At 36.5% G+C, this 144179-nt stretch overlaps 1 protein-coding gene and 1 long non-coding RNA gene across 4 annotated transcripts; one reads left to right on the top strand and one right to left on the bottom strand.

Annotated features, from left to right (window-relative positions):
• Positions 1–57080: 57080 nt before the first annotated feature.
• Positions 57081–83750, bottom strand: LOC126635872 (uncharacterized). The gene is made up of 3 exons (XR_007627818.1): positions 82653–83750; positions 62037–62158; positions 57081–58729 (listed from the first exon to the last, which is right to left on the bottom strand). It is a non-coding gene; the product is annotated as an uncharacterized LOC126635872 (long non-coding RNA).
• On the top strand, positions 81140–131826 carry VSTM2A (V-set and transmembrane domain containing 2A). 3 transcript variants are annotated; one of them, XM_050307467.1, is made up of 5 exons: positions 81140–81647; positions 83913–84079; positions 85094–85144; positions 88430–88766; positions 105193–105338. In XM_050307467.1, exons 1-5 carry the CDS (start codon positions 81569–81571, stop codon positions 105237–105239), a joined length of 681 nt encoding a protein of 226 aa, XP_050163424.1. In that variant the 5' UTR covers positions 81140–81568; the 3' UTR covers positions 105240–105338. The 3 variants fall into 3 exon arrangements, with proteins under 3 accessions (XP_050163424.1, XP_050163407.1, XP_050163416.1); XM_050307450.1 differs by lacking the exon at positions 105193–105338 and adding an exon at positions 105453–131826 and having other exon boundaries at positions 81142–81647; XM_050307459.1 differs by having other exon boundaries at positions 81142–81647; positions 105331–131826.
• Positions 131827–144179: the final 12353 nt, after the last annotated feature.

Below are 144179 nucleotides of genomic sequence, written 5' to 3'. Positions count from 1 at the left end.
GGCTTGCCTTGTTCTGCCCCACCCCCAACAGTTTTGCCAGCTTTGCTAGCTTTTCATGGGGAGAAGAAGGGTTAACCAAAGAGATCGAATCACATAACATCCTGAGGTGCAAGGCACCCACAAGGGTCATCTAGTCCAACTCCTGACCTGTGCAAGACAGCACAACAATTCCACCATATGCCTGAGAGCACTGTCCAAATGCTCCTAGAGTTCTGGCAGCCTTGGGGCCGTGACCGCTGCCCTCGGTAGCCTGTTCCAGTGCCCGACCACCCTTGGCCAGCCTAAGCCTCCTCTGACACAGCTCCAGCCATTCCCTGGGGTCCTGTCCCTGGTCACACAGAGCAGCAATGGCTGCTGCCTCTCGGGAGGAAGCTGCAGCCCCTGATGAGATCTGACCTCAGTCTCCTCCTCTCCAGGTTGAAGAACCCCAATGACCTCAGACCTCAAGGTCCTGCACCTCGGTCAGGGCTTGGCTGGTGTCACCTGGCACAACATCAACTTGCAAATTTTGTAACACAACAGGGAGGACCCAGAAGGTCCTCCTAAGAGAGACTATTTACAAGGGACTGGAGTGATAGACCAAGGGGCAATGGCTTCACACAGGCAGAGGACAGAGTTAGATGGGATATGGGAAAGAAATTCTTCTCTGTGAGAGTGCTGAGGCCCTGGCACAGGTTGTCCAGAGAAACTCTGGCTGCCCCATCCCTGGAAGTGTTCAGGGACAGGTTGGACGCGGCTCGCAGCAAGCTGGTGTAGCGGAAGGTGTCTCTGCCCATGGCAAAGGGGTTGTTGGAATCAGATGAGCTTTAAGGTCCCTTCCAACACAAACTGGTCTAGGAGTCTGGGAGTCTTGAAAAACAGGAGACTTCTGCAGAAGCCAGGAGGGGAATAAAAACATTTGCCATTTAAAGAAAAATTCTTGTTACCAAGGGTCATTACCTGATTCTGGGGACTAATCTCATGACTTCTCACCACTGGAAGCTGACATTGCTGAAAGCAATATAAATTGATAGAAAACCAAACAACCCAACAAAAGTTCCCTGATGGAAGGGTCCTGGAGCAAGCATGTCATCCTGGAGGCAATGATAGGGCAATTTCTGCGCCTCTGCCGTAAACCTGGCAGTTCTGGCCTCACCTTGGAGAGTTTTTTCCTGCTCTCTACTCCATGGGAAGACAAGTGTGGACAAGAAGAACAGGATTCTGTCAGCTCAGGGTCAAAGGGGCTTTAGGTCTGTGCTGTGATCTGCTGGAGTTGAGCTCTTGTCTAGAAAATGAGGGCTTTCAGGACTGTTCAGCATCTGGTTCCTCACATGGAATCAGATGTTCCAAACAGGGAAGGCTATATCCAAGATAGGTTCTGCCCACTTGAAGTTTGGAACTCGTGGAGCTCTCCTGGCAGCTCTGGGTGTAGCGATTCCGTGGATGTCAATTGGCTGTTCTGGGGATTAAAAGAAATAGTGACAGAAACAGATTGAAAATGGGTGAAAGTGTTTCAGAAAGTGAGGCTGGGCAGTAGGAGTTGAACACCAAAAACAAGGTTATTTCCCATTCCCTGGCATTAGGAGAAGGACAAAGGGAAACAAGGAGCTCGGCCCATCAAGAAAGACCCAGAGGTGCAGTGTTTTAGGAGACAGGGCATGCAGCAGATCAGGTTGTGAGGTTCGAGTAGTGAGTGAGGGAAAAAAGGATTTCAGGCAAGAAGGAAGGAGATCCCTGAAGAGGTTCAAGGCAACTCTCCTCAGCTCCAGGGCTTCAATCTTATATGCTGCCCTGCTTCCTCCTCCCGTCATCCTCAACTCCAATCTTGACAATAAGAAGGTGTTCTTGCAAAGGGTGTAGTGCAGTCAGAGTTCACAGTAAGAAGTCCCTGGTTGTTCAGTTGTCAGTTCCCAAGAGGTGCCGTTTGCCAAGAGACTGGGGGCCCAGTCAGCAGCAGAGAAGGTCTCAGGTGGCTGCATCCTCCATTTTGAAACAGCCTTCATTTTGAAAAATGTCAGAGATCTTCCAAGACACCTCATGAGGACGTAATAGGGGACACAGAGTTGGCTTGTGGGGAAACCTGTAACCCCAGAGTATCTCAGCCACTGGAGGAACCATGGGCAGGGACCAGCTCTCCAGGCAAAGGGGATAAAAGGGGGTTGTGACTTCAATGCGGTTTGTTCAGTGAACTCTCCCTTTTATTCAAATAAAAGTTTATTTTTTTTCGTCAGCTCTGCTGTCTCTTGGCTATTTATGTGTTTCCCAATAGCTGGAAGGGTCTCCCATGCCAGACAGGTCAAAACTGAAGGGTCAAATAAAGTGCGTCCATGGGCAGGATAAGCTCACTAACCTTCCAGCAGTCATCCTAGGAGAAGGACAACTCTAATTTCAAACCCAGGTAGATGGAACCTGTTTTGCCCTGTGAGGTCAGCCATCTAAGAGAAGGTTACTCTAATTAAAACTATGTCCTGAGGACTTTGCTGTCACTGTCCAACTTGCTAGGCCCTGGTAGATGAACCTCAGGAGTAAAGGGTGGGACCAATTCTGTGCATGCTGTGCCTCACCTAGAAAATCCATTGCTTAAGCTTGAAGGATAGATCCACACTTGTAAAGTTGTCATGGTCTGATCCGGTTTCTGCCCCTCCTGGCAGTCTTTGCCTGCATTCTCCCCCAAAAAATGTCATGGGTTTGCTCTTGGCCAATTTACTCTAAGCCTCCACACAATTGTTATAAGGTGCACTGGAAGCTGCAGTCCTAACCCTGCATGCAGGTAGTTCAGGACATTGGTTACCTGAGACTGAACCCGAAGATGACAGTGTCATTCAGCATCATCCTGAATGACCAAGCAGCCTTTTTCAAGGAGAGCACTGCTTGCTCCACACAAAGAGGGGTCTAGAAAAGGTGGCCTAACCAAAGCTCATCTCCACCCTTCTCCCAGTTGGTTAACCACGGTCAACGGGCATCTTCTGATGTGGTCAAACACAGATTAAGAGTCAAAGGCATACACCTGCCTTCAAAGGTGTGTCCAAATTAACACTCGCATGCTGGAACATCAGAACCATGCTTGATACTGCGAATAGTGGACGTCCTGAGCGCCACTCTGCTCTAATTGCCCACAAACTCATCATCGACATTGCTGCTTTCAGTAAAGTTCCTCTCCATGAGGAAGGCAGCCTTAGAGAACATGGTGCCGGTTATACACTCTTTTGGTCAGGTAAACCCAGAACTGAAAGGCATCTTTCAGGAACTGGTTTCATGATCAAAAACTCTATTGTCTCTAAACTTGAAAATTTGCTGACAGGTCATTCTGATCACATTATCTCCCTACGTCTTCCACTAGACAACAACAAACATGTTGTTCTCTTCAATATATACCCCCCAACCCTCCAAGCTGACCTTGTTGAAAAAGATAAGTTCTACACCGACCTACGCCACCTTATCCAAAAGGTTCCTGCAGATGTTAAGATCATTATCCTTGGTGATTTCAAAACCAGAGTAGGAAAGAACTCTGAAGCCTGAAAAGGAGCACTAGGCAAGCATGGTGTTGGAAACTCCAACAATAATGGTTGCCTTCTGTTAAGAGTTTTGTGTGGAGCAGCAGCTCACCATCACCAACACTATCTTTCAGCAGAAAGTTAGTTTGAAGACAACCTGGATGTATCCTAGATCCAAGCACTGGCACCTCATTGATTATATCTTGGTGCGACAGAGAGATATTCATTATGTTCGTCACGCCCGCGTGATGCCCAGTGCAGAATGCCAAACAGATCATTGACTTGTGTGTTGTAAACTTAACCTCTACTCTAAGCTCACACCTAAAAGGGGTGGTATTCCAAGGAGGAGATTTCAAGATAACAATCTTCTAACAGCTACAGTGAGAGACAGTTTTCACGCAAATCTTCAATCCAGGCTTGAAGTTCATTCCACAGATCCCTCTCCTGAAGCACTTTGGTAACTTATTAAAAATAACATTCTGCAGTCCTCTGAAGAATCCTTAGGGTTCTCCTTTAAGAAAAACAAGGTCTGGTTCGATGAAAACAATCAAGAGATTCAGGAATTGTTGAGAAAGAAGAGAACTGCTCACCAAGCACACCTTGCTCAGCCATCTTGTCATGTAAGAAAAGTAGCCTTTCAACTCACATGTAGCAAGCTCCAACAGAAACTTCACGACATCCAGAACCAGTGGTGGATCAATCTAGCAAAAAAAATTCAATTATGTGCAGATACAGGTGACTACAGGGGATTATATGAGGCTCTGAAAATAGCTTACGGTCCTACACACCAGTCAAAGTCCTTTACTCAGTGTATATGGTCAAATGCTTCTCACAGATAAAGTTTCCATTTTGAATCGATGGTCTGAACACTTTCAGAATCTCTCAGTACCAACCGTGTAGTTCAAGACTCAGCAATTCAATACATTTCACAACAACTGGTGAAAACTGAATTGGATATTACCCCCACTGTGGGAGAAACTCTTAAGGCCAAACAGTAGGTGAAAACTGGCAAGGCAGCTGGGGTTGACAGAATCAGGCCTGAAGTTTGGAAGTATGGTGGTCAAGCACTCCATGCTAAGTTTCACGAGTTCGTGGTGTGTTGTTGGGAACGAGGTGAACTACCATCAGACTTTCATGAAGCAGTAATCGTCACCTTGTACAAGAAGAAAGGAGATAAATCAGACTGCTCAAATTACTGAGGTATTACTCTGCTCTCCATTGCTGGTAAAATCCTTACAAGAATTCTTTTGAACAGATTAATACCTGCTATAGCAGAAGAACTTCTACCTGAAAGCCAGTGTGGTTTCAGGGCCAATAGCAGTACCACAGACATGGTATTTGTTCTCAGACAACTGCAAGAGAAGTACAGGGAACAGAACAAAGGACTCTATGTTACCTTTGTTGATCTCACCACGGCTTTTGATACTGTGAGTAGAAAAGGTTTGTGGCAGATTTTGGAACATTTAGGATGTCCTCCTAAGTTCCTTAAAATGATCATCTCACTTCATGAGGATCAGCGTGGCCAAGTCAGATATGGCGACGCACTTTCTGAGCCATTTCCAATAGCCAGTGGTGTGAAGCAAGGCTGCGTTCTTGCACCAACTTTGTTCACAATCTTCTTCAGCATGATGCTTCAAAGGGCCACGGCAGACCTTGTGAAGAAAGTATCTACATTCGATATTGTACCGATGGAAGCCTTTTCAACCTAAGGTGACTGAAGGCCCACACTAAGACCTTAAATCTTGTCCATCAGCTGCTTTACGCTGACACCGCTGCCCTCGTCGCCCACACAGAAGTAGCTCTGCAGCGTTTAACATCCTGCTTTGCAGAGGCTGCTGAGCTTTTTGGGCTGGAAGTCAGCTTGAAGAGGACAGAAGTTTTCTATCAGTCTGCAACTCAGGAAGTCTTCCATCATCCTCATATCACCAATGGTAAATCAGAGCTCAAATCAGTCCAGTAATTTAATTACCTGGGAAGCATCATCTCCTCGGATGGTGAGATTAATGAAGAAATAGACAACAGGTTAGCAAAGGCATACAGAGCTTTCGGTAAACTCCATAAAAGAGTTTGGTGAAACAAACACCTGAAGAAAAGTGCAAAGATCAGCGTTTACAGAGTCATTGTACTGTCTACTCTTTTATATGGGTCTCAATCATGGGTCATTTACTACCACCACTTGTGATTCTTAGAACGCTTCCATCAGTGCTGCCTCCGTGCAATCCTAAACATCCACTGGACGGATTATGTGACCAACACGTCTGTCCTGGAACAGGCAGCAGTCATGAGCATTGAGGCCATGCTGCTGAGAACACAGCTGCGCTGGGCAGGTCACGTTTCCAGGATGCAGGACTACCGCCTCCCTAAGATTCTGCTCTATGGGAAACTTGCCTCTGGCTGCTGCAAGAGAGGAGCCCTGAAGAGGAGATACATGGACTCCCTGAAACAATCCCAGATTGCAACAGACTTGTCTATCTCTCATTGGCCGTTTTAGCCATCAGCGCTCTTGTAGCAAGCGTGGGTAAAGCCCTTCTCAAATCTTCATTTGCAAAGCCTAGCCATGATGATGATTTTGTGTGGAACACTGTGTTTTTTCCCAGAGTCTATTTTACTTCTGATTTCAGGCACTTAAATTTATCCTCTATACAAAGGAAAGAGAAGAGTACTTGCATAGTTAGTAAGCCTTTGCTAGTTCACATTTTCAGAAAAGAAAGCATCTGGAATTATGTATAACTATTTCTGGAAGAACAGGATGTAATTATTCCTTCACTCCAAAAGACATTGCAAGGGCTTGAATCAGTACCATCTAAATCATTTTTTTCTGATGAGCTAATCTGCCTGCTACCAAGTTGGTCACATTTAGTGTTGTAATAGAAGTAAGGATCATTAAAAGGACAAATTCCACAAATACAAACTTAAAAGTTTACTATTACATAAAAAGAATCATATGGTACTATAATTTTAGTGAATAGTAGTTATTATATGCTATTATATTTAGTGAATTATTATATTTAGTGAATAGTAGTTATTATATGCTCTCCGCAAAAATAAAAAAAAAATGACTGGAATTAATATGTACACAATAATTTGGCAAGGTAAAGACATATTAGAGCTGGTTATCTAGATCTTCGTTTTTAAATTTTAATTGCCAAAAAATCTTTTGTAATAGTTTTTTTACTTTCTTTTCTGCAAGTAACATGACATAATGAAAGAAAAGCACCTATTGGTGTTGGAGGTGTTTTTTCAGTAATTTTTTTCCCATTATTGATTATTTATTCTTGATGACAAAATGGGAAAAAGAAAAAAAAGAAAACACAAATAAAGAAAGTGGAACAGGAAAGTAGACCTGTTCCTCCCCCAGAAGTTAATGTCCAAACTTGTCCAAACCAGTCAGTGCGATGTTTTTAAAATCTCTGCAATCAAATCACTTAAACATTTTTTCTCCTATTTCCTTTGGATTTTCTCTTTATGTCACCATTCTGTACAAAAGTGAGTGAAAGGCCTTATGAATGGACAGGTAGAAGAGCGATTTCTAATGAAGATGGATGTGTTGTTACTGCTGTGTAGCAGAGCATTAAACTTTCTGACACAGGTTGAAGTCACCACATTATAACAGTCTAAAGAGATGTGCAGTGATGGGCAAAAGAAGGTAAGTAAAAGATCTAGTTAAACACTATTCTGACACATACATTTGAATACTGAATGAAGCAGTACAGGCTTAGAATATTATTTTTAATCTTGGTCTACTCTAGCTGTTATGGTTTCTGTTAGTCACCCAGGTGTGATATTCCTCTGATACTCTGTAATATTACTCTTGGTATTTTTCCCATTTGTTATAATTTAGAACTGTATAAATAAAGAAATAAGGCTGAAATATTGTTTTCTATATTAAATACAGATTTTATTTTAATAGTGATTTTACTGAGCCAGCTGGTCTTTACTTAGCTAGTGTTTTTGTTTAGGACAAAAAGATCCTTCATGCAGGCTTTGCAATATATTCAGGAAGATCTACCTTCAAGTGGTACTGAATCATTGTTTTTCCTAGTTTAAATAGATTGCTCAAAGTTGGCAACATTACTTTAAGAGTTTTCTTTCCTACATAGGTCTTCCTGTACAAACTCTACAGGAGGAGCAGAAGACCTTCAAAGACGAGAGATGCTGTCTACTATAGCCACATCAGCAGTAAAATATTAACAGTCAGGAATCTGGAGAAGAGGAAGAAAACAACATTAGGAACCACGACTGAGAATCAATGATATGTAAGGAGAAAAACTTTGACATAAATAAATAAGCAATTAAATATGAGGACAATGGAAGCTATCTTCTAGTTTTATGCTGAGTTTTAATATCAGCTATTTTAGAACAAGGATGCAGCACATACTCAAGTACACTCTTAAGGCAACTGCCTGAGACAAGACAGTTGCCCAAATCTTTATCTGTTTATCAATAAGACAAAAACCAAAGTTCCAAGGCCACTAAAGTAACAGTGTGTTTTATTGGATTTCACAGAAAACATGTTTTGTCCTACATGCCTTCACACCATTGATACTTTCAGTGTTTTGCTTAAAAAAAAATTAAAATAAAGTCACTTTCTCTATAAATAGCTATTACAGACTGCTTTGTGGAACTAACGTTTTTCAAAGTCATGAAGAAAGTTGAAAAAGTTGTTAATATTCATATTGAGAAACCACATTTTTATTTCAACAATATTCATTCTTTTATCCTTTTTTTTCTATGAACTTACATATTTTCTCCTTTACTCTCTCTCTGAAGCACTTGTGAAAGTTTAATAAAGGCTACCACATGGTGTTCCAGAACCTTTTATAGAAACGCAAAGTAAGACAACACTATGTTATGCAAATATCCAGGTATTTCAGGGATGATGATTTATTTCATCCTAAAGCTGAGGAGATAAGAGACATGTGAGTGGCATGTGCATAGCTGTAGACACCATCCCAGTTAGGGGGTACCTTATTGCACATTATGATTGTCATTAAATGACTCCACATCCCACACTGAAACTGGGGTAATGTTCTCCCCTAGCAACCAGGTCTTATGTTTTCTCCCTTGTTATTCTATATCAACAAACTCAGGGATTTTTGATTTAAGTCTTTCATGAGAGATGAGAGATTTTAACCTCTGTTTTGACTCAAATAAGCAGCAAATCTAACCTGATATTTTCAAAGGTAAACATTTCATCCAATACTCAAGGAAAAAGTTCCAGCACAGAGACCAAGTCTGATTTCTCCATACTCCTCCTCCTCACTAAAAGCTGGATTCCTACGTGCATGGTTATCATTACAATACATGAACATCTCCTCCAATCCTTTCTATCCTTGCAAGACCTTTTTAGGGTGGTGGTGGGGAGCTATTGCACCATTTGTACAGGTGCATGGAAAGTTATGTCAGTATTTTCTATGGAGTTAAGGACAGATGTTATGTAATAGACCATTGCTCACCAAAGACTGTTGAATCTTCATTCCTCAAGTTATGTGGAAGTTTGTCCTTTGCAAGCAACTGATGTGAACTCTCAGACCTATTTTAGATCTTTGTGCCTGTTTTCTGTAGCTCAAAAATTCTTGTAATTTTTTAAGTGGACTCTTGGTATTCCCTAGAAACTGACAGAGAATACCAGATTTTTTTCCATGTTACTGTTTGGAAATTTGTAGTAACTTTTGAGTAGCGAATAATTTTTGTTGTGGCAGATATTTCAGCTTAGTTAAGGTGTACCTGCATGACTAAACTCTGTCTTTGCTGTGTTTTGGAACTACATGAGCCAAGTTCATTCAGACAGTGGATAGCCATGCCAGCAGAGAGTTTTACATATAGAAACAAAGTCCTTCTGAGTAAGTAAATGGTTGCTATTGCAACACCTTTGCACTTTCAATAAACATTTTTGTGTCCAAGGGATCTTACTTGTCTCAGCCTACTTAGGACAATATTAACAGCAGTTTGGAATTCATCTATTAAACTGTTATCCTTCATCTTCAGTGCACTGCTACCTGGGCAGGAGGTGGCAAACTATAAAAGATAAAATGTGTGGATGGTTTATTCTGTGACTGTGCACAGTCCTCCACAAAGTCACTAGCTGGCATAGAGTTTGTTCAACATCTTATTTTCCTTATAATTTCAAATGTATCAAAACAATATCCTGATTTATTTAAGAGGTCTGGAGATTACTTCAGCAGTGAGGTTTACCGTATCTTCATTGGGCATGACAGGCCTACTTACCTCTTTTTTCAAAGTAAGGGAAGAAAAAAGAAGCAGTTCTGCAGCACAGTTTACTGTATCATAAGGTAGCTATCTAAAATAGGCCAGGTGATTCGAGAAGAACTGTTTCTCTCATTTATTAAACACAAATTCTGAGCAGTTGACTCAGAGACAAATCTATTCTGTAGATATCTAAACTGAGGTAAGCTAAACTTCCCTGGTCTGGGAGTGTTAATTAGATTTAGGATGTTTTTCGCAAGGTATTCTTCTGTACATCTGGCAAATGCTACCAGGTAAACGAATATTCTGTTATCTGATACTCTTTTTTAATTTTTTTTTTCCTTTAGAGATTGAGCTTGACTTATTGAGCCTATTTTTTTTTCCCATTCTTATTTTCCTTTTTTTTCTTTTTGGTATTTCTTTTTGCTCATTGTGTTGGTCTGTTTCTATTACAGTAGATACAAGCCATACGCAGAAATTTTGAAAACAGTCCATTATCTTTGTATGGTTTGGTCATGCCTTAGAGTACTTCCTTTCTTATGACTTAATTCTATTAATTTTAATTCAGTTTTTGTACTTTTCCTGGTTTGATTTTTTTCTGCTATAATGTAAATTCTTCAGTTCTATCTAATCTTGTTTCAGCCCTATTGCTAATGTAATTGTGATCAATATTATGCTAATCCCATTTCACAGTTTGTCACCCATTCTTTCCTCTAAAGTGAACATAGAGTGTTTTTAACTAAGTTTACGGCATGATATAGCACATAGGTCAACATCCTAATTCTACACTCAGAGACATCGTTTCATTACTACCTTCTGCTGCATTTTTGATTTTTTTAATGTTTTGGTTTAGGTTTTTTTTCATTCCATATTTGTCCTGGAACATTGTGGTGTTAATTAATTACCCACTCCTACCCACACATGGTAAACCCATCATATTTAGAACTCTCTGAGATCTCTTTTCTTCTCTTTTGCAACAATAACAATATACTAGTTAGTTTTCACTGGGACAACTCAACAGATTTTGACAATAAAATGGCTTTTTACTCTCCAGTTTCCTTCTCTGCCATTTAAAAGCAGTAAATTTAGAACCAATAAAAGTAAATGCTCCTGTACGCAGCAAACAATCAACCTGTGAAATTCACCCTCACAGGAGGCCATCAAGTCAAATACCCTGGTTGAATGTTAAAAAGAAGTGGGCTAATTATAAGAACAGTAACAACATTTGTAGCTTTGCATGCCAAAATTAATAATAAGGTTAAACCAAATATCATGCTTCAGGGCATAAACTGATTAGCTGTAGGTGTTAGGATGGATTCCTGTTCTCCACATAGAATTTGTGCAATTGCTAAGAGGTTGCTTATGAGGATATGAAGCAGTCTTGCAGGACTTGTCTGCGTTTTGGGATTGGGTTTTTAAATTTTTATGTATGTGTGTGTGATTTCTTTGTTTATTGATTTAAATTTGGTTTTATCTCCTCTAAATGTCTTCCTGCTACTTTCAGTGTAAGAACATTGTAGAAAATGGTAAGGTAAAGCAGCCCTCACTCCCTCAGACATTTCATGCAGGAAAGACGCATGAAGTCTTGTACTTTTCGCCTATGCAGGCAGTGAATACTACAGAGGAAGGAGTTCTCTAGTAACGAACTGTCACAGTATCTTTCTTCAGATCGGCCTTTTACACTCACCTACGTCTTGGTGCCACTTGAAATTAGTCAAGTAAATGATGTGCAGATCAGCATATTTATATTTCCCAGCTTTGATAATCTCTCTGTTATCTTTCCTTGACTCTAGTATTATTTTTTCATCTTCTACCTAAATTGTAAGGCTTTTTTTTTTTTTCTTTCAAACTAGAATCATCTTATTGTTATGTGTGAATACAGTAAGTACCAGATTAGCATCCTGATTATTCTAAGCTAATATCCTACTTATGATAACAGATGAAAACCAAAGCACCCAATGCTGTATTGTGGACCTTTGGACAAATATTTTGCCTAATTAGTCCTTGTTTTGGAAAACTGCAATCTCTGAAAAAAAAAATATTTCTGATGACGTTCTATATAGCTATGTCATTTGAAGGGTTTTTCCATTCTTAACTTCAAGTTTTATTTCTTTTCCAAATATTGGCGTAACTAAGCCACCTCAAGCTTTCAGAACCACGATTTTCCTTACATTTGAATCATACATATGTTATAATCTTGAAAATGTTCAAAATAAAAAAAGATGTGCATACTGCTGTATCAGACATTCCTGCCTAGCAGACAAAATCACCATTTTTTTCCTTATTTGTAACCATGAATTATCCTAAATTTCTAGAGATTTCTACAGTGATGTGAAGACGAACAACTTAGACCTAAATGATAAACTTCTAGGCTTGTTTAGAAAATCTCATTACAGAGCTCAAGTAATTTTTATAGCCAGTTAAGTTGGGTGGCAGGTTCCCATGTGACTCTTTCAAAATTCTCCCTGGATTTCTATTATATGGATTTTTAATAGGAGTATTGATGAGCTCTATGAAAATAGTCTGCGTCAACTGGACCTCCCATCAAATTCAGCTGATGTGAAGTGAAATACTGAGTCAACATGAACACAGGACAGTAGGTATGCAATGTTATTGTCTACCATATTTCCTCCTGAATATAAGTCTCTAGTCAGCTGGTTCATGGGAAGCTACAAGTTTCATAATTTATTAAACATTACCTTTGTATAGAAAATCACTGGTAAATAACCAATGACCCACAAGATAAACTGATGCAATTTGTATAATAAGCTAATTTTTAGCCTCTTGCTGTAATTTAAAAAAGGGGGAAGGGAAGAGTTACCATCTAGGTCACAGGTTTACTATGTGCGTAAGTCCATTTTATAAAAACATGATCAGCAGTGTTAGACTTTTAAGATGTTCACTGCTGTTTAATTTTAAAAGCATGTTCTGAGGAAGTGCTCTGTAGACATGCGCTTCAGAGTGCATTTAAAATTTCATCTGAGATCTGAGAGAAGATGCTCATGCATTATCTAACAAGCAGCGTGATCAAAATACAATAATTAATACATAATATGACTTGTAAAACATAAATGAAAATGAACCAGAGGGAGGAACTTGCCAACCTTTAAACAAGGCTAACCTATTTATATAACAAATGCCTGCAATATTTCTCATGAGTCATTTTTTCGACTCAGACTGAGAATACATAATAACCTTTTGTTGTTCTGTACCCGAGGTCATTTATTACTCAGAAAAAAATTATACGCATATATACATACATATAAATAAATATAGAAATTTACAGAAAGCATATTCCTAAGATAAAATTATTATAAAGACTGCATTTTCAAGTATGAAATGAAAACATTATTGATACTAATCATTATTGTATGGAGATTGTTTGGTTAGTTGGATAAAAAACTAGTTAAAATGGTGATTTCTATTTCCTATTTTTATCTTGATTCACCACTTTTCCTCCACTTTTAGAATTCTTCATTAAGTGGTACAAAAAATTATCATCAAATTGAGTTGATTTCATTGTTGCCTTAATTTAAGTAGAACCAGGAACATGCCACTGAAATAAAAAAACAGAACAATGGAAAGGAGAAGTGGCCTTTTAAGATTTTAATCATTAAACCACTCTGCCAAAGAAATAGATGATTACATGTTGGAGATTTTTTTCTTATTTAAAATTTCAAGACCTGAATTGTAGGAAAAGCTGAGCACCCCTAAATCATTACATTAACAAAGGAAGCCTTCTACAAAGGAATTCTTCAAAGAGAAGAAAATAAATTGAAATAATCTGACTCCTAGAAGCAATTATTTTTTACAAGAAATATGAAATTGTAGCAAACCAGTTACCTGTTTGCCTCATAACCTCTCTTCAGATAATGTTAATAAAATATTATTGTCTGCATTTAACATTTAGCCCTGGCTTATTAGGTGAAAAAGATGCATCTTCTAGTGACACTGCCTCTGGAAGTTCTGATTTAAATGTCACCTGCTAAGAGATTCTCATAATGTTACCTATTCTCAAGGGGCCTCTTTTTATAGGAGTCCAGGTGAAATTAACCATATTACCCAAACTGATAAAAAGCTGCATTAGAATCCAGGTGATGAAATGCAGTATACAAGTCCAGTATGAAATTTTATTTATGTTACACTATTCCACTGTCCTTAACTGCCAATCTCACTTCCAGCACACACACTGCATGCACACAAAGTGTCATGCTACTAAATTATTATTTTCACATTGCAAATATCGAAGCACATGAAATGTGATAATTCAGAGACCTCTGTCATCTCAAATGAAGTAGTCTGAGAACAGTAAAAGACCAGGGGAGAATAATTACAAAAACCCCTGAAAATCTGCTGAAGGTGTTAGTAGTGCCAAAGATCTGATTTTCCACTCTCATCCGTTTAATTTGTATGCTTAAGGAAAACTATTTAGTGAGAGGTTGAAATGCATTTGGTAGATCAATATTCCATTGATGTTGATATTTGTCAGCATTTTCTTTAGCTGATGATTTATAGGGTGTCAGAAGTATTTATAGAAAAGTTAACTCTTTGTCATGTCTCAATTTTCTCTATGAAGAAAATGTTTATTCTTTATTACACTATATTTTTAACAAAATAAAGAACATGCCACATTAGACTGTTTGTATGTCTGCTTAAACCAGTTATAGTACTACTAGGAGTTACTAGGTTGATGTTACTTGGTCTAAAATCTTGCTAAACTAGATTAAAAACCTACTCTTCCTAAATAATAATTAAAAAATTAAAAAAGAAAAACTAATTACTTTTTGGACAGTACAGCACTATTTCTAAGAGCTGAAATAATTTCTATCTTTTAATCTAGACTTTTTTTAATAATATAAAAATAATTGAAAATACAGATTCCTTGAAGCTGAATAGCTGTTGCCAATGAAATTAAATCTCAGCTCAAAGTTTTTCCCCAGATCTGTTAAGAAAAAGACCTGGAATAATGACCTTGTTGCCTTCTGTGATAAAAATATATGTTGCAACCTTTTTAAGAGAGAAATTTCATTTGCAACTCAAACCTGATAATAGGGGTTAAAATACCTGACTAAAAATAATGCTTAGCTCTTACATAGCAATTTTTATTGGAAACCTCAGAGCTACCACCTTTTTCAGGTATTGAGAATCTAAGATGCATAGAGATTAAGTAAATTCTTCAAATGAGGATAGATATATAGATGGATATATATGGACGGATATACGCATGTTCATATCTGTCCAGGTCTGGCCTCTCCTGTACAAGGAGAGCATACTGGAGCAATTGCAGCAAGGGGACATGAAGATGATTAAGGGACTGTAGCTAAGGTTGAGAGAGCTGGGAATGCTCAAGCCTGGAGGAGAAAAGATTCAGGGTGCATCTTTTTAAAAAATATAAACACCCAATGAAGTGAATGAAGAAAAGGGAGTCCGACTCTTATCAGTAGTGACCACTGAAAGGACAAGAGGCAACAGCAACAAATGGAAATACAAATAATTCTACTTAATATGTGAAAAAAGAAAACAGTGATCAGATTGCCCAGAGATGTTTTGGAGTCTCCATTCTTAGAGATACTGAAAACCCAGCTGGGCACAGCTCTGAGCAACCTGCTTGAGGAGACCCTACTTGAGCAGTAACAATGGACCAGTTGATCTTCAGAGCTTCCTTTCAGCCTCAACAAGTTTGCGAACTCCAGCTCTCTGGAACCTGTCCTGAGTAAATGACCATAAGCAACAAGCTTATTTTCCTACTTCATTACTCTGGTGATGGAAAATTCTTCATCAGTGGATACACACTAGTGTAAAAGTGAAGTCATGCAGTGATAAAGCATATAGCAATATAAAGCAATGTTCTAAATACAGCAGAAGATTACTTTAAACTCAGAAGAGATTTGTTTGCTGCTAAGGTAGGAAAGAGAGGCCAACTGTTACAGAGCTGTATGTGCTAATTAAACAAATAACCACAGAAATATCAATATTATCTAAAATCATTTGTTGTACAAGGGTTTTGACAGGCTTCATGGTGAAACAAACAATGTTTAATATTTTATTCATGGATTAGTATAATATATTTCTAAGTAAAATCAATACTGTGTTTTTACTAAGAACAACATTGTACTTCCCAGCAGAGAAACAAAATGCATCATAAGATAGGAATTACAAAATGAGAAAAGAAATTGATAGCTAGTCCTAAACAATATCACTACAGACAGGATAAATTGTTCTTAGTTGCGTATATTTAAACATAGGGTTTTTTTTTTTTTTTTCCCACTTCTGGACCTTTCCATTTCTGGACCTTTCCTTCAGCAAAGGACTGATCCTAAAACAATTTCAAGGCTTAATTTACTGATGACAACATTTGTATCTGTATGACAAATTTGCTGAGATTCCTGAAACAAACACACCTCAGCAAAGAAGGTGGAGTGTATGGACACATGTGGGAAGGCAGTTTGAGAAGTAATCAATATCAAAGAGAATCAATACTTTTAATACTGACAATGAAATGTGAGTTTTGTAGAAGTGCTGTCTCAAATTGCAGGATGTCGGGCTCATTTAGAAGAATGATTATGAAGAACAGGTCTCCTGGTTTACCTCCAGCTAGCAACTAAGACCCACACAGCCTGTCACTCACTCCCTGCACAATGGGACGGATAAAAGTGAAAAAGCTTGTGGATTCACTCTCCACTTTCCATGGGCAGACAGATGATCAGCCATCCCCAGGAAACATAGAGTTCCACCTCCAATTACCGTGACTTGGTGTCCTAGTTCCAGCCAAGATCAGGGGAAGGGCTGTGGCCAAGACAATGTGTTATTCAATACCATGTTATGTCATGTCCAGGGGCAGGGAAGGGACTTTCTCACTTCCATGAGGAAGAGGCATAGTTTCCAGTCAGGAGCAACTGTGGCAGATGGAGCAGTGTGAGTGGGATGCCGCTGGCTGCGGTCATATCACATCGCATCAGGTCCAGTTTTGGTGAGAATTTTTGCATGTTCGAGCCTGTGCAGTGGATTTTTTAGGTGAGGCTTAGGTTGCGCAGAACTGGTCCCACCCTTTACTCCTGAGGTTCATCTGCCAGGGCCTAGCAAGCCTGGAAGGTGACAGCGAAGTCCTCAGGACATAGGTTTAATTAGAGTATCCTTCTCTTGGATGGATGGCCTTACAGGGCTAAACAAGCTCCATCTGCCTGGGTTTGAAATTAGAGTTGTCCTTCCCCTAGGATGACCGCCGGAAGGCTAGGGAGCTCATCCTGCCCATGGACACATTTGATCTGACCCTTCAGTTTTGACCTGTCTGGCATGGGAGACCCTACCGGAGGCATATGCCACCGTCAGCACAGCTCACAACCTCATAAGGGCAAGCAGGCCTCTCCCCGCTGAAATAGTTTGGAAAAGCCCTTCTCTCCCTTCTTTTCCTTCACAAAACCAAACAAAATCACATTCCTGGGCAGAAGCCTCAGGCAAGCCAAGCTCATCATAACCCACCCCCACTGCAACAATGCCCCAGCAGGAGTGATCCCGGCATACCCCTGAGCACGGCAGGCACATATGTAAGGGGTCCCCGCATCCACCCGGGGCTTGGGCACCCTCCACAGTCCCTGCCCAGCCCAAACCCCCAAACCCCAACCCACCCCAAGCTCACCCCTCTGCCACACCGTGCCACCACAAGCCCCCCCTCGCACTGCCCACCCACAGCCCCCTAAACGAGGCCACCTCGGCCGACCTCCCTTTGGCTTGGGGAAACACCAGGTCCATCCGCCCTCCCCTCTGCTGCGGGATACCCCCCTCCCCCAAAATGGGACTATCCATCCACCCCAAGGCGGTCTGGGGAACACCCAGGTCCGACCAGCCCCCCCCTCTCCTCTTCCCCCCAACCCTCCTGGCTCCCACCTGGTCCAACCCGGCCTGGCGCGGCCTGGCGCGGCCCGGCGCCGCATGGCCACCGGCCATCTGCTAGCCACTCCGCCACTCCGACGTCGAAACACAACTCCCGATGGCTTCTCCACGAGGTCGACTGCACATATAGGCGTGGCAGCGTCTGCCATGCATGCAGCGTGGTGACGGGCTGCGGGAGCAGGAGCAGGTCCCCTCCACCCAGCTGCAGGAGCACGCCGAGCGCGTGGCCGCCCACCCGCCATCTTGGCCCTTTTGCATATAAATCACCCTCTTTTTATAAGCTTCTGTCATTATTGTTGCTGTTACTGTTCATTTTCTTATGTCATTGCTGTTTTCAGTAAATTGGTCTTATCTCAACCCCTAATTTTTACCTTTTTATGTCTCCAATTCTCAGCTCCACTCTTGGAGTGGGAAGGGGTAGAGGAAGAAGGTGGAGGGGGACCAAGCTAGCAGCATCTGGTTTGGGAAACTTGGGAAGTGGGGTGGTCACTCAAATAGGGAGTGCCGTTCCCAAACCACAACACTTGGGAAGACAAACACCATCGCTCCAAATATATCCCCTTTCTTCTTCTTCCCAGAGCTCTGTATGTTTGAGCATGGTGCCAATAAGGAATGTCCCCTTGATCAGCTGGGGTCAGCTGTCCCAGCTGTGCCCCTTCCCAACTTCTTGTGCACTCCCAGCCTTCTCTCTGGTGGCATGGGGTGAGGAAAGTAGAAAAAGGCCTTGACTCTGTGCAAGAACTGCTCAACAGTAACAAAAGCATTCCTGAATTATCAATCCTGTTTCCAGCACAAATCCAAAGCACAGTCCCATACTAGCTACTACGAGAAAAATTAACTCCATCCCATCCAAAACTAGTACAACAGGGAAGCTTTTGTGAGCATTCCCACTGTCTCTACAGTGCAAGCCTTCAGCTTAACAAAGGTTCAGTTATTAATATGGAAACAAAAGCGAAGAGGGATGATAAAAAACATTCTGATCAAAATGAGAAAAAGTGGGAAAGAATAGGGGAAAAAAATGCTTTCCCAAAATACATCTCTTGAAATATATATGAAATGGAAGGTCTTGATCACTGAAATTGAAAATTGCAGATGAGAACATCACACAGATTTTTGGTTGTACTTAAAAAAGCTGAAGATTTAGGCAGAAGGAGAGAATATATTTAGGCAGAAGGAGAGAATATATTTAGGATAGTGAAACACCGGTAGAAAATATTATTATTATTATTATTATTATTATGAGTTATATTACAAAGTTATAGAATGAGGAAAAAAGATCTATTACAAAATCAGTCTGCTTCTGTCAGTTAAGTCTGGAAATCCATACCTTTTTAAAGATGACAACCTCACTTTTTCCTTTTAGGTATTTACCAGGAACTGAAGCCTGATAGATCTTTGACTTCTGTTCCTCAAAAAAATTGTGGTCCCTCCAAGAACTGTACTTCTCTGGCAAATTGTTGCTCTCTCAAACCCAGTTATAGTAAACTCCCTTGACTGCAGTCCCTCCTCCCCATACTTTGTGAAATTAGATTCAGAAAGAAGGTTTCCAAATGTGACCTCCCGCATTTTCAGTCCCCTAAGAGCAGGTGAGGATGTTGTGCATACTACTGTCATGACATCGGTCCTGGCATCTATTTGAAAATCCTACCATTTAAAGAAAAAGGAAAAAAGTTAAATATTTCCCTACTCTACAGACATAGAAGTCTATGCAATTAATTCCAGTGACTAAGTGGTGAATCTTGTCATTCCAAATGCTAAATATTTGGGTTTTGTCTATCTGGATTTGTCAGTCAACATCCAAATCTTTACTTTTGTACCACTGTAGGAAGTTCTGTGTGGTGCCCAAAGTGCATAAAAGGGATGATTTTTCCATACTAGTCCAATAAGAATAGTTCATGCTCCACCTTGCAACTCTCTGGATCAGCTCTGGGGTGTTCATTCTTAAACTGGTTCCGTAGCTCTAGCACTGTGAAGCTTCCTCATGAGAGGGAGAGGCAGGCAGTGAACTCTTCTCTGTGGTAATCAATGAGACAACCCGAGGGAATAGACTGAAGCTGTGTCATGAGAGTTTTAGATTGGATAGTAGAAAAAGGTTCTTTCCCCAGAGGCTGGTTGGGTGCTGGAACAGGTTCCCCAGGGAAGTGGTCACAGCACCAAACCTGACAGAGGTCAAGAAGCATTTGGAGGATATTCTGAGGGAAATGGTGCGACTCTTGAGGATGGTCCTGCGCAGTGCTAAGAGTTGGACTCGATCCTTGTGGGTCCCTTCCAACTCAGCATATTCTGTGATTCTGTAAAATAAGATCTTCATGAATGCTTAGACTCTTCTGTTCTCTCTATCATGTCCTGAAGATTCATTCCACACAGAGCACACAAAAAAAACCCGAAAGAAAACATGACAAAAAAGAGAACCAGTATGACTGTTCTTTACCCTGTGAACACATCAGTTGCTCACTCTCTGACAGAAGTTCGTTGTGCATGTTTGCCTTAAGATGGTATAGAGTTACCCTTTAATGATAAGGTTCTTTCTTTTTATTCCTTTTACCTTGTCCCTGCATTATTTTTGATTATTGTCATTAACTAGAGATGACATTTCACCTAACTCAGCAGTCAGCAGATGTCTTTATAGGTATGAAACACTATAATTCAGATATACTAGACTAATAAGAGCTTGATTGCTGACTTTTTTTCTGTTCTCTCTGATAAAGGGAACAATATTTTATTTTCTCAGTCCTAAAACTCATTGGCTGAAGTGTCTCTCAGGCTATCAATTTGAAGTCTTAGCTGAGACTGAAGCACATTATACATCTTTATATATTATATATTAGGAAAAAAAATCGGTGCCCTAAGAAGTTTACAGCCTAAATAGATAAGACAAAGACTTTAAAGAAAATATAGAAGAGGGAAGGAATTTCATAAAACCACATCCACTTTCAAAAATCAACTTTCCTACAAGACTAAGAAATGTCATTCATGACCAGAAGAAACAGCACAACAGTGCTGATGACAATGTCATCATTCAGGCCTCACAGACTATAGTGAGAAGCTCTTGGTTGTGTGTAAAGAAGACAAGCATAGACACTGAGGGTGAAGAAGGTGTGACAAGAAAAAGATCAGGGAAAAATTTGCACCAAGATCTTCCATGACACTTCCTCAGAGGATGTCAGCATGAAAAGTAAGTGGCATGGGCCATTAGAACTTTGAAAAACTGTATTTGTGATGAAAAGGTCCCACAGTATGGTTTTCCATACTGACAAATACTTTACATAAGTTTATTCTTTCAGATCTCTTGCATCTGAAGATACCACAGGATGCTAAAATTTTCCATTATAAGGTGTTTAAGGGGAGAGTGAACATGTTCAAGGAAAATAAATACAGTTTGAAAGAGCAAATACATGAAACCAGTATTCTCAAGGTCCTGGAACATAACTTGACAGAACTAATATAAAGAGAACTGTAGTCCAATACTACAGATTTGGAGAGAAACATTTTCAAAGAAGTATCTCAGCCATAGAAGCACAGAGGACTTGGCTCTGAGAAAAAGGTAAAGTAGGCATGAGAGATTTAGGTTTGAGTATCATGAGATAAGATGCTTTCTTTGGTGATTTGTTTGCTCTTACACTCAAGGAAACAGCATTTAATCTGAAAAAAAAAAAAGACAACAAAACAACCAAACCACAAATATGAACAAATAAACAAACAAACAAATCCCCAAGAGCAAACAAAAACCTGCAAAAACTAAACTCCTCCAAACATACCACCAAATCAAAGAAAAAGAGTGTATGAAAGGTATCTGAGAAATCATCAGCTTCTCCTACTCATAGTTACAACTCAAAATTTTTTTCTTAATATTATTTACTCCTTTTGCTATGGCTATGTGATCTTAGCCATGGGGCGGATCTCTATATTATTCATACAAAGAACAAGGTAATAAGCCTTGAAAGGTAATATGCAATATCATCATGGTTACATCTTATGATAAACTCTACTCTGGTGCTGTTCTAGAAATCCTACTGCATCAGGCAAAGAGTTTATGTTTATATATGTATACTTATTTTGAATATTGACAATATAGCACAACAGCAAGATATGTCAGTTCTTAATGTACATTCAGCAACTGAAGTGGACATTTTTATGGTAGTGTACCTCAGAAACGCTTTTCATGCCTGATGAAGCCTAACTAATCTGAGCGCTCTAGGACTGTATCACTCTTCCAGATTAATAAATGCTCACTTATTGTGAAAGGCTGTTGTCCATGCAAGAACATACTAATCAGTTAGCTACTAAGTTTTCTCAATGCATGTAAATACTTGGGGATAAATCAAAACAAAAAAGCCCATCACATTAAATACATCTACTATGCACCTTTAAACCAGCAAGAATGATCTGGTAATAGTGAGAGGGATTCTGGAAAAGACATTTCCACAGAAGGGAAGGAAGTTCTCCATGGTCTGCCTCCCAGTCCAGTCAGAAAGCAGGGTTATGCAAAAGGCAACCTCATCTAGAGTGGTGCATCATTCAGGAGAGCCATGCAACTGACTGCTCTGTTCTCCTCCACCGTTTTACATCAGGCACTTTCAGGTTGGTGCTGTTGTCCCTCTCTCACTCCTTGATCCTGCAAGCCAACCACAGCTGGCCAGACTAATTTGTAATCTACCAACAATCAATTTTGGTCAGCTGGGGTCCCAGGTTCATGGTACTGTTCCTAGTACAGGTAAACCAGCAAGATTCAGAGGATTAGACTGGAAGACAAATGCAACTTTCAGTAGTAAACCCCAGCTGTGGCACCTTCTTTGTCATGGCAACTGACTGAGGCTTGTTGTATGACCTGTCAGAAGTCTCAGGTGCTTGTAGAGCATCACTGTTTGACTGAAGGGAGGGCTGGGGTAGAGGGCAGTTTTTCAGTGCTAAAGGCCTTTGCTCTGGTGCATGTGTTGTTTTGCCTGCTTGGTGTTTTGTAACATCATTAAATATTTCATAGTTCTCAGATATATTAATCTGTCCTTCCAGAAGCAGCCTTAGAAATTACATTTGCCACAGAAGAGTCTAAAGATGCAGCTTTTAGCTTGGAGATTGTACAGATTATAGAAATTATGTTTAATAATAAATATCCCTGTTCCATATATTTTTTTCATTATGGAAAGAAATCATGCTGAGGTTTTCCAGGATGTTTATACTTAGCACATTGTCTGTAACTTCGCTTCAGCTGTATGGAGTTTACAAGTTGACCTGCATAATGAGGGAATCATTTGGAGAAATTGATTGATTATATCCTGAGATCTTATGCAAAATAAAACCAAAATGAATTTTTTTGGTTTGTAAATTCAGTTAAATTACTGTCTAAAATGTGTGCTTTACTTTAAAGACATACTGCTGAATGGATCATAGTCCTCTTCAGCATTTTGTGTTGTGCATTACAGACCAAAGTCATGTTTCTTTGGAGTACACGTAAGGACAAAAATTTGCTTTAATGATACACTTTTGGGCAGTCAGGCATTTAATCTAAAGACTGTGTTGTCAGAAAAGTTGTTTAATACTGGGAATTTTTATGAACAGATTATACAACACTCTTTGGCATCACTTCTCACACAGTTCCTGTAAATCAGGCACAACTGCTTTATTGAAGTGAATGGAGTTAGATAATCGTAAAAGTAGTGTAAATAAAGGAAAAATTAGGGCCATCAAATTGGAATACTGACTTTCAACATCAGATTTTAAGAGATTATTAGCCTTCAATTTTCAGTGAGTTCTGCTCTTTCGCACAGTGAATGCCAGCCATTATAGACATAGCCGTAATTCTGAAAAGAGGCTGTTGTATCTACTAACATGCACAATTTCATGCAGCCTTGAGAACACAATATTGTCCACTTCTACTTGACCACCTGGAACACATATTTCACTACTGTATTTCACTGCTCACTGTGCTGTTCACCCTACTCTAACTGTTCTGCTCTTCTGCTCTGAGTTGCCAAGTCACCTGCAAATAATAACTCTGCCACAAGACTGGTGAGTTTTTGCATGTTCCTCTATATAGTTAAACCTCTTAGGCCCACCATAAGTTCTTAATATTTCTAGACCCTGAATTAAAGTTCTGCAAGAGGAAATTGCTCTATTTTCAGGAAACCTAGTGAATATTTTTCTTCATTCAAACTAAATTGATTCACAGATGAAACAAAGTGTACTTCTACTAGTTTTAAACATCCCTAATATATGTGTTTATTGCATATGTTTTTTTCTGAGTCATATCAAAACCAAAGGATTGAAGTTGTCATAAATTGCATTTATCAGAATAAATGGGAGGCTTTTGCCTTATAAAGTGATTATTTTAGCTCAAGCTGTGACAATTCTGAAAAGAATGATTACACATATATTAGCCAGAAAATAATAATAATTTATTTTAGAGACCCTGCAAAGCAATCTTCCATGTGGAATTTTTTTTCTTGTGCATGACAGTAAGTCATTATTGTGTTACTGTGAGTTTGCTGAGAATATATGTGGATTTCATATAAGCATCTAGCCATTTGTGTAGTCTCCTAATTATTTTCTGATTTTCTAGGAAGAAAACCAAGCAATTATGGATTTGGAGCAAATGCACGTGGCTTCATTATTCATTATTTTAAGCTGGTTAGTTTTGTGAGTCTGGGGAGTTTTCAGAGCTTAAAATAAAAAGAAGGAAGCAATCAAACATTCTGTTTTGTGATGACTCATTTACTCAAAAGAACGTGACAAAAAATGTATGGCTGACAGGAACTCTGCCATTTGCAAAGGTGACTTGAGGTGCAAAATAAAAAGAGGTTTACAGTAGTATTATAGCCTCTTTATACTACATAAGCCTTGCAAATATGTCCAGAATGAATTACATCTTCTGTTTATGCCATATTCTACATTCTGATTAATAAGCTTAATTTCTTACGTGGTCTTTTTCCTTCAGTAAAAGCTCAGATTCACATAGAAGATGTATAATTTAGAGGTCAAGGAACAGAAAATTCCAGTAGTAGTAGCAGCAGTTGTAGAAATAGCAGTAGTAGTACTGCTACTCCAAAAATACCCCTGTGGCTCTTTTCTTAAACTTCAGATACTTAACATCTCTTAGGTACTGGAAGAAAATGGAATTCCCAGAGCTAAGACTTCTGATATAACTTCTGCCTTATATTGAAAATCTCTGTAGATAGTTGAGCATATTTGACATACAAGCACTTTGTTTGCAAGGTATTCTTTATCAGTATGTCAAAGTTAAAGCTGGTATAGGAAACAGCTTAGAGATAATTAATTTAATAATGTGGCTGTGTCCTGTTCTCAGAAGTCAAACAGTTCACAGGATCATATATAAAATGTACAACAACCAACAAAATAAGATGTTCTTTTATGAGCAGCATTGGCACCCCACTCAAACTCAGAAACAGTACCTAAGATTGACAAATTCTCAAAAAAGCCAAAACCAAACAAAACAAATGTTGTGATTCAACCCTAGCCAGCAACCAAGAACCACGCAGATGCTCGCTCGCTCTACCAGGAAGATCACAGAGAGAATCAGAAGGGTAAAAGCAAGAAAACTTGTGTGTTGAGATAAAAGCAGTTTAAGAGGGAACACAAAAGCCATACACAGAAGCAAAGCAAACCAAGGAACTAATTCATTGCTTCCCATGGGCAGGCAGGTGTTCAGCCATCTCCAGAAGAGCAGGGCCCCATCATGTGTAACAGTTACTTGGGAAGACAAACGCCATCACTCCAAACATCCCCCTGCTTCCTCCTTCTTCCCTCCAGTTTATATACTGAGCATGATGTCATATGTTATGAAATACTCCTTTGATCAGTTTGGGTCACCTGTGCTGGCTGTGTCTCCTCCCAATCTCCCATGCACCCTCAACTTCCTTGTCAGTGTAGCAGTAAGAAAAGCAGAAAAGACCTTGGCTCTGTGCAAGCACTGCTCAGCAATAACTAAAAAATCCCTTTATTATCAACCCTGTGTTGATAACAAATCCAAAACACAGCCCCATACCAGACATTGTGAAGAAAATCAACTATATTCTAGCCAAAACCAGCTCAGCAACCAACCAAACAACTACAAAACCCAAACCTAACCCCTCAAACACCAAAAGCTCTTCCTATGCAAAATTTCTGGAGAAAGAATCTCTCTCAAGTTTTCCATTCTTGTTTCATTGCCTGCCTTGATATAGGCAAGCTAAAATTTCTCTAGGTCAAATCAAAATAAAGTCATTTGACCAGTGAAATAAGTAAAAATGTGCATTGTCTGGTGATTTGGTTTTGTTGTTCTGTAGTGCCGAAACCACCCATGTGCACACTGGGATTGGAAAACTGGTTTTAAACATAAATTTTTGTGGTCAGACAGTGATAACTGGTCTTTGTACAGATGACCAACCCTTCCCCAAACAGAACTGTAGATCTAATATTTCTCAAATCATAAAAAGCAACAAGTCAAAGCATTTTAAATATCCTTATAGTGCAAATTGAACTATGAAAACTACAAGTAATTTCTACCAGCAATGACCTACAATACATCGTTCAACACAAACATCAAAGATAACTTGTATCTTGTTTAGGTTTAACTATAGAATACAAGCATCAGAAACTACTCCTGGAATGGAGTAAGGAATATAATAGAAAAGTGACTACAAAAATATTCATCCTAACCTATGCAACCAATGTGGCCAATCTCTCACAAGAGATTAGGGTTTTACAAAACCATAACTGTCTGAAAATAACATGAGAGTTGGAAATGTCTGTACCTACATAGTTACCAGTTCCAGTTATAATACAGGGATCAGTTTAGATTTTCCATCTAGTCTGCATTTTACCATGGTTACATGAAAGACACACAAGCAATGTAACCTACTAGTGCAGTCAGGTAGAATACTAAAGGATCAATATAATAGTTTTCTGCTCTCACAGTCAGGTTTACAAGCAATTCCCTTTCAAAACCAGAGTTATATTGCTCTATTTAACATGCGTTTTACTCTGACAACTCACTGTGAAAATGCTACCTTGAAACTTTCCCTCTTAATGATTCCTAGATCAAATGTGCAGTTTTCAAGTTGGTGTCAAATTAAACCTGATCAATTCACCAAGTCATGGCATACACTTTGTTCCCTTTAACATGTGCTCTCACTAGTACTCATGAAACTGTGTAGAATTACTAAAGAGAAATACCAAAATTGTTTCTAAGGATTGTATACAAAATGAACAATTCTTCTCACCATGTATTTTCTGTGTAGGCCTGAAGGGATAACATAGGGGTAACAGAGAAAATAAATCTTGCATAAGAAAGAAAAACTTTCTTTTCAAAATCTCATTTACACTTAATTTTTGTATTTTCTCCTAATCTCCTAAATCTCAAAAATTTATGATTATATTGTGTGCACATGATAGTGCAATATCAGAGACCTTCAGTACCACTGATCCCTAGATTTTTCTCGTATTTTCTACAGGTTTTCTTCTACCCACCCCGATGGGATCTTTTTTTGGTGTAAACCTATTGAAGTTCTACTGGCATCAGAAAAGCTTGGTTTTCCCACATGTTTTGAACTGCCCAAATGCTCTTTCATGTTACCTGATACAGTTAATATCTAACAACAGTTATCAGCAAGAAGTTTTCTCAAACACTTCTGTACCAAACTCTGGTATCAGAAGTTTAAATATAGACCATCCTAGAGAAGGAAAACAGCAACAACAACAGCAACAAAATCACCTTCAACCAACCAACTCAAACCCTCAAATAAATAACAAATCTGAATATTAATCTAAAGTCAGAGACTTACATTTTTGTGTGAAGACGTTAAAATGGGGAACGGCAATTTTATCTGATATATTCTAGCTTTGGGGGAAATCAGCTATCAAAAGTATTTATAGAACCCTAAATCCCCTACATATGTAGTTTAGTGGGAAAGAGAATAATACAAATTATTCATCAAAGAATGAACAGTTCAATAAGAAATGAAAATTTCAACCTGTTCTAAAAATAAACTGTAGGAGCTTCTCATAAACGAATTGTGAACAAAGTTATCATGGGCAAAAGGAGATATTTCATTATGTATTCCAAAACAATTTTATAAAATCAATACTATGCATTAAAATTGAGGAAAACAGAGAAATTTGATGTGAAAGTGATATTGCAGTACACAGCAGAAACATAAAACTACTTGTCACAAATAAAACAAAACAAAAAGATATTATTTCAGGAAGTCATCAACAGATTTTGCTCAAAATGTCATTGTGATGAGAAGAAATTACTAGAGATGACAAGAAATAATATTTCCCTATTAGAAATTCAGGATGTGGTAAAAGTTTGGCAACACTACTACAAATGCATGCAGTACAAATATACTGTTTTGATTAAAAAATACAAGATGCTGTTCAAACATTGTAGAAGCTCTTTAAGTGTTCAAGGACAGGTTAGATGGGACTTTGAGCAACGTTGTGTGGTGGAAAGTGTTCGTGCCTGTGGTGCGGGAATTGGAACTAGATGGACTTTAAGGTCCCTTCCAACACAAGCTATTCTTTGATTTATGAAATTTCAGTACCTGTGAAGAATGAGGACCCAACCATAATATGTGTTTTCCCAATTACTTTTTTTTATAAAGTAGTTTTTAAGTGAATTTGAGGTTTCTGTTTGTTTGGCTTCTTTTCTGTTCAGAAGAGACTTGTGCTAAACAAAAGCTCCAAGTCAAGGGCTTCTAAGCAATAGAGAAAAATTATTTTTCTAATTTAATTTTTATCTATCTCATCAATAATTTTACCTTATTAATCTTATCATTACAAACCTTACACTTCTGTACCTTCAAGGTACATTAGATTTTTAATTTGCAGTGATGAGATTTGAACAAATTATTGTATATCCCATTTTCCATGAAGAAGCTGCTGTCTGCTTTTGTAAAAGAATACCTTACTAATATATCAGCCTGATTCTGCAGTCTGACTGCTGTATCCACAAAGACTGATAGTTGATTTAAAAAGACTGTATTTATTAAGTTTCATTGTTCTATCAGGATTGTATATATTTTAACTTACATTTTTTGTTCAAGAGAGAAAGAGGAGAGAATCCTAATAATTACCTGGTCAGTTTTTCTATTTCCAGATTTGTATCTTTCATATGTTTCACATGATCTACATTAAATATTTCCTTTATTGACAGCAGCATGTAATCCCGCAATGAGTAAACAATCTAATTCTTCGTTAGAATTCTCATTCAGAATGAATGCTGAAGAATTATTAACAAACATAGCAACAGAAACCAAAGGCAAAGTTATGGGTTGCCTTCATTTTTCCACTTTCTCTTCCCTTTCACACGGAAAGAAAGGCATTGTTAGGACATAAAGAAATTGAGAGCAAAAATTAATGGATGGGAGATTAAAAAAAATATGTATTCCAGTCATAGAGATCACCAGGCCAGTTAAGGAAGAGACATACATTGAGAAGCGGTACAATATTAAAGGGAAATAGGTTGACTCAACGCTGATTTTGAAACTCAGATTTGCACTGAAATTTTGGGAAAACATAATACCAAGAATGACGACATTCAAGGGACTGATTAACCAGGGAAGAATTTATTAGTGAGAACTCTGGGTTGGGATTTAAAGTTGGTATTTTTGATCTTTGAATTTGCTTATTGGACCATTTGGATGGAATGTTCAAAGCCAGTAAAAACTAACTGAATTACAAGGGGGAGAATAAAGGGCAAATAATTTGAAAAATTACCTTATTTATACTTGAAATGTATCATGCCAAAGGTTATGTTTAATTACTAGGTGATTGGAAAGGAAACAGAATTTTTTCCCCCACAAATCTAGTAGTATATATTAATTTTTTGCTATTTCTCCAAATTACTTTAATATTCCAGGTGTTACAGACTGGGATTTAAAGCTGTGTTTTTATTCACGATTGTTGTTTTATCTTGTATTCAGGTATCTATCTTTTGGAGTAATGGAATTATTGTATAATGATATCTAAATTTCTATGCTGCTAGGGCTGTATCAGCCTCATTTAGCTATTGCTGCCAGCTTGAGTTTTGCAAGTATTTGACTCTCTTAAAGAGTGTAAGACTTTATTTTGGTGATATTATAATCCTTGTTATATCTTTTTATGAAAATGTTTAACCTTGGTAAGACAATATGGGATTATTCATTCTGATTACAATACAGGCATCTATAGCAACACCAGATTCTGGAGTAACCCTTGAAGACTAACAAATTCTATCTCTTACACAGAATGAGAATGTAACGTGTATGAGAAAGGGTAGCAGATTATGTGTTAAGAAATTCAAGTCTTTAAATGATGCGGAGGTTATACAGGTTAAGTAATTACTGTACAGGTCATACAGGTTAATAAGTCACCAAGAGAACCATAGAGTCAGCAGGACAGATATGTAGCATTTTTTGATGGGCAAGATTCATTCAGCACAATAACATCTCAACGTGACAGCAGAAGCAAAGGCAATGTAATACAAAAGACTGTTTCTTGACAAAGGGAAAACCTTTAGAGTGAGAACCACTATGTTTTCCTGCAAAAGAAAACTCACTGGTTAATATAGTAGCAAATCATTCTTCCAAAGGACTGAAGCACATAGGCTTCTCTTCAGATACCTTTTAAACCCGTGACTGTTTCCACCAGCATTTAGTAGGTGCCATGTTAGATATCTCAGTGACTCGCCATGCAACACATCACAACAGAAGCAGTTTGTGAAAACATGTTTTTAATAACTTTAACCTGAACTTGGTGCCAACAATAAGAGTGTGGTCTTGGAAAAAGCTTCATGGAGAGATGTGTGATGCCCTAAGCCTGTCAGGGCTTAAGAGGCATTTGAACTGTGCCCTTTAATTACATGCTTCATTTTTGGTCAGCCCTGAAGTGGTCAGACAGTTGGACCAGATGATCACTGTAGGATCCTTCAAACTGAAATCTTCCCTCTTCTCTCTTTTCTCTTTCTTTTCTCTCTTCTCTCTTCTCTTATCTTTGTCTTTCCTCTATTCTAAGTTCATTCATTCCTCTATTGTCATCTTGATGCAAACAAATTAAGGGTAAAGAAAGGAGAACCAAAATAAGTTGAACCAATGTAAAATAAAAGGTTCTCCTTTCTGTTATTGTGCATTAAAACAAATAAAGCAAAAAGTACGGGAATCAAAAGAAAGGAAAAAGAAAATAAACAAGACATTTAAAGCACTTTTAACAACAATTCTGCTCTATTTGGAATAATTTTAACCTCGCAAAAATTATTCAACTTTAGTTATAGATTTAGATGTTTTGCAAAATCATGAGGCAGATGGTAGCTTACTTTCATTGAACACCTCAGCAGTCATGAGATGAGAGAATGCATCACAAGTTTCTCCAGTTGTGAGTGATATACTTTCCTATAGCTATTGCCACAAGATTTTTTTGAAAGTGGGTTGTTCTCCAGCTCCTGCTGATGATGTTCCTCCTGATCAAATTTTGCTGGGATAAAGAGGAAGCATAAAAATAACTTGATAAATTGGTAGGTAGAGGGCTTACCTGGAAAACTAGAAATTTAAAACTCAGTCCCTCCTTTAAAGAATACTTAGGTACATTATGACAATGGATAAAATCCTGATACTATTTCAAACATTTGTATTCAAACTTTATTTTTCAGCAAGCCAGTCAATATTGTGCTATGTATTTACAACCCTGTTTGATATTAAAATGTTTAAACAGATATAAACAATGACACAGGGACCAGAGGTGCCTAAGAAATTTATCAGAATATAGGTAAGCAGAAATTTATCAGAATCAGTAAGCAGATATGCTTACTGATACCCTGGAGTTACTGCAAGTGGAAACCTTCCAAAGTGCTTAAATCAAAATAAAAGATCCCACTAAGACAAAGGTAATTTACAATTCATACTCTTGAATTTCTAATAGCAATGATCCCTACACTTCTGATATTTAAATTTTTAATTAAAGTTAATTAAGTAGCTTGATAACTTCTTTTATTTTTATCTGCTTTTATGATCATCCCTACCTGATTTTGTTTAATATTTTGATGGAAAGGTTTTAACAGTACTTAAGAAACCTCAGAACTTGTTTGTTGCTTACCAGCTTTTCATTACCACTCTTTCTCTAAAAGTTACCACATCAACAGCTGAGATACAGTAATCACGTGTCAGCTTCTAGTTCACTTCAGTACAGAGAGCTAATTATCATTTACTATGGTTTATGAGTAATAGATGGGTGAGATTCAAACTACTACCTACACATTTATTGATTCTGCTTGGGTGCTTACTTGGTCTCTTATCTGGGTTTCAGTGTATTCCAGTGTCTACCTCTTGGTTCCTATTGAAAAGGTCAGACTTAAAATCTTAATTTGACCCTCATGAGAGATTGAAATCAGCTTTTCTTTACTATGGTAATTATTAGCGAGAAATGTCTTAAAGCACTTCAAAACAAAGTAAAAGTTCTCATACAGCTTTGATGTGTTTTGCTAATACACAAGAATGTAGCAGCAAACTGTTTTCTAATACCACCTACCACTATATTAGCAATCATGTTATATGTGATGACACATGTTCTTGCAGAAACCATGAGCATACTGCAGGTGGGGGGATAAGAGTTGGCTGTGTATGCATAGAAACTTTACATTGCCATAAACCATTCTAGACTGGGGAAACAATTCCCACCCACACTCAAGAGGCTCAAAAGAGGCTCAAAATGAGATCTAGCCCCACCTCTGGCATGCTTTATCAAGCCCTGATTTTTCAATCCCATCTGTTCTTCAGAACTGCCAGTTCATCTAGCAACCAATCCCATTAGATATTTTTAAACTGTGAGAGGAGTTAGCTGGAGCTCTTAACAAATTGTTCCTGTCATCTACCATCAAGTTTCCCATTATCATTGACAGCAGGAACAACCCATGGCCAATACCCATTTGCACTTCCAGCTGAGAGAGAAATTTCCCCCTAAAAATTTCGTTTAAGCTAAAACACATTTTGTTCAGCTGAACTACACCAGCTGAGGATTCACCCACCCTCAAGAAAAATGTAGAATGGTGAGTAAAGCAAATTTTATCATTAGAAAATCAGCTTAGAATTCCTGTCTACATTAAAAATTGGAGACCATAAATTACTATGGGTTGAAAGAAATATGTTCAAGCAGTTTAGCAAAATACCCACTTAGAAGTGCTTTGATGTTTCTTGGAAGCTTTGCTCCAGACTTTAAAAACCTAGTCCACCATTAGTAATATGGCTGGATAGCCAGCCCCTCTGCTAGTAAAACATAGGGCCATGCAGAATAGAGCAGTGGCACACAAACTGCCTGGTGGTACTTGAGAAATGTACACAGGAATTGTCTCTGGGCATCCAAGTCAACATCAGCCCCTGACATGTTGGGTAGCATTTCTGCAGGACAGATCACAACTTTCAGAGCCCAGCAACATCCCCGGGGCTATATATTCATACAGTCCTAGATGATGAGTCAAAAAATATTGCTGAGTACTTTGAAAATTTTTTTCTGATTTGGCATAAAAATACTCTCAAATCGTACCACTAGGTTCAGTGGTCACTTAAAAACCTTTAATATTACTTCCATATCTCTTATGGTTTTGGTGTTTTGTTTTGGTTTTTGTTTTTTGTTTGGGTTTTTATGGTTAAATAAATATAATAAAATATAATATTAAATAAATAAATATAATATTAAGGACATTATAAACATTACTTTTTGGCATGTTCAAAGTAGGCTTATATTGTTTTTCTATTTCTACATTTTGATCTTTTTTCACTATCATTGATATCTTCCCTTAACACAATACTTTGAGAAATCAATGAAAATTTGTCCTGAAGGCATCCAAAAAAATAATAATAAAAAAAGAGATGTCTACTAATTAGTATTCAGCTTCCATTTATGGAGCATTACATTCTTAAAGATAAATATTAGTTCCAATTCTAAACTGAATCAACAATTTGTAACAGTTCAGAATATGTTCTCTGCATAGCTCCAGGAAAGGGAAATAAGAAAGGTGTCTTTAATTTGGTGTTGAAGATGGCCAAAGACCTTTTAAATTAACAGCTTAATGTAAATTTACCCAGACCTTCAGGGTAAAAGCACCATGGAGTCACATTTCACGACACTACCCACATTATAGAATTGTTTGACTGCTTTTCACACAACAGTTTTGGGTAATAACAGAAATAAGAACAGTTTTTATAGCTTGAAGATCTCTTCCTTCTCAAATCTGAAGGGGCAGAAAGAAAAGAACCTGACAATGGGTAATGGACCCACAGGAAATGCCATGGCAAGATAAATTCACAGGCTATAGTTGCATCCACAGCAAAGGCAGTCTTCCAAATTGCTCAATCAGACTAACAAATTCTGTCACTGGAAAGTCACTGGAAAATGTCTTTTCTCTCTGTCATACAGTGTTTCCAAGTCAGACAAGTTAGTTTTGGTCAGCTACCAAGTCGGGTGCGAGTCGGGTGAGATCTGCCTGAGAGACTAAAGCTCCCTTACTGGAAATCTGGGTTCAACCACCATCCTGCTTTGTCCCATATCTTCTGTGCTCTGACCCTTGACTGGATCTTTTGCCTTTTTCCTCCAGTCAGAAGGTGATTAGGGCCTTTATCGGGGTCCTAATATTTATGGTGTGAAAAAGGGGTGTAATCACGCTCATGTCTCTTTTGCTTGGAGAAAATGTATGCAAGGCAGATTATAGGAGGCGGAGTGATACTGTACATCAAGAAATCCACTAGCCAGGCAAAGCAGTACATTCATTGCTATTAGAACCTCATTTCTGGGAGGTAGCAATCTATACAAGAGTTGAGGAATATTACTCATTATGAGTAATCATTGTTTCTTTGTCAGGTTTCCATCTCTACTAAATGTTGCCAGCATATATGAAGGGGAGCATTCAGGTCAAAATCAGATGATATCTGAGTTCTGATTGAACAAAACTATATGCTTTTCATTTGCCTAGTATTGCAGAGAACAAAATCTGGGAAGGCACAGAAAAAAAAAACCAGTTCAGAATGCAGCAATCAGACTCACTTCTAAATGCATAATGTGGATGATATTGAGGTGAATACCCAAAAGGAAACTTGAATAAGCTGGTTCTGGCATTTAGATATTTACTGATTCCAAACTGTCTTTGTGAAAACTGCAATTTAGGGAGCATAGAAGCTTAATTCAGCATTCCCTAGAATTCAAAAGTAGAGAAGCCTGGTATCATTTGACTGATTTATTCTGCTTCTTTCTTCAAGAACACTGTATTTTATTCTCTTGAGAAGCCTTGTATCTTTCAGAAAACCAGACTGTGAAGTGAAACTGGTATTGTCAATGAACCATCACCTTGCAACTGGAAATGAATTTGAAGAGTTGATTCATCATGACACAGCTTTTAAAATACAGGTAATATAAATGGATAACCTATAAGCTTGTCAGTAGTTTTGGAAAGCTTATTTGTCATCACCCCTAAGTTTAGAAGCAGACCAGCTAAAGCTTTCTCATCACTGGATTACATTTTGGAGCAAATAGTGTCAGCTTGCTGGGCTTAGACTGAAGCAGTTAACATTATACACAGTGTGATGATGAAAGGACTAAAATAAACCCAGATCCAGTTCCAGATCAGGTCTAGATCCAGATTGACTTTGTAATAGTTTTAAAAATCTGCAGAATTCAATTGCAGCAGTTTGTTAAAAAGTATTTAGACTTTTGCAATTAATAGATCATGTTTTCTTGGAGTTATCAATGAATTACAGAGAAACAGAGAAACTAATTTGTTCGATACATTTTATGAGATTGAGCTTTTGCTTTATGTTTGTGGTATTTTGTAATCAGGGAAAAGAAGCAACTGGAAATTTTTCCTAAAGGTGATGACCCTGCCTTGATCTATGCTGGGCTGAAGTGACATGAAGGTCTCTGTTTCTAAATGTTATTTAGAAGAAGGTGTTTTCAAATGTAGAATCAATTCCTATGTCACTCTTTCATGGTAGTTAAATGATACTGTAAGAATCAAATACAGATGATGCTGTTTGTCCTTGAGACAGACAGCTCCTTCAACTTAAGGTAACTTTATGGTTGCTTGAATGTGTATCTGAAGATATATTTGATTTAAATTACTTTGGAATCATGGGTCACAAAGAGCACTTCAATGCCTTCTTCACTCAGCTGTCTCAGCTAATTAATTGCAGCCAAGATTCCTGCAAGGGGGACTGACGCCTCACTTAAAGAGCAGGAAGTTGCTTTTACAAAGACTCTAATATGAGTTATAAGCCCCAACTATTGTCAGACCCAAAATATTTGGATCAGAATGTTACTTTCCCAGTGTTTCTGTCCAATCAATCTTCGGCGATCTGATGAAAAAACCTATGTCATCACAAAATTCTCTGAATCTTTTTCTTTTGAAATTTAGACCTCTTTTTCTAAAACTTATACTGGACAATGATCTTTCTATGAAGACATTACTGAATGCTTTGCTTTGAACATATCCTAGTGGGTTTTCTATTTGATTTGAATCCTGTTGGTTCTGCCTGGGGTTGTTTTCAAGTGTAAAAGCTGTAGGAATGCAAGTGGAGTGGGGACTATTGAGCAATGTACTAACCTTCTCATATTCCTTCCAGTCAAATATCAGTCACACTCTCTGAGTGTAAAATAGTTGTGTGTGCACCATTTATACTGGATACCATGGGTACCTTTTTCTGCACTCAGCTATTATGCTATTCTGACAGCTGTGCTTTATCCAGGCTTAAGTAAACTTAGAAACTAAGTAGGCATTTAAATGTTTCAGTCAGAGATCCAAGCATAAAGTTATGACTAGCTTATTTATACAATACTCATAGTCACATTTTTAAAAGAAAATGAATAGGTGAACAGTCACCCTTAGCAGGAGACAAGATGGCCTCTGGAGCTTCTTATATAATTTATATTCAAGGGTGCTTTGTACTCCTTGAAGAGTCAAGAAGTCTCCAAGTGCAGTTAAATGTAGTCAGTGAAACACTTCCTTACTGCTGGATGTCTTCCTCACCTCCTTGCATCTTAAATGCTTAATCTCCTTTTACCCCACCTCTGCTGTCTTCTTTTTTCTTGCCATGTATTCCACATTCTTCATTCTCCTAACATTTCCACATTAATGGTCTCTACTCCTTTATCCAGTTTTTCTGAAGATAAGCAATGACTTGTTCCCTTTCATTTTTTCTTTCAGAGTCATTATTCTAATGATGGTGAACCTGGACATTATTCAGACACTGAAAAGTACATGATTTTATAGTGATTAATAGTTATAAATATGGGAAAGAAGAAAGATAAATCCTGGAAGACTTTCATCTCTGAAAAATACTATTTCAGGTAAGGAAGATGTTACATGAACCAACCATAGTGTGCTCCCAAGACAGCTTACTTGAGGAGGTGTCACAGCTGTGTGGAAAACAGAATTCCTGTCCTCTGGAAAATTTTACTGTTTGATGTTTGTTTTCCAACTAGCATATTGTTTGGCAGCCAAATTTAATATATTTGTGGAGTTGATGGGGCATGGTGATGAGAACAGGAGATTACTTAATGCTCCCATGGAAAAGAAGTATTGGAACACAACAGTGCACTGATCCTAAATGCTCCAAACCCTTTCCTGGGGCTACAACTCTCAGGGTAGCAATGAAGCACTGCTTAATTTTGAACAGAATGTATAGCTCTCTTTTTCCATGTGGCAAGAGAGAAAGGCACAAAATATGATGTTCCTGCAGCAATTAGTAGTCCCCAAGATGCAAGAGAGGTCCAAGACTGCTTCTACACCCAACAATTCCAGTAAAAATAGAAATCCTAATCTTTTACCAAACTCTGCCCCATATTACTTCTAGTTTACCTTGTATGTCAGGACTAATGCTCTCTCCCCTACTCTGTTTGGGAACACCAAAAGTTCAGCCTTTTCTCTGGGATCTCAGCTCACATTAATAACCCAGAGCTTATTTGAGAGCTTGTCTATGTACCTAATGTTACTTTCCATGTGCAGAAATATCAGAACTGGGACTGAGGATAGGAAAAGAAAATCTTACAGCACTGAAAGTTGTTAAGTATCAAAGACCCAGGCTTATTACTGAGTATGTGAATGACTAGATAGCTTGTGGAAATTTAATTTTGTATTTTTGTGAAGGTAATTGATTGGACATGCACATTTTCAGATCATGCAACACTGAGGGACCAGTGCTAATCTCAAATGAATAATCTGCAGTGTGACAAATCTTTAATATTTTGTTGCTGTCATTACAAAAGCCAGTTGCAAGAGGATCATTCACTCATGCTCTGAGGTTCCCTGTTCTCTGTTTATTTGAAAAATGTGTGAGAAGTTACTTCCTTGGATGTAATGCACCTATCTAACTTTATATAAAATGCAACTGATTGGAAAAAATATACCTAATTGAAAGAAATAATTAAAAACCAGGTGTCCAGTTAATAAAGGTAATCCCTTCTCTCCTTCTGTATCTATTTCTTTTCAAAGACAGCATTGAAAGAACCCATAACTTTTTCAGTTCGTATAAGTTTATGTTTTTTTCCTCCTGTGTCACATACTGATTCATCATGGAAATGTCAAGAAAATTTTAGAGCTCTTTAAGAGTTATGGTATACCTAGAAACCAGTTCTCCAAAGACAATACTGGATCAGAGGAGTTCCAGAACATAACTTTGCATGAAACATTGCAGACAGTACCATAGCCACGATGTAAAGACAAGTCTTTTCTCAAGGACAAGGAGGAAGAGGAGTATATACTTAGAAGTAATACTTAGAAAAAAATGCAAGACCAGTAAGAACAATCAAGTAGAAAGATTAAACATTCATTAAAATTAATGTTCTAACAAAACGTGACTCAGCAGAACTAAGATGGATAAAATATATTTTCCCTAACATAAGATAACCCCTGGTCTACCTGCCCCATTTAATATATCTTCTGCCACTTAGAATGTCAATCACTTTTAAAGGTTGATGAAAATGACAGGGCTATTTTAAAATGACATGCTATTCTAAAAGCCATAATGGGTATGATGAACAAGTGGAGAAAGAAAAGATGAACACATTACAAAAAGAGTTAAAAAATAATAAATTTTATTGTTCAAGAAATTACACAGTCAAAAATTGTAACTTTGGTGAAAAAGAAAAATTAGATTTTTAAATCAGGATTTATTATCAAATTTCTGTTGTCTGTATTTTCAAAGCACTAGCTCTTGTTCTCAATGAGCTCATGAGTTGTTCTCAAAAAAAAAAAAATAAAAGGAAGAAATTTACTTTTAAAAATTTAAAGCTGAGATTCACACATTCTATTTATTCCAGAAAATAAGAGTTTATGAAAAGCAGAGTTGGCAGGAGGCATGGGCAAAAGTCCAGTAAAAGAAGATGGAGATGCAAGAAAACTTTTATATCATTAATGCTAATGAATTCCAGTTTTACCATTCTGGAGCTGGGTTGTTCATTTGCTAAGGGGGTTTCTTTGTTGATTTGTTGTTGCTGTTTTGGTTGGTTGGTTGGTTGGTTGGTTGGCTGGGTTATTGTGGGGTTTGTTTTGTTTGGTTTGGGGGATTTTTTGTTTGGTTTTTGGGGTGAAGATTAACCTAGGGGTCATAGGTAAATAAAAGTTTTGAATTTTTTTCTCCTGTATTGAAGAGTGTTTTAAGTAGAGCAGGTAAAAGATACAAAGGGCATTGTAAAAATCAGTAATTGCAAGTAGACCAGAGTTTTACGTCGGGCTACAGAGCTAAGCTTTCTGATACAGCTTGCTGCTGAAAAAACATGGAAATTTTGCTTCGGCTATAGAGCAAGAGTGAGTGTGAAGTTTAACAAGGGCAGGTGTTGGATGCTGCACCTGGGACGGGGCAGCCCAAGATGTACATACAGACTGGAGAACGAGATGATGGAAAGCAGTTCTGTGGAAAAGGACCTGGGGTTTCTGGTCAATGGCAAGGTGAATATGAGTCAGTAGTGCCCTGGCAGCCAGGAGGGCCAACTGTGTCCTGGGGGGGAGGGAATTGTCCTGCTCTGCTCTGCACTGGTGTGGCCTCATCTTGAATATTGTGTGCAGTTTTGGGTACCACAATATAAGGAGGGCAATGAAGACGGTGAAGGGCCTTGAGGGGAAGCTGTATGAGGAGCAGCTGAGGACACTTGGTCTGTTCAGCCTGAAGAAGAAGAGACTGAGGGGAGACCTCATTTCAGTTACAACTTCTTCTGAGTGGAAGAGGAGGGGCAAGCACTGATCTCTTCTCTCTAGTGATCAGTGACAAGACCAGAGGGAATGGCCTGAAGTCGTGTCAAGGAAGGTTTAGGACGGATATCAGAAAGAGGTTCTTCATCCAGAGGGTCACTGGGCACTGGAACAGGCTCTCCAAGAAGTGATCACAGCAACAAATCTGAGAGAGTTCAAGAAGCATTTGGGCAATGCTCTCAGGCACATGGTGAGACTCTTGGAACTGTCCTATACAAGGCCAGGAGCTGGACTTTGGTGATTCTTGTGGATCTCTTCCAAATCAGAATATTCTGATTCTGGGATTCTGAGTGCTGTGCTGGGTCATCTGATAGCAGCAGGAAGAGTCCGTTCTTTAAGAGTTCGTCAGAACTTTGTGTTTCAGGCTTTCAAGAACTATTCATCGCTAATTTGTTTTTCTGTCATTCTTTCTTCTGGCATTGCATCTTACTTGTAATATGAGCTAAGCTAATTACTGCCCAAAAGTAAAATAATAGTAAAAAGAAAAAAATTAAATTACCAAGCTGTGATTCTATGTGCAAGAAAGAAGAAATCTTCAAATCAGACAGTTCAATGACAGGTGTATATTCCCCATGAATACCTAAAGGAATGTACTTTACTTCCTACTTTGTATGCTACATTCTAATCACTGCAGACCAATTGAATACTAAATTAGTTTTGGTCAAATAAAACATTTCATCTTTTACCTCCACGCAAGTTAAAAAAATACTGTACAAAATAGACTGGCACCAGAGGATAAGGATCTAGCTGGGAGGTAAAGGACAAGTTTATTCTATTTTCCTAACTTTCACAATATGGCACAAAAGTATGAAGCAGAAAATATCTTCATGGAGAGCTTACTCCTTGGAGAGTCTTCAGTGAACTCTTTTACATTCTTCTCCAGAAAGTAGCAGCAGATGTGTTCACCCCATGATGCTGTATAATTGGTCTGAGAAATACTATGAACAGAAAACCTCCATACAAAACGTATTTTTGATGCCCCACAACCACACAACAGAAAATGTAGGTTGCCTAGGAATGAAAAATAAAAACCATGAAGATACCTAAGTGATTTAGAAGCCCTAGATGGGCCCAAGTTCCAAACTTGGTGTTTGTAAGCTCAGATTCTTAGAGGAACATGGGACTTTATATAGAATGCAGTGAACTTAGTGGTGCCACAATTAACTACTACCAGTAGTAGAGCTGTTTAGTTTAAAGTTGGCTCATGTGTCTGTGACTGTGAGGGTTATTGACTCAAATGCCTAGTTCATTTTTGAACATGGGGCTTGGGACTCTTGGCTGGCTTAGATTCCTTGGAAATGTATTGGATACGACTCAGCCTTGCAAGACCCAAGGAGTCTTTAACTATCATTGTCATCACAAGGAAGTGGAAGTATCAGAAGAAAACCAGCAAAGCACAACTGTGAGAGTCAACAGAATGAAAACAAAGAGGTGTTTTTTTAATTTTGATTTTGGTTTTCTTTTGATTTTTTTTTTATGTAGCTACTTCTGTACAATGTTTAATTTTTAATAAAATAAAAGATTAATTTCATCATATATTTATCTACTATTGGACTCTTAAAGGTCTTTTTCAAGCTAAATGTTTCCATGATTTGATGACTCTATCTATATTAGTTATACATGGTGTTTATAAATATGTCTACATACATTATATATATATATACACATTATTAATACTGCTAAGTATGACATGACATAGCTAAAGAAGTGGTTAACCAAGTATAAATCTAATGCACCTGTGCCAAGAACCAATGAATGAAATGATTAATGGACTGAAAAAATACCACATATACCATAATGTCCCTTCAGAAAATTCCCAGTTACCCTAGATAATTAACTGTTGATTCTTCACCCCTTGCTGCACAGTTTGTCAACTAAAAGAATGTTTCAAAATGCAACCATACTCTCAAAAGGTGTTTGTTCTCATAAAGTAACCGTACATTGCTCATTGTCAACTCTTGTAGAGTTGACAAAGAGATCAACTCAGAGAAATACAGTTGCTGACAGAGCACCAACTTTATGAGAAAAAAATGTAAAAAATTATGTTGTGATTGTCATGTTCTGAATACATAGGATTTTTCAGAGCAAGAATATTTATAGTTTGCTCCATTTTATTAAGCTATAGTAATCACATGTAAGGATCAGGTTAAAAAATTTTCTATTTAATTTATGGTGCATGCTATATCCTGAAGCAACCTCATTTAATATATTGAAAGCATCACTTCAGTTTAATGATAAGAGTTTTCTACGATGACAAGGCAAAGAACTTGGCAAGAAAGTCAGATCTCTTGTTCTGAAATTTATTGCCAAGCTTTAGAAAAAACACAAGTTCTGAGTGATACTCAGACCTGTTTTTCTAATTTGCTTTACCACCTGCTCAACAATTTTTTGTTCTCAGCTACTCCATCCTACATAATCTCCATATGAAGTTCTTTCATAATGTTTGGTACAAAATATTTTTTTTTACTACTTGGATACTTGTAGAGTAACCAAGATACTTTTCTAGAATTTGAATTAACTTTCTGATCCCTGAGCTGCATTGGCTTTATGCATGAGGGACATAATCGTGTATTATTTGGAATGGTGACTTACTTCAGCACAACCTGTCGTAATCACTTCTGGTTTGCTTTTACTGAAGTAGGCACGTATCTTTTAATTCTTTCATTTCAGTTTGATATCATTGAAGCTAAAAATGTATTTGCCTGGGCTCATTTAAGGTGAAGAGTCCCTTCAGTATTCCCATTATTACTTTTGTCACTTTCTTCTTTCTAATCTGTCTTGCAAGGATCTCATATATTAATTTTTCTTTCAGTTAAAATGGCACAGGTCTGATAGTGCCCTCATTACCCAAACTGTTATTCCTCCCTCTGGCCTCACAAACTGTATTAAATGATGTTTCTTTTGGGGGAGTCCAGGAATGACATTCTGAGTAATGCTTTAAACGATGAGTCTCAAATTGGATTTAATTTACATTTAATAAGACATGTATTGTATGGCAAATTGATTATTACTGACTGTTGAACGTGAGTTTTGAGAATTAATAGCTAAGGAATGAATAGTATGTTTATTATATAGAGGGTTACAGAACATCAATTATATTTCTTTCCAGTAATGAAGGGGTATTTGTTTGACATAAGTTAATTATTTAGTCAGGTTTAAAAGAATAATTATCTGATCTCTGTAAACAAGCCCTGTTAATTAAAACAAATAGATAGAAAGCTTCACACGAAAAAAAACTAATGGATTTTTATTTTTTAGCTAACTCTTTCTTTCTGAAAGTTTTTTTAACAGAAATTTTGAATTTCATCACTTCTGCAAGTGACTTCAAATTAAGTCATGTCAAATTATATTTGTAGCCATAAATTTGTAACCAATCAACTTTAAACAATTAGGTATCATATTTTCAATTTACAGTTTTTTATAGGGTGTAGGGGTTTTTTTGTGTCTTTGGACTGAAATATATCTGAAATAAACTAACAAATAAGAAGCTTCATCTATGTATGAATTTTTTTAAGTATACACTTCAGAGAAAATACGATTCCAAAGTTCTGGTGGCTTAGTAATTTTAAATGATGCACCAGAAATACATCATATTGTTTTGGTAATTTTTTTTGTGGATTTTTTTTTAATAACCTGACATTACAGTTCAATTTTTCATAGATTTAAAATTTCCTGACTGACCCTTATATCATCGCACTTTTACACGACGTCTTATAAAAATATATTAAAATATTTCCCATAGATATTTAACAAGCATTTCAAAAAGCATTAAGTATGCTAACTCCTTGCAGTACAGGGGTCCTGATTCTTCATCATCTTGCTCCTTCTGCAGTCACTGGCCTTTGCAAAGTACAGATAAGCAAAGTGCAAAATATGACAAAGTACTTTTGTCAGTCTTTACCCTATTGTTCATAGATTTCAGTGAGTGCTTAAAAAAGAAGTAAAAGTAACCTCAGTCACTACAAAATATTTGTTTTCTTCTACTCTGCAGTCTTGGTCTCAACACTGACTGCGTGGACTAAAGTGTCATATTCTTTCTTGTAGTTCTGACAGGAAGATGATGTCCAAAGCTTAATGTTTATATTCTTGAACTGATACATGTGTATGATATTAAATTGATTTTTCTGTTATTTTACCGTTTTGATCGGGTAACCAGTCCACTTTTTCTTCTATAAGTTACTATAATAGGACTATAAACAATGCAGGAGTCAAGTGACCACCCAATCAAAGTATAAAATATTGAAAAGGTCAAAAGAGTGCAGCACACTACTAAGATTCATTGAATATAAATTAGACATTAAACTCCTGATATCTCATTCCCTTGACTGAGTAGTAATGAGAATGGAAAATGGCAGAAAATTAATCCCTTCTCATTAAAAAGCTTGTAATGAGAATGTGGAACTTAGTAGTAATGTAACCTGTTCTCATTACAGTCATCAGGAAGGCATCTTTGTGGTCTTCTTCAGATGTCATAGCCGTGAACTTTTTCTCCCTAATAAAATAGAGCAGTGAATGTGGTTATGTTGCATAGTGCTCCCTTGCATAGATTTTCCACGTGGTAAAATTGTTCTAAAGTGACATCACCCTTTCCATTCATTGACACTGGAATTTCTTCTGTATCTACACGTTATATGAAAGTGAAGATACATCTTTGTCAGATGTTTTTTCAGTGCTCCCTAAACCAGGTAGATGCCCACACCCTACAGAATTTCAGTGCAATTTGCAGACTAAGTTTCCTTAGAGCATTTTACAAAGTCTAGCTTGAGTCAAGGGTGACAGAAAATTAATATCCCAATGCTAATTATCCAAATAAAAATGTTTACACGTTGGTCAATGATTGCAGATTGTCAATGGCATAAACACCAGAAATATGCTCACATACCTACACAGACGCACAAATTGCTGACAGAAAAGGACCCACGTATTTCTATTTCCCATGATAAATTCCTCTGTGCGTATAACATGTAATTTATCACAGTGGATTTTACAGTTCTCCTGACTTTGAAGTGCATCCAGATTTTTCCCTAACAATACTTAGATTGTGAAAACAGGAAAAGTAAAAAACCAAACAAAATACTGCAACTAAACAATACTTTATTTTGCTTTCCACCAAAAAATAGGTATAAGATCACTTATTTTGATGGAAGTATACAAGTTAATGTTCATTTTGATTCTCAGTAACTGAACGTAGAAGTCAAAGAAAAGAAAAAGTACATTTATTTTCAATATTGAAAAATGCATGTCAGAGAAATTTGGTTGTGAAATAGGAGGAGGAAAAAATATTTCACATACTGTTAAATTAGGTTACCAGAGTGACCCGTTTCCTACTCCATGGAACTGATAAGATGCGTGTAGCTGGAGAGTGACCCATGCACACCGGCTGTGCATAGGGGTGCATCCTGGCAGATGGCCCCACATCTCACATCTCTTACCCTGGGACCCACATGACGAGTGTAGTTATTTAACCAGGGAGGCTGCTCTAATGTGCATTTTACATCACCACCGTGGGAATAAAACCAGCCACAGTGCTCCTCTGCAATCTAGTAAATCCCTGATGCCATGAGAGGGGTTTGTTATGAAATGTAGAGGATTGTAATGAACTAGAGAGAGAAGGTCTTCTGTAGGAGAAGAAATTCCCAATATACTCATCTACAGACAGACACACTTGCAAATTCACGTGTATTTTTCCAGGGTTTTAAAAACTCACTTGCCAACCAGAGACAGCCAAACTGAAGGTCTTCCTATGTAAGCTCCAACCCATTTTGCACAGTGGGAAATGATGGCATGCAACTCTATGGCTGCTTCAAATACCCTTGACATCTGCAGGTTGCAGAACTACCCACAGGCAACCCAGGAAAAGCATCTGTAACAGCACAGCAACCTGGCATGTCTAAATTATACTGGCAACAGCTCTGCTTCTTGAAACACTCTACAACTGGGAAAGTAGAAAAGGGCTAATCTCACCTCTTCCACCTGATCTGACTGTACCAGTATGTGAAATAACTCCAAGCATCAACCAAAATGTATTTTCTTAATGTGGTTGGTATTTTTAATTATACATATGCACACATAGACACACATTCTTACGTATTCTCTCCAGTGCTATCAGATGGATTTTTTTCCTCTGAAAGTTGTCATTAAAATGACTGTGTTTTAGTTGACATTTTTTGCAAAACTATTGCTAACTTCTATGAGTAACCTGCTCTTCCTAATTTTTAAATGCTATTAATTTATTAAAATTTTGTGGCAATTTCTCTAGCAAAGTATTTTAAGACATGCCAGTTAGATTCATGTCAGTATCTGTGAAAAAAAATAACTTTGGCACTTACGCGTTACCTAGGATTAAAAAAATTGTACTGAAGATCCAAAAGGGACCTGGTAGACTGCAGATTTCCATTCACACCAAAGGACTGTGGAAGGAATACTGTCTCAAAGCCAAATTCTCTCCAGTGACCTTGTGCAAGCTACAGGGACACACAGCTTAGAGCAGATCAGTGTCATTACCAAATAATCAACCTAGTTGCATCAATAAATACACCGACACCTAAGACCAATACCATAGATACTTTACTGATTACAAACTTCCTAAGAATTTGCTGAAAAGACCCACTTATTTGCAGCAAATTTTCATGTTCATACCAAAAACTCACTAGCACAAAGATACCAGCTCTTTAGCTATCTGCCGATTTCTTACCCCACAAAAGCTTCACAGGTTTTGGTAAATGTTTGTGGAATACTTTCCTAAACACAACATTTTTTTTTTCTCTGATTTCCTGAGAATTAGACTGCAGATTTCACAGCATCTGCTGTCATAGGCCCCTGAGATTTTTCAGCTGGTCTCCAAATACTCTCTTTGCAATATGTATTTTGGAATCTAGAATACTTTTAAATTACTTTTATTCTGGCTTTCTTTATGTAGAGCATCTGAGAACCAAAATTTTCCACATCATTTAATATCAAAAAATACCTGCCAGAAGTGACTGTTATCCAGATCGGTGTAGTCAAGGCCTTGTTTGGTGAGAGGGCAAAATAGTTCATTTCATTGTTTAATTTTCATTCCAGTAATCACCATTCACAAATACTAGCTCTCTTCATTGTATCTTCTATCTTTGTAGTATCATATTCTGTGTTTGCTTCATGAGTCATCTAATTTTCTCTTTTCTTCTGAATGACCCTGTTCTTGAGAATTCAAAGTGTCAAAATTTGCATGGACAATTGCTGCCATTAATAGGCTACCTAGTCTTTTAAAGCTTAGCATTACAGTTGTGTCCTTCACCCATTAACTCACTTGTGCAAAATTGATTAAACATACCCCTCTGTACTCATGTGGCCAACCTCTCCAAAATATTATCTTGTTGTTTGAAAAGTACAGATCCACAATTCAATGCTCTTTGCAACCATAGTTCCTGACCCAACTGTGTGAAATATTGACAGTGGTAGGAGAACTGTACTGTTTTTGAGTGATTGCAAAAGCTTTAAATCCTCCTTCCTGAATCACAAGTGGAGTAGGTGATTGATGTTTGTTTGCCTACCTTACAAGTATTTTTAAGTACATTTACAAATCCAGGATTAGTCATTAAAATTTAAAAAAAGTTCAATATCAGGTTAGAATCTACTAAATGGGAACAACTTCTGTACAGCTGTCTGCTAAGATTAGAATCTGTTCAAGACATACCGTGTTAGGAGTTGCCCCAATGAATAATACTATTGCGAGTGACTCAAAGAAATAATGATGAAAACATTCTTCCACCTACTTGCATTAGTGCTCCTTGGGAAGAGAAAAAAAAAAAAAAGTTGGTAGACTGAAAAGTGTTTGTCACAAATCACTTGTACTTATCCTGACTTTGACCATGGTATAATTCCATCCTTCCTCAGTAAGGCATGCTTACCTAGGCAGACTGACTTAAGAAGCATTTAAGCAGGATTTAAGTGTGCGTTTAACGGTGGATAGAGACTTAAAAATACCTTTGCAAACACTAGCAGATTTAAGCAAGAAAGTATATTTTGTTTTCAGATTTAGTCCACAAATGAATAGAACAAAAAACAGAATCCAAAATGCATTACAATTCCTTTTGGATCTGCAGTAGAGCTTGGTTGATGTCTAGATCGTTCACCACCACCACCACGAAAGACAACCTTTAAAAGAGCTGCTAAACAAAAACTATGTCCATAAATGTACTATGTGGGTAAGTTACTCCATGTGCCTCCTCTGAAAAAAAAATAAATCTTAAGAAAGTTAACATTACTGAATTGATCTTCAAGTCAAACCTTTAAAGAGAATATGCTGAAAGTCTATTTTGGGCAGTAGTGTAAACATACATTTATACCACTGTATAATGAAATAGGGTTTCTTGAAACTTTCTCTCACCCATTCTTTCTTACAGATTAGTCTGTGATGCACAGACACAAAAGCTGATACCATTATAAAAAAATTACTTCAGGAAACTGACCTTCTTGAGACAATCTCAACTTTTTTCTCTGTCCTGTGGAAAAAATGTTAAGTGAACCCAATGTACTAAGGTGAGCAATTTGACAAGAAAAAAAATAGGAGGGAGTGGAGAAAAAAATCAAACTGACTATCTCAGTCCCTCCCTTCTGATTGCTGATTAGAAACTATCTTCACAAAGAAGAATGGAAAGTTACTCTCCAATCTCAAAACTAGGACCTTTAGTTTTATAAATTGTTGTACAATATAGCTATATATTACACTAAAAATTAATTTTATTCCTTGTTAGCATTAAATTGTTGTTGATTAAGCAAAATTAAGAATATAGCACGTATTAAATGAGGATCCTTAGGCATTTGGCTAAAAACAGCATTAGTTTCTCTCAGGCTACCAACTCTTACTGTGAAAGAGGTCAGTACAATGACATTAGAAAAACAGTGATATTTCTCAACCTCCTATTTGGTCTACCCCATAAAAAGTCAAGGAAAATTGTACACCATTCTTTGACCATCGTAAAAGTATGATCTATGAAAGAAAGGCTGGTTGGAAAGAAAGATGAAAGTATTTGAAATGAAAAAAAAAAAAATCAACACACACAAAAAAAAACAAAGCAAACAAACAAAAAAAACCCCACATACACACACAAAAAAACAACTTGAGGACAATCTTATTTTCATTTTCAGGGTCAAGTTTTCCTAGTCCAGGAGTGAAGGAGTTGATCTGCAGGAAAAGTCTAAGCATATAAATAATCTCATGGCTTCACTTTAGATTCTACATGCTGACAAAGTATCTCCTTTTCTAGTCTCTATGGCTTGTGGTGTCGTATTGTTTATTATCTGCCTACTTTTAGATCAAATAAAAAAGGTCACTTGCATTAGTCAAAAGCTCTGTAATGTTCTCGCGAGTCAAAAATGATCTGAAATTATACACTTGTTCTATATAAAACTACCTCTTAATAGGCAGAAACACACACTGGAGTATCATTTAGGTATTCCTGCTTTTTATGCTATGCACATTTACAATGCACTACCGTGCCAAAAGATTTGGAAATTCTTACTGTAATTCTTTGAATTTCAATAAACTACACACCTTCATGAGTGTGGGATGCGAAGCCTATTTGGTATGAATTTTTCAAAACATGCTACATATTTTTGACTCGGCTTTCAAGTAATAAAGGTGTTCCAGCTACACAAAGATCATACTCCTGAAAACAGTTTATTTGAAGCATACTGCTGATCAGGTATCTTTCATGGATCCCTTACAAATAGTCCATTGACTCCTCTCTAAACTGTAGTCCGTGAGACATCAGAATAAACTACATACAGACTGGCAATGTAGCTGGCGTGACAATGGAGACTTCATTTTTTCAGATTTCCAACTTTTCCCCAAACTTTTCCGTATGACCTTGGCAAACACTTGATTCTCAAGCTTTTTCCCTGCTGTAAGATGTGGATAATAACTCTTTTTCCACTTACTATCCTTAAACTGAGAAACAATTGGTGTGCATTGCCTACTGTGGGACAAGATGTGGGGTTATGGTCCCACCTACTCTTCCACAAGAGCTGCCTGAAGGCCTGGACAACAGACCAGAAGAGAATGCTAGCACACTCCCTGTCACATCTCTAGCTGGTGCTTGGTCTTTGTGTCTTTTATTTCCATTGACTGACAGACAGGCACATTACTAACTTTGCTTTGCTGGAAGGGCTGCATTATACACATCAACCCGAGTATTAATCTTTTCTCTGTATAAATAGAAACAGTAAGTCTATATTGCCTGCACCCCTGGAAGCATTCTTTGAGCAGAATTTGGAAACTTAGATTAAAGGATAAAGATACCATATTAAGAAGCAAGCCTTTAGCTAATAACCTTGTCCTATGACATGGGGACTTTCTGAGACACAAAGTTCGGTGACAATAGAATACAACGCTACAACATTTGCAGTTTCTTTAGGGGATTACAGTGCACAATGTGAGTAGGTCATCCAAAGAGATCTTTGCTACAGGACTTCTTTAATATTACTATTGTTATTACTGTGAATCTGTAATGATTGCTTTGCTGCTGTATATTTTCCAGTCTGACTCGCAGGTACAGAAATGACAAAATGCTTGAGCAGATGAAAGGCTGTCCTTAGGGTATTTCCAGCTCAGTAAGAAGTGGCGAGTACAAGACATCTCACAAGAAAGCCTATCTTTTAGCAATTTATAGTTGTATTGTGCACAGCCTGATTCTTTTGAGGAGGATCTTTGGGGCACCCTCCTTTGTCCATTTTGAGTATATCTCCTGCCTTGTCATTCTTCTTTTGTTTTGTTTTTTTTTTTTTCTTCTCCTACTTTTTTCTTTAAACAAGAGTAGCTGTAGGCTGCTCCTCTAGTTACACTAGGGCTTTAGACTTCAGTACTAGGTTGGGTCTGCGAACTCTCCTGTTATGTTAAAAATCATGAGGCAAATCTTAGTACCCTTGTGGCCCAGGAGAATTTTGCCTTTGACTTCAACAGGACATGATCACAGAGAGATGGTTTGTGCAAAGATCTAGGAAAAAAGGGCTTTCTTTTCCTCCCTATTTAACACTTTGGCAGTTGTCATTTTTCGTCCTTGGGTATATAACTTTTTTGAAATAAAAAAATTATGTTGCTCTGCAGTGTAGACTCTCTCACATATGTTTATTAGTCCACTCTGCTGAAGGGGGTGAATATCATTAGCTATACCTAACAGACATTAAAACTAAATGACAGAGGCATTTACTTGAGGTCATCATAGTGACTGCTAACAGGAAAATGAGCTAAGCTCAGACTTTCTTATTTCAAGACCAGCAGTTTACTCTAATGAGCCAGAGTAGCAGTCTGAGTGTATTTACTGAGTTTTCTTTTTCACTGTGCTACTTTACTTACAGAAAAAATAATTGGTAGCTTATGCTCTGAAAAAGGAGTCAAACTCGTACTTCTCTATCCAATTTTCACGAAACATGGTGATGTTTTTGGGGATAAGACCTCATATTGCAACAATCAAGGACTAAACCTATCAATCTCCACTCAAGCATTGGGTCTACAGTTGAACTCTACAAGTAATAATTTATCGGATGTAATTAATGCAGAAACAGATTTAATAACAGTCAGTATTAAATTTCTGCATGGCTCAGAAGTGGGTCAATGGCTCAATTAAACTGAGGTGCCTAAACACCACAGTAATAAAATGCTGCTGTGGTACATCCTGTGTCTACTAGAAACTCATAACTTTGAAAATTGTGGGATTGCTTCTCTAAGAAACCCCAAAAGTCGAATATTCATCAACATCAGAAGTGTTGCATGTGCTAGACCTGACTATGCACTAGCTAAAGCCAGCACTGGAAATTAATAGTAATTTCAACATGGTTCTGCAACCACACTCATAGACACTAGCAGGAGGTAGGTATTGCATCTTTCTGAGACCAATGAGCAGTATGTCTCTGCTCAGACATGCCTTGTACCATGTCAGCTCTGCACTCATCTCTCCCCTACCTTACTTTATGTGCTGAAAAAAATATCAGTTGAGGATACTGGAAGTTTTTGTTTTCCAGTCCAATGCTGCAGAGCAAAACAGAATCTCATAGTTTTAAGTATGAAGAAGGATTTGAGGGAATTCTGTTTCTTTTGCAGTTTCTTTGGCACTCCAGAAGGGCTTTAGGGGGGAAAAAAGCAAACCACAAAAAAAAAAGCCCAAAAGGGTAAGCATATTAGTTCTGGTTTATTTTTATATTGAGTTTGTATCCCATGAATGACACCAACATGTGAATTTTGTAGTAGAGAAGAGTTCATGCATTTGGGAGCATAAGATAAGCATTGACAGAAGTACAGAGGAGTATGTGACAGCATGACTACAATGTTAAAAAGCATAATTTACAGTATTGATTGACTGTTGCCCTGAGTCATCACTGCTATGCTGGCTGCATACCGTGCATTGCTGCCAATATCAAACTATCCCATATTCCTATGAGTACCTAGCCTTAACTGTACTGAGATGTTAGGAAAAGTAAGCTCACATATATTAGATATACAGATATAGATTTTACAGTAAGGATGAGCTAATGGGTCAAATTTTGCCATTGGTTACTCACCTGTAACAACCACAGAGAATGACGAAACTGCACAGGTGAGGTTGTTGAATCTCATAATAATCACAATTTGGCTTGCTTATCTGTACATTCCATTTTATATTGTTGTTACACTTTCAGCCTGCACATTTCCACCTATAAACAAATAAGCCAATCCAAGTGCCAATGTTAATTTCTTAAATCCTTTTCTGGGCTTGTAAATGTGGGCTCTGTTTTTCATAACTGAAGCAAATGCACTCCCTACTCATTTTAATTAGACATCAGGATGCTTATGGAAAAAAAGACAAACTAGGAAGAAATATTGATATGTTCTTAGATGCAGTAATAAGATTTCTGTAAAAATGTACAGTCCCCCTGGTTTTCCCTGTTTCATGATAACTTCATGCCCCTGAAATCACAAGTTATAGTGCACACCCCATGGTGGGGCAAAACCTGTTATGCAGAATACCAAAGGGCAGGAACAGATTGGGCATAGCACACCATGAAGGCTCATTTGAAATGTTACAGATTCCCTCTGGCTTTGGAGAAACCAGAATGTGGTTATGTGTAAGGACTTACACTTCAGACACTGATGAAGAAAAATTGAAGAGCAACTAGGAGAGACTGGAATACTGTAAAATTCCTGTAGTTTAGCTAATAAACACATATTTACATTGTTTGGTTTCCAAATTCTGTTTGAGTCAAATTAGTAAAAAGATTGCTATCAAAAATCTCAATGGTTGATTGAACTTCCAATTTCACTTAATGAAAATCAAGATAAGTTGTAGTATTAAGCTGGTTTCTTGACTCTGTAATGGACAAAGATCAGATTGTGCATGCTGATTATGGATGATTAAGAAAACATTTCTGATATTGTGGACCTCCAAAGTCATAAAGAATTGCCTCCAGACTTTCGAGAGAACAAACTGTCTCACAATAAATTGTCATGATTCCTACCTTCCTGTTTCAGAAACGCCTCAGGGTGGAGGTAGAAAAAAGACACAGCTGTAAAACAACTCTCTTGTGCAGATTTTTGCAGCTTTCTTTCAATAACAAATTTAAAATAACTTAATTAACAAGTACATACCACGACAATATATGTTTCTCTTCTTATGTATATAGGTTATGTGAATTTTTGTAATTAAAGGAAAATAATCAAGTCTGGTCTGTAGTACCATCAACACATCCATATTACACCATCATGTCTTCTTTAAGACTTCAACAGAACAGTTACGGTGCGTTCCTGATGCTTGGTTGAGTTTGAATCACAAGCAAGAGGAAGTTGTTTAAGACTCGAGAATAGTGAATAAGGACATGTACAAACCACAAACTGGTGAGCAAAGGAGAAGGAAACACTGAAAATATTAAGTAACTTTTTCAGTTTTGAAATCTCAAGTGTACAGCTAGTTTTGCTTTACTTTAATAGGAAAGAGTTCTACTGTGTTTTGAACTGCAAAATCAGAGATTTTTCAGTCCTACTGCTAGTGAAGGAGTTGTGCATGACAGTCAAATATTCAGAGGCATAAAGTCAAAATGTCAAAACCAAGCACACATTTCTGTGTACAATTTTTGTGTACCTCTAAAGACAAACAGTCATGATTTTTGTACAAAAACTATGCACAGTTTGGAGTATACACATGATACTGGAAAGATGTCATAGTTGCAGGGTTTTTAAAAAATAATAAAAATTTAAATAAAATAATAATTAAACTTTTGAAGAAAATGGAAGAAATTAGGTGACAGAATGTAAGATGTCAGCACCAGATTATTTTGGAAGGGAGCAAAACACTGGTCAGTGTAAAATAAATTAAAAAATATCTTGTTTGGAAATGTGTTTATGCTTCGTTTGGACTTTGTGATGACATCATCCCAAATGTTTTTGCTGGCCACTTAATACAACTCTGAAACCAGACCTTCAGAAGTAAACAGAATTCAGATATCTACCTCTTGCATTATCTCGTTCACAGCCCTTTATGTCTGAGGATGAATATTTACAAGCTTTGTCATATTCCCACAATGTTAAGAGCTTTATGAAACAGCTTTTCAAGTAACATTTCAAAGAACAGAGCTCTAATGATTTCATTAACATAATGGCTGATCACAGATTTAACTGTAACCGAGCCAATGCATTGCCATTTCAGGGGAATTTAACAAAGTTCATTAAACTTAGATATGTTTATTTATCACTGCTTAAAGTAAATTTTAATGTAAGAAATGCACAGGACATGAATTTAATTGCAAATTTGACAATTTTCATATGTAAACATTTTCAGAAAGATTGAATACATTTATATTTTTAGAAAAACTATCTTTAAAGAGAATTGGCTAATACTTCCCATAGGTTTTTCAACACATTCTTTATAATAACATATGAACATCTAATGAAAATGGGGATGACCAGTAAAATTACCTTTACTTTCTCTATCAAGTCTGTAGAATGAATAGCTAAGAATTATGCTGTCTTCTATTTTATTAACAAGCACAATTCAGTAATCTACTCATTCATTTATTTTAGGAATATTAACAGGGATGTTTAAATTGGAAAAAAATTCATTAAAAACATCCATCATATTTTGTAAAAGGGCATCACCACCTTCTAACTCAAACTGGATTTTATTTTGGCTAAAAATTATACCAAACGTGGCAAAAAACCCCATTTATGTTACTGCAGTAGTTCTAACTAGAGAGTACATAAGAACTTCAACTGAAGGATTTAAATTGCTTCAGATGTACTTTGCATTATAATTGCTTAGACAGGTGTCTGGCAGAAGCATCCTCCTAATTCTGTGTTCCTTTCCCCCCCTCCCCCAACATACTTCTAAATTGTAACAGTTTCTCGTTATCATTCCTCCACAAATACACTCAAAATCTTCGGAAAAGCACTAAAACCCCATTTGAACACATAGGAGGGTTAAATAACAAAAGGGTAGTCCCCAATAGCACAAAGGTTCCAAGATCCACGTTGCTTTCTCTCTGTAAAGTCAAAATACACAATTTGGCATCTGATTTGTTATGGCATAAAGACTAATTTTCACAATTTTAATGTTCTTAATGATTTTCCAAAGTATCTGTTCTCTTGTGTGCCACAGGGAGACATTTTTTTAATAATTGGAAAGGAATTAAATTCTGGCAAACATTGTCTGTATTTTACCCTGTTCCAATGGGTCTGTGGATCCACCAACAGTCATCAGCATCCTACAGCAGCTGCTGTGTGTCAGTCTTCTTCATCTGCTGAGTGTATTGCACCACCTCTTGCTGTGCAATATCCTTGCTGAGCAAGTCAGGAACATGTGTCCTTCCCTCGCTGATAGTGTGCACTGCAGAAATTTAATGGTTCTTGCCATCCCCTTACTGCACCATCTCTTCATCCATAAATGTCCACTCTCTTTCCCTTCCCCGCTTATGCAGAATTTTGTGGAAAAAAGGATCTCAACAACAATCTCCTTTGAATCAATCTCATTGAATCGATCTAGTTGAAAGAGGGTCTCAAAAATAATCTTATTTTCCTCTTTTTACATGATTCCTTTTTGAAATTAACTTTCTAATTTCCTGTCACAATGAGGTATTATTTTTTTCTTTAGAGCTCAGAATCAGATTTTTTAACTCATTCATATATGGGGTCGATCCATGTTTAAAGAAGCTAAACTACTCTTCTAGATTCCAGCTGGTTTTGAAATGAACTTTGTCAATTTGGCCCCTGTATTTCCTGCCTCTTTTTATCACACCTTCACAGGTAAGAAGTTCCTTCATATCCAAGCTATTGGCAATAATCATGTGGTCTCATTTTAGGGTAACATGGCTTAATGGAGCTAAAACTGCTCAATCTGTGCAATGAAAATCTCATCAACTAGAGAACAGATATAATCAGCTTCTTGTACTGTAACATCTCATTGCAAACTACTCATACTGTTTATACAGTATGCAAATCCATTTCTGAAAATCCCAGATAGAATTCTGACATCCTCATTGTTCTAAATGTCACAAATCCAAGTGACCTAAGTAGCCAAATGCTGTCTATCTTCTAAATCTCCTTGTCCTCCTGCCATTACCACCATGGGTATCATTGGGAGGACTTGCACCCTGTAGTCTTGTAAAGCAGTACTGCCATGTCTACATCAGCCAGACACTGATGCTCAAATTCCTCAGGGCTGAGGCTCCTCAGGCAGGCTTTGCCCAAACTTGGTTTTTGCTTGCCTGGAGCTTTGTTTTGGCATGTTCAGCTACAACAACAATTTCTCCAATGACCAGGTGGCTACGGCTAATTTTATTTCTTGCCTTTTTATAGTGTAACCATAATTTTTATATACAAAATAGTAACAGACAGCTATTCTGGATAAACTTGAATATTCAAAACTGCAGCATAATGGCGCAGTGCAGAGAAACAGAGACCTCATATCACGGCAGAGCCCTTGAAATGAAGAACAGGTGATGCAGTGTAGGACAGTGCAGACATGGGATGGTAAGAAGGAGGTTGACATTGAAGAGTCCAGAGTTGGAAACAACTCATCAAAAGTGCAAATAAAGAAATACAATCATGACAGCTGGGTAAAACCAGTTTAAGCATAACAAAAAGAACAATGAACAAGTATTCAACGTTATCTAACCCACAATGTATACAGGAAATTTCAGTGTGACATGGATTTGCAGACCACGGCAGACCAGGATGTAAAGCATGTTAGAAAGCATAAAAATTAGTCCCATGCAGACCCTATGGTGAGGAAAAGGATGCCATTGTGATTGATTTTACACTTTTTCAGGGGAAAAAAAAGAGAAAGAAACACCATCAACAGCATCACTGTCCTTCTGGTGAAGAGTCTGGGACACTCTCAGCTCCTTTTAAATCTCCCTTCTTCCTCCAGCCAGACTGAAACCACTCACCTCAGTACTCAAAGGGTTCTGTGCCGCAGTCTGGGTGGATGGAAAGGACACGCAGCACACAGGGGTTCGTGCTCTGCTGTAGATGATTTATTAGACGAGGGCTACAGGAGCACAGGTACACTGACTAAGAACTGAGGGTGAACAGGGTTTTTATAGGTTCGGGGATGGAAGGGTCTGGAAACTGGGAGGAGTTTAGGATTGACAACAGGGTAGAACCAATGAGGGATTAACAACACGCATACATTAACTCTTGACCAATAACAACACTCAGGGGTGTGTCGAGACCGCCCACACTGTGGCAAATCTCGACCTATCAGGATGAAGGATTTTACAACCAATCAGGGATTAGGGATTTGTGAGGGGAAAACACATTTGGAAAAAAATAATGAATTTATAACTGGGGTACATTTAACTTTAACATGCATTAACAACACTACTTAAAACCATTTTGCAACTTGTCATTTCTGGGTGCTTTTGACTGTCCATATGAGTGAAGGTCCGGTGTGAAAATCCAATCACTTAAACACAGTCCTCATTGTATTCTTTGTAAACTTTTCTCCACTTCTTGTACATCCTTTGAGTTTTCCTCTTGTCCTCCGCAGTTCTGGATGGATGTGCATAACACCAGAAAAATGAAATAGGTACTAGAAATTGTGCATACAACAATTTTAATTGTATTGTACTTACTTATTTGTTTAAAGCCTTTAAAGCTTTTAAGACTTCCATTACACTAAAAATAAATTCTTAACTTTGTATATAAGGTGTGTTTCTGTTTTGTCAATACAATATTTTAAGTGTAATGGGCTATTTGATTAATGGAGAAATATTCAACTAGAGATCAATATCTGAACTACTCACCTTAAGCTTCCTTTAGAGGCTATAAAAATAAGTTCATGATCAATGGAGTCAAAGATGTAATCCATCTTAAAGCAAATATTTAAATTATATTCTCTGTTTCCAGTGATTATAAAGGAACTTTCAATTTTTAACTTTGACCGAATGTCTACACTGTCTTCTGAAGTTAGAGATGAGTTTCATTGTGTTTAGTACACAAAAGTTAGCATAGTTTTTGTTTTTATAGTGTGTCAGAAACTTTTACTTCAGTGCACATTCAGCCCAATAAAAAGAGTATAGCTTTGAAGTAGCTAATACCACGTTGCAGGGATTGAAGTAATGCCACTGCTTCAGTATTTGAATCAGTGGCAACAGAAAAAGCAACACAGCGAAGTGAACCTTTTTCTGCCATATACACCATCACAGTCTTTTGAGACCATATAGGTAAATCTGGCAAGGCTGCTCTTTTCCATGTTCATGACACCCTTTTCTCTCAAAATTTCCTGCAGTTATGTAATTCCTACAAGAGTATATCTCCTAAAACTGTACAAGTTAAATCATCAGTTGAGCTGTTGTAATCAGAGTACTACAGAGTACTGTTAAATGTAATGTTATGTGACTACTTACTAGGTAAAAGTCAGCTCTAATGTTCAGTCAGGACTGAATACAGCAGGAAAAGAAAACTCTATTACTGGTCACCCAATCTGACATTTTCTTCTCCCTCTTCCAGACTCCTTAGCTGCAGAGTAAGAAGCAGTCTTATAGTTTCCCCATTCAAAAAACACACAAAAAATAATCATTCAAATGAATGTGATGCCTTTTTACTTCAGTAAGGGAGGCTTTCAAACCCCAAAGACAAATAAGAAACAGCAATCTCAAAGTTAAAAATAAATGTGGAATATACCAAATACTTGCAAAAAGATAATTGGTAATTCTGCTTGGCTCTCCTCCAAGAAATAAATTAATCTGGATCCTGTATGTACTAAAGCAATCAGCATCCTTTCCAAGCAGGGCCAACAAGAGAACACTGCAATTAGTAAGTGTGGGCACAGCCTTGATTTATAATGAACCATGAAATAAAATACTTTATATACATGAACACAAAACATTTTGCATACTTACAGTGATTTGATCTTTAAATTTCATTTTGCTGCTTCTGAACAAGTGGATCAAGTGTTTGACTGAAAGGGTTGTTTATATCCAAAAGACTTTCCTTATTTTCGCTAACTTGTTTTAAGTAACCAATAAATCTTGCTTACTTTCATCATTAACTAATGAAGACTAATATAAAAACATTGGTGAGAAGTATATTTTGATTAAATTTTAAAACTGCTTACAAGTTGGAAATACCTAACCTCCGTTGTATTTTAATATCAATTTGTTGCACCGTGTTACAGAGAGTGTTTTAATTTTTACTGGTTAAATAGATTCAAAGTCTTCTTATGGGCAAAAGGAAAATACCCAAAAAATATATTCTTAGTCTAGTTAAATCTTAACACAATAACCAGAGAGTTATTATTAGAGTCCTTACAGTGATCCTAATTCTGATAGTTCAAGATAAATACAGTTCAAGTGATATGTACACACAGACCTTCTAGTGCCTACGTCCTTTCTTTGACATTCTACCCACCCTTACACAGCCACTTTGGCTCCTCAGTTAATTGATGACTTCAGCTGGGGCAAGATGACAAATGTCCCATGTCCTATGCTGGGAGGAGTATGGCATTGACACTGATGATTTCTTCTTCCTCATTATAGGGCCCACTTGGGGGAATTATTATTCATTTAGTCCTACACTATGCTTTTTTCTTTACTGGTTTACAACTCCACTTTGCATCCAGATTTGTTATATGTGGTATTGGATATTTGTTCATTTTATTTCCAGAGTTACCCCTGAAGGTGCTTTAGCCACCTCACAAGATTACCTTTCTTGGATGAGTGGTAATCGTCCTAACTGAGCTGTTACAGCCCTGAGTCTCCCATACCCTCCTCTGCCTCCCTTTCCAACTCATGCCCATACTTCTCTGCACAGCATTTTAGTCCATGACCATGGATAGCTCAATTGCACAGAATAACTACTTGTTATTACAACCGGTGTGTTATACATCCATATATGTGTATTAAAAGTATGTATGCCTATGTGTTTTAGTAACATATATATACAAAACCTTAACTGTAGGATGTAACAATCTCTTGGTCATTAGATAACAGTTTTTAGTTATGCAAACTAAAACACAGTTCCAGAAAGGCCAAGAGCAGTCCAAAAACACTGAAACATGTGCTGGGAGGTTAATGGGCAGCCTGTGGTCTGTTATTAGCAACAGAAAAATCATATTTACTGCACTACAAGTTTATAAATTCTTCTAACACAAACCCAAAATGTAGTTATGTGGAGATCATTTCAACAAATTTTCTTTGGCCATATTAGAAAGAAATACCATTTATAGACTTATAAAGTCTAGCTTTCCAATAACAAAAAGACCTATGTATAAATAAGAAAAGAGCACAGGGATAGATCAATAGTCTAACTAAACTTCCACTGATGAAAGAGTTGGGCTTGTAGGATGGGAATAGGATGGGTTGGGATAGGATGGAAAATCATGAAGTCATAGCCATGGAAACTGGTCCTTTCTGCTGATGAAGAGAATGGGGTATATGCTTTCTTCATGCCACCAGGCACAGAACAAAATATAACTGGGCTCATTTAAAGAAAGGAAGTAATATTAGAATATATATATATGTTATCACATATAATTTTCGTAATGAAGGATGGGAAGTAGAATAAATTGCCTGAGAAGATTGCACAATCCAGCTATTCTAGATAGAGAAGCAGTCCAGAATAAGCTGGAGAAACATAATTAGATACAACACATCACACATCAAGGAGTATAACCCCTTGAAGATAATTGCTGGAGTTAGCAGTCTTTAGGAATCCTTCTAGTTTTTCTCTCTATAATTCCTCAGCTAGATGGACCCAAAAAGTCAAGTACAATGACATAAAAATGAATTCTGGATATTAAAAAAAACAAAAAAAAAGCATGTGGGAAGCCTTAATACAGTCTAAGTGCCTCAGATCTCAGATTCAGGAAAGAAAATAATAATTTACTGATGCCTGTGAACAAACAGTGTTCCACTGTAAGAGGCTACAAAGACTTTGGTTAGTATTGCACATTTTCCTTGGATACGTTGACCTAAAGGAATGATGATTATTGCTGTATTCACACTCCTGAAAGGTTACGTAGTGACAGTACAAAAGTACTATACTCTTTATGCTTTTTCACTACAACTCCACATAATCACCATATGCCCAGTTCTTATTTTACCAGTGCGTTAGTGCTAGTAAGAGGACTGATTCCAATATATGTATTCTTGGCACTCTGTAATCAGATCCTATGATTTTGAGTTTACATAAAGCTTCAGTCCCCTCTGAAATAAAATTCACACTATTTTGCTCGCAAATCTTTTTTTATTATGAAAATACATTGCTGCAAATTTTATGAAGGTGAATCCTAGAGCTTCACCCATAAACATGTATGAACTGAATGTTTAGTGGACAAACACCTAAAGGGCTTGTGCTCTTGGTGAATTTTTGAGAATATGTTGAGTGGAATGACATTTTCCAGAAAATTATTATAGTAGAAATATAATTAAGATACAAATGCGTACAAGGCTCATTTTTTTTCTAAGCAAATTGATACTAACATAACTATCACACATAAGTACACACATGAACATCTGCTTATGGCAGGAAGGAACAAATGTCTACTCTTCACTTTGAAAAATCAACCTAGAAAATCTAAGGTTTAAAATAGTAAGTTAAAGCATGTCAAGTTACATATAGTATTATGATAAAACATGCTGAATCGCAGTATACTTCTGACATTTCAGATTGCTTTTCTTTTTATGCATATCATATAATTACAATGTCAAATTTATACTCTAAATATAATTTCAAGAACACTATTAGTATATAAAACTGTCCTTTTGTAACCAATTTCTTTCTTAAGGAGAAGATAAGCTGAAGTTCAGTGGCTAGAAATGCTTACCGCAGGCAGAAGGTGGGTCAGTGGTTGTCTGCTGACGATGATTGTTGGAGCACTTACTTTATTACTTCAGGATTTGAGTGTGATCCTTTCCTTGATGGCAAGGCTGGGTGTGTTAATGTACCCTGCAGTGAAGTTAAACGGTTTAAAGCGGTGATGCTGTCAAACTAGCTGTGTCACCACATTCAAAACTTTAAAGTGCAGTTACAGCTTGAAAAATTATTGTAAAAATTCTGAATTCTTACCCAGCCAATCTATTCCCCATATGCAATTGATGTGTATCTGCTTACTTTACTGAATAAAACAAAGGTTTTGTATTGTTAGCCCTGCAAAACCACAACAGGTACGGGATTTCACTTTAGCTCATGTATCACCATCAAACTTGACAGATGAATTCCAGCTGCAGAATATTTATTGCTGCTGATGATGTAACAGAGACGAAGAGCAGACTCCTGGCTGAATTTGCAGAGTAGGCAGTTAAAAAAAGTTAATCTTTTAACTCACACACGTACACCACACACACACAAACCACAAACACTCCAAACAAATCAAAACAAACAAAACCCCCAAACAAACCAAAAACCAATAAGACAATCATTACAAGACAACGCAGAAAATTCATCCCAGTAATTTTTGTCTTGAATGACAGGTTATTCAGAAAACTAAAAGGGGGAAGATCAAATCCTCTGTCAGTCAATGACAAGAGCTGTCTCTCTCTGAGAAATAAGGAATATGTGTGTTTTATAAATGTGAGATTTCGAGTTTAGATATTTATAACAACCTAAAATGAATTTTGTCCATTTATACCGGTGTCACTCTCCATCACTTCAACAGTCTTTTACTGAAGTATCCACACTGTTATGAATGTATACAGGTGAACTTTCTTAAACATATCTTCTTTACCAAGAGGACTGACACTTTTCCTGTGTACTTAATGACATCAGTTTCTGAAGATTTTTTCTTTAGCAGTAGCACATGTTATTTCAACAACTAACTAGTTACTTATTTACTCGTAATTTGCAATTCCTTCTTAGAACCTGTATTAGGCAAAAATACATTGCCATAAGAATTTTATTTATGTTAAGACTGTTTATGAATGTTCCCCGGTTATTCCTGCATAGTTAACACAATGACCAGCTAAAGGGGAATAAAGGATATGGGTGCTTTGCATGCCAGTTGCAACTCTTTCTGGAACTCCTTTCACTGTGCAAAGCAAGTCTCCATGAATGTTCATGTATGTTCCTCAGTCTGGGCCCTCAATGTACTGCACATTTGGTTTAGTTGTTGTTTTTTTTTAACTGAAAGCCCACACTTTTTAGCTCTGTGCCTTAAAAGAACATTGACACACTTCAATATCAGGAATCATGGCAAATCAGTAGCTCACTGCAGCAAAGAAACCTTGAGATGTGTGTATATAGTCTGCTTCTAAACTCCTTAATGTGAAAAAGTGCATCAAATTTTTCTTGGACTGATGCAATCCACAGCTGAGATTTGAAGACTTTGTTCTTCCAGTAGCACTCACTAAATGTAATATGAAATGAGATTAGATAAGAAAGCTACATAAGGCAATGACTCTTCTCTCTCTTTTTAGTCAGAAAAGAGATGCACTTGCTCAGTGTAAGTATAAGCTTCTGTCTTAAGAACTTACATGTCAAATTTCAAGCCCAAAAGAAGTAAAAAGCACACACACAAAAAAGGGTTATAGACAGCTGAAAAGAAACCTTAGGAGGAAATGAATGTGCAACTTTAATCAGCATCAGTTACTTTGCTTTACACTGCTTTTGTGAAGATGTAATTCCAGCATCTGGAATTGAGACTGTTTTCAGCTTAAGGTCAATCTACTGGTCTTGGGAGGACTCTATGAGATCATATCTAACTCCCAGACTTCAGTTCTTACAGTGACCACAAGATCCCAGCAATAATGTCTTCTCACTAGAACCACTAGAACCAATAAATTCGCTGTCCTGCAGGAGGAGGTTGTGAATATGGAACACAAAATTTTCACAGGTGCTTGGCTGAGAAATGACCCTTTATTGCTTTCAGCACTAAATTCAAAATTCATTTCATTCTGCTGAGCTTTCTTCTATCAATTCTTCACACACATAAATCAAATAACCCCTACCCCTTACTGCCAAAAAGAAGCAATTTGTTGCTCCCAAAGGATGTAAAATAAAATGGATTGTTTATTTCTGTTTTAAAATATTAGAAAGCTTTTACAGAGATCAGAACTTAAAAAGTTGAAGATTAAAAAAAAAAAAAAAAGCCAACTTCCAAAAAAGACTTCTTGCTCTTCTAGTTGGCTCCCTATTTCAGGGCAACACAGAAGCTTCTATGTTCGAATAAGTGCTAGACACATGAAAAAAAATCAGGAATAGTGTTCATACAATTCAATTTGGGCAAAAAAACTGTTCCCAGCAAGTTGACATACCTGACGAATTTGTTCTAAATCCTGTGTACAGACTATATCACACCTTTCTCTCTGAGGTCTCTTGCCCTGTTTCTGATTCATCTGCCTGAAGCATCCATTTTTGTATGGCACCATTCTTTGGGTGACAAGGCATAATTGTTTTTCTATGGGTACCTTAATTTCTTTTTTGAAATACATCCTGAGGTTATATAAGAGCTTATCTAGAAAGCATCAGGCAATCTATAGAAAATATAAGGAGAACGTTCCACTAGCTTTGTTAGTGGCTCTGAAACTAATGGAGTGCATCCCTCAAAAGTCTTGGACAGATGTCAGGTGACACCAGATGAGTCTGGGGTTCTACTGACTCTGGTAGTCACCATATAACTTGTTGTAGCTAAAATCAGCTATTAGGAGCTTGCCCCTCAAATTAAAAATTGTCATCTTTGGATGGAACCAACAAGAAAAAAAAAAAAGTAAGGTCATTGATTTTTATTTAAGTTTTTGTGAATTTTATGAGCACCTCATTATTATGAGTTAACCTCATTTTCATATTACCTTGAGTGCATATGGCACACATATGCCACCTTAAAAAACACCCTCAGTGCCAGAAAATAAAAGCAAATGACAGGCAGAAAAAGTCACCTCTGCAGTGTTAATTCAGTCTTGTGTTTCAACTACTTGGTCAGTACTTACACATGACTCCTGTCTTTCTTTCTCAGTACAAGAATGGATTACATTCAGGAAAAGTAATGAGGTGCTAAAAAAAAAAAAATTTATTATTATTATTTTTTCGTAAAGTATGGCCTTAGCTCTTGTTTGCACAGCGTTATTCAAGCTCTCCTTTGAAGCCATTTGTTTAGACTTCTCTGTGGTACCCATGACTATATTTCACGAACAGCAATGCCTTGCTTTTATAACTGCCTATAAAGTATGACTGCAATATTATCCTCATTTTACACAGGATAGCTAAAGCACCAAGATTAAGAACCATTGATTTGGAGAACTCATTTTCTGCAATGACTCAGACTTGAGTGCTCTGCCTGCTCACCCTGCTCAAATCACACCTCCCAGTAACTAGATCCTCCACACTAGTCCATCAGTACCAGCTGCCTTTCCATTTGGGGACTTCCTATCACCAAGTATCAAAAGCAGGTCTTAGAGAAATGGGAAAGGTCATTAGTCAGCACTCCAACAAATGTATTTTAAGCAACTTGCCTCGGTATCAGTCAAAAACTCTGCAGCAGTATCAGGGACAGAAATAGAAATCAGCTTTTCAATGCCCTCATCATCAGTGCCCTCAATGCCCTCAGCCTCTGTAGCCTTGCCTCGTGCGTGGTAGGAGTTCCAGCTTCTGTAAGAGGGAGGCAGGGGGCCTTGAAGAAGCAACCTCCCTCATGCTCTAAAGCACTTCATTCCCACAGCTCAGTCAGCCTTCTCTGAGACTGAAGTTGGGTCCTGTGGTATAAAAAAGCACAGAGATGTGTCATTAAGTACATAATGGGATGTATGCTGGAACAGACCAAGGGTCACTCAGTTTCATGTCTAACAATGGTTAGCAGAGGTTACTTAAAGGAAGAGTGTAAGAAACAGTTGAAATATGGACAGACATAACTTTCCACCTTGCAAATACAAGAAGCTTAAGGTTTTTCTCACACACTTTTTTTTTTTCTTTTTATAAGACAGAAGCTGCATCCAGGCTAGTGCATTTAACAGTCACCAGTGGACATTCTTGAAATAAAGCTTCCTAATTTCTAAATATTTTTCTTTCCTGCAAAATATCTTACAACAAGATGCTTCATAATTGAGAACTACAACAAATATATTTGTCCAAAATAGCTTACAATCCTGTTTAGCACACTATCCTTGCAAGGCAGAACTTGCATTTGAAATCCTTGGGTTCGGAAGAGATATTATCCTGAATCCTGCACATTAAATGATGAGTGCTTTAACCCAAATGTACAAACCAAGGCATTGATTGCTTTATGTAACCTAAGAAAGTGAATATGTCAGGCAAGCTTTTTGAATGGATATGCTCTTCTGGGACCCCAACTCACATCCATCTCCCATCATATGTAGAAGTTTCTCTGATAAAGATATCTACAGTAATAACCCTTGAATAATGTCTTTTAAAGTTCCCAGCTAACACAAACACAAGGTATTCACACATATAGTCAAGGGGAAGTATATACTTGGAAGTACATGGTATTGAGAAAGCTTTGCTGACATTGCTCAGTACACCTGAATGCCCAGTACAAATAGTGCTACCTACTTTCTCCCCATGTATAAATATGCACATCTACACACAGAAATTATGTGGTCATTTTAATATTAAAGAAAGAATGAATCTGTCTCTGAAAGAAAACTGGAACAAAATTCTTTAAGAATAATATATATATATATTAAACCTCCTCTGGAGATGCACCAACCACCATTTCACCACATGGTGAAATGTTGAGCATTTCACCCTAAGTTCCTTTCATGAAGTCCCTGGAGGTTGCTAAAATACCAAACTCCAAATGGTTTAAGAATATGGAGCTCATATGATTAGAAAGCTTCTGCTATGTAACCTTGAAACAATTATATCTTGCCAGTAGATCAGACTAGTAGCCAGGCACCAAAACCACACAGGTAGATATCAGTTAAATGAACCACAATTCAAGGAAATTATAAAAAAGTTATAAATAACTGACCCTTGTCAGGTCGTCATAAACAGGAAGAGCAACTATACATCACCCCCTAAAGCTTTTTTTTAAAATCTCAGACACTGTTCAGCCCACTGCAATTATCCTAACTTATAAGCAGTAAAATGTTTAGTGGGACAAGTTATGGAAGCAGGATCTATGAGAGAAATTATGCAGTTAATGGGGAATTGCTCAAGTTGTAATTTACTAGTTATTGTTGCAGATTCCTTGTGTCAGGTTGCAATAAAAGGAAGTTGTTACTAAATTAATTTATACTGGTTAATTAACTCCTAGATAATAACTAACTGTACTTCTGTGCAACAAAACCCCAATATTTTAAGCCAGACACCTGAGGTTAGACACCCAAAATCTCACAGTGCCAACTGTTATACAGACCCTTAGCCTGAGCATGGACTTACATGGCTGAAAGCTGGCAACCACATTTGAATATCACTTTGTCACAATGTTGTGGTGTTAATTCAACAATTATTACAATTTGTTAGATCATTTTGACCAGCCCCTATATATCTGAGACATTCATTAAAATATTTGCTCCCTGAAAAATTAAAGTAATGATGAAAAATGAAAACTGGGTTGTATGCAATTTATTATAAACACTTCCCAAGAGTACAGAGGAGTATAGTGTGCAGTTTTTTATTTGAGTGGCACATATTTACTTGAGAACCCTGGACTTTCTTCAATAATGCATATCACTTCAAGCTAGGAAAATGTGACTAGCTAAAGGCATGGATGCAAATATTGCTGTGTAAGTCTTTTCTTCCTTTCTTCAGTCCTTTATTTGCAGTGGAGAGGGGGACAGAGGGAGACGGAGGGAAAGAATTCATAAGAAAAGAGTTGATGTGCTACATTTACTGTCTGGACTTGCTCCTGCTGTTTACCTTTAAAGAGGTCTTACATAGCTGTTGCTCTAAGAATAAATAAATAAAAATAATTTAAAAAAAAGACACATTTTCAAAGAATTTGTTTTGTGAAAAGCCTTGACATATTTTTATAACTAACTATGGAAAAGCAGCAGGAGAAAAAGTCACACCTGCACACCAGATTCAAAAAGAGTCCAAACCAAGGTATACTTAACAGCTGAAAAGATTATCTTTGCCTTTTTTTTCTTTTTTTTTAATCCATTGTCCTGTTCATTATCCTTCCAAAGTATGCAAGAGAAAAACCCCAGATAAAATATTTTTTTAAATAATCCTGCATATAATTGTCTGTCTCTGTGCATTTTTAATAGTAAGACTCTACAAGACATAAAATGTAGAAACTCACTGTAGCTATCAAGGCTGAAGATTTGACATATGGCACTCCCAGAAAGGGCAATGCAATGCCAGAAAAGCTCAGTGAGGCCCAGACATTTCAACATCACCCTCAGACAAACTGGGTGTACAAAGTAATGACGCTGTGCTACAGCAAGTGGGCAGTTTTAGCGAGTTACCACTGACAAGTTTAACTTAAGACCAACACATTAGCTTTCATCGGTGAATTCTAGAGCTCTTCAGACAAAGTTATCATCCTTAATTTAAATCTGGATGAAGGACTTCTAATTATATGCAGTGTTCCCAATGAAGTAGAGAAGTCAATGACAGAACAAGAATCAGAACTGAGCTCCTCTAAATGCATTCCTGATAGGCTGAACTGCATTTTTTAATCCAAACATTATAAAACTGCATTTTGACATGTAGATAGCTCACTGGGGGGAAAAAAATTTCTACTGTGGGTTGTTGTTTCCCAATACCTCATGGGTGTTTCAGGTCAGTTTCTGTATTGTACTGGAGCAGAGGCTGGCCTTTTGTTTGTTGACCAGAGCTAATGGGCATAGCCAGGGTATGATTTGGGACAGTGACAGGCAGAGAAATCAATATGATTTCAAAAAAACCCTCAGTAGTCATGGTATGAAAGTCCCCCTGCTCTCTGCCCTGCACATTTACTGTGGTCTGCTGGTGGAAGGCATTTCTCTGCAAGCATCACTTTGTGGTTTTCCAGGCCAAGAATGGAGACAGCCTTTTTTACTAAGTGCAAGGGTAGTTGCTGCTGCTGGACAACTTTTAACTTATTTCTCTTCACAGAACCTGCAGGAATGAGACCACTGTGCTCAGAAGAAAAGTCCATCTTTCTTTATTTTGTGCTTTCACAGACCTTTTCAATTTACTAAATGCGCCCCAGGAGTCAACTTGTGTAGCAGTGCTGTGCATTATGTGGTAACTACCATCACAGTAGTTACACCAGCACTGGAGAGAATTGTACCTGAAACACTCACTTCGGTTTTATATTACAGAGCAGTGCCCTCTGCAATGCCTCTAACTTTACAGTACAAAGAACTAGAATGACTTACTGTCCCACTTCAGATTCAAGACAAGGCAGACTTTTGCCTTGCTATTTAGGAAAAAAAAAAAAAAAAAAAAAGGAAGGAAAAAAGCTTTCAAGCATCTTCTGTTCCAGCTGTAAAGATGTGGCAGGGAACGTAAATTGAGCATTCTTGGCAGGTAGCTTCTTCCTAATGTTTATGGGTCAGGTTGTCAGACATGAACAGCAGGGTCAGCCAACTTCTTTTCTACAATAAAGGACATACATTTTTACTTGTAGAGATCTAAGTGATTTTGTGCTCTGTTCACCTTATCCCTGTCTTTGTCTTCCAAGCAAAATTTTAAATGAACTTTTGAGTTGTATTTTAAATTTTCTTCAATCAAATAGTTGTCCAGATAAAAAAGACATTTTGGATTATTTATTTGTCTTTCAGGTACTATGCCAATAATTCAGATTTTCTTAGCATTATTTTGAAATAGTACAAACCAGCTAGAACTGAAGGTATTTACTGCTTATATATATAATTGAAAACAATTAAAACAATTAAAAGCCTTCTGCAGATGTGAGTTTCCAATTGCTGAAGGAGCCTGTACAGAAGCGTGAAATCAAAGTCCATTTTTTTTTCCTGACTCGAAATGGTTTCTTCAACTGTTTAGAGAATACTGATTTAAAATTATAGAATAAGACTATTAGGAGTACAAGACACCACTGGAATTCATGGTGCAACACCAACTCCTTACCATTTCTCTTGGCATCAAGAGGTGAAGCTTTTCAAAGTTCAAAGAGAGAGTTTTTTCTACCAAAACCTTACAAAATTTTCCTGAGGAAAATATTCCTTTTTTTTTTTTTTAATCTAAAAGAAACAGAAGACAGAATTCCTTGATCTCAGTAACAGGAGAATCATTTTCCCAAAGCTTTCTTCAGTTACTAAAGTTTAATATCAGCATTTTCAGAAAACATTATTACCACCAGGATTTATTTTGATTTTTCATGTATTTCTATATCTATATTCCATCTTACGATTTTTCATTCCATTAAGTGATTATATGAGTATAGATGAATGTTAATGTCTTTCTCTTGGTCTCTTATTTTATGGAAGAATGGATAGAACCATGGAAATCTTATGAGAGCATCGGTTGCCTAAGCATAGGAAACTAGTGCCTAAATGACACCTTGGGATATCCTGACTCATTTCTAGCTGCACTCTCAAACAGATGAAGGAATCACAGTTGTGTAACTGCTGACCCCATACCTGAGATAGTCTAGAAAACCTAATAATACCAGTAGACAGCTTTATCATTAGCAGCTTAGTTGGTCCCTGTTACGATCCGCCCCAGAAGGAGAGGGTAACCTAGGTTCTTATTAATAAATCCCTTGGGACTGATTAGAGTGAAATGACACTGAATAATTGGTGTTTGTAAATATATATATGAAGGGTTTATTTCAGAACAATTTTCTTTCAAAAGTAAACAGGCATGTTGCCATTTTGGGTGTTATCATCTATAGCAATACAGTAATATTAAAGCATCTATAGCACTATAGCAACATTAAAGCATAGCAATATTAAAGCATAAAGATAAGACTTAGGGAAATGCATAAGAGAGAGAAAGGAGAGAAAGGGAAAGAAAGGATAAAGGTGGAAAGATGTATATAGTCACCACCCACTGGATCCAGTGATGAAACTCGGAGGTTGCAGCTTCCATATCTATTAGTGGAAGTGGTGGACTTCATCTGCTGGGGTTGGGGGAAGCTCCCCACAAAAGATGTCACGAGTAATTATACACTTTAGGCTCAGATGGGAAAGCCTTGAACCTCCCTGGGGTGGGGAGTTTTGCCATGGATCATGTCATGGGACACTTCACAAGCCTCTGACATCTCCTAAGACAGTTGCAGCTGCCTATTGTGTCAGCATCAATCATGGTCAATCACAGTCCATCGTGGTCCGACATTTGAGATGCATAGCCCAGGCTGGATGCGAAGAGTTATCATGTATAGGGAGGACATTGGCATGATAAGAGGAATTCTCCCATCTTGCAGGATTTGCCTCTTCTTAGCCTTTTCCCTTATCTTGAATCCAGTTTGTAGCTTCAGGTATGCATCTGTACCCAGGATAGTTGGACACTTATCTGATCTGAAGGTCCTTTGGCAGTATTCATAGAGGGGTGGGCTTTGCTGAGTGAGTAGGTGTTTCTTTTCAGTTTGCATAAGTCTTTTGGTGATGTTAAAATGCGTAAGTCATTAACTTTTCCAGTCTCTGACACTCTCGTATTTTGGAGAAGTGTTGAACATCCAACTACTGCCAGCAAAACATGGCTTAGAGTTGTTACTTTCATGACCTTTGTACCTACAGCACAATGGCAGCAACAAGGATGAAGTTCAAGACACCTTCTGCTTCTCCTTTTAAAATACATCTCGCTTAGTCAGAGGAAAGCCCACTCTAACTCAAGCTAGGTTCCAGAATTAGAGAATTATCTTGGACAGACACTTTTCACTCTTCCAAATGTTGTATCAATTAAATTCTCTTGTAATCTTCTGGAGTGGTAGCAAAAAGCTGCTCTTATGGCAACCCCAGAGTTGTCCCTCATGAACAGGTTCATGCCAAAATATTCAGTTTGCAATAGCTTCTTCTGAATAGCTTAGAAAAACTTGACTTTAACTGCTATTGCACTTTTCAGATTAATTGTGACATTTTATTTGTATGACTAAAGAGAAAAATATAAATATTTCAACAGAGGGATGGAGCCAGTTTCCATTTAGAGAAAATGGATATTCTCAGGTTTTCCTTCTGCGATTATATCAAGCCCTTAATAAATAAAATTTTATTTTACTTAAATAAAATATAGAATGGTACTATTCTATGGAATGTAAATATAGTCTTTTTTTTTTTTTTTTTTTGGTTGAAATGCCTGCATCTGCAGGTTTCTTCCATTTCCAACAGATGTATTAGCGTCACATTTCAATTTTGTACTTAGTGTCAAAATAGGATATTAAAACCCCCATCACTGGTTCCTCATTACGCTGAGCTGCACTTGCATAATTATTCTTTGGGCTTCACTTAATTATATGCCCCACCATGTGTTACTTTTCGACATCGTAAGTGGTACCACCTTACGGCTAGGAATATTAAACAATGAAAGGCAGCATTCTTTTATTCTTTTGTTTGGTTATACAACATGCTGTGTCTGAATTCAGTCTCCTCTCATAGATCCCCCCTCCCAGCTTCTGAATTATATCCTTTACAAGTGTTTCAAAGAAGGGCACTTACAATCATGCGTACTCTACAATGTTAGGGTTGGTGTGTGGCTTTTTGTATTTCCTGTATCCCAGATATTACCCTGTTATTCAGAAAGAAATTTAAAAAGAAAAAATAATGAAAGGAAAGAATGAAGAGAAAAATTGAAAGAAACTACAGAGATTCAGAAGTTTTATTTCAGGTCATTTTTTTTTTTCTTACCCTGTCAAGCTAGTAATCAAGATGACAAATGAAGCATTGGAAAAACAACCCATCTAAAAATGGTATTTCTTAGATACCTAACATTGTGTAAAGCTAAAAGAACAAGAATACTTAAGAATACATGAAGAAAAACAGATAGTGACTAAAAAGATACTGAAGTTCTTAATCTAGTTCAATGGAATATCAGAATCACAGAATCAACTAGGTTGGAAAAGACCTCTGAGATCATCGAGTCCAACCTTTGAACTAACATCACCTTGTCAACTAGACCATGGCACTAAGGGCTACATCCAGCCTTTTCTTAAACACCTCCAGGGATAGTGACTCCAGCACCTCCCTGGGTAGTCCATTCCAGTCCATTCAATGTTGGATATGAATTCTGATCAAGCCTTATACATCCCAAAAGCTTTTCCATTATAATCAAAAAAGCACAAGACCTCCTGACCACACAAGTGTTAAACATTGGCAGTTTGACTAACCAACTCAGAAATGTTATTTTTAAATAAGATTTTTTTTTCTGAGAATAATTTTAAAGAGTTTTACTTTAAGAAACACACTGACAATGTCCAAGTGAGTGAGACAGATGGGATTTTTATAGTCAACACTATTCCATATTATCCAGAGAAACTGTGAACTCTAGGCCACTGAAATAAAATAAAAGACTCCGATTAGTTAAATCAGCTTTTGTGTCAAACTGGAAGTGAGGAGATAGTAGGAATGTCCCAAAGATAGGAAGATATTTTAATAGTTTAGACCAATTAAAGTTCATTTTGTTTTATTTTATAGTTTATTTTATTTAACAATATTCCAAACCATAGTTATAAAACTAAATCTCTCAAAAAAAAAAAAAAAACCAAACCAAAATAAAAGGAAAAAAACCTCAAAACAACCCCAAACAAACAAAGAAAAAAAAGAAAGCTCAAATTAAATCTTCCTGATAAATCATCTTGAAAAACAAAGTAACCTATCAATCATTTCCAATCAACAAATCCTAACATTTAATCACAGGCATATTCACACTTCAACATGGATCCACTTCTATCTTTAAGCTTCTAATTAATAATTGTGTTGTCAAAATGCAGAATCATGAATAGTCCTTAAGCCTTTTCCTGTACAGAAGATGATGAATACTTGTACTTAGCCAATCAAAAATTTATTTAGTTGTTAAAGAATATGCCTCCTTAAAGTAGAATCATTGAATTATAGAATAATTTAGGTTGGAAAAAAACCTTTAAGATCATTGAGTCCAACCTTTAACCCAGCACAGCCAAGTCCACCACTAAACCATGTCCCAAAGTAGGTTCAAACAATCAAAATTACAGGTTTTTTGCCATTTTTACTCCAATTTTAAATGTTAAAGAAAGTGAGTATCTAATAAATGATTACTGAAAAAGGCACTTCCCTCTAGGCTGTGAACTGTTGATCTATGGATGTTATCTAGTATGATGGATTTATTATACCAAGGTAGGTACTAAAAAAAAGATGAGATAAAAATCAGACTGTTTCTAAGGTAAGTATGTAAAAAATTGGACAGTTTCTTTTTGACAAAGCTCAGATGAAAAGAGCTTCTGCTTACCAGCTACCCTTGTAATAAAAGCTTTCCTACTTTGCAATGATCTCTGAGGCCTCCAATCCCACTTGGCTTTATGGTCCTGCATTGTGAAGATAACCTCACAGTTATTGTGTTTACTTGAAAGCTATTGTCTCATAGGCAGGCAAATGCAGTAAAATAGTGCCCAAAGACAAGTGCTGAGTTTTGCTTTTTCTCTCTGAAGAAAATAGTTCCTTTCTCAGGTTGAATCTGCTATGGTAGCAGTTTCGCTGAACTACATAAAAATTAAAACAAAAGAAATACTTGGAGTTAAAATGATGAAAGTGGATTTATTTACAGAAAAAAATGAATAACTTTACATGCAAATAGCTGAAGTTATGATGGTGATTTTCACCATCTCCTCCATGAAGCTTTCCAATATGTTGAAAGTGCATTATAGTAGGCATTTTGCATTGTCACTGGCTTACCTCAAAGAGATGTGCAATACCCATTGTTGACACAAAGAGCCTACTGTATTTTAAAATTCTTATATTTGCTCCCATCAGCAACATAATGAAAGACTCTAGTTTAATGAAATCAGAGAGCTCATCCTTTTTAAGCTAGGTGTACTTCACTGCATGAGTTTATGCTTTTCTTTGGTTTCCTTGTTGTTTTTAAAATTAACAAAAAAAACCCCAAATCAAACCAAAACAAACTAACAAATCCAAAAAAAAAGCCTATAAATGTATTTTGGGAACAACCGAAAGGAACTGAATATCTTTGTAAGTGCCTCCTGCTTTTCTGGGTAAATAACCATAAGTAGTGATCTTATCCTGGCTGACCACAGACAGACAATGATCGAACGGTCTGTCTTGTTTGCAAGTTGCACGGACTCTCTTAGCTTCCAGTTTCCCACCTTGCTGAAAAAGGTCGTAAACAACTGTTCCTATCCTCAGCTGTCTCCTTCACTAAAGAACTGTCCACAAGAGGGCTAGGCTTAGTACAGATTAAAAACAAACCAAAAATCTTAAAAAATTTAATGTAGACAGCAATGTCATAATTTAATTTTGGTATGGACTGGGATTTTTTTCTGAAATGCAACTGTTAAAGTAGGTAAAAATTCATAAGACTGTAATACAGTTAAACTTGTACAACTTGTTGACATTCGTAAGGCTTAACTGACAGACTTAATTGCAAATTGCAACATAACAAAAATTACCACAGAGCAGTGTTGTGCATAAAGACTTATTTGAATAAGTCTTTGCCTCAAAAACAAACTAACAAATAACACCTACCATGAAACAACAGAAAAAGTATTTTCAAGTGCTAAATAAAGAACTTGTCTTTCAAGAAAATAGTTTTTCCCTAAGGCTACTCTCTACCTTCAGGATTCATTGTAAAACTTCAAACTAAAAAGAAAATAAACACAAAAAAACCCCTGTGTAACACCTATTCTGCTTTCTTTGCTGCTATTTCAGTGTGCAGTTTACTTCCCAATATGTCTGTTCTAGTGAAGACAGGGAAAAAGGAGAAACTAACAAAGTGAAAATAATACACCATGAAGTATCTTTTTACTACTCCTTTAAAAAATTAAGTCTTCTTTTTTAGCACTGTGAGAACACTTTTCCTTCATCAAACTGACAAATCTTAAGGAATCAAGCAAATTTTGGGGCCAACTCTACATAAGAAAAAAAAAAGTAATAATTCTTTCATGGACAGAGTATTATTTGCCTTCAAAGAAAGGAATGAAGTTTTCTATCTGACCAGCTTGATAGGTGTCTCCATTCTTCTCCATTCTTTTGAACATGGTGAGCACACTCTTCAGTAACAGCACAGTGAATAATGGAGAAAACAGCCCAGTCACTGTCTGCCCTCCAGTGTGCCTTTCTTCCGAGAAACCACCTCAGCTACTATTGTGTTTGGGAGTAACGCTCTCAAGGATACCAAGAGGCAAAAAAGGGGAAATCAAACTGGAACTTCAGTGAAGGCTGAATTCAGAAGATCTGCAGTCAATATTTGTTAATTCAGACAGTATAAAATCCTACAATAGCATTTCTACATCTAATTTTTTTTTATTATTTGCTAAAAAGATCTGATCACATGATACTAAAGAACTAAGGAACTCCAGTTTTTAAAAATTTACTTAAATCAGAATGAAATCATCCTACTGTAAAGATACTTCTACACTATTCTGGGTATGAACCAACTGGGAAAAAAAAAAAGGACAAGAAAAAGGAGGAGGTTCATAAGAAGAGTAATGCAATATGAAGGTCTTCTGCTTAGTATGTTTAGTTTCACCTGTTTTCCATAAACCTGAGATACAAACTGTGCTTAAAACAGCTTTTTTTAATTTTTTTTTTTTTTAGCTTTTCTCTAATAAAAGCAATGTGAAAACCAGGAAAAAGCATTTGGATTGATGCCTAAAGTCTCATTTTAAGGTTCTGTGGCCTTTTTTCCCAGCTACCTAATGGTAGAGAGAGAAACTGGTAAAGAGCTATAAAATGTTCTACTATAAGACAAAAGCTGTACTGAAAGAACATTTTTAAAGCTGCAAAATCAAGTACTCAGGAGACAGCAAAGCAAGTCTTAAACTACCTGCCTTCATATGCAAAATCATGTAGTCCTTAAATATACTGTGACAGGGATTTTTTCTAGATCTTCCCCCACCTCATTAAGAGTATGTAAAGAATGGAATTCAGTTAATCAGTAGTTCTTTGACATTTTGTTCATTTTTATTGTTCAGAGTGTGTCTCTAGGCCTCACCCATGCACACCACTCAAACTTTCAGCTGAAGGCAGAATTCTGCATTTTCTTCTGGGCTTCCCTATGATGCTCATCATGCAAATCTCTGAGAGCCTCCTGAAGGTTAATTTATCTTAACAATACCTCTCCGAAGTGACACAGTAATATATTCCCCTTTACAGACAGGCAGCAGAGACACGTAGACAACAATCAATGCTGAGCTACCCAGGGTCCAGATTGTGGGGTTTTGTCACACTTTATAATAATCTGCACCTTCAATCACAGCATCCATTCACTTTAATTGCAGCTGTGACTGCTCAGTGCTTCTTCATCTCAACCATCATCAGGATCCTGAGGCAGGCATTCAGAAATGAGAAGCACACTGTTATTGAACGTCTGTGAAACATCTGGTGTAAGGTACTGTGGAGTATCCCTCAGGAACTCTGGCAGTCAGAGAGAGGGTCTGCTTCTCCAAGCCAGAACTTAGCTGCACTGAGATGAAGGCATCCATTCTCTTTCAATACTTGTAAAGTATAAGTATCATATACTACAGTATCTTTTATTTTCTGGGACTGAGCAAGAAGCCATTTTATACCAGAAGAATTTTGGCTCATGCTGAGTGAAGTATGAGCCAAAGTCCAGAATAAGAGAGGTTCACCTGAAGAAGGTCATAATTGCCTGTGAATGAAATGAACAAAATAAGCGGATGGACAAACTTCGTTTTGACATTTTCTGACTTTCAGCCCCTACACTGGTGCCTTGTCTCCTTGTAAAATCTTTCTTTTCTCTTGCCTTTCTTCTGTTTCCCCATATTCTAATTGCAGGGGGAGTGGCAAGAGGCAACAATGCCATCCTGAAAGAGGCTCATATGAGCTCTTGGGTTAACAAAGCCAAAGAGCAATCCTCAGTAAAGAGGACCAACCTCCTTTTTAACTTCTAAAAGTTATAAATTTCATCAGATGATACAAATTTTCCCTTTAAATAGTAAAGATTTGAAATAATGACCAAAAAAAAAAAAGCTGAAAATACCAGTCAAAATATCAAAAATATTAAAAAGGTAACTTTTTTTGTTTTCCTTTTTAACTGAGCTTGTTGGATGGCAACACTCAGTCATAGTTTCAGTCATCAGCTGATCAGCTTCTTGCAGGGCTAGGCAGCCCATACTAGTCCATGTGTTTATGAGACCAAAGCACTCCAACTTTATTGCTGACTAGCAGCACAATAGCTTTCATTTCTAACCTTTATTGAACTTGGAATCAACCTCCATAAACATTTTTTTTCTTAAAACAGATAAATAGATCTAGGAGCTGCAAGCTGGCAGAATGGTGAACATGCATGGGCATTTAAGATTTTGAAGGAGCATTTGATCTGGAATATGCACTGAAGTAGTAGTAAGATACAAAGAAATCTATATAATTCAACTCCACAGCATCATAAATGGGTCTTCTATTATTACATTTGATTGGCATATTTGAAAAGTCATTCCCTTGTGCATGAATGTTCTGGCTATGACCTGAGAGAGTGTCCAGAGATGATTCATCTATTAGAGTCATTGAGAGGGAGAAAAAATGCATTGGAAACCTCACATAAAGCATATCACTCATGTCATAAAGTACACTTAAGTTAGGCTACATCAAAACTCTTTCTACAGCACAAAAGACAGAGATTTCATACCAAGTAACTAGATATATTCACTGTCCAGATTCATACAGCATGGCTGATTGTGGAGAATCTACATCCATCAGAGTGAATTTTAACATTAATAGCATGAGGTGGGTTATTTTTGCTTTCTGCTTAAAGTGTTTTGCAGAATCATATGGCTTGCTGCAGCACATAAATAAAGTAAAAATAATAAATATGTAACCAAGTTTTAAGATTCTTTCCATTAAATCCATTTCCTAATACATTCTCTATTCTGATATTTTAATAACCATATATATTATTTTGTACATCCCTGTGACAGTAATATAATTTTCATTAGTTCCATTGACTACAGGGTATTTGGGAGAAATATTCTTCTTTCTAAATTACAAACTGATAAAATTAAAGTTACCTATCAAGTGTCTTGAGTTGGAATAGGCAAATAAAAGAGAAAAAAAAAGTGATCTACTTTTGTTTTCTGCTTTGCTTCTAAAACAGGTAATACTGCTTAGATTCTTTTTCCTCCTGTCTAATTTACATTTAACTTGGTTGGTGCTATTATGTCTCTAATTTGTAATTTTAACTGATTACTGATGACGTACATGGGTTTGAAGTGAATCCTATAATCAGCTTCCATTTTCAGGAGTGACTTAGAATTTTGGTTACCAATCTGAAAAGGAACTGATTTCTTTTATGGAAATTATTGAAACATTCACCATCTGAACCTGTAAAGACCTCTACAGTATGTGTTTAATTACTGAATCAGTGACAGTTCTTGGCTATTTCAGATAATTCAGGTCCACCACCTTTAAAGACTAGAATTTTTCTTTTGTTTTACAGGCTTTCTTTGGTTTTGAATATATATATCATGACCTCCTCTGAAGTAATTAAAACTCTGTGGTAATAGGAAATCTTTCAGGTAACATAATTGTTTTCCTATTTGATTTATGATAGTTAATTTATTTTACTAATTTTTGACTCAGAATTATTGCTATACTTTATATATGACAACAGTGGAATAGGCTATTACCATGGGGAAATGGCTCCCTTATTTTCATAAACAAAGATGGAAACTCATGCAGTCATTAAAAAAAAAAATTTAGACAAAAAGGTTGTTTTCTAGTCAGTTAGAATTAGTTCTGTGAAAGAGATCTCTGCAGCTGTGTCAGATGTCTTGTATGCATGCAATGATTTGGCTGGTGCAGTGAGTAAGGTGAAAGTTGCATCTTGTGCCATTGTGGAACTGCTGCACTTCTATTGCCAGGAAGGATAGAACCTGCTCTGTTCCAGAAAAACATATTGCCCATGCAGATAAAATTCTCTTAATTGGTATGGCTTGTAGTTTTTTTCAGTTTGTTATTAGCAGTTGCATTCAGCTATTTGGCAGTCTGAGAGATTATCAGGTGCTCTTTTCAGTTTCTATTTAGTCTTTGTCTCAGCCTTAAGAAGGTATTTGGTGATTGCTTCGTGCAACAAGCACTTTCTAGATGGCTTCTTACTATAAGCAGCAGGACGACTTCAGTCAGAGAACTTCTCTCAGTGCAGATGTGTTTCAGGGTGTTTTGATCAACTAATACAGTCAAGGTTACTGTCTTGTCTAAACATTATTAATATACATGGGCAGAAAACAGGAAACAGGGAAGAAAACATTCACTGCGGGAGGAAATATTCTTTAATATACTGTAAACACCTTCTCTGGTGTACATAAATATATATATATTACTGTGAATAATCTGTAACATATAAAAATCCATTTGTATCTAGCTAAGTATTTTTTTCTGCAGAAATCTGTATATTGCCACCTAAACACACTCTAAGTATCCTCCTCTTTATCTGTCTTTGAAGACAAAATGAAGAACATTTTAATGTAGGATGCTAGAAGCATAGTTATTTGGAGCAGGCAGTAGTGCGTGCGATAGGATTACTGAGTAACTATTTTCCCCTCAGACCCTGTAAGAGGGAGAGGAAAAGGAGAAAACAGAAACAGCTTAACTCACCAAAAATCAAACCACTGCATTGCCCTCTTAGCCACTGTGTATTTTGCGATGTAAGAACGAAGATTACATCAGTACAATAAAGGGTCCCTGCTCTCTCTACAATCATTAACTGTACACTATTGGGGAAAAAAAAAAAAAAACCTGCATCAAAAACCCCGCGGCTTTACCCCAGCATCAGAACCAGCACAAGTCAGAACAGGTAGAGAGGTGTAGAGAATGGGGCGGGAGAGGGAAGGGTTAAAGACATTATCGCAGCCATTAGAGGGAAAAGTTGAAGCAATGCAAGCACGGTAGACTTCTCTTCCCCCTCCCCCTCCTTTCTTTCCCCTACTCCTCTCTTCCCAAGCTGGATCAGTGTGTAGGGAGGGCAGTCATCACGACATCCTGAGCAGCAAGAGCTGACGTTGGACGAAGCTGCCAGGTAGCTGAAAAAAAGGCGCAGAAGGCAGCTGATACCCACTTTTCAACGGTTTGTGTTTTTTTTAGTCTGAGTCTGGACTTCAAGCAACACAGCGCCTGAGACAGCTCATCTGAACCACACTGTATTGCAATACTCGCTCTTCTCAAGGAAAAAGACTCCATCGAGTAGCAGAATGCTGCCAGTGTCGCAGCCAGGGCTACAATACAGAGCCTTTTTGTAACATTACAAATTTCTTTCTGTTCATATATTTAGAGATACGTACATACACTCACACATCAGTTCTTTCTTTTTTGAGGGTACCTTTGGTTTTTTTTTACCCTGATGTGACTTCTTCATCTTGGAATGATGGGGATCTTTCTAGCTTATGTTGGATTCATTTTCTTTTCGGTTATGTATATTCAACAAGGACTTTCTACCCAAGGTAAGATCCCTTATTGTCAAATGTGTGTGCGTGGTTTTCTATGCTAAAACAGACTGAGAACCAGATTCGGGAGGAAGGGGGCTGTGAAGGGGAGGGGGAAGAGGAAAGAAAGAAAGAAAGGTGAAAGAAGGAAAACAACCAAAATGGATAAAGATGAGGACAACAAGAATCAGGTTTACATGTAGTTCAAAAAATTGTCTGTAAAAAGGAAAAGAAGTGAGAAGTTTCCCCAAAGTAGAAAAATAACAGGCTTCCTTACTTGACTGCAGGCACCTCGCCTGTTAAAGGGGTTTTGGGGAACGGACATGCATGTGTTTGCGTTCTGCCTGTTTGTATATAGGCAGGTATGCGTACAAGAAACACCTCCCCGTGCATGCATAATTATTGCATTTAGACCAAGTCCTGGATGGCTAAACCTACTGCTTCCCCCAAGATGTTGCGGTCTCCTTTCGTGCTGTGTTCCCTTTCCTCTCTTATTATCCTGCAACCCTCAGTCAGACCTTCATTTCGATTCTGTGACTGTGTATTTCTACCATTCCCCCCCCAACAAAAATGGGAGAAAAAGACAAAATCGACTTCTTTGAATACCTCCCCCCACCCCCGCCGCCTTCCTCCCTCCCTCTCTGCCGAAAGGCGCGCCTTGCATTTCAAGCAGCCCCGGCGCTGCAGGAGCCGGTTGTTCGGGACCCCGAGGCTGTGGCGACGCTGTCAGCACCATGGACAGATCGCTCCGGGCCGCCCCCTTCGCCCGCTGCCCGCTGACTCGCCCGGTGCCTCCTCCCCGAGCCCCCTCCTACCGCCCCCCGCCCGCCGTCCCCTGCTCCCTGCCCGCCGTTCCCTGCCGGCAGCTCCCCTCTGGCTTTGCGTTTGGCGGTGCAGCTGGGGGGGATGCCGTCTGTATTCCCCTCCTTGTGTCCCCGCACCGCTCACGCACACTGACCAGGAGGGGGAGAGAACGAACAAACAAACACGAAGAAAATAAAACCAAACCCAAAACAAACTTACTAGCCCCGGACACGCATAATGCACAGTCCATTTGGTAGCTTAATTCGGTGACTAGCAATCGCTGACTGCTGGGGGTGGGGGTCGGAAAAGGGGACACTGTGAAATATGAAGGTAGTAGCTTTGAAAGTATGTGTTGCCAGGCACAAATAAAAGGGGATGGAGAAGTAACACTGGTTACCAAATTATCCCACCAATTCCAGGTTGGCTAGGACGACTGGATAGAGAGGAAGAGGGGAGGAGACAACGAGCAATATTTCCTTCGCATCGCATCTCCTTCGCATCATAATATGCTCTAGTCAATCTGTTAACAATAAACAACAGAAAGCGACATTGCAGTGTCTTTCCAAATTTCCTCTTCTTGAAACACGGCATTTATTTATTACATTGTTTGTCTGTAGTCCCCCTCACTTGACTATCATGACTCATTATGTTGCACAATTTTAAAGTGAGTTATAGGAAAGGATGAGAAGGAAGTAAAGACTGAGATTTAAACAATTATTGATGCCCCGGACTAAGTCTATCAGGATTAGTTTTTAAACCTAGCAGAAATGGGCAGATTCTGTTTGTTAAAGGGTTGGGATACAAATGTCAAGGTTAGTTATAGAAAGTGTCTGCTAGGACTGAGAGAAGATTGATTTTTGGTTTGTTTATACATAACTTTGCAAGCAGAGGTTCTCAGAAACAGTAACTAATTCAGACAAAGCATTTGAAATGGACATTTGATGAGTGATTGTAATATGCACCTCAGAAGAGTGTCCAGAGGTGCCTCTGCCAATAGCTGCTTCAGCTGGCTGCAGGAGATTTAACAATTTACAGGTCTCCAGGTCAGCCCTACAAAATACAATAAATCAGTCTGAATTTTTTTTTCTCTCCTAAATTGGTCTTGCACAAAATCTCTCAGTGAATCTGGTGAAATACTGCATTCTACCCGAGGGTATTCGGACCTAATTATGTGAAACTTCACTAGCCCATGGGTGCAAGCAGGGGGGTCTATAGCATTTCCCACGAGCAGAACTGAGAGTGTAAAGAGGATGGATTTGTGCATAAGGGAGTAAAAACATATCTATGTGTAAGACAAACCAGGGAAGATAATGTGTGGGAAACTGGGGGTGGGGAGAAGACTGAGAATGAGAAAAATAAACAGAGAAATTAAAAAAGGGGGAGAGAAACAAATAAAAAAAAAAAGGCAACACAAAATATAGAGCATAAACAATCAGTAGGTGGAAAGAGATCCCAACATATTATGCATTTATTTTGCAGCAAAATTCACGGAGTTTCCCCGAAATGTCACAGCCACAGAAGGGCAGAACGTGGAAATGTCTTGTGCTTTCCAAAGTGGCTCCACTTCGGTGTACCTCGAAATCCAGTGGTGGTTTCTGCGGGCAGCTGAGGACCAAGAGGCTGGAGCTGAGGTGACAGGCACTCAGGTACTAATCCTCTGCCATAGATTCCTCAAACCACCTGGAGAATGCCACAGAAAGGGAAGGAGAGGAAAGGGGGTAAGGGAAGGAAAGATAGGGAGAGCAGAGGGAAGGACCAGAGAGAGGTTCTGTATCTCTCCAGGAACTTAGTTTTGACCATGAAATAACAGTGCAGGAACCTGCAGACAAAAATGCCCACCTCAAGGGATGGTGCCTTTGGTGCCTGTCGCTCCCAGAACGCAGACAGGGATGCTCATGAAACCATGCAGATTTTTCAAAGTCTAATTTTTTTATTCTTTTCCCCTCCGTTTTTTTTTTTTTTTTTTTTTTTTTGTGGTGTGTTTTTTTTGTTTGGTTGGTTGGTTGGTGGTTTTTTGGTGTGTTTTTTTTGTTTGTTTGTGGTTTTTTCTTCCCCCTTTTTTTTTTGTTTGTTTTTGTTCTTTTCCTCTCTTAGATTTTCCCTTTGGAAAGCAGCTGTTCAAAGACTGCTCCTTGTGGGAATTTTTTATTTCCCGAGTGGCAAGATCCTACACGTGCCCTCCAATTTACAGCTAGCACAGTCGACTTGGCAGCCGTATGCAGCTGCCACAGGAGGGCACACGGTTGGCGGGGGTGGGGAAAGCAGGAGGGACCAAATGCCCCAGAAGCAGCACAAACCCCTGAATAATACAACTGCGCAATTCCATCCTTCCGAGCGGGACAGGAGGGGCTATGTCCACTTACACTGCCATCTGGGGACGCTCTTCCTCGCCTTCTCTGCCCGCTCCGCACCGGTCTAGGCGTTCAGCTGCCCCGAAAAGACGCCCACGCCAGGGGGGCGGGCGGGCTGTCCGCGGGGCAGCTGCCCTCTCCCACGCATCCCGGCTGTCCCGGTCGTCCCCGCTGTCCCGGGCTGTGCCCGGCGCGGCCCGCAGGTGGCAGGCGCGGCGCGCCGCTCCACGGGCTCCGCGGGTGGGTTGGGATCGGGGCGCGGAGCGGGGCGGGGGCCGGCGACCCACGGCGGCGCTCCTTTCCCTGCAGGTGGAGCTCCTGCCCGAGCGGGACCTGGACAGCGACGGCACGAAGATCAGCGTAAGTGTCGCCGCAGGGCGCGGGCAGCCCTCCGCGCCGCCGGCCGGGCGTCCCTTCCCCAGTCAGAGCCCATCCCTCGGAGGGCCGAGTCTGTTCCTGCCCCCCGTCTCCTTCCCATCCGCGCCGCAGGCTGCAGGAGGCTGGCAGTCCGCAGCTGAACGGTTGGACTCGATGATCTTGAAGGTCTTTTCCAACCTAAATAATTGATTCTGTGGTGCTTTGACTTCTTCCTTGCCGGCACAGGCAAGGTGCCAGGATATCCCTGCCCCATGCAGCCCCCCACATCCCTGGGCATGGAGGCATTGGCCAGCATGGCACAGGCAGTAGACCACTGATAGACTCTGTGAAGCACTGCACCCATCCTTCCTTGTACCTCTTGTTTTCATTTACCCTGGGCAACTGCTGAGCCTGCCTTAGCACTCCAAAGCTGGTTCTAAGGCTTAAATTTGTCTGTGAAGCTCCACTTCCCTTTAGTGGGGTGCGCAACTGCTTAAATTGGTGCTTTCCCAGGGCCATGCCCTTTGGCAGAAAGAAAGCTCAGAAAGACTTTGGTCTCCCTCTTGGGCGTAATTTCCACTCTTGGCCCCTGAGACTCTGTTTTAAGAAAGTAAGATTTTGACACCAGAGTTACCAATCTGCTGTTTGGAGATTAAACCAGAATGTTGTCTGAACAGAATTATGAGCAGCGTTGCTCCAGCCCTTGTCCAGGGAAAGGATCTCTTCCTCATCAGACCCAGGTCCTGAGACAGGCATAGCCAGAGGGCTGTTTCTGACCTCAGAATAGCTCAGACCCTCCTCCCTCAGCATCCCAAGAAATGTATAGTGGTGGGGTCATGGTGTGGTGCTCACTGCAGTGGAAAGACACAGATACTTAGCAGATGCTGCAGCATGAGTATTCTCTATGAGCCCAGAGGGGTTTTCCCTTTCTCTGGCAAAATACCTTTGGAAGTGCCTTTTAGCTGCAGCCAAGGCTGTAAGTACCAGCAAAACTTAAAACAGCAGTAAATAGAGGTGAATAATTTCTTTTAAATCTTTTACTCTGATGCTGTTGGTGGCTACAAATAACTAAACAGATAATTAGATCAGGTCAAAGTACAGCAAGATATAGCTGAAGGACATTTGCAAATGAGAATTGAGATACACTATGTTCAAATAATACTTATTCTAGCCATACTTACATTTCCTGTGATACTTCTCACCATACACTATAAACAATTTGTGTCATGGACCGTATCTTCAGTTATACTTGTAGACTATCTTACAAATGAGGTCCACATGTGGTCTTTGGATACTATTCCACTAAAAACAAGGCTAGCAGACAATTCATTACTTATCAATACTGACTCCTTTAAAATCTCTGAAGTAACAAATCTCTTTCATTATGTATGATAATAATTCATGATGGGGTATTTATAGTGTTTCTATAAGCTTGCATAAAACATTTATTTTACATTTGTAATAAAAAGAAAGTCAATGTTTCATATATGTCTAAATCCACTTTTTGCAAATGTAGCTTTTTTCCTTTTTTTCTGAAGACATACTACGTCTCCATTAGTATTCCTGTAAATTATCATCTTTAAAGAAATGCTAAAATATATCGAATGTTTGCTGAAATACACCTCTTTATCAGTTTTAAATTATAATCAGGGACAAACCGAAAACACGCATACGTGCTGCCAGCAACAATTTCTAAATTTCAAATGCAAAAGTCAAAAAACTGTTTCTCACCAGTGCTATGCAACACTGTTAATGTTGTGGCTATTGTATGGAAGCAAATGAAGGCAAAACATGACCTATGCATCCTCTTTCTATTCATATGAAACTTCTTTAATCCTTTTGCTGAACATGAACTGTTCAGTAGAGACATATTATTACTGGATATGGTTTAAATAACTATTCAGTACTTTCTGTGCTATCACATTATTAATGTGATCACATAATTAATATCACATACATTATGCTTGTAAGTGTGCAATCCATACTTTCAACTCAGTTTGCCAAGTACAAATTCAGAGCTGGGTACAACACAACAGGCTATAAAGTCCATCCAGCACCTTAAAGCAATAACATATTCACAAGTATTGCTCCTCAATTTATCAAGCAGGCAGAATAGGTGCTTTGCCAACACTGGTGACTATAGTATGCCAAGCTGTCAGAAACAATGTGTTCTACAATCACCAATAACATGTGCCTAGCTTCAATCTAACAGTTCTTCACTTTTGTGAACTACCATGTATTCATCATCCTGATGTTTCCTTATTGCCTGTTCCTGATATGACACAAACCAACCTTTACATCCATGTTTACGTAACAGTGAAAGTAAACCAGGTTCAGCAGTTCTTCAAAGCCAGTTTTAGATCTCACTGAACATGTTTTAACTGGCTTCTGGTGGTGAAACAGATATTAATTCAGATAGAGATTAAGAGAACAACAATGAAATATAAATTCTCTAAAGTGATGAATATAAAGGAAGGAACCTGTGTTAACTTTTCCCAATGCATCTTAATACCTATCACATATTTCTGAATGTATAATTTACTCATGTGTTTTAAATATATGAAACAAAGATATGTTGCCTTCAAATGTTAAAAGCAATTAAGAATAAAACAGGAGTCTTTTTCTATCTGCCAATAATCGATCTTTAAAATGTACTGATATATAACTCCTAATAAGTACATACTTACATAAACTAGACAAAAGGGTCTACCTGACTCAAGACATCTTGTTATCATTAACAGACAAAAAATACCAAGACTTTGCATACACTTTGAGGAGACAAACTGAATGTCAAATATACAGTTTCATTGTATTGAAGAGTACAAACTAATTTAATAAATAGTTATTAACATAGTTTAAATCTTGTCAAACATTTCCAGTAAAATTGTTAATCCACTAGTTCAAAAACTGAATTATTCAATCAAACCAGCTAACTGGAAAGGTTTAACCAATGAAGTGCACAGATACTAGGTTTACATAAGAAAGCTCATTAAGAATGCTCATGATTTTAAGCAATTAATTGAAATGAGCATGGTAGTGTGGGTTGTTTGTCTGAGACTAATTATATTTCAGAGCAAACCATCTAAGCAGATTTGTAAAGAAAATGTCAGGCATCCTCACCGACAGAATTAGCCATACTCATCCTTGATGTAACCTCCCTGCAGAAAGCACAATCACACCATTGATTAATTTGGCACTATGTCAGTAGAGTCAGTAGAGTTTGCAGAGAAAGAAAAATTCCTGACAACATATTTGTTTCTTTGTTTTCTTTTCCTGGTAAATTTGCAGACAGTGAAAGTACAAGGGAATGACATCTCCCACAAGCTGCAGATTTCAAAAGTGAGGAAAAAGGATGAAGGCTTGTATGAGTGCAGGGTAACCGATGCCAACTATGGAGACCTTCAGGAGTACAAGGCCCAGGCATTTCTCAAAGTCAATGCTAACAGCCACTCTCGGCGAATGCAAGCCTTTGAGGCATCTCCAATGTGGTTGCAAGACATGAAACCTCGTAAAAACATCTCAGCAGCTGTCCCAAGTAGCATCCACAATTCTGCCAATCAGCGTGTGCGTGCCACCTCCAGCCCCGAAGCAGCAGCCAAAATCCCCAAACAAAGTCCACAATCAGGTATGGTAAAGCATTTTGAGCTTTCATTTGATTGCTAACCAGCATGCAAAAGGAGGCTAAATCAACAAGGTAACCAGGAAATTGTGACTAGGAGGAGTGTGGTGCTCAGTTATTCCTCCTTCTTTCTGGTTCCATTCTTCTTGATATATCCTTACTTCCTAAAATCTGAAGAATGAATTTCTGAGCAGAAGAAGCAAAAAACCCTTAAACTTCTGTATGTGGATTTTATCTCTACTGGTTTTACCCACCTAGGGTTAACTCTCAAATCAAAGCTTAGCTTTCCCTGTAGTGTGTGTGGAGAGAGAGGGCCGTGCCAGTGAATGACTCATTTCATTTTAAGATGGCTGTGCATGATAAATTAAATAAAACACTCATCCAGATGTGTTTCTTCCTAAGTTATTTTGCACCAGTCACCTATTTTTTATATCTCCAACATTTGGTGAAACTAATTTACTTTTAGTATCAATCCTATTTTCATAAGGAACTTGACTTCTAAATCTAAGCAAACCTTAGATACAGCAAATAGTTTCTCTGTTGTGTAGGATTTAGGAAGACCATGGGTTTGTCAGAAGATGTGTTTTTGCTGTCTTCAAGTGCTTGACCATTGGCTCTGAATCAAGAGTTAAAATGGCAATGCTACCATTGTCTATCATGTAGAAATTAATGTACTACACCTTTTGGTTGGGGGATTTTGTTCAGCACTGTATAAATAACCTATAATCAATATGAGTCTTCATTTTCTACATTGATACAGTAAAACTCACAGTTATGCAAAGGTTTATGACTATACAGGAGGTGCAGCACTATACAATGGCAATATATAGATGGACAGGATAAAAAATTGAGACATTCAAAATGATCAGATATCCTCTGGAAAACAAACTGTGTAAGTTAATGGGTTTGTGGGTTGCTTCTATTTACACTGAGGGTCCAATGTAAGGCAGGAAATCACAATCTACCTTAAAATATATAATGGAACATAACCTAATTAACTCTGATACATCATTTTTCTGCTAGTGTGTTATTAAATCAAAAACTGTGAATGCAATAAATTTCATAGCACATCTGCTGTGAAATCACTTTCATCTTACAGGCATACTATTAGAAAAACTTTTTTATAAGGAAAATACATTTCATTACAAATTGGAACAATATGATTATTCATATGAAAATTGTTATTGCTCCTAGAAGAGCTGGTGTATGTGCTACCACTATTTTATCTCTGTACACATTTTTAAACTTGTTTAAAAGTTGTAATCAGTTCTCCTTCCCTGAAATTGAACCACTTTCATTTTTTAGCTCTTCCAAAAAACAGCTTAGCTGTTAAAAGAAAACAAATATTTCAGTTTATATTAAACAATCATTCTACCATTGCTTTGCTTTCAGACAAATTTATATACTGCTTATTTTCCATTGGACTCACACATTTCAAAGCAGCAGACTTCCCCATAAACTGAAAACTCTGATTTCTATTCAGTTCTATGTGAAATTAATTAAAAGAATTGGAGGTTTATGAAATAAATAACAACAGGCCACACTGAATTGCAGCCAAAGTGTGCAAAGAAACAGCTAATCCACTAAATCATTCTGGATATATAATTGAACCTATAGTATTGTTTACGTCTTTAGTCTAAGCAATATCTTGACTGATTGCAGGACATTAGCAATTTGAGAGCTAATAGATTAGTACATGGAAAGGTCCCTGTAAAAAGGAAAAAACAATAAGAAAACTAATATCTTCTTTTCTACTTGAGCAAAGATTACTGCAGATCAAGTGCAGACAATCACAATCATAAATAATTTAAAAATTAAACCAATAAAAATATCATTTATTGTATAAATTAATTTTTAATGAAAAAGCACAGGCAAACTCTGCATTCATCAGAGGTGTGGCTTATCTCCTAAAGAAATAGATTGTACCAAAAATCACTATTAAGTTTAATTTCAATTAATTAGTCGCTTACTACACTAATTGTTGGTGATATTTTTGATGAACATCAGTTTAGCTCATGAGAACCAAGAATTATTTTCTTTTACTTGAGAAAATCTTGGCCTCACTTTTCCAGCCATGGTGAGATTTGGATTTTCACTCCATTTTATAGTCATTCTTCACTAACAGAAATACCCATGGGAACACAAGGCAGTGAGAGGGTCTAGCTCCATGTAACTTTGAGGAGCAATTTCAGCTGAGGAAAGGGAGATGTCAGTTGTGAGACCTCAAAAAGGCAAAAAGAAGTGGTCATAGACATTATTAGTCTTCTTTTCATGATGCACAATCAACACAATCTCCTTATTTAATCAAATGAGAAACTCTTCCCTTCTTCATCATCATACTAACTATATATATGCATGCATAAGACTGCTGTGTGATTACGTTATATGTAAGCAACGTATCCATCCAGCCTAGAACATACAAACATGTTTGAGTACAAATGTATCATTATCAACTACATGTTTTGAAGGATATACAGGTTGATTATGATGTGTTTGTTAATGTTGAATAATACCATTTGAAAGGAGAAGTATTAGTAACCGTAGGCAATTGTATCAAATATTCTCCAACACTGGGGAGCTGGTGCATAGTTATTGGCAAGCAAAAGATTTTACTGCCATGCTCACAGATTATTGTAAAATACATTTACAGCAATGGGAAACATGACACTCTGAAATTATTGGGAATTTTGTATTCAGTCATTTCTGAAGAGTTCAGCTACTAATATATGAAAAATTTACTATGACTATATTATTATTTTGTCCCCAAAATTTATTTTTTGAAAGTTAGATAGCACTCTACTTGACTTATTCTATCCTGAATCGCACTGCAGAATATCATTTATTTCTTAACAATAGATATTTAATATGTAGCTCTAGAAAAGCAGTTTACAGTCACTACCATTTTAAAACATCAGCATTTTCCAACTGAATAGATATTTTTGCTATTCTTCTTTATGTAAAAGTAAAATATTTGTGATAACTCTGAGGGAGCTAAATAGCCAGGATTGACAAATTAAAATGGCATGAGGTTCATTCAGTATTTTGCACTGCTCTGAAAAACACTATACCAATGTAAAAAAAAAGATATTTATTATTGTTATTGTAATGGACATTCAGTATAGGATGAAATAGCTAATGAGAACAGACACTCCCACAGACAGTCTTCATATAATATACTAAAAAGTTCTCAATAACTACCTCAAAGTCAAAAAAGTCAGGAAAGCAAAAGTCAAAGCTAACACACCTTGACCCTTTCATTTCATATTTATGGACTGCAGCAAATGAAGTAACCCATCACAGCTTAACAGGAATCTGAGTAATTCGACAGGTTAATTGCATATATCCAGAAAATGTCCTATGTAGGTGGAGTGACAGACTTTTTTTTCCTGCATAACTCATAACAACCTATCTTAATCCAAAGCACAGAGTTATGACAAATCCTTGTAACTCTAAACAATACTGCAATTAAATGGAGTCCAAGAGCTAAAATGAATTCAGGTGAAAGGAAGCTAAATAATCTCCAGGCTGCACCAAATGTCACTTTTTCATGGATACAAATCTAGACAAACTTTGCTGCCTGCATTCAAGTGACTCAATATTTATGGCAACAAAAAGGGCTGAAGAATTTTTGTGCTGGGAATGTGTATATCTGCCAAACTCTTCCTGTTCTGCCAATACTCTGTTAAAGCACCCAAAGCCATTAGTTGCTTTTCAGATTCAAGAAGATCAGTCTCAGAGATCTCAAAAGGGAACAGCTATAAATGAAGAAGTGACAATAAGGCTCATTTTCTGACTGCTTACATAAGTTCAACTATTAACCTAACTGCATGACAACACTTCCTGTGATGATAGCAGAGTTGCAGTGAGTGACTTGAAAAGGAAATCAAAGGAGGTTGTCATTACCTGAGACAGAATGGTCTGGATTCTTGGCATCATAAATCACACTGAGAAGCTGATCATCAGGCACGAATGCAAAAGAAGAGGATTAAAACATGTTTCATAAACTGTGGACATGCCTTTCTGTCTCCATTTTTATCTACAGAATCTAGGAATCTTTTATTATCAATCTCTTTTAAGCAAAAAATGTATGTCTAATTTGGAATCTTCTGGGATATAAACCAACTTCTGCATTGTTTTTTTTCTTATTGATTTACATTCCATCTCCTCTTAAAGCAAAGGAACAAAATGTCTGCTCTAGCCTCCACCAAGGTGACAGCCAACACTACTGTTTTCTTCACTAAGAGAGTCTTTGGCTTTCACAGTTACTCTTTTAGAAACTGTGAGTATCCATAAGGTTGGGAGGCACTAACCATTACTGCGATTGTGGCACAGCAAAAAGCCAAGTCTCTGTTTTCTTAAGATTTGATTAAAGCAAAAGCCAAGTGCCAGTTTTGTTGTTATTCAGCTGTTCTCAGAAATTCATGCAAGAAGATGATGCAATAACTATCCCATTTTAAACCTGTATACACTGCAATCTCTTCTTCTACTTGAAATTTACACTTTGATTCCCTCTTCCTGAAAAGAAGCTGTTCCATTTATTCAAACCATGTTAATTGATGTAGCCTTAATAAGTAATTGGCTGTTGACCTTGGAACTGTGAGTATCTTTTGAGAAGTGCTAATCTTCTCCAAATAACTTAGTTGGCAATGCAAGGTCTATATAGCAGCTAACCTCCTCTTTTTTTTTTTTTTTTTTTTTTTTTGGGCCAGATCTTCCAATACAGAATAAACTCACTAATGCTTTATGTTTCTTTCAAAAGCCCCACATCCTAATTTCTTATCTTTGCGTACTTACTGATCAAACAAAATGCATACAAATACTTTAGCTCCCATTCCTAGTGCTTAGTTCATCTAAACCCAGTAACAAACAAACTTCTCAGTTTATCTGCAGTTCTAACTCCTGTCACAAGCAAAATGATATCTACTTTTTGTAACCATCCCTCACTGCCATTGCCAATCACAAATACTACACTACTATCAATTGTTATTCCTTTTATAAAAATACAGGTTCAGGAACTAAGGAAAGAAATCACTCACCAACCAGTATGTGTTCATTTATCTTGCTCTACAAGTTTGAACGGTTGTTCAATCCCACATGCCCATACCAGACTGAGTACTTGGGTATACTTAGTTTTATACATAGCCTCTGTGAAATCTGAGATATTATTTTCAACCTTAGTTATGCCCATAATTAAGCAATAATAATAAATCACAAGAGAAAATAGGTCTTTGAGATTTCTTGAGATAATAATGGAATTTGTCATTAAATATGTGACAGTTCCACTGTAACTTGCATTTCTGTAAAAGTGATGGTGTTTGGATGCTGCACTTTTGTGTCCTATGATGCCAATCAATAAACAGTGAGAACAGACACAGAGGAAACTAAATGTACAAAATCTAAGAAACTAATTTTGTCTTTTCTTCATCTACAATGTAATTTATATATGCACATGTATACTGAGATCTTTCCTATTCTTTTAGTAACATTACCAGTGTGTTTCACTGTCCATCATTGCTACATGTGCACTTAATCATATCTCTTCCTTCTTTTAGCTGTGTAAAAATGAACCTTTCAGACTAACCTCACCTTTAGAACAAACATTCATATACAAAGATTTGATAGGAGACCCCCACAGGAGTTCTCTTAGTAGCAGAATCACGGTAATTCTTCTCTACATACCTGATATAACTTTATTTGGTAAATAACCATTAGAAAGATTGCCCACACATGCAGTAAACAAAGAGAAGAAAATAAAGAAAGATGAGAGAAAATGGGGGAGGGGGAGAAGCTGTGTATGATTTGTTTGTCAGTTCACTCAAATTGCTTTTCATTGCTTCACAATCAGACAGCTTGCACTGGGTCATCAGAGATTGCAGCTTATGTGACAGGGCCTGCTCTTGAAATAACTGATGGGATTTCCTTGCTTCAGAACACAACCCATTTGTTACTTGACAGATATACAGCAAAGCAGAGGATATTTTCACTTCAGATGAGAAACAGGAAGTTTCCCATCTATGGCATCCTACTTCATTATGAAAATCCTTTGCATCACATACAATGAAAATGAATGGGTTCAATCGTCTGCTGACTGGAAGGGATGCAACTCCGCTGAAGTTTAAAAGACATCATTCATCTACAATAGCAAAAAATCTGGCTCAATGAAGATGAATTATCTTCTACTTATAGAGTCAATTATAAGAAAAATCTAAGCTTTGCCCAGCATGTATCACCTGAAGATGTTTAAAACAGTGAAGGTTTCTGGGAATAGAATGAAGGGAAGGTAAACATCTGAAAACTGTTGTTTTCATCTTATTCAGATTCAGGGGGAAAGGTCATTCTTCGTGGTAGGTTTTGTTGCTTCAGGGTTTTTTTGTGTTTTTTCTTCAACTTTGATTAACCTTTTTCTAGTGCTTCTCTTTGCAGCCTTAGGTCAGACTAGATAGAAAGCTCAGCACTTTCAATATTTTCTTGTTCTCTGGACAGGGAGTTTACATTTGATTAATTCAAAAGCTGCAAAGATATTCCAGACACATTACTGTCTTTATAGCTACAATAATAATCAATTAATCCTTCTTTGTTGATTACAAAGCTGGATGGCATTTGAAGAGCACATAATGATGTTTCTGTCAACCTTGAGAAGACTCTGCTCCAAACTCTCCATTTTATCCTATCATAAGGAAGTTGCAATCAGAGTATTTGGCAGAGCAACTTGCTATCCTGTCTGTCTGTGGGTCAGATCCACCTCACTGAAGTTTGTTCCCCCATCTACTGTCAAATGCTACCATCATGGAACAAAGCTGCTGCAAGTTAGGTGCACAGCCACATTTGCAGTGCTTCAAACATTCAATCTCTGTGTTCATCAGCCAAGAGAAATACAAAGAGTAAATCTGAATGCTAGTTCTGCTACCAGTCCTGTTTCTACTGCCATTATTATCTCAGCTGTTGTTGTTGCCTGTGATACTGACTGCGAATTTTGGCCATCAAATCACAGAGACAGAGCTATAAGGATTATAAAAGTGACTTGTACAAGACTACAGAAGATGATGTATCCATCTCCAGTTCATTCTGTGTAACTGGGATTAAAAAAAAAAAAAAAGGGTTCAAAAGTCAAGATTTTTTTGTCAAGGAGCAATAACAAATCAATCATGAAGGCAAGAACTAGGCAGTAGGTGTCACAGAGAGCCATACATTCAGATAGTGCAAAGACTTTTACTAGAATAATACTGTTAGATAATATGACTACATAGGATTGTGCCTGTCTGAAATACTACCAAAATAACAGGTCAGTTACTTATTTTGAACTCAATTCACACATACAATATCTGCTAATCAGGGACCGTCTTTTACCTGAAGAGACTTTGAATATCGATGAATAATATTATGATTGATCCCACATCTCAGAACTGTAATGAGAAAAGTTGAAAAAATCTGAAATAAAAGCAGAAAACTTCAATAATCTGGAACGTGAATAAGACAGAATTAATACAGTATTTGGCACAAATACTTAAGCTTCATTCTCACAATACACCATTTTCAAACTGGTGTACTGTGATTATAGGTACGATACCCTTTTTTTTAAAATTTTATTTGTAACACAGTAATAGCAACGGTGAAGGTTTTGGATTTGTGAACACTGATTTAACTCTTACAATTTAATGTGTTGCCATCCCAAGTATTTGTGTTGCTCCAATCAGAAGTTATTGCCCCAAATCTGGATGGCAGAAAGAAATGGGTGTCTGCTCCTCAGCTTTCACAGTTCACAGTGTCAAGCATCTATATTGTCATAAATGCATAATTTATAAGCCTCAATGACAGCTGATAAAATAAAACACAGAGCTGTTAAATTGAGATAAATGAAGAGATGGCATGGGGTTTGTTTGTATCACTCCTACTACTGGCATTTTAATTTCCATAAGAGGGGGACTCAGAGAGATGGAGGCACTGTCATCCTAAACTGCTCCAGCTAAACTCATTAAGAGCTTGTGAGTCACAGCTCTTAGACAGAGATACCTTCTGTTAGTCAGAGCCATTGTTCTAATCTCTATAACAACTGCATTATCCACGAGGCAAACAAAGGATCAAAGGAACGGTCCCTGCCTCAAAACACTTACCATCTAGGAATCAGACAGAAGAAACCAGACTCAGCCAGTGTGAGCTTAGCTGAGTTCCATGAAAATAGCTCTTATATAAATGATATAAATAGAAGGAGATCAGTTTGATTGTTTGTCAAATATGAGCCTAAGTGTCAGGTGTGAAAAATTAGAAAAGGGATTGAATATCACATGTTGAAATATTTACAAAAGATTAAATTTTTCCCTCCATCTGTGTTATAATAACCCTCTTTATATTTTTTTTTTTTGTGACGGTGCTGTTGAAGTTGACAGAGTAATATTAAATATCACCCACTTAAATTTTCTTTCCAATAGATGAAGGAATTAACAGGGTGCAAAAAACAAAGGAGTAAAAAGACAAGTCCAATTTTAGTTTTCTTCAAATAAAACTCTTGTTTTTGTTGTCTCTTTCAGAAATGGCTCCATTAACAGTTTGATTACTAAGTGGCATATATCAAATATACACATGTATATACATTACTAAAATGCTGAGCAATTTGTGTTAGAGTCATGTTTAGTTACAACAGCAGAACCCAGTTGCTAAAAGAGTCAATTCAATAGTTTTTGTTAACAGCCTAAATTCGACTTTCCTTCAGGATAGGGCGTAACTACATGCAAGTATAGGATGAAGATAGGTTACCACAGGACAGTCAGAAAAAATGGCATTTCCTCTAGAATCAACCATTTCATACAGATGAATACAAATGCATCAGTTTTTATTTTTTCTGTCACACATAAAAAAAATGTTAAGACATGTTTTGTCCATGGTTTTCAGAGATAGGATGAGAGAGAAAGGTGCCTAGTGCTGATAAGAGCAGTCAAAAAGCATGCTGCCAGTTGTTCTGAAACAATACCAGTCATCCAATTTGGGGCTTACATTTGCTTGAGCTTGCACCCCTCCCCCTCAGCTTTGAACTTGTTGCAATGGGCACTGCATACTGCACTGCTTTTCAGTTTTGTTTAAATAGCTAACTTTGGTATTTCACAAGCTATTTGCAAACACCTCTTTTAGCAACCTTTTCTCCAAAAAGTACTCTCTCACTGAAACAGCTGAAGTCAATGCATTACTTATACAGGTGAAGAGATTTGAAAACTTTACAAGGTAAAAACACCAACTAAAGAAAGGAAAAAATTAGAATATGTGCTACAAATGGCTGATGCTTGGACATTTCTGACTGTGAGTCCCGAGTAGGCAGAATCTCACTGTCCTAAGAAAGTCAGTCAGGGAAATTTGAGTATCAAGGTTAAAAAACTTCCATAATATAGTAAAAATTTAATGATGAAAGTACTCATAGTTTTACATACCCTGAACAGTTCAGAGACATCAAGAGCTCACTATATGTTTGACTCATCGAGTGAAATTTAAAGAAGTTGAGCACAAAAATTTTTCTGGCTGCTAGAAGGAAATATAGACTTCTAAAGTTGAAAGCTGTGTCCCTTAGCTTCAAAATTCATTCTGACATTGACACGCCTTACCCCACATATCACCTGCACAGACAATTCAACAACACTTAATTTCACCAAATAGGAATCTAACTACTTGCTATGTTACTACTCTAAATTCTTTTTGGAGAATATCATATGAAAATGCTCAGGAAATTAAAATTTCAGAAGCTGAATTTCAGTTGGACAATCTGCCCAGATACCTAGACACACTTTCAGACCACAACAGACTAAAAAAGTTTGTGAAGGAAGCGTAAGCATTTGAACAAAACTTAGGATAACTGCTACAAAAATGAATGACACTCATGAAGCCAGTACAACTGTATCAGGATTTCCTAATCATGTGTATAGTATTATTTAGCATTGAAGTACTTATGAACAGAATTTAAACTAAGCTATATATGAAAACAGAAGGAAATGCACTGACAAGAATGGAAATTGTGCATTACAGGATAAAGGACATAAGAGAGACAAAAAATTACACCAGAAACAGATTAAGTCAAGTACACTATCCAGTTCATCTTTCTGAAAAACTATGTTCAAACTCAACAGTTCTTTTTGGTTGTTTTTATCAGAACAGTATGAAAATCTATACATGTTGATGAACTTTCCATTTGAGTTATATGTTTAGGAATCTCTGCCCTCACTCCTGTCTGTTCAAGGTGAAAGGATGACAGGGTTGAATCATTTTAATGATCTCGTTTTCATCTTTGAGAATGACATTAGAGATTCTTTTATCTTATTCATAGTGCATGATTGCCCAATTAGGAAGCCTGATTCTACTCATGAGGTAAAGAAAGAGATACAAATAAGAACATTTTTTTTAAGAATTAATAAGAGAATGATGACTCTCAGGTATGTTTCAGTAGAAGAACAAGAATGTTGAGATTTAGTTGTTTCTGTAGGGACTGATGTAGAAAGTGGTCTGAATGTAAAATGCCATATTTGTTCACACCAGTATACACTTAATTCTACTTCTGTCCATCTTGGCATTGTGAATTACAAAAGTCATTCAAAGTCCCATTTTTCTCTCTTTTTTTTCTCCTTTCATACTGCTATCTGTTGTCCTTTTATAGATTTACTATAGCTTGTTCTGAACCACTGCCTGAAGGCAAGTATCATTTTCCTACATGCTACCTATATTTGAAGTCCCCTCGGGTTTTTTCTTCTCCCAAGTATTGCCATCTCAAGTTTGCATTAGAATGTGACTTTAGGTGTAGCTGGCAGGAATTTAAAGGTTGTGGCCTGCCTTAGCGCAGAAAGAGCTTCAGGATTTATTGTGGCTCAAGTTTCTGTCAGAATTCTCCCCTCTATTTGGAGTTGGAAAGTTGTCACTTTTTTTGCTCCATGACAAGGTTGAACACATCTGTTCACCTGGGCTCCTTACCTAGAGAAAGCTGAGGATTAACCCCTCATCCAGAATCCCATCCCTCTTCTTTATCTACTCTTCTGGGCATGACTGACAGATAACGAACAGACATCAGATGAACTGCACTACACACCGAATACAAAATCTGAGTAGATTTCAGGGAAATTCAAGACATAACCTATTCTAAACTTCAATCAATTTGGAAGCAACTTACTTCCAAAATACAAAAAAAAGCCACAAAAAAACCCACAGAAGAACCAAACCAACCAACCAACCAAAACAAACAAACAAACCACAAAACAAATAAAACCACAACAAAACCAAACACAAAACACAAGAACCCAAAACCGAACAAAAAAACCACAATAAAACAAAACCAAACAAAGCCCCAAAACAAACAAACAAACAAAAACAGAAATTCAGAACTTTTCCCTCTGGTGTGTAAGACAAATTCATTTGCTCACAACAGCAATCCGCACTAGTTTAAGCTGATTACTTTACAGTCAATGGATAAAGATGGAGGGAAATCCTAAGCAAAAGGATCTGCATTGAATATGATACTTAGTGCTCATCTTCTGTCATTCAGTTGCTCCAAACCAAACACAGATGATTGAGCCTTAAAACACCCATGAGAAGTCACTCCTTTGAAGAGGAAGACGAATATATATATCTTAGCAGCATAAGAGAGATATATACAACTATGATTTATGCAATTCAGAGGAACAAGAATGATAGCAATTGATAGGCCAGAGAGAAAAAATCTATTTATTAAAAACCTGTGTGAGACATATTCAAATAAAACTTCAAATAAAATCAAGCATACTTAGTTTTATTTATCTTTATGTATATAATACTGCAAATGTCCTCCAAGAAATCTTACAGCTCATTTATGTCCCCAGTAAAATTAAGGCACGTATCTCATGAACTTTTACTTACTTTACATGGATATAACCAAAATTATGATTTCATGTGTTTTCAACTGGGGCTGACAAGAAGATTATTTAAAATTCAACACTATTAAGCAAAGCTAATTGTTATAAAACAGTAGACTAGGCACTTAAAGATGGAAAACATCAGCACAATTTCCAAGATTTCTACACCTCTGTGATTTCAGAAATCAGTAATACAGTAAAATTAACTCATATTCAGCACAGTCCCATATATATGTTGGGATATTTTGATATAATGTAATACATACTGAGAATCTGGGATGGACTTTTGTGTGACTGGCTGTATTCCTCCTCTACTGGTCAGCACAAAACCAGGACACTGCTCAAGCATTGATCAGTGGGTTACTATTAAAGGAAACTCAAGGATACCCTAACTAAATTTGTATGTTTAATAAAATAGTAAAGAAGTGCTGTTGAATATGCAGATTTCTTCTGTTATTTATATGAGAATACACTATTCATTGTATACACAACTGTAAGAAGACAATTTTCAGAGGCTCTGACAGGTATTGAGGCTCAGAATGAAGGAGGCTATTACATCCCAAATCTTAGAAAGCGCAGATGGAAACTACTTGAGACCCAGGGTGGTTAACTGTGCGAGGTACTCCTACAAATAGGAGATGCAAAAATTGTAATGCCTGAGGCAGCTGCTTAGTTTACAATTCAGTGTTTCATCCAGTTGTGAGAAAATAAACGGGCAAAACTATTTAACCAGTATTTGTTTTTCTCTGCTTGTCTCCTAAAATCCCACATATCTTTACACAAATTTTGCCTGATCAATATCTTAGTGAAAGCCAGGGACTGTAGTCATTCAAGCATGGAATGAGTAACTACCTTTTTGATCAGTTAGGGTTTACTAGAATTTATAACTTCTGATAGCCTTATTTTATACTTAGATGCTCTAAAACCGTTTTCATTAAGAGAACAAAATTGATGTTTACTTGTGTGGTTCATACACTGTGAGCCATGAAGTACATTTCAGCATTTATGACAGAGATGTTTTTATTATTTTAAACATTAAAGTCACAACCATTTATCACAATTTTTTTTCTCTGTATTCATAACATTTAAGAAAACCATGAATTTGAATAAAACACAGTTTCAAACACCTTAATGGCATGAACTACTCTTTCATGTTGTTGCACAAAAACTTACCTCATAATCACATGCCTTTGGCAGTATGGTATTTGTTTACAGGAGAAAGATAAGTATTTCATGGACATTTGCTCTTTCAGATGGGTGTTAGTAGCAGGAAATAAAAGACAAGTAATAGGTATTTAAATTTCACAGGAAGAATTTAACTGGATCCCAGTGGCTGATAGGTGAAACTCTGAGAATGTCTGATGCACACATCAAGTAGAGTTTAATTAATAATGTAGAAATAAAATAGGCATACTTTATATGATGCTGCTTCTTCTGAGTTACTGTTTTTGAGGGTTACATAATTGCAGTCCCGTTTTACCCAGTGTTGTTGACCTGCAATAAAATTTCTTTTAGCTGTCCTTATGTTATTAGAAAATAATGCTTGAAATGGAGAGGTAATGAGTAATCAATTTATCAAATCCCCTACCAGATAGACAGGGTTTAACTTATATTACTATGCTTACAGTTCCAGTGATTCAAGTCTTGGTCAGAACAGTACACTTAAACCACATCTGCATTAAAAAAATCTGTATCTGGATACTCTGAATTTTCAAGATATTTTAATTTTCAAGATATTTTAATTTTCAAGATATTTTAATTTGGATTTTGATGTGTACCTTGCCTCTGACATAAGTCTAAAATGGTGGAACTGAGTCTCTGATTTAACCACCCCATGACTTTCAGATTTGAAGTCAAAATGGAAATTTCTGAATATTTTTGTTCACTTATCTTTTTTGAAGAGAAAAAAAAATAAAATATGAGCAAGTATGACAGAACAGAAAAATGAAAAAAGTCTAAAAAAGCTACTTTCACTTCCACTATGTCCTTATTCTTCAATGGCAGCTTCCACTCTTCCAAAAGCTAAAGAAATACTTGGGTTCATGAAAAAAAACCACCCAATTATTTTTCACATCTCTGGGAAAAAAAGAAACCTGAGTATACTTAAACTTCAATTTTATTCCATAAAACATCACTGAAAAGGTGAGATCACACCTTGTATCTGTATATGTCACTGTATTTGCAATTTTATTGTAAATTGGGTTAGACAGCATCTTGGAAATTATTAAACCAGATTAGGATATACTAACTGGTTCCCAAAACCTTGCAGAGGACAGTTTTTTCCAACAAACTTAATAGCCTCTTTCCTCACATTGAAGCTGAAATTGTTTTAGTTGTATTTTCCCTAATTTTTTCTCAGAATTGTTCAGAATTGCCTTAGCTTGCATTCACTGCATGTACTCTAACCTAAATCCCTTGCAAGATAAAGAAAATCAGACTTGCTGTTTAGAGAAGAACATGCATGTAGAGCAGTTGGAGGGAGGCCATGATTTATGCAGAAACTGAACATTACAAATTAAAAGGTTATTGTGGGTTTGTATTATATATTACCCCCTAATTTGGGGATCTGTAGATTGTCATATTGAAAAGAGAAAAAAAAACCCACCAAAAATCAAAGAGCCTTTTTCCTGAAAATATTTTTAAGTCAAACTTATTTTATATCATACTGTTTCTTCTCCACACATTATAGCTTTCAAATTCTCAAATTGCAACACCATTAATTGTTAAAAAAGCTCTTTTAAAAAATACCCTAGAGATTCTTCTGAGGTGCATTATACATATTTTGTGCAAAGGAAATGTATCTCCAAAGACCTCTTTAGGGCGGTCTTGAGCCATGTATTTCCCTAATTCAATCAAAAAAACCTCATTTCAATGGAATAAAACAAGTGAAAATTGAATACATCAGGAAATGATCTAAGTGAGTTCTGCTAATGTCATTAGGGAAAGAAAATTTATAAAAATCTGTCAAATTACAAATTTTACACATTATGTAAAAGAGAGAACAAATCCATGCTGCAATGAAACCAAACTGACCTCAACCCTGGAGTTCAAGTTTGTAGATACTACCTGTGTGAGAACAACCCCCAGAAAGAAGTTACAGCCAATTTGCTTGTGTGTTTGCTTGTTCCTAATACAGAGCAAGTGTTTTGAGAAGCCCAGAAAAGTACTGCAGTGTACTTGAATATTGCTCAAGTAATAATGCAGGTAGCATTGTTAGATGGGCAAGAGAGAGGTAGGCTTCCCACTCCTGTCTTCTTTCAGCAGGAACTAAGTTCGGAGTTCCCTTGGACTTCTTTGAAAAATCTCAGTAATGTCTTTGAGATATATTTCCATTTTAAAGCTAATATTCATTTACAGATTCAGTTCACACACAGATAATTGAAATCACAGATTACTTAGAAGGTTTTGTGTATGTGACAGAGGACTAAAAGTGTTTTATGGCAACCACTATGGATGCAACTTCTCACATGATGTATTCACTGAAGTAAGCAGTGTTCATCTAAAATCTGGAATTTAGTTTAATCCCTATTTTTGAAAGGGAAAAGTTTACTAAAGATAAGAACAGAAATACTTTTTGCTACACTTATAAGCAAAGTTAGCAGATACAAAGAAACTGTGCTATTGATAAAAATCTGCAAACTTTAAAAAATGAACACTTTCCTGTCTTTTTTGCTTTCATTGTGTATATTCTTGATGAGAAGACAAATGTGCTTTTTGGGGCTGCAATGAAATCCATCATCCTGTTTAATAATAAATTCTTTACAAAAATGGCTTATACATGATCAATAGATTTTTTTTAATAACTATTTATTATAAGTCCATCATAATCATGGACTGCTTATAACACCATTATTACTTTGTTGTAGAACTGATGCCTGTAACTATCAATAACATTAATACTTTTCAAATATACAACTCAGATGTAAAATCTATTGATCATGCATTAACCTGATATAATTGGAACTTCTGTTAATAGCACCAAACTAAATTTATAGTTTTCACCTCAAGTAATATGTTTCAAATTTGGAATGTGATTCTATAGGATATAGGGAGTTATCAAGCACTGAGACTTGGTATGTAAGACATCTAAATACTTACATTCTTGGTGTGTGAACATTTCAGTTTAATTAGTCTAATCCTAAATGTTTTTTTCGTGCTAGCATGCTTAAATATAAAGTCATGTGTTTAGAAATAATTATATGTAACATTGTTTTCATAGCTTTATTAAAAAAACCCAAACCTCTGGGAAAATATAGTTTCTCAAAAATAAATAATACAAACATTCTGGCAATCTGTTTCCCCTTTTAAATATTAGCACAGCCATTTGCCGGGTCTCCTCCAGTTTAAAAAAAAAACGTCTTTAGCTACTTCATAATTTTGTTGTTAGCAGTCAATGATGTGATGCTGGAAATGATTTTGTAAAGAACACTCTGAGATGGAAGGTGTTTGTGTTTGTTCCTCTTAGTATATGTTTTCACTGGGTAACATTGTTTAAAAAGACAGATGAGAAAAAAAAAGCAAAGAAAAAAAAACCCCTCCCTGGGACTGAAATACTTTGTATGTGTTGTTATTTGCAGTGCATGCCAAGACATTCATGGGCACCAGAGCCAACCTGGCGAGCTAATTAAATATATAAATGTATATGTTTAAAACAGCCTTATAAGGAGCATTGGAAATCTGCAAGATGAGCGAATATCTTATAACTTCTTCCGCAGGTGCGAGGATAGCTACAAGCCATGGACTTTCTGTCCTGCTTCTTGTTTGTGGCTTTGTGAAGGGTGCTTTGCTTTAATCTAAAAGTGCTGACTTTTTCCAATATCACTTTCTCTTCTTAAAGCAAAGAGCAAATCGCCTGTAAAATCCACGGAGCGGACAGCAAAGTTGACCCTAACCTCCAACCACCACTCTGCACCCAATGTACTCTAAATCTCTACACAAGGAGCACCTTCTTCAGGAAGTACAAACAAAATTACTAAATAAATAAAATAAAGTAAAATAAAATAAATATTATAAAAAAAGAAGAGGATACCACATGTTTTCTTGATATATCTTATTTTCTTTGGCGTATCACTGATATTTTATTTGAAGAGAACTGGTGTGATGTAATCAAACGTTTTGTAACAGCAAGACCTAGTTTCCTTTTCTTTTGGCAAGGAGAAGCCTCATCCTTGACTTCTCAGGGGGTGGCCTGCAAGTCATCAGTATTACAGAATTAACCATGGATGACATTTGGTTTCCTACACTGAAAGAACCATTCCAGCCTGGAAGCAAAAAGAGGCCAAATAATGAAACAAACCCTAGTGATTTAACATCGACTCAAATAAAATACACAAAAACTTTATCAAAAAGCCTTTTTTTTTCCCTTTTTCTTTTTTTTTTTTTGGCATAAGAAATAGAGAGGAGAAAATTAATTCTACAAAACAGCTCAGAAGAGTAGAGGATGTTGTTTCTGAAAAACAAATGAGGGTATTTTTCTTTTGAGGTGCTTTGTTTTTCCTTTTTTTTTTCCCTCTTTTTAATATATTATTTTTCTTCCCCTGTGAGGTTTTTTCCTGTCTTTTTGTTTGCTTCTTGTTCAATGGTGGCAATTCCAGACTTAGGCCAACCCCTGATGATTGTGTGGAGGTTTATATATATACATCTTTTTTTTGTGTGTGTGCGTTCTATATTTCAGTGTGTTTTCTCTAATTTTGCAACTCCTGTATATGCAAAACTAACTTAAATTCTGTAAATTGCTTACAGTCTGTGTGATATAACTTCAGAGTAGACATACTTTGGTCCTCATGCAAGCCAGTTTTTAATATTATCTATATGTCGTGCCACCAAGAGACATTTTTATTTCTTTTTTTTTGACAAAACATCACTTTTACTTTGTAATTCAGTAATGTGTGGATTTTGTAATACATATCTTCACTTTGACTGGTTTGACTCCCTTCAGCCCTCTGTTTACTCTGTAAATGCACATTAAAATTTGTTATGGTCTCTAGACAATGAATTATTTTAGTTTGTATGTTGTGTTGGAGTTCAGATGCTGAAAGCTCTTTTGACTTGTGATGTTTATAGAAGATGAAGTGATTTGATCACTAGAGACTGTAAAATGCAGGTTTGCAGTCAAGTACTGCATGTAAAGGAACGTTAGAAACAGAAAACAGACAAATAAACCAGAACATGTTAAAGAAGGTTCTTTTGGTAAAGAGTTATAGGAAAGTGAATTTATTACACTGACAAACTGTATTTGCATCACAGTTCCTTCTACATGGCCAAAGAAGCATCTTTCTTTGCTTTTTCTGGAAGTGGATTTTCATTACTCATTGATATTCTTAATTAAAATACTTTTTGTCTGTGAAATGAACATGAGAATTTTGCTGTTGAATGATGTAATATGCATTACATGAATTACATTCATTAATTCAGGAAGGAAAAATTGCTACCATTTGCAGCTGCAATCAGGAAGGTTTTTTTCCTGTTCCCCTCTTTCCACTGATGCTGAAAAATTCACACCCTTTCATTTATCAGCACAGACAATCACATATACCACATGCTTATTATGATCTATTTACAGCAGCATTAAGTAGCTGCAATGTGGTCAGATGCGTGATTTCTCCCCACTTTGTAAGTAATGTAGAAGGAAGTAAAAAAACATATGTTTAATATCTCACTAGTGTGTGGTCAACAAGCCTAGCATTTTATCTCAAAATTCTCATAAGTCCGAAGTCCTCCTCCATTACTTTCAAAGAGCAAACACAAATTAGGGGCATAGAATGAACACTTTGGAACACTGATGGTTTAAAAGAAGATAACATATTTGTGCTGATCTAATTTTCCATACATTCTGTACTATAAACTTGATTGGGAATAGTCAGTCTTTCTTTGATTTTAGACTATGCAGTAATAAAGAGAGAAGACATTTGGTCTAATACAGACAAATCAGGAATAACTGTTGGAGAAAAAGGAAAAATTTATTCTATATTAACATAAAATTTATGACCCACTTGGAATGTTGTGTATTGAAAAGGTTTTGCTTCAAAGTAATAACAGCCTACTGATAAAAAGATTAAAACCAGTCCCCATTTAAATGTTCTGAATCAAAACCGATATTGTGGATCAGAAAGGATGTAAAGGAAAGAAAAGAGCCAAAAGTCAGATCTTTTTGAAGTCTCACTTTCTGAACACACATATGGAACCAAACTTTCAGAACTCTGGAGAGAAATCTATATTTTCGCCATGAAATGGATACCTATGACTGGATGATATGAGAACCTCCTGCCTGGAGTTAGGAAACTTCAGTTTCCATTGGTCTTAAATGGAACCAAATGCTTAATGTCACATGTTTTTTGTTGGTTTACTGTATCCATATAACTTGTATGAATATTCCATGTATGCACAGTCATATAAACTTCCCACAGTGACATATGGCATTTTATAGAGCACCTTAGCCTCACAATGTTAAAGTTGTTACTATGTTAAACTGATATTGTGTTTTACTTTTTGTTGTTAGCTGCTTGGATATAAATCATCATGTACTAGGAATTCAGATTAAAGAACCAGATGAAATTAAAAGCAGAATTATATACCACTTGGCCTAGTGTGATGCAAGTCAGGAAACATTACCAAAGAAAGTGCCATATTGTGATCTGCTATCGTTCAACGGTGTCAGCAAAAAAAGGCCAAAAGAAATCTGTAGGACTTTTGAAAAACCTTTAAATCTTGCATGAGATGCTAAGGGGATACAATAATTGTTCTCTTTCCTCCCTCCACAGGATAACACACTCAAATTCTTCAGATGAGGTTGATCCAGCCTTTTTGGTTGTAGATCTAGAACACAGCTTTAGAGTTTCTGCCAATATGTGTGGATGCAGCAGCAGCATCTCCTAACAGGAGAAAGTATTGCATTTCTAAATTCTATACTGTGTCTTAACATCTTAACAGCCATTCTTTAAATTGAGAATCATCCTGAAGCTTTTAGAAATTCTCATAATGGAAGTCAAGCTTCAGTAGTCCTCCTTTTTTCTAATAATTGAGTTATGAATAATATTTGGTATAGAAGTGCAACTACTGCCATTTTATGTCTGATGCAGTTCTAGTCTGGTTTTAATATTAATTGATTATTAATATTAATTGATAAAATAAATAGCTCAATTATATCCTTAAAGCTCTTCCTTGAGTTAGGTATCTAAAAGGTCAATTTACATCTAGCAGCGGTAAAATCTCTCAACCCAATGTCCTTAACCTTTCTACAAAAACAGTCCAGTTTTGAGATGGTCATTTACATGACTCATGCTTCTCACTTTGTGTCCCCAAGACCTCATTGTATATGTGACTCTCTTCTGATCATTCCAAGAGTTTTTGTTTTTAATGGGAGAATAAACATGGGTGAGTATGAAACACTTCTGTATTTCAAGGTATATGCCATCTACATTCACACACTTTGAGATCTGATATATCATCAGGCTAAAAGAAACGTATTTCAGCCCCATTAAATGTCAATGACAATTTTTGTATTACATGAAAAAAAGATCTGTAGCATTTCTGTACTACTACCCAATGATTAGTACAGGAACAGAACTTGTCTCAAAAATTCTCCTTTTCTATGGTTACCCATATTCCTTTAAACTCTAGAATTTCATGCATACAAGTTGTTGTGTAACGTTTGAACTTTCCTTTCTTAATTGCCTTTTGTAGATTCTTCAAATTTGTGCAGTATGAGGGATGCTTGGATCATAGGTTTTAAAAAACTTTGAAGACTAATTTAAGATCCTCAGAGCTCCTATTAAGAATGGTACTAGAAAATGTGCATAGTAAATGTTGAATCTATCATGAGTTATTGTTATTTTTTTTCCTTTCTCAACATTGAAAATTTATATTACAGCAATACCTGAAGGCAAAGATCGGAAATAGGTATAAACATATGAGACACCATAGCAAATGCAATAGGACTACTTGGAGGTTCATACTTATGCACATAATTCAGTGCTGCTGTGATTTAGGATAAGAACATGCCCTAGAAACAGTTTTTCTCACATTCATTCTTTAAAGTATTTTTACTTCATTCAAATAAAATGAGAAGACAGTGGTTGCTGCAAAAATCTGAATGTTTACCTAATATTTTTCAGTGTTAAACATTTAACTTCTAATGATCTTTACAGTGATGTATCATTCATAATGTAATTCATGGTTAAAAAAAAAAAAAAAGACTACATTGTTGTCAGTCTTTGGTTCCTTCCTCAACAAAACCCAACACAAAACCAAAACAAAACAACAACAACAACAAAAGAAAACAAAACAATTCAAACCTTTGTCATTTGCAGGATATGGGAATATTTGTCCATGACATTATTATTGGTAAATGTCAGATGTTGTTTATAGAGCTAAAAGCATTAGAAACCAAGAATGGGATCATCAAACTTTGCAATATAAATTTTTAAAGGTTAATGTTCATGATTAGCTCAGATACACAATGCTAAGCACACAGTAAATTGCTTAATGCAACTCACCATAAATGCCTTCAGTCTTTTGTTCTGAGCTTCCTAAATGTTTACTTATTTGATTTCACACTCATAAAGTTTGTAAATTTATTGACATAGTTGAAAGATTATACATATTTTTCTAGTGCTCTTCATCCAATCAATAAAAGAAGAAAGTTAAATTGGTTTGTGACAGTGAATCACAATCAATTGTTAGAGATATTTGCAAAGAAACAGAAGTGTACTTTCTTGAGAGTCAAGTTTAATTGTAATCTTATTTCATTTTCTCCTTTATCTACTATTTTTTTTACCAAAATTTCATTCTAAAACCCCCAAAATACTGTATATCTTACTACTACTTACAAGGTGAAAGAGGTCAAAATAATGTCACCTTTGTTATGAACGAATGTGGGAAGGAAAAAGGGGGGGGAAGAGAATCTTTTCATTTAACAATAGTCTAAAAGTCTACAGTGCCCTATCACCTCAAAATATCTTGATATATGTATGTAATTTGAATTCCAGCTATATCATTCTGACAGTAGAGATGGTCTTCGGATGGGAGCAAATGAATTTACTTATTGAAATGATCCTTTACGTTAACAGTACAGCAGAGAAAGAGGTCTTAACTGTATATGAGACTATTTACTTGAGTGACAGCTCAAAAGGAAGCCAAAATGTACATAATAGACTATTAATTCCTTTCCTGTTTTTATGTGCCATGAAGTTGAAAAACAAGAGATTGGGTCTGAAACTAGCTGCTTAAAATAAACTATTTCATTTAAAACTTTGAAGAAGCAAATTCATTATCAAAATGATTTATATAACTATAACCTTTTAGATTATATGGGGTTTAGATTTTTAAGCAAAGTTATATATATTATATATAATATCCTTGTATATTCAATTGAGAAGGAAGGAGACAATGACTTCTTTTGTTACTTCTGATAGAAGATTATGTTTATTGCTGCTGATTATTTTCCATATAAAATGATTTAACAGACCCTTTAAATCACTTCTTTAAAAATCAGGTGCCAATTTTTCTGATCACCAATGATACCCTTCAGTTTTTGATTGTTAACCAGTACAGGTTCCAATTTTGAAAATGTTGCTTTTTCCTCATAATAGAAAAGAAGGAATCTACACTTTATCAAAAATAAATGTCAACATGTTTACTAAACCACCTTAATGTCTTTTTCTTTGGTAATTTGGGCACAAGAAACATTATTTTTGTTCATATATTTTATCCACTCAATGGAGCTAAGCACTGAAAAAAAGTCAGGGAAAGGTGGATCTTAGTTGTTCCACCTACTAATTGAAATCATGCGTAAGAGAAAGAAAACAGAAGGCATGATTCTTCTGTTTCCCTACAACAGTCAACAATGAAGAACCTTCACAGGGATTAACAAACCAAATCACTGCTATAAAAATGACTTTGATAATTCAACTTTGTAACAAGGTGAAACTCTCAATGAAACTGAAAGAAATTTCTCTAGCAAAATGCAAAGGCTTTACTTCCAAAACTGTGAGCCTTCCGAATGATTAGGACTTTGAACAGGGGAAGGTTTTGCCCACCTTTTGCAACTGCACAATGGCTGTCCCAAAGAGACTTTAAGGTTTTTCCATTCCACCAGCACTGCCCCACACTTTATTAAGGATGAGGGCACCCAGGAAATTAATATATTTTTCAGAACAACAATATTCTGTACCTAAATTTATTTTTTATTATTATTTTTAGCTTTTCAATAGAAAAAGCCTTCTTACATCCCTTAGGTAGTTTTCTTTTAAAAAGTGAGGCAATGTTTCCATAGTTCATAAATGTTGTAGATAGTTTGGGATTGGTTTCTTTTTGTTTTGTTTTGTTTTGTTTTTTTGTTTGGGTGTGGTTTTTTTGTTTGTTTGGGGTTTTTTTAATAGTTCTTAGTACTTAACAGAAGAGGCCTAAAAAGTCACCAGTAGTATTCTAAAGCTGTCTTTGTACAAGAACTACTTGCATTAATGGAAAAAACCCAACCAACCAACCAAAAAAACCCACACATAAATCTCATGGCCTGGAGTTCATTCTAATGAGGAATCCAAAATACTGGGGAAAGGAGGTGAGGAGGGAAAACTCCTGGAGTGATGCTGGTGATGGTGATCTGACCTTTGTCTTTAACCTTTCCAGTATACTTCTTGGACTCAGCAAAGGAATAAATTCTGAAAGAACTTTTTATGCACATGCAGCAGCAGAAATAATGGATGCAGTACTGCTGCCAATCTTGTGCAAACCACAAGACCCACTCAGTTTACACAAGAGTACTGTGCACAAGGGCAGAATATCTGGCATTGTCTGGATTCTGAAAAAGCTGAATGCCTGGAGCTGCTAGATATAGGCTGGGCTCACCTCTGGACAGGGTTTGAGTAACTAGAAAAGTTGTTCCCCTTCTCAAGCTCCTAACCCATGGGACAAATAAAATAGAAAATACTGAAAAATAAAGAATATTGAACAAAATTCCTCAGGAGTCTCCCTTACTTCCTGTGTTTGTGACTAAGGCTTCTAACATATAAATTCAAGAAAACTGCCCTCCTTAGCATTAACCTCCACAGATGGACTTGGAGAATATTATTTGACCTGAATTTTAAATCCCAGTTTTATTTCTTTTGAAAGGTATGTCAACATTGAAATAAAACACAAGTAAATAAAGACAAGTCAAAATGACACATTTTGCCAAAATCCTCACTCAAAACAATATTAAATAAGAATTATCAAGCATATCTAACTCTAACCAAAACTCTTTTATTAGGCATTTTAAAGAGTCATTATTTATAATCATGAAATTTAATTAGAGATCTGGGGATTATGCTCTATTATGCATTTGTTTCAAAAAATAGTAATCTTAGAGCTGCTTGTAATTTGGTAAATTAAATGCTATTTAGTATGGTCATATATAAAGGTAAACAATACAGGTATTTAAGACATTTGTCATGAAAATGTACACAGAACACACAGAATTTTAGAGACAGACCTGCTAATGGTAACAGTTTCTTTTCTCAGCAGATGGATGAAGCAGATGGAAGACCTGTGTTTTCTTCACACTTTTTCTACAATCAGTAGTTACAGCAGTAATATCAATTCTACTCTGGAGATATATATGCAGCAATTTTTCATCTTATTCAGTTTTCCTTTTTAATCAGATTAGGCTTTTGGTAGTCCTCAGAAATATGTAACACAGAAAAAAACTGCAGGCAGTTGTATGGAAGTATGAGGGCCTTCAAGTATATTCGTTCTACAAATAAAAGCAAATTTTCCTTAGGAAAAGAAATACAACACATTATACAGTATGATGAGTTTGTTATATACAAGTCATATTTGAGACACTGTTCAGGAAGATTTGCCATCACATGTGCCAAAAAGGAGGCTCTACTAGAAACATTCTTGTTGCAAATTCTAAAATATCCTATTTGTCCTCATTTTATTGTGGATTTCTCAATAGTATTCTGTATTTTGTTTCAGTAAGTTAAGCTATTAAGCCATATAAATATCGCTGAAGTGGATAAGAAGCACTTGTGCAATCTGTTTCACTAGCTCATCTTTGAAGGCTCTGACTTCCTAGCTGTAGGGTGATTACAAGGAAGGAGAGTGGCAGAAATGTTTTAAAACTATCACAGTTACATCTGGTCATTCAAAAAAATTCCCAGACATCTTTGGGGGGAATTTCAAAGGAAACCATTCAGGAAGCTGACACGAGATCTGCCAATGAACCAGAACACTAAGTACCTAGTGTAAGTGAGCTGAACCTAACACTGGAATAATTTGTTTCTGTACTAACTGCAGACATTCCAGAGAAAGAGGAATGTACTCAATGTGTCAGAATCAATGAAAACACCATTGTAGTGGTTAATGGGCAAACAAGTAGAAAATATATTATGACATATATGAAACAAGCTACATAATAAGCTCTGAAACTAATAAAATTACATGACACATGTTTCTGCTGTGTGTTGCTGACAAAAACTAGGTGCAGGTTTAGACTCATTATCTCTGACAACACCAATACCAGTACGTGGTAATGAGATAAAACCCTAACTCAAAATGAAGCTGGATGACTGAAACCACTGTATCCCAAAAGGTAACTATATGTTTGCTAAAGATAGATAGTAAAATTCCTAGTGAAACTGAACGTTTGTAAGGACAATAACAAAACCTACAGATCCAGTAGAAGGGGGTGTAGCAAGCAGGACTGAGGAACTGTTCATTCTCCTCCACTTGGCACTGGTGAGGCTGCACCTCAGATCCTTGTGTTCAGTTTTGGGCCCCTCACTACAAGACACTGAGGTGCTGGAGCATGTCCAGAGAAGGACAGTGGAGCAGGTGAAAGGTCTGGAACACAAGACTTATGAAGAGCAGTTGAGATAGATGGGGATGTTTAGCCTGGAGAAGAGGAGGCTTAGGGAAAACCTTATCGCTGTCTACAGCCACCTGAAAGAAGGCTGTAGCCAGGTGGGTGTCAGTCTCTTCTCCCAAGTAACAAGAAACAGGATGAGAGGAAATTACCTAAATTTGTGCCGGGAAAAGCTTAGAATGGGTATTATGAAAAATTACTTTACCAAAAGTGTTGTCAAGCACTGGAACAGGCTGCCGAGAGAAGTGGTTGAGTCACCATCCCTGGAGGTATTTAAAAGACATTTAAATGTAGCACTTAGGGACGTGATTTAATAGTGGACTTGACTTGTGAGGTTAATGGTTGGACTCAATGATCTTAAAGGTCCTTTCCGAACTAAATTATTCTATGATTCTGTGAATATAAATCTCCAGGTTTCAAAACTAGAGGTAAAAAACATCTACTGCTGGTGGGGAATAAAATAACCTTTAAACATATAGTTCCATGAGCAAATTATTCTGGGAGAATATTTCTGCTTATCGCTGAGAAGCATATGGATATGGCTATTGCTGAACACAAAATACTGAAGTAAGGGTCTCCCTTACAGAAAAGGATGGTGCAGAGTTTTCAGAGATTTTTCTGACTGGGAACACAGATAGGATCATGGGAGTTGTTAAGACTGTCATGCTGTATTATGCCCTTTTAGACTTCCTTCTAATAAAATCTTGTTACAAGATTTTCAAGTTTTTTACACTATAGATCTTATTTCCTTTTTGTCTGTGAAAATCAATTTTTTTTTCCTAGCCTTCTCTGTAGAAGTTTTTAAGGTCCATAAGGAAGACTTTGGTGGTTTATACGCAATTTACTGCCAGCAATTCTTAGTGGGAAGAAAGGTGGATGTGGTGGTTACTTCTGTATACCACAAGTAGAACATTAGCACTAGCACTTTAAGGCAGTGTAACTGAGACTTTTGATTTTAAAAGTCATAAGATGTTGTAATGAAGTTGATTGACAATATTATTTTGCTCTGGTTAGAAGTACAAGCAGGTAATTGTCACATGCAGAGAAAACATGGAAGTGTCAACTCAGCCGAAGATATTGGGCCATCCTTCTGACTACACAGTACCCTATCTAGGAGAAGCATTACTTTGTATTGACTTTTAAACTGACTTCTATTTTCATTAAACAGCACGTCCTTTAGAAGAAACAAGCAGTATAGCCTTAATCCTAATGCAGTTACAACAGTCTTTCTACAGATTCATTTGAGCAAGAGAGAATGGGATATGTAGTAAAATGAAGGAATGTAGAAAGTAATACATAAAGATTAAACACATGTAGATTGGCAGAAAAGTTAACATCACTACTAGCTCATGTCTTTCTGGCAGGATCTACCACAGAAGCATATTTTTGCCTTTTCCTCCCCGCCCCTTTAATTTTCTGTTTTCTTCTCATGCATCTATTGTAAAGGAATGTATAAATATGATGTGCTCAATTATTAATCATGTATCATTCAAGCCTGGCAAGCAGCTTCAGAAATAAAAATGCAGAGAAGACTTAAAATTATATCCCACTTCAGGAGTTTTACCTAAAAATAGCTTGTTCCTGTATCAGCCACATCCTGTTGACTTTTATCACAGAAGTACCAGGCTGGAATTCTAAGTATTCACATACTGCAAGACATATTTGCTTAAAAAAAAAAAAAAAGTGAATAAGTGAAGCTAACATGAACTCAGGTGGCTTTCTCTGCTGCACTGTACAAAGAACCTACTATCATTTGAAGCTGCCTGTAAACTCATATGATTTTTTTTGCCCAGATTACAAAAAAATGACATTAAGAAGAAAACAAAGCAAAGCTTTAAATCATAGTCTGCTTTCTGTTAGTTAGTTCCAAGAAGTCTGATTAGAATTTATTAAAACATATTTCTGCATTTTAAAATATCAGATTATTTAAGACATTGACAACATAGCAACTACTAAAACTAAGAACAAATGAGCTCCATTTACTTTTGAAAATAAGGATCAATTCTGGGAGAGGTAGGAAGGCAGAAGTCTGAGAACTGGAATTGCTGCTAATAATAATAAGGCCAAAGCGGAACAGTACCCTCCTAGAATATACTCTTCTCCTAATCTTCCTTCTATAAAGAGCATCTTTCTATTGCATTGGGAAATGTTGCTTCCCTTGCTCATGGAATGGATGTAAATGACAAGCCTTGCTTTGGTAGTTTGCAGGTTGCAGTAGTGGCCTCTGTGACAAGAAGTTGAGGACTGTCATGTACTGGACACAGTCAATTCCAGCTGGTTCTGTGAAAGATCCACTACTAGACAAAGCTGAACCCATCATCCATAGTGTTTGGTGCCTCTGGAAAAACATATTTAAGACAGGTTAGAAAATGTTGGGGAGAAAAAGGAGGAAGGAATTAAAAGTAAGGAACAACAAAGGGAACACCAAAGTCAGAGGAGAAGGTGCTCCATGGAAGAACAGGCACTTACAGGAAAGGATTGCAACTTGTGGAGATCCCACACCAGAACAGAGAAATAAAAAAAGAAAAGTGAGGAGTGGAGGAATAAAATACTGTGTACTCATCATAACTCTCACATACCCGTCTCCCCCTCCCAACCTGGCATGGTGCGTTGCCTCACTGTAGAGACTGCATGTAACCTATAACAATAACAAAGGAGGAAAGAGGAATTTGGAGTGAAGTTGAGCATGGGAAAAATGGGAGGGAAAGGTGTTTTCACTAAGTGTGTAAATGTTTGGTTTATAATTCTTTTCCTTCCAATACCCAAATCAGTAATTGCATGTTTATTTTCACTGACAGTAAATTTATTCATCACAAGTCAAATCTGTTTTGCCCATAGTGGTAACTGATAAGTGATCTTCATGTCTCCATCTTGATCCAAAATGTTTCTAATTCCTGTTCTTCCTCTTCCTCCCCTGTCCTAGTGAGGAGGGGGAGGGAGAGAATGGATGAGTGTAAGTTTGGTTACCAGCAGAGACCAACCCATCACAGCTTTCCTTGTTCTGGAAAGGAAGAGTGAAAAAAATCCCCAAAAAAAGTCATCTTCTGACATATTCTTAGTTTCAGAATGCATGTGAAGATGTGTTTGATTTTTTTTTAGTTTCAACAAATCCTTTCTGGTTGTATCTTAGGTTCCTGAGTGGATTGCTGGATCTCAGAGTGACTCAAAGTCATGTAGGTGACACATCATAAACTATATCTTCCTTCCTGGTTCATTCCAGGAAAATGTAGACATTATTTAAGCAGTCCAGGAATTTACACTGAAGTGCAATCTAAGGTTGAACCAATCTGCATTCTGTCAGCAACAAAACAGGTAACCTCCACCTTTTTCAACATCAGAGTCACAGCTCTAGACCACACAAATAGAAGATGTCTCAGGTTCTGGGTTCTTGTTTTCTTACATTGAGTTACAACAACTTTGGCAAAAAAAAAAAAAAAAAAAAAAAAAAAAAAAAAAAAAAAAAAAAAAAAAAAAAAAAAAAAAAAAAAAACAAAACAAAAAAAAACACCACAAAAAACACCAGTCCTTTTCACCCTGCTGCAATGTCTCTTTAAAATTTCTCAAGAGAGTTACTGGTGTTAAAATATAGAAGGTTAAATGGTATAATGGAGGTTGGTTAACAGATTGGCCATCTACGAAACTCAGCCTTCATAAGTAAAATCACAGAAGCAAACTAGCAGGGTTTGTCCAGAAGACCTTGCCATGTACTGGGTTGACTACCTCAAACAAGCTATTGTTTCCCTGATCACTGCCTGTCACTGACCACTGATAAGCATAATGGTTCTTTTCAGTTTCCTTCTCTGTACTGCTTTCCTTCAGGGCAATTTGTTGCTATGTCCTCTGAGTGTTTATGTGTTCATGCATTTATTTTTCATTGAATTTCTTTATGTCTTTGTAGGAAGGAAGAAAAGGAAAAGGGACGAAAAAGATTTGATGTGTCTCTTGTCTAGAAATATTTGTCCTCAGGTGGAAATGAGTAAGATTGTTTGCATAGGTTGCTGGGGTGAGAAGACAGACAGTGTCATGTCAGAGAGAGAAATTAAAGCTATTTTTCTTTAAAACATTGTTTTTTAAAAATGAAAAAGTAGCAATACTAAAGCTTCCTAGAAACTTCTCAAGGACTAAGATTTGGGAGCTCCAAAACCAGCTAAAGGTTGGAGCTTTTTATCAATATAAAACAATGCCTTCATTAGGATTCATTAGGGTTTTATGAGAAGAGGAAAAGAAAAAGATATGAGGAAGAAGAATGAGTTTTCAAGTCTTTCAAATAATGTAGTGACCAAATTAAATAGTTACTAAACCCCTAAAATATCACTAGTCAAGAAAAGGCATGTAGAATAAATAGGAAACTGGATACATTTGGAATTTGGTCTTGAAACATAAACTCTGATGTCTTTGAATGTCTGTATGCTTGGGGCACAGTTTTTCCTTGATTAGGTAAGGGACTCCATAAGAGAGAATTTTTTAGCTGGTGGGAGGTTTTTGAGGTTCACTTGCTTCTCTTAGAATCTGTTCTGAAGCTGGTTTTGTAGTGACAAATGGCAGTAATTGTAAAATGCCTCCCATACTGCTATAACAGGAGGCTCAACTTTTCTTCAGAGTCATTCTGAGTGGTGATAATTGTGGACTTAAATAATATGGAGTAAATCATTAAAACAGCCTCAAACTGATAAGAGTGAAAAAGTATAAAAGGAAGGACTTCAGATTATGTAAAATAGGGAAAAAAAAAAAAAGGCTGGTAGTTCTGCAGTGAAGGGACAAAAAGCAGAAGATATGAAAAACATAACAACAAACTTATTACAAATGTTTTGGAAGAGAAGAAAAATGAAACACAAAATATTTCAGTTTATGTGATCAGAAAGTTAATTAGCTCAACAATTATGTACTTAACCCAGATCTAGTTAAGGTAAACTATGTAGCACTAGTTAAACTAGGTATACCAAAATAAAAACATAGACAGAGAAAGCACTCTTCATTAGTTGCTCAATTCTGCATGGCAAAAGGAACAGAAATTATCTCATAAAACTTTACATACAACCAATAAAATCATAAGTATATTGATCTGGCTAAATCTCCATGAACATGTCACATCTTTCTCCAGTTATTTTGGTGCATGCTAAGTTGATAATCAGCATCATTGTACTTAAGTAATTGTACTTTAGGTTTTAATTGTACTTTAAGTTTTCCCACATGTTAGAAAACTTTGACACTTTCTAAGTATGTTTTTATTTCATTAGAAAATGTCTCTTCTTTGTGATTTCTGTATACTTACCTATGAAGCCATTTGTCACTTTTTCTTGTGGAAAAGAAAAAAACTGAAAGGAGAAATGACAGAGGAAAATAAAACTAGAAGTGGCATAAAATAAGATGGACAGAAATTTTTCACTCTGTTTTCCAGTGCATGAAACAGGAGGTGTCAAATTGAGCCAGTAGGAACATGTTTCAAGACAGACAAGAGTAGGTGAAAAAGACCTCACCAGAACTAATGTGGATGCAAGAAGTTCATATAGGTTGGTTGTTTGGGAGACTGAAAAGGTTTATGGATGTGAAATTTGTGGTGGGTTGCAAATAAATAGAACCACATAGATTCAGGAGATTTCTACTGTGAAAATAGCTGGAGCATGAAATTAGCATTAGACAGAAGTGTCATATTATAACCTTGTCCTGCTCTTCCTTTTCTCAAGCCATTCACTTGTGGATGCCTTTGAACACAATACACAGCTCGGCCTTTGGCTTGACTCTCTAACTGCTGTAAATCACTGATGCCTCCAAGTGAAACTCTAAATGTCTCTTCAAAGTATTCTACTCCATGAACATCATATAGTCTAAATAACTACTCCATGAATTCTCAAAACTTTTGATAACTTGCAACCTTTAGTTCTATTCCTAATGATTTAATAAGGGAGTTTTTTTATTTATCACATTTTGTGTGTATTATCCAAAACCTCTATTTTGACTATATTTCCTTCCCCCTTTCTCTTCTGACAAAATTTTCCACTTCTATTATTCTTACCATTTTCCACTTCCTAGAGTTTCTGTTCTATATGCATTAGGGTTTACAATTGCGTTGAAATAATATTCTGTTCTGTTTTTTTTTTTTCCTTCTGCCTGTAAACTGAAAATTGGCAATACTTTTCCAGTCAGTTTTCATTTGGGAACAGATTTTCTTGGATTTAATTCTGTTTTCAACCCTTTCCCCTTCATTATTTAGAATAAGTTTCATATAGGTTACTGAGAGAAGAAACTTGTCAGCCTCTACAAAGATATCACACAGTAGAGAAGTATTTTGAAGATCTGATGACCCCTTAAAAATTCTGCAGGTAAAATTTTAAATATGAAATAAAGTTTTGTCTCAATTTTAAAACAAAAGGTTTATCTCCATAGTTTTATTACCCAACAGTGACCATTCACTATACATGGCTTGTTTGGAGCATATTTCCTTCATCAACATTTAACCTCTTGCTGGCCATACACATAAGCTAGCTATCTTACCAGTCTTTTCTCTTATGCAGTCCTAAGGTATTTTATAAACTAAACATCAGAATCACTTTATCCTACACTGACTGAATTTTATTCACATCTCAGCTGAAACAGAACTGTCTTGTAACATTATGCAACACATTCAAAGTGGTTTAAAATAAAAGAGATCAACACATTAGGTAAAAATGCAAGTATAAGTTTTCAAATATACACAAACTTAGTAGCTAGATTAGTGTAATGATCAATACACTACTTTTAAAGAGAGTATCAAGGAAAAATTATTAATCTATAATAAGCAGAAACCTTAATCTAATTTGACATTTTACTTCTATGACTTAACATTTAATAAATGGATAATTTTTAGAGAACAAACATTTGCTACTCATTTATAAGATATCATACTTATTTCCTCCTTTACTGTTATAAAATTATTGTGTCATTTAGGTACTGCCTTATGGTAACTTTGAAAATACTTACTCATTCTGTAACAATGATACAGCACCAGTTCCAAAGCAAACCCAGCTTTCGACATTAAGCATTGGAGTGGCAGGTACAACTTGTTTCCATCAGTGTTTCCCTAATTCTAAGATTAGAATAAGGGGATATTTCTTTAATATTAAATTAATACCTATAACCTTGGGTCATACAGCTACACCATCTTCACTGACAACACCCTAATGTACATATCGTGGAAACTCTGAGTTGTTTACTTATTTCTAAATGGTGAAGAATCCAAATCAGTTGAAATACCAACATACCATCAACAAAAAACAGTGTTCAGCATGGGAAAAACAGCTGTAACAATTTGCTCTTCCATCTTAAAAACCAAACTTTTACATAAAATAAACATGAAATATTGGCATATTTATTAAAATTATTCCCTATGTCAAAGAGAAAAAAAAAATCTTACTTCAAAAACCATCATCCATAAAAATTGCAATCAACACAATTTATTTCTGCTTTCTATATTGTGCAATACTATGGCTTAATAACATGTCTGCACTGACTGCTCTGAATGTATCTTTTCTTTCTATATCTATCCACACCTACAGTAAGACTAGAAATGGTTCAGAGAACAGAGTGTGCACTACATGGTGAAGGCTTCTCCAAGTAATTATTTAACTGCACAAGTTGGATGGCTCAAAGGCCCCTTTTTACAATGTTCATTTTGTTTTTCACGGATTTACTGAATGTGACCAGAGGGTCTCTTTCATTAGAGGCTTTAAGAAACAGATTAAACAAACAGTTATCAGAAAGTTTGTCAAACAATTAATCCTGTATGGGAGCAGTGGAATGAACTTGGTGATTTTCAAGGTCCCTACATCCTACATTGTAAAATTTAAAAACAAAGTCAAATGTGAAAGATCACTTTGACAATTTTGAGCATGAACCAATGCCTTCTTGTATCAGAGGTAGCTTTTTCAATTAATTCCAAACCATATAGGATTAAGGAACACAACACTGATGATTCTAATCCATGTTTTTACAGTCTGTTATATCTTTTATCATTAGAGCATAAGTTGTCAAAGATATGATTATATTAAGTATTGCAAATACATTTGAGAATGTATTTGGACACATACATACATTATAAATATCAGACAGCGATGTGTAATTTAAGTTGTCAAATGTGTTTTGAACACTATGTTTATAGCCCAGAGAGCTGCTCAGTGATTTGTAGAAGGGCAGACATCTGGATCATTATGGTATCTGTATGATCAAAAAATAGAGACTTGATTTCACAGCCATTTTTGACCTCTCTGAATAATTTCAATCTGAGTATGCAAAATCTCTTCCCCCAGCAGACAACAGCATTGTACCCATGTCAATTATTGTAGGCAGTCAATGTATGGTTGCTGAATAAGTGATTCAGTCCTTACAGAATTGGTATTTAGATCTGGCATCTGTTTTTCTTGGCTTGTTTCTCTGCTGACTCTGCCAGCTTCTTAATGTGTGTCCCTTGCTTTCTCTTACATGCATAGACATTTTTCCGTTGCCTCTCAATTTCTGCAGCAAGTAACATGTTGACCTGTCTTCTTTTCTGTGATCCTGTTTTTTTACCAGTCACAGTGTGCAACCCGTTCTTTAATTCTATTGAGTATGTTTCAACTTTTAGCATATTGTTTGGCTTTAGTTTCCCCCTCCATTGCTCCATATACAAAGGATTGTGAGACAAAATGAAGAAAGATATGGATTCACCACAAAAGGTAGAAAACTTGGGGTAACAATAGGAATTTTTTCTCCCAAGTACATATTCCTTAAACTTGTCAAAAGAAAAGTGTTAGCACACCATAAAAGACATCCAAGACCTATAGTTTCAAAACTAGAAAGGCTGCAAAGACATCAAAAGTCTTGCTGATGACAGGTTTCTAACAGGGTTTTCAAAGTTATTTAATCCCTTCCTTCTCTTCAGTTTAGAGGAAGTAAAGGTCATTTCATCTATATGTATCCTGAGAACCTAAACAGTTCTCAGACATAGGCCCACTGTCTGCCTAAACATTTACAGACAATTTCAAATCTAGCCACATTACAGAACAATATGAGACAACACATATCAGTACAGTGTGATACTGCTAAAACTGCCCATTATCCTCTGAAACCACCCAACTTCACATATAGTTTAAAATGCAAACACACTGATAGTGGACAAGGTCAGAAACAAAATGCAGGACTAAAAGTACCTCAGCTATCAACCTGAAGGAAAGTTCTAATGTTAATCCAGAAATCTAAATAGGTATCCTGACCAAAAAAATAACACTTTAAAAAATCAGTTAAGATCACTAAATTGAATAGATTCCAACTGCCATGTAGAACAACTCTAATCATATGGAGCTGTATTCACTACAACGTAAACAGAAAGAGAAGATAGCTCAAAATTAAGTCCTTGGAAATGAAAAACAAAAGAACAATTGGTAATGATGACCAATATGACCAACATGACCAACACTTCCTACACAGATGCACATGCAGGTGACTCACAGACATGAGTACATGAGCTTAAACCACATTTTTGGGAGGGCTTTTGAAGATGGTTGAAGGACTTCTTCCCATGATAATGAGAAGATAGAAAAGAATTTCTAGAGGCATCTGTTTTGCAGGGATCTTGTGTGATGATTATTTCAATGCAATGGAGCTCTTATTGTCACAACCAGCAGCAACAAAAAGGTATTTGGAGAAAAATAAAATCTTAAGAGAATAAGGGAGGTGATTCTATAGAATTATTTCATTGCTACTTATTTGGCTTTGATTCAAGAAAAGTCACAAAATGCTTAAAAATATGTCTGAGATTCTGTGAACCTTTCAACATTGTCAGGACAAAAATTAAAGGAAGCTTGACCTCTCTGACTCTGACAGAGACTTCATAAAATTATTATTTCCTCATTTCAGTTTATGCCTGCCTCCTGGACTTTTATCCATACACAGAGAAAAAAAAGAAAAAGTCAACAAACTGCTAATCACCAGTGGCATAAAAGTATATTTTGTTATAGTATTGATAAACTCCGCTTAATCAGTCACTTACCCAGATGATTTTCAAAAGTCCCTTGCAATTTATAGCATATTATTGAATCCTGAAGTACAAGGGCCTGTTGATCCAAGTACAACATCTTCTACTGGGATGCTCAATTAATCACCACTAGTTTTCCATGTGCAAATAAAGGGATTTTTTTCTTAGTGTTTCAACACTTTCTAATTTTGTGTTTCTCTTATTTAGAGAAGTTGATCTCCATTAGTTTACAAACTTTATGACATTTGAAATGACACACCATTCACTTCAAGATCTGAAAGTAAAATAGGAGGGTTGACTTTGGGAATTCTATCAAAATCCAATAATCAAATTCTTGAATTCTGTGTGAGCTCTGCTACTCAACACATGAAGGAAGAGAGCCCTGTGCATGTCTACTTCACACAACCACATGTAGAAAAGGTATGGTTTCCACCTCCCCTCCTTCCCTAGGAGAGGGATCTTGCACTTTTTACCCAGGAACAGAACTTCTCTCTGTGTGACTAGTACCCCTTGCTCCTGACCCCTGGTAACATCCTGCCAAGTATCCCCAAGAGGATCTGTCTGTCACCGTTGTGTGTCTCTGTTACACTTCATCTTTGATCACTGCTGGCCATTAATTCCAACATTTTATAGAACAAATTATCACTATTGACATGCTCTTAGAGAAAAGTGGAACAACGGAAGAAGTTGGTAAGAGAAGAAAAGCAAGTAGGTATGTAGGTCATTTGGTTCAATAGACTTAAGAATTTTGTTCAGTCTGACAAGATAGCAGTTAAATGCAGTAAAGTTAATTTCTGACAGCATATCTCAACAAAATTTTCAATGGATTTCACATTCCCTTTCATAAAAATATTTTAAGAGGCATGACATTGTTTCTTAACCTCCAAATGAATTATTTACTGACCTTCTGACTATTAGCATCCTAGTAACATTTCAAATGCTATTAGGATATCTATTTTATTATCCAGCACTATCTTTTTCTATTTTTCTACAGGATATCACCTTAAAGAAAATTAAAAAGGTAAAAACAATAAACAGAGAATTCTTTTTAAGAAATGAAATCATATTCAGATGACTGCATCCAGGAGAAATAGCTTTGAATTGAGGGGAAAATTATTATTCGCTTCAAACCTTTCCGTTCTCTCTTATGTATACTCCTGCCACTCTTGCAATTCCATCAATTTTGTACTGAAATTGTATTAGCCTTTCATAGACAGTATACTGATGAGAAAGAGAGAAGGATCGTTATTCTCTTGCTGTTTCCATGTTGTGGTTTCTTTGTGACAAACTCTGTAACTCCATCACCGGTATTATTCATTAAATAACAAGATTAATTAATGAGAAGACCAGTCTGTTTCACTTTGACTAACATGCATAAACTAATGTGGTTCTTCTGATGTTTATGAAACTTTCATAATAAAAATATAACTCCATTTAAACAACTCAGATTTTCACAAATATGCAAAGTCTGTTCTGCCAAGTCTCCACTTTTAATTGAGTTAAACAGTGCTCATTCAAAGAAAAGTTATTTTCTTATAACTGATTGGTAGCTTCTACATGTGACAGCAATGAATGGAATTATTTTTACCTGTAAAAATATCCTACATCTTACTCTATAATATGCTTGTAGTACTTCACTTTTTTTTTTTCCTGTAGTTTACCCAAGAGCAGTTTGTCAAACTGATATTATGGTCTGTAAGTCCCAAGCATAGTCCTCAGCTATAAGCCTGAGCAACTCTGAATCAAATTGAACAATACAACCTCAGGATCTCATTCTCTCCTAATCATTTAGAGTTTAGAGTGAGACTGTCACATTAAAAGACCAGGTTGATTTCAGGTTCTGATTTGCTTCTGTCATCTCTGTCTTTTCGTGCACTTGCAAGATTGTGACACTCAGGTGCTCCACTGAAAATGTCACTGTAAGCAGAGCCTCTTCTAATTTAATTTTATAATTTGGTTTTAGCAGGTCCTCAAGATTTTGGTAATATTGACTGCATCTACTGGCATTAGCTCAGCCTGTTTATGGGCCTATCTATGACCTTTATGGTACAGTAACCATGGGGAAGTTGTGCTGAGTTGCAGGTATTTTTAACCTCCCACATATCCTATCAGATTCTTCTTTTCAACGATGAGGTATATGTCTCTTTTGTCATGGTACAAATACAGCTATTTGATTTTTTATGATAATAAAGTTATATTATTTGTCTTAGGCTGCACATCCTAACTTATGTCTATATCTTGCATATTCTGCCACCATATCTATAACATATCTTCTCCAATCATGTCTTCCTACATTTGACTTTTATCTCTCATTTGCTTAATGCTCAAAGTTTTGGGGTTGTTTTTTTAAAAATTACTTGGCTTTGTATATTTTAAGTTTAACTTGATTAATTGAACTGGTATTTTGCTGCTAAATCTGAATAATTACAATGAAGCAAGGACAATATTAATTTTTTCCTTGAAGTTCAAGAAGTCCTACTGCAGCAATTAGCTGGTATGCTTCTCTTTCTTCTTTTTGTTAATTAGTTATCATTTCAGGATTTTTACTCAAAACCCAGGCTCTTAAGACAAAAAGTCCACCATGTTTTCACAGAAGCTTTCTGCCCTTCTCCTGAAACTGTGAAGAGCTCTTCTGTGCTGTTTTATGAAAAAGGAAGCACCATGAATCTCAGGTAAAATAGAATTATTATTTATTTGAAGTAACTGCCTACAGATATTATAGTAGTAGGATGCCACCACTTCCTCTTTTACTGCCTTCTACTTTCCACAGAAATCAAATGCAAGTGGGTTATGAAAGTCAGTGGGGTATTTCCTGAACAGAAGCATAGTTGGAAAAGCCAGGAGATTTGCTTTGCTGTTAGCTGAACTCTAAATTTATTATTTTAACTAGTAATAAGCAGCTCAGGATATATAGATACATGTAACTTAAAACAGTATGTGTTCTATTACAATAGAAGAAGCAAAATATTCAACTCATTGCTATACTTTGCTATGCGGAGCATCTTCCACAGAAGTGCTTAACCAGATCATACTTTAAAAAGAAGGGCATCTTCCATAAGCTATGGCACCTATCAGTGTCATTTTGGAGGAGGGCTTGGGAGAAGCAAACAGGCTATTGGTTGAGGACCTACAATGAGAGAAAACCTGGACGTAAGACATAGCTAAAGAAATTCAATCTAGTTGCAAGTATTGACAATTTCATGTGAGTCTATGTGGAAGTTTTTCCCTTATGAATAATGGATGGTGAAAAAAAGAAATTAAATTTCTTGAAAGAGATAATTTGGTTATTTGACATTGTCATGTAGTTGGCATAAGGAAAGCAAGTTTAGAAAATATTTGAACTTTGTAACTGGAAAAAACCCATCAATTTGCATCCAATCTGCAAAAATTCAGAACTATTTAATAATTTTAACATGCCTATTCTACCCATTCTAGCAGAACAATGAAAAATATGAAAGGCAGAAAATTGAAGTTTTCTTGGCTGACTGGCATAGAGGGAATTTCAGCATTAGAAGCCAACAGAAGATAACAGAGAAGCTACTTATTAGTGAGGATAGAATGGCATTTCTGTAATCATTTAGTCTAACTTTAATTTAGAAAATTCTCTTAAATTAATTTTTGTTTTAATTGAGGCATAAATTTTTAAGGAAAAAAAAAAAAGAAAGGATAGTGATAACAAAGTAGCTAGTGACCATAGTTTCTGCTAAATTGACCTAGTGTTTAGTGAAGCCATGATCCATAGTATAAAACCTCATGAATCTTATTTCCAGGATACACATGTCAAATTTTGTTGTTTTAAGCATTCTGTCTTCTTGCACATCATCTCAGTTTTGAGGGAGTAAGAAATTGAGGAAACCCATAATGTCTAAGACATTAAGAATTAATATATATATAAAATAAAGCATCTCCCAATTATATTAGAAAATTTATCTATTAAAAATAGAAAACAAACATAAGAGACTTATATAAAACTTCACTTAAAAGAATACTCCACAAATGGATTTAAAAATGTGAAACACATGAATTTCTGGCACATTCCAGATGAAAAAAAATCACAAGGTTCAGGTAACTCACTGTCCTGTATATACTCCAGTTTTGCAGATATTTACAGGGTGCTCTCTGGTCTTTTGAGTATGGCTCCAACTCTATATAATACCTCCCATTCTTTTACTGTTAACATCACATGCAAATCCATGGCAGTTACTCTTGAGGGCTGATTATAGGAACCCAAGGATGAGCAGATTATATTAAAAAAAAAAAAAATCACACTTGAGTGGATATAAAATAATTTATCCCAGTATTTGAGCAGTGAAATTTAGGCCAATACGCTGTAGGTCATACCACTATCACTCAAAAGTAGTGTCTGACTATATCATGCCCAGTACAGTCACAGTGAGTATCCAAGGTGCATTCACCTTTATGCAAAACAGAGGAGAGAGAACAATTCTATTACTCTCTATAGAGGATGTAGAACAATTCACTAGATTGCTTTTTCTCTTGCCCAGGTTCTTCATGATCTCAAGTATTTAAAGATATTTAAACACTACAGACAAAGCAAAAGTTTGGACACAGAAGAACAAAGTGTTTTCACAGCTTTTTTTTTCTAAATGCTTTGCATGTGATTTATATAAAATTAAAACTTCTACTAATCAGTTGCACTCATATACAATATTTCCTCTTTCTTTCCCGAAAATCATTTGACTATGAATAACAGCTCTGACACATTCTATTCAATTTGGCAACATTCTTAATTCTAGAGACAAGAAGATTCCTGGTGATCTATTTATAGGAGGTTCATTGTCCTTTTACATTTTTACTGTGAAGCACAATTAGCCCTTTGAATTGGAGTATGAATTCTCAACAACAGGACCTCCCTCTCGATAGTTTGAATTCTCCAAACTCTGATTCTTATTCTAGTAATTCTTTTCTTTTGGAAGAATTTGTAATATTTTATAGAAGATATCCCTCGTCTGAGTGGCTATACTGGTATCTCAGAGGTTTTCCAGGCAGTACCCACAGTCCACTAAATGCATGCATGGTCCTTGTCAATACTCTGTTACTGGTAAGTAGCTAAGTGAGCATCTATTCTATGTTCTTCCCTTGTGTTCATCAACGTATCTAACTGGTCCACTTAATTATGTAGAACATAAGGAAAAATTTCTTTTGTAGTTGAAAATTTTGCCTGTTTTTTAGGGAGAAAACTCCATGTTGATGTTCCACTAACAGTTGCAATATGAAGTGAAAATGTTTCCTAAAAAAAATGTTAATGTTATTCAGGTTTTTCTTTCTTCTCTTACAGGCTTCCTTTTAAGAATAACAATACAATTTGGTGGTAACAGCTACCTGAGTATGAATCACAAACACTAACCCAATGACAAGGCTGTGTAACAGCTGAATCAGCTTTTAGATGATGATTAGTGAACTGCTTTTGCATAGGTATGGGGTAAATCACAGTGCAGCTGCAATGACTCAGGACCCTTCATGGTGGTTTACTTTCCCATTCAGAAACTGTGTAACAACCAATAGTCATTATGTATGTGAAAGGTGGAAAGAACCCACAAGTTCATTCTAGTTCTGCAATTCCAGAAGCTAGTATTCAGTGCGGTATAAGTAGGAACTGCAGTACTTACTATGTCAAGCCAAATTTTATTAATATACTGCATTTTTCTTAATTGTTCAACATACTTACACAAGGTAGACAGATCTAAAATGTTCTATAATCTTCTCTGACTGCTTAATTATTGTTCCACAATTACCCTGTTTAACAGTTCCATGATCTGCTAACATATGATCTATCAGTAAAAACTAGTTTGCAGGCTTTCAAGATTACTGAGTAAAAAAGATGTATATTATATATTGTGTATATAAGCTATACATTATATACTGTATATGTAAAGTAAAATCACCTCAACTTTAAAGGTTGATGTGATCTCTTGCATTTTATCCAAGAAACCTCCCACTTTCATACTACACAGTACAGAAAACCTATGTTATTACTCTGTAGTTGGTAGGTCCTTACCATGTCAATCAGCATAGGAAGGCTTGAGTACAGATGACAGTATGTATCTCTGTATTTATAGGAAGGAAGCAACACAGATGGGTCCATTCGTAACTCGTACATCAGGCAACAAACAAGTATAGCCTTTTGTGTCAATATACTGTTATTGATATTGAGAAGGAGCACAATTTTCACAACAGTGAGAGTGAACCAAGTCAGCAGAACCAACTGTGGATCAAAACAGCATTCAAAACTAACGTGGGGATCTAATAAGTTATATAAAAACAAAAAGTAAGGGTTTTTGCATCAGAAATGAAGGTTTTAGAGTATTGTGCAATTCTTATTAAAATATGCTAACACATCCAAGTACCCTGAATAAAAATTTAAAAAGTCTCCCATATCTGTTTTCAGTGGCATAATTCAAAGCAATTTTCACTTAGAATAAGTAAGAAAATAAGTGGGATACTGTCTTGGTCAACAATCACAGCTACCACAGAATGCCAAGGAGTGGAAGGTCAATTGGCAAGTTCCCCAGTGTGCAACATATGCTGCAGTTATGAAAGCTTAAGCCTTATGACCTGCTATGAATGCAAGCTGTTCCCAACTAGTGTTCAATAATTTGCTGTTGCATCTACAATACATATTAAAACCACCAACACAGTATGAAATCAAGTGTTCACCTGCTTTCTAAGACATATTTGTATATTTGCTAATAGAACAGGCATTAGCAAAAAATCAGTCTATAATTAGATTTTATTGAGAAATTCTAGGAGCATTTAACCTTGAGAATTAAATTAGAATTTAAAGCTTAAGAAATATGTTTTGTTGGAAGTGCTAGTCAGCCTTTTCTATAAAAATTTTACTTCACTCATATAAATCAATGGGAGATTTGTCATTGTCTCTAAAAAAACTAAAATCATACCCTATTTTAACAACCTTTTACTTATTAGACCATAGGGAATTAAACATCGCTTTTCTCCTCATGCATAAAATCCTCAGTAGGCTATAAAACACTCTTTTACTGTAATACGGTAGCTTTTTGACATGAATACTTGTGTTTCAGAAATAGCAATTCCACCAGCTTGGACTGAACTACATACCTTCTGATGTTTCTGATTTGTTCCTGACAGTACTGGCGCTTAACAAAGTATCTCTCTAGTGATCCTAATTGAAAAACCGCTGTATGTCAATGATCATTTGAATGACCGAAAAAGAGGATGTTCAGCCACAGGCAAGATCTGCAGAGCATGCAATGCAAAAACTCATCTGGGATCAATCCCATGCTGCACGAAAGCAGGGGTCTCAGCATCTGGAGGGATACAAGATTTACTCTCTATCTGTATTCCTCTTTTTACTCTGTCTTATTAAAACAGCTGTTTTATTGAGCCATTTGTTGTCAGACTTTTCTTACTGAGATCCAGAAAAAACCCTACACCTCTCTCTTTCACACACCCTTCTCCTTGAGCTGGCTTGTTTGACTTTTATATTTTGCTTTTCTTTAAACAAAAATGGATTTGCAGAATGTTATGAGATTGATTAGCCTTTTCCCCCAAGAAAACAGCCAAAATTGCTATAGCTGCGGACCCTTAGCTCTAAGGTAATTTACTCTCAGAGCCAACAATTTGAAAACTCTTTTAAAATTTGGGGAAAATAAAGTCTATTACTACACTGTTGATGAGGGGCTAGTACATAGTATAACCTAACCCAGTTCACTGAGAGTCTTCAAAGACAACCTGGTTGAGAAAATGCTCAGTTCAGCCAGAGAAAGCCTTGACAACCTAGAAGGTTACACGCTTGCAATAGCCAATGAGCAGATGACAAAGATGAGGTGATGTTACGGAATTCAACTTTCAAAAATAAACTATTAACTGTGTGTTTAGTTCCTGAAAAGCTCACTTTGAGCAGAAGGAAGATTTCTTAAGTGTCCAGCTTCTGATTTCACCTGCATTTACTCAGTGTAAACTCCAGAAACGGCTGCATTTTAGCCGTGAAAATACCACTGCAAAATGTACAGTTGATAAAGTTCAGGAAGGCTGGAGAAGGAAGATTGCTCTGCAAAATATAACAGCAGACTCCTTCAGACTAACCTAAAACTCAATTCAGAGGATTCCTTGGTTAACAAAAACATTTCAAAAGAATTATTATTTGGGGAACATAAAAAACCAATCATGCTGATAGATGGTTTCATTTGCTGTGAGAAAGGACCGTTTCAGTACTGTGAGAGGGAAAAAGGAACAGCAAAAGTTGGCTGTGAGCCACTTGGCACAGTGGTTCAGCATACGCTGCTCTGCATTACAGTTTTAGAGGTACAGAAAACTCTTAGAAAAGTAAGTGGACAGAATCAATCTCATATGAGGCAGCCAAAGGCATAATTTCCATTTTCATCTGAAGATTTCTCCATTAAAAGTAGTGATTTTCCTCATTAAGCAGTAGTCTTTGCGAATAAATGTAACTGGTTATGTTCGAGTATTCATGCTGTAATACTAAAGTGGCAAATTTCCTTACTGAGAATGTCCTGAGCAAGTAACTTCACTTTACAGACTGGCCCACAAACTCTTGCATATGGAAGGATTCATAATAAAGCTACAACCAAAATACACGGTTCCCACTCAGTGCAAATGATGATGGGCTTTAGAGAGCAGGTATTCCTCATCTGACAATGTACTCCATGGTCACTCTAATGCTAGTGACACCAGGGCTTTAATGAAGCCAATGCCAAAACAGGAGTCATCTGCAGTGATGAAGGTCAGCTGTATCACTCTCAACATGCCTCCTACCAGCACTGGAGCCTAAGGGGAAAAACTAATGTCTCATCAGTGGCACAGATGTGCCTGCAGGAAAATGTTCCTCTGGTTATTTATGGCTGGATAAAGTCATTAAAAGAGTCTCAGTGGAGCCAAAGGGCCATAACCAGACTTGAGAATCTACTTTCTTTTTTAATCTCCACAGGATTTTCTGTATAGTGTAACTACACGGCATTCATAGAACATTTCTCTCAAAGAAAAAGTGGTTTCATCCAAACTCATTATCTGAAAGAGGTTTCTGGAGGGACTTTTCTGCTGAATATTTCCCACTAGAAATTCAGGGTGAAATGAAAAATTAGCATGTGTTCAGTGTAATCTACACATTTAGTTGGGACAAAAGAAAGTAGAAAATATAAAGGAGAATGGGATAAAAGAGACATTGACCCAGTGCCTTTAACAGTCACCAGAAATATTTGATGAACATGCAGTTTAGTATTAATGTTATTCAAGCAAAATATTCTGATGTACCAAAGGTATTTTTGAAACAATTATCCATCAGAAAAAATGGGGATCTGTATTTTCACTTTTGAGAAGATTGAGGACAAAAGAATACATTGATATCTCAACAGTCAACACGTGAGAGAAATTCCTTTTACTGATCTCTTCTACCAATGGCTGGCAAGGCTGCGTCTTTGATGAGTGAGAATAGAAGATGATCAGAAGAAAGGACTATGTGAACCTTGAGATAGACAAAGCTGAGATATTTCAGAAGATGCAACACAGATACAAACAGGACGTAGAAAGAGGAGTCAGCATATGAATGAAGTGCAGGGTTGGTAAGGAACTGAAAAAAGATGGTTAAAGCTTAAGTACAGTCTTCCTGCTAGTGGTCTAAAGTACTTTTTCTAACTTACACCTCCAAACATAATTTAATAAGGATTCTTGTTACAGCTATGTAATTGTCCTAGTACATGATTTGATACTATTCATTAAAAAATACATTTCTCAACTTTTTTTGACTACTTGAAAAGTGGAAAGCAATCTTCCTTTAGATAGCTTCGTAGATGTAGGTGACTTCCTACACATAGGTGCATCAACACTGAACTATTCTAATTATCATCCTATTATTTGTTATACACAAAACAGAAGATCACTTTTAAATTTCTGCATCTGTAGAATGGAATATTCATCTGGAAATAATTTTACATAAATTTAATCACTCCATGATAAATGATTTACCACTTCCTTCAGCCATCACGTCATAAGACCTATACTAAGAAATAAAATATTTTCTTGATTTCTGTATTATCTCTACATTTACCTTCTCTAAAAAGTCAAAATAGGTCCTGACACCTGTGCCATTTTGTATAAACATAGAATTTTCATATTATTTCTCAAATGTTACAATCTAAAACACTGTTCAAATCCTCTGTTAGGTTATTTTATTTGTAAATCCTTTGTGCTTAACAGAGTAATATAAACTCATAAATAAGGTCTTTTTCATTTTCTACTATTTAATCAATATAATTATAAAGTACTAAGTAGATCTACAGTCACAATGCTCTACAAAACAAAACAAAACAAACAAAAACCCCAAAACCCCTCCAAATTTTCATAAATGGCATAGATGTTACATATGTGTGCATAAAATACAGAGGAACAAATATTTAGTATTTTACATGTAGCACATATGTTTGTGACAAACTTTTCCATTCTCTACAAAATCTCAAACAATCCTGCAGGTTATTGTGATTATTCTAAACAGTAATTATATTACAACACTGCTAAAATGATGAGTAACTTAAAAAAAAATTGTTTACACTTCTGAAATTTATGATTGTATTTAAACTTATTAGTTACTTATTTGTGCATTAAAAATAAAATATGAAAGCTTTTTGTTGTTAATGATGACAAGTTAAAGTTAAAAAAAGTCAAATCTAAATCATCTTCATCAACACAACCAGTACGAAACCTCTATACAATTAAAAAAGTACCCTTGTATAATGATACTTTTCAGTAGAATTTAGTAAAATTAGCAGATAAACTCTTCATTTTATATTAGATTATAAAAATAGTTTTGGTTTAACTAATTTCCTAGTGGAAACCACTGTGGTAAATGACAGAATTTACAGAGCCATGAAAAGGGCAGATGAAGCAAGTTGTGCATGTTAAAGAATAAGAGAGGTTTTTGTAACCATTCTTTGTGCAATTTATATGATATCATATGCTCTACTACTTCAGTAACCTACTTTTAAATACAGATTTGAAAATCATAATGCAAAGCATAAAACATTAATTAATATATTCATTTTGTTTGGGTTTTTTTAGAAGCTTGCACAATGCTAAAATTTTTTGTCACGTGACATTTTGACATTAAGGAAGGATAAACTCCTCAAATGCATAAAATGCAAATGCATATGCTTAATGCAGAATATACATTTACACAGAATGATGAAGAGTCAAAATACAGACCATGTCTGTTCACCTACTTTAGTTCTACTGCAAAATACATCAACAACTGAAGCACTCCAACTGCTAATGAGCAGCTGTGAGTTGCACAAACCGACTCTGGACTTATTAAACTGGATATAAGGTATTTCATACACAATTAGTATTGCTTTTAAACAAATATGTAGGGAAGTGTAGTTTTACTTTAACAACGTGGCTTTCTGTAAGCACACCAAAGCATGATCTAGTAACAGAATAACCTTCAATGAAATCAATAAGCATTAAGAATTTAAAAAGCTTCCAGGACTGAGGACACAGAGTTTACTACAGAGTATCGAAAGCTTCAATTTGACAAGGCCAGAGTGTTTTGTTGAATAAGGAGTTCAACATATGTGCAAAATTTAGCTGTAAAATATTGTACTAAGTATGACCCATAGTGGAGAATTAAGTGAAAGTTAAGAATCTTTCTAATCTTTCAAATGCATTTTTTGCTTGAAGTTAATTAAACTTCTTTCACACACGTTTTTAATGACACAGGCTCTCTGAATTGTAATTTTTCACCTACATTTCTTTCAACCATTAAATAGGCAACAACACCATTTTAACATTTGGTTTATGTCTTGTAAATTGATCTATGAAAAATTACAAGTGTTCAGGAGAGCAGTTGTAATTGAAACAAGAGTAAAATACTAGTTCCTGAAGAGCATTGCTTGAGATTTTCTACAATATAAATGATAATCTTGAGAACCGAATCCCTTGTAAGAAATATATTGATGAAATACTTGTGCTTTTCAAGTTTCCCTGGAGACTTTTGGTGAAATCTAATGCCTAGTCCACGAAGCCCTTCATTCTTATTTAAAAGTAATATGAATTTTGAATCATGTTCAAATGCTTACCTAAGACATTTTAGCATTCTTTGACATAACTTCTCAGAATCATTTGCAACTATTGGATACTACTTAAGAAATAAGCATGTAGGAAGGTGAAAAGACTAACTTCTGTCACCACAGATATGTCAATCTCCATTTAGCCATAGTTTGCATAAGGACAGAGGATGATTATTTGCCTTGGGTCAAAGACACAACACTAAACAGAAGTGTAAAATTATCAGTGACCTTATCTATTGCTGTCACTTGTCACTGTAAAAATCAGTTTAACTTTACAGCATCCAAAGCATCTTTTATTCCTTTTGGTGCCACAGCACACCTCAACACGACTTTTTCACTGAGTGCTCTTAGGTCCTTAGTGGGCACTTAAGACTCTCAAACTAATTATATAATAGAATGGAATCTGACTGGCTGCAACCTACTGGCTTTCCTGCACTCCAGAAAAACAAAATGAAACAAAACCCCCAACACCCACAAAAACCTCCCTTACTCTTCTACCCTCCAAAGCAAGAATTAGGGGATTTAATTTTTTTAAGAGGGAAAACAAAGGTGAGGGGGTGGGGACGTTAAATATGAAAATGTGAATATCTAAGGAGTGATTAAAAAAATTGGGAAAAAAACTAATAAGTTGACCACAGGCATTCAGTACAAAATTGAATTCATTACATGCAGAGTAAAGACTGTGGTATGAACACACTCATAAAAGTGGCATTAAGGAGGAATCTAGGCCTTCATACAAGAAGTTCTGATATTAGATTAAATACTATATTAGGTTATACCATTCAAAGTCTCAGTTTTTAATATATGTTTGCCTTCAGCTCACCTGGTAGATCTGGCAAACAGAATTAGTTATGCAAGACATCTACCCAACGACTCCTCAAAGTCAAACAGAATAAGTAGTTACAGCACTTCTTCAGCATATGCTTTTTAAAAAAAATATTTCTTATTTGTTATTATTTTTATTGCCTGCAAGTGGTTGCTAGTATACAACAGCAATCTGAATGTGTTTTCTAAACATAGCTATAGAATTCAAATATTATTCAGTATTTAATAACATCATCATCCACCTTGTTTTCAACTTAAAAAAATAGACTTCAAGAGGAAGCTGGAGGAGAGATGATGGACCTTTTAGGTCTTTAAAGAAAACCACTTAAGAGGCCTTATTGTTTCTGCTTTGAAATTAGTTAGAGGGGGACTTAACAATAATAAATTATTCAGTACAATACACACAAATAAATGCCATTAACAGTATTTTAAACAGGAATTTTCAAGCTTCCTTTTAGTAAGGTGTAGTCACAGAAAAACAGGGGTAGTAAATCATTTCATCAAATGAACCTCCAATGCCTTAAAATTATTACCTTCAAAGGAAGGCAGTATCTCTAAATAAGACAATATACTGTTTTATCTTCTATCAAGATCTGTATCTTCTATCTCATGCTGCACTTCGAAATTTTCCAAAGCTAATTTTTTTTTTTTTTTGCGAAAAACACATAAATCAGCCTTCTACTCTTAGGTGACAGTAAAATAAAATTAAATATTTACTATATAAGTGTATATATGTTTTAGTTGGTTTATTTTTTTTACCTCAAACCCCAGTTCAAAGACTTAAACCAATTTAAGGACCTAGGTGGGTATAGCAGGTCTGTTACAGAGAAAATTGGTCTGCATCAGCAGGTTACACATCACTGTACTGCAATCCACATAAGCTTGGCTTGCAAGTTAAGGTATTTTTCTCCTCCTAACTCATAGAATAACTCATATCCCGAATGCCGTGCTTTAAAGTACCAAGTCTAGTCTTTAAGTATCTAATAACAGCAAATGTTTTGAGATAAACCTAAAAGTATAAGTGATGGACTATTTCTATCTCTCTAAAGGCCCAGCTCTTCTATTTGGGCCTGAGAACAGTCTTCCCTTTCAATACTTATTCTGGCTAAACACTGTTTTTAGAGAGATAGATGACCAAGGGTACTAAAACTGTTCTTAACCTTATGAGTGGAATTACAAGTAAAACTGAATTTTCAATACTGAGTGAGTTAGAAAATTATAATACACCCTTTCATCTTCAAAGTTATTATGGCTCTGCATGAATCATTGACAACTACAAGAAACGCATGCATGTGTCTTATACACATGGTACTTGGAGAATACTGGAGAATATTATGATTTGGTGCATACACTGCAAAAAACTTTCACGTTAAGTACAGAAATTCCAAATGGTGTCTGCTTTTCAATCATTCAAATGCTTAAACTTCCATAAGAGTAAATGTACAGGCTTGTAAATATAGATTGGTCAACCACATGTTTTAGAAGAAAAACTTCATTGTTTATGCCTTATTTCTAAGATGTTTTAGGTAACTAATATTTTATAAGAGCAATCATTACTATGGTTTGTATGGTATATAAAATATTTCACAGAAAAGTGTTTTACATGTAAAATACACTAACTAGAGCCATCTTGATCAGAAGACAAGTAAGGCATACGAATACCACTGCTAAGGGAAGAAACCTACTTGGTACTGAGTTTATGTCATGCCAGCAAATGAACTTCAGGAAATGCTTATACTTCAGAATAACAAACAAACTAACTAACTAACTAACTGATTAACTAACTAAAACAATCCATAGACTTTAAAAATGCGTAAAAGAGTTCTGTCTCTTCAGGATATAAAAGAAGAACCTGTAAATCCTTTGTTGGAATTCAGAAGCTGCATTCTTGCTCTCCAGCTCTCCTACAGAGAAGGCAATGTAACCTTGTAGCCCACTAAATACAGTATTACTAGGAACAGGCCATGAATTTTGTACTGACTTTGCAAGGCCTCAGAACTGCCAGGATTACTGTGAAATTTTCTTGACACGCCTGGAACTTTGTTTTAGCTTGTTTAGCTATAACAACCTGGCTACGTGGCTATGGTTAATTTGTATTGTATAACTGTAACCCCATTCATAATGTTGTAACAAGCAGTTATTCTCTGTAGAATGAAATATTCGTGGCTCTACCATAATTGTGTATTGTAGAGAAATAGAAGACTGGTTTTAAAAGGTTTTTAAAGCAGAGGCTTTAAAAGCAGGGACTGTGATTGCAGTGTAGAGGAGGACAGTTAAATGCAGATGTGGAGCTGGGTAAACCAGTCAAAGGTAACAAGGAGAACAAGTATCCAGTATATACAGCATGCTTCCTATGCAGTAAATTTAGCTTTAACTGAATGGACTTTACGATCTGCAAAGAAAGAGCAAAGTTTGCAATGTGTGTTAGGAAGCATATAAAAATAAGCAGCTCCTACAGTGGGGAGGAGGCAATTATCATTAACATCATATTGCTCCCAGCAATGTACTCAGGATACTGAAAACTTCCATGTCCAATTGAAGCTGTCAATTATAAGAACCCAAGGGGCAGTGGAAGGGTGAACATAGTTGCAAGGAAAAGGGTAGATATGAAGAAGTCCATGTTTAATAATTTCACTCTATTACTATTACTGATTTTCTGTACAATACAGGAGGTTTCGTTCAGTTGTTTTTTCTTTGTTTCTCTGTAACAAATTTGAAGCAATGAATGTTTTCTGATTAGTCATTTAAGATTTGGATTACACAAAGGAATTACTGGCTTTACTTATATAAGATTTATTTACTTATTTATTTGCCCTTAAGAGAACAGAAATTTAAGTTTAGACCCTGCAAAATTCTATGGAAAGATTTTATTAGTGTCTCAACACTAGGAAGTAACCTTCCTGTTCAGTCAAACTCATGCAACCTGATATTCTTTTGGAACATTTTCCCCCATAATATTCCACAGACATTTTTTTTCCTTCTACATACACTTTTTCTCTGTTTGTACGTACCAACATTTAAAATTAAAAAGAATCCACAGGGGTCAATAGATTTGTGCAGGTATTTGAAGAAAAAATATTTTTATACTTTGTTGTTTAGCCTTATGATACTTAATCCTAAAAAGAATATTATGTGGATAACATTATTAATTTCAAGTATGGAATGAAAGAAACATTTGATATAATGCAGTTATTTCTATAATAACTACTCTCATAAGGATTCCTTTTACTTCAGGCTATCATCTGGAGCATCTGTTCACAGAGAGAACATATCCCTTAAACTGTGAAGTCAGCAATGTATCAGCACAAAGTGCATGCTAAAACATCAGTGTGATACTATGATCATCCCTCCTCAAGTGAAAATTAATATCTTTAGCCAATCTTTTGCAGATATCCTTTCCAAGGAAGGTAAAATATGGGCATACATACCACACACATCACCAAATGGGCTGCTAACTGTGAAACAGTCACATGTAAGCAAAAGCATTAGAAAAGAATACATAGAATATGGTTTCTCCATGGATGTATTTCTGAAAAAAAACCCATATCCTATAGGTAGAGTAGGTTGCAGCTATTTTAACACCAGGTAAAAAAATTTCAATGCTGACGGTATCTGCCAAGTTCCTCATTTTCACTTTTTTTGCACACACATTACAGTTACTTCAAGTAGATCTGGAAATCTGAAAGACTAAGGGGTTTGATGGAAACAAGTGCTATTTCCTTACCAACTACGCTAAATCAGCAAAATGGTAAAACTGAGCTGAATCATCTTACAAATCTGTGAGAAGCTTTAAAATACTAGATGTAAAATGAATACACATTTTATATTTATTCATAAAACCAAGAGAATAAAAATATTCCTGATGTCTGCTGAACTTTACAATACACTACAGAGTAAAAATTCTAGTATTAAAAATGAAAAAATAAAACCCAAACCTAGTATGTGTTACAGTCACAGCTATTTGGAATAGAATTGCCTTTCATTTTTATCACATTATTATAATGTGCAGAGATAGCACATTTGCAAATAGCAAAATTTCCTGACAGAGTGGTCAACTATTTTCATGTTCCAGTACAAGACATATCTACAAAATGCTTCATTAACAAGTAGTATGTAAGAGAAACAGGCATATTGTCTGCATCAGAATTCTAGCTGCAGAGGACCTTAAAAAAATATCTATTACACTTCTAGCTACATGTTCAATTTTCAATCTCCTATAATCCAAAATGCCTAAGTGTTAACATGTAGTTGGCCAGTGTTCTGACACACATCAACTATCTCTTTTCACAAGAGAATAAATGTAATAGAAGCTACACAGACACATTCAAATGTTGTCCCAAAACAGACCATTGCATGCAACCAGAAAGCCCCAAAGAAGTTCTACAGCTTTCAAAACATGCAAAAAACTGATAAACAACCTCAGCCTTTTAAATCTCAGAGAGCATCCAGGACGACTTCAAAGACAAGATATCCTTGTTACGGATACTGCTCCAGAAAGCAATTCAGAGGAGGAGCTTAACCTGTCTTCCTGAAGCTGACCCATAGAATTCCTTCTTCACTAACTGTACAAAGAGATTAATCTTCCTTTCCTTGAAAGCAGTGAAAGATGCCTAGAAATATCAAGATAGGCATCTTCCATTGCTGCAAATGGTTAGACCCAAAGTACTGACTGACCAGAAGGCACTGTGGTTACACTCTTCAACATTTCAAAGGTTATGCTTGTAAATTCAAGTGCTAATCAGGCTGGAAACAATGAGGCTGCATGCATCTGGTCTTAAATGACCCCCAGTACCTTAGTCTACTGTTTTCTGTTTGCTATATGCCCCTCTGAATACTCAAAATCGGACACTGGGAAAGAACAATGCAGATAAAATGACATAAAGGGTATTTTGAGAGAACAGTATGATTTCTACAAGTACAAACAAAAGCTGACCATACTTGTCCCTGAATACCTGTCAAAGTTCCAAAATGCATCACACCTTCAACAAATGGATAATCACTATATAGAAGAAAGACGATACCATATTTTTAATATTATTATTTTAATATTTTATGAGTTTTATATCTGTACATTATAAGAAAATTATTTTGGACTAAAATTGAAGCTGCCTGAAATCAGATTTCCAGTCTTGCAAAGAAAGAATCAAAACAGTTCATCAAGTTAGAAAGAAAGAGTGACAGAAAAAAGTTTTATGGTAAGAAAAAATTTGACATAAGAACATTTAGGAAACCAGTCAACAATTTTTCTAATCAAAATTATGGCAAAGCTCTTATTTTGGTTCCAGGAAACTTAATGAAGATCTGATGAGATTTGAGTTTTTACCTACAGTAGGACTTAATATTTCAGTAACCCTAAGGACAAGAAGCCTAAGGACATCTGTGGACTGTATTTCCTGATAAGTTTATGATATGGATCAGGGGGAAAAACAAAAAGGAAAAAGAAAATGGCTTAGAAAAGTGTAATTCTCCAAAACGTGTGGAGAATCCTATTGTTTCTAACAAGTGACTTATTTTTTTTATGCCTGAAATGTTCTCAGTTCATAATTTATTTTAGGAATTAGAAGTTTTTAAAAGTTCAAATGAGTCCCAGTTGTCATGTTATGCCAATGTAATGACATTGTTACGTGTAATATATCATCAAACTGACAATTTTGTGGTACAAGGGGGAATGAAAGATAATGGATTACAATAAAGGACCTTGAAAAGGTAGGTTTCATAGTTTAATGATTTCAGCTTAGGCAGAAATCCTTTCTCAGGATTATTCATCTTGTTATTTTATTTTCTCCTTCATTTAGGTTTAAAATGTTGGTAACAATCTAATTATTAACAAATGCTTCCAACAGCTGTATTTTTAATAGTGGCCTTACTTCAAAGTAGTCTATATTGCTGTCAATAGCCTGGAAAAGTCTCTGAAAATTACAAACATTAAAATGGTCGTTCCCTATACATAATGCTCCAACCTCTGTCCATTTTTTTCATACTAAATTAACAAAATTCAATAGAATGATTTTTCCTCAGTCTCAAGACATTCCTTTTCCTTAGAATTTATGTAAAATCACTATGCATTATAAAGAAGAAAATAAAATACATTTTACAGATTGTGGCATGTACCCAAAATCATAGCAGAGTATGGAAACGTGTAAATTCTCCAAACACCCTGTCAAAATATGTTTTTCCTTTTATTTGAGTATATACATACACAAATATATATCTTTAATAAAAGTAGAACAGATACAAAAATGAAGGAAAGACATACATTGCAAAATAGCCCATAGCATTGTAGCATCTTCTTGCTGCAATTAGAGCTGGAGCTTGTATCAGACTTTCCCACATATCAAGTGCATATCCTAATAATTCTGAGTTAGTTGTTCAACATTTTTAATAATTGAAAATGCTCAAAAAGGAGAAGTTGATTCTTACTTTTAAACAGGTCTGCATAATTTTTGATATTGGGAAAAGTACTTGTGGGCAAACTGGGCCATCTCTGACAGCCCTGAACACATCCATAGAATAGCGTAAACTGGTAGACCTCTACTCAGTTTAAGAAAATTTTCCTCACTCAATGAAATTAAGGACACGAGGCTGAAAATACACCCAAAGTTCTTCCCCTTATCATAATTTCATGCAATTTGAAGTAATTGTTCCTTAGGGATCAATATTGGGACCAACGTTATTTGATGTCCTTGTCAGTAACACAGACAGTGGGATTGAGGGCAGGTTTGCCAGTGACACCCAGCTGAGTGGTCCGGTTTACATGGTGGACGGCAGGGATGCCATCCAGAGGGACTTTGGCAGCCTTCCGAAGTGGGCCCATGTGAGCCTCACGAAGTTCAC

The sequence above is a fragment of the Myiozetetes cayanensis genome, unplaced genomic scaffold (genome assembly GCF_022539395.1).
Source record: "Myiozetetes cayanensis isolate MyiCay16 unplaced genomic scaffold, myiCay2020 scf1, whole genome shotgun sequence".
Classification (NCBI taxonomy): Eukaryota; Metazoa; Chordata; class Aves; order Passeriformes; family Tyrannidae; genus Myiozetetes; species Myiozetetes cayanensis.
This window is presented reverse-complemented; position numbering and strand designations above follow the sequence as displayed.

Excerpts from the sequence above, each read along its gene's own strand:
- VSTM2A (XM_050307450.1), top strand. The coding sequence starts at position 81,569 with ATGATGGGGATCTTTCTAGCTTATGTTGGATTCATTTTCTTTTCGGTT. Across the intron at positions 81,648-83,912 it reads ACAAGGACTTTCTACCCAAG|CAAAATTCACGGAGTTTCCC; the intron begins GTAAGATCCCTT and ends TTTATTTTGCAG. Across the intron at positions 88,767-105,452 it reads CAAACAAAGTCCACAATCAG|CAAAGAGCAAATCGCCTGTA; the intron begins GTATGGTAAAGC and ends CTCTTCTTAAAG.